The sequence below is a fragment of the Diuraphis noxia genome, unplaced genomic scaffold (genome assembly GCF_037042655.1).
Source record: "Diuraphis noxia isolate RWA-SAM2 unplaced genomic scaffold, SU_Dnox_SAM2 contig0003, whole genome shotgun sequence".
NCBI classification, from domain to species: Eukaryota; Metazoa; Arthropoda; class Insecta; order Hemiptera; family Aphididae; genus Diuraphis; species Diuraphis noxia.
Window position 1 is genome coordinate 18,917,622 of NW_028301713.1, and position 144,179 is coordinate 19,061,800.

At 32.3% G+C, this 144,179-nt stretch overlaps 15 protein-coding genes, 2 long non-coding RNA genes and 4 pseudogenes across 18 annotated transcripts; 8 read left to right on the plus strand and 13 right to left on the minus strand.

Annotated features, from left to right (window-relative positions):
• Positions 1-3,557: 3,557 nt before the first annotated feature.
• On the minus strand, positions 3,558-13,449 carry LOC149056929 (uncharacterized). The gene is made up of 4 exons (XR_016191201.1): positions 13,420-13,449; positions 7,288-7,349; positions 6,191-6,350; positions 3,558-6,088 (listed from the first exon to the last, which is right to left on the minus strand). It is a non-coding gene; the product is annotated as an uncharacterized LOC149056929 (long non-coding RNA).
• Positions 13,450-18,127: 4,678 nt separating this feature from the next.
• On the minus strand, positions 18,128-19,609 carry LOC107171130 (uncharacterized). The gene is made up of 4 exons (XR_016191202.1): positions 19,431-19,609; positions 18,990-19,001; positions 18,673-18,702; positions 18,128-18,163 (listed from the first exon to the last, which is right to left on the minus strand). It is a non-coding gene; the product is annotated as an uncharacterized LOC107171130 (long non-coding RNA).
• A 7,188-nt stretch (positions 19,610-26,797) lies between these two features.
• LOC149056930 (uncharacterized) lies at positions 26,798-33,519 on the minus strand. The gene is made up of 2 exons (XM_089223539.1): positions 33,478-33,519; positions 26,798-27,572 (listed from the first exon to the last, which is right to left on the minus strand). The coding sequence occupies exon 2, from the start codon at positions 27,570-27,572 to the stop codon at positions 26,922-26,924; it is 651 nt and encodes a 216-aa protein (XP_089079665.1). The 5' UTR covers positions 33,478-33,519; the 3' UTR covers positions 26,798-26,921.
• A 5,945-nt stretch (positions 33,520-39,464) lies between these two features.
• On the plus strand, positions 39,465-40,015 carry LOC149056931 (uncharacterized; annotated as a pseudogene).
• Positions 40,016-41,891: 1,876 nt separating this feature from the next.
• LOC149056932 (uncharacterized) lies at positions 41,892-43,170 on the minus strand. The gene is made up of 3 exons (XM_089223235.1): positions 42,649-43,170; positions 42,323-42,576; positions 41,892-42,195 (listed from the first exon to the last, which is right to left on the minus strand). Exons 1-3 carry the CDS (start codon positions 43,168-43,170, stop codon positions 41,892-41,894), a joined length of 1,080 nt encoding a protein of 359 aa, XP_089079361.1.
• A 2,598-nt stretch (positions 43,171-45,768) lies between these two features.
• LOC149056933 (uncharacterized) lies at positions 45,769-46,605 on the plus strand. The gene has a single exon (XM_089223236.1). The coding sequence runs from the start codon at positions 45,769-45,771 to the stop codon at positions 46,603-46,605; it is 837 nt and encodes a 278-aa protein (XP_089079362.1).
• A 329-nt stretch (positions 46,606-46,934) lies between these two features.
• On the plus strand, positions 46,935-47,312 carry LOC107171824 (uncharacterized). The gene has a single exon (XM_015522079.2). The coding sequence runs from the start codon at positions 46,935-46,937 to the stop codon at positions 47,310-47,312; it is 378 nt and encodes a 125-aa protein (XP_015377565.2).
• Positions 47,313-57,854: 10,542 nt separating this feature from the next.
• On the minus strand, positions 57,855-59,135 carry LOC107171826 (uncharacterized). The gene is made up of 2 exons (XM_015522081.2): positions 58,393-59,135; positions 57,855-58,303 (listed from the first exon to the last, which is right to left on the minus strand). The coding sequence occupies exons 1-2, from the start codon at positions 58,823-58,825 to the stop codon at positions 58,194-58,196; spliced, it is 543 nt and encodes a 180-aa protein (XP_015377567.2). The 5' UTR covers positions 58,826-59,135; the 3' UTR covers positions 57,855-58,193.
• Positions 57,874-61,798, plus strand: LOC107171825 (uncharacterized). 2 transcript variants are annotated; one of them, XM_089224523.1, is made up of 2 exons: positions 57,874-57,952; positions 59,134-61,798. In XM_089224523.1, the coding sequence occupies exon 2, from the start codon at positions 59,142-59,144 to the stop codon at positions 61,209-61,211; it is 2,070 nt and encodes a 689-aa protein (XP_089080649.1). In that variant the 5' UTR covers positions 57,874-57,952; positions 59,134-59,141; the 3' UTR covers positions 61,212-61,798. The 2 variants fall into 2 exon arrangements, with proteins under 2 accessions (XP_089080649.1, XP_015377566.2); XM_015522080.2 differs by having other exon boundaries at positions 57,880-57,977; positions 59,134-61,797.
• Positions 61,799-63,418: 1,620 nt separating this feature from the next.
• On the minus strand, positions 63,419-66,289 carry LOC107170765 (uncharacterized). The gene is made up of 3 exons (XM_089223237.1): positions 64,385-66,289; positions 63,777-64,324; positions 63,419-63,686 (listed from the first exon to the last, which is right to left on the minus strand). The coding sequence occupies exons 1-3, from the start codon at positions 66,287-66,289 to the stop codon at positions 63,419-63,421; spliced, it is 2,721 nt and encodes a 906-aa protein (XP_089079363.1).
• A 118-nt stretch (positions 66,290-66,407) lies between these two features.
• LOC149056934 (uncharacterized) lies at positions 66,408-68,069 on the minus strand. Its single transcript, XM_089223238.1, has one exon. The coding sequence runs from the start codon at positions 68,067-68,069 to the stop codon at positions 66,408-66,410; it is 1,662 nt and encodes a 553-aa protein (XP_089079364.1).
• Positions 68,070-70,773: 2,704 nt separating this feature from the next.
• On the minus strand, positions 70,774-71,392 carry LOC149056935 (uncharacterized). Its single transcript, XM_089224986.1, has one exon. It carries the CDS (start codon positions 71,305-71,307, stop codon positions 70,774-70,776), a length of 534 nt encoding a protein of 177 aa, XP_089081112.1. The 5' UTR covers positions 71,308-71,392.
• A 490-nt stretch (positions 71,393-71,882) lies between these two features.
• On the minus strand, positions 71,883-75,360 carry LOC149056936 (uncharacterized; annotated as a pseudogene).
• Positions 75,361-78,994: 3,634 nt separating this feature from the next.
• LOC149056937 (uncharacterized) lies at positions 78,995-79,586 on the minus strand. Its single transcript, XM_089221817.1, has 4 exons — positions 79,448-79,586; positions 79,317-79,388; positions 79,202-79,259; positions 78,995-79,137 (listed from the first exon to the last, which is right to left on the minus strand). The coding sequence occupies exons 1-4, from the start codon at positions 79,538-79,540 to the stop codon at positions 78,995-78,997; spliced, it is 366 nt and encodes a 121-aa protein (XP_089077943.1). The 5' UTR covers positions 79,541-79,586.
• A 1,991-nt stretch (positions 79,587-81,577) lies between these two features.
• On the plus strand, positions 81,578-86,110 carry LOC149056938 (uncharacterized; annotated as a pseudogene).
• A 16,022-nt stretch (positions 86,111-102,132) lies between these two features.
• LOC149056939 (uncharacterized) lies at positions 102,133-104,190 on the plus strand. The gene has a single exon (XM_089222628.1). It carries the CDS (start codon positions 102,138-102,140, stop codon positions 104,085-104,087), a length of 1,950 nt encoding a protein of 649 aa, XP_089078754.1. The 5' UTR covers positions 102,133-102,137; the 3' UTR covers positions 104,088-104,190.
• LOC149056940 (uncharacterized) lies at positions 104,078-105,237 on the plus strand. Its single transcript, XM_089222629.1, has one exon. It carries the CDS (start codon positions 104,199-104,201, stop codon positions 104,862-104,864), a length of 666 nt encoding a protein of 221 aa, XP_089078755.1. The 5' UTR covers positions 104,078-104,198; the 3' UTR covers positions 104,865-105,237.
• A 1,545-nt stretch (positions 105,238-106,782) lies between these two features.
• On the plus strand, positions 106,783-108,054 carry LOC149056941 (uncharacterized). The gene has a single exon (XM_089223239.1). The coding sequence runs from the start codon at positions 106,783-106,785 to the stop codon at positions 108,052-108,054; it is 1,272 nt and encodes a 423-aa protein (XP_089079365.1).
• A 108-nt stretch (positions 108,055-108,162) lies between these two features.
• Positions 108,163-109,033, minus strand: LOC149056942 (uncharacterized). The gene is made up of 2 exons (XM_089223115.1): positions 108,355-109,033; positions 108,163-108,292 (listed from the first exon to the last, which is right to left on the minus strand). Exons 1-2 carry the CDS (start codon positions 108,958-108,960, stop codon positions 108,209-108,211), a joined length of 690 nt encoding a protein of 229 aa, XP_089079241.1. The 5' UTR covers positions 108,961-109,033; the 3' UTR covers positions 108,163-108,208.
• A 96-nt stretch (positions 109,034-109,129) lies between these two features.
• LOC149056943 (uncharacterized) lies at positions 109,130-110,567 on the minus strand (annotated as a pseudogene).
• A 2,511-nt stretch (positions 110,568-113,078) lies between these two features.
• On the minus strand, positions 113,079-115,267 carry LOC149056944 (uncharacterized). The gene is made up of 2 exons (XM_089223240.1): positions 114,125-115,267; positions 113,079-113,951 (listed from the first exon to the last, which is right to left on the minus strand). The coding sequence occupies exons 1-2, from the start codon at positions 115,163-115,165 to the stop codon at positions 113,583-113,585; spliced, it is 1,410 nt and encodes a 469-aa protein (XP_089079366.1). The 5' UTR covers positions 115,166-115,267; the 3' UTR covers positions 113,079-113,582.
• Positions 115,268-144,179: the final 28,912 nt, after the last annotated feature.

The following is a 144,179-nucleotide window of genomic DNA, read 5'->3' on the forward strand; positions in this document are numbered from 1 at the left end:
CCGGTAAGTGTAAGAAGCCGGTATTTAAAATACCGGTAGATCGAAATACCGGTGACTCACCGGTATACCGAAAATACCGCCAACTCTAGTAATTTTAATCATTTAAAATGCAGTGATAAAGATAAAACGAATCTGAAAAAACTATCAACAGTGTATATTATCTCTTAGTTAATTTTTGATTTATCGTCTGATCATTCTAGAAGAAGAGAAATTACAAATAAGACAATAAACATACAATATACTTACAAACGGAATCTGTAGAAAATATACATAATATACAATTAATCATTGATAAATAAATTATATTAAATTTGAAATGTTAGTGATGTTCGTCATTGCAGGTTTTATCTACCTATACTGATAGTGAAACAGTATAAAATGTGAACATTCATAATATTATATAGTATTACTATTATTATATTTCTACGTTCATAATTTCGAGTATTGTTAAAAATAATGTTGACATTTATTTTAATATGTTTCACATTTTAAGGGTATAGGTGAAGCACACCTAACCCGCAACTGAAATAATTTGCCTTCCAACCGCACGAACCACACATAGGTACATACTATTTTTAATTTTTTGTCACGCCGCCTCTGCGTTCATCGATCGCGCAAATAGATAGAAAGTAATTCAACAACCATACTATTCTACGAAAAGAATTTCATGAAAGATATATTATTTTATTTTGGTATAACAACCTTAAGTTATAATCAGGTTAATAAACTTATTTGTTCAACACATTATGCAAGAATAGTAATGCATATTTTATTTAGATAATGAGGTCACGACACCATTTTCTTTTCAGTTTTTTATGGGGATTTTCCGTGATGGTTGGACGACAAGGGGAGTTAGATTATGTTACAGCTTGCTATTGAATCGTTTATAGTGAAGCTTGACTAAATCAGTAACGATTGGTAAATTAAGGTCAAAGTGAAGGGTATTATTGGAAACACAGAACGGGCCTTTAGAGATGACGTGAAAAAATATAAGATGTAACCTGCAAAAATGTATGTTTTGTTAGGACTGTGGTATAGATTTCAGTGTCTGGTTGAGCAAGCGTAATGGAAGTATCCGCATCGGCTCCCGTTCGTCCGTTTCGGCTCCCTCCTTTCATTTGAAGGTGACCGTATCGGCTCCGACCCGATGTCAGTGGTATGGACGTATCGGCTCCCAATCGACAACATTTTCCTTCACATTTACAGGCTTAGCACTGGCTACGATGAGATGAAATTCTCTGTAGGCATGATGTTAAATATGTTGTTGGGGTTTAAAATAAAAAACTGTGTTCTTTTAAAAAAGAGTTTAATAGACTTAAAAAAATTGTGTTGTCTTAAATTTTTTTTTGTATGTAGTTTTAAAAATAATGTTAACTTAGGTAAGGTGAAAATGAAAAAATGTGTGGTTTGAACTTGAAGGAAATTTTTTTTACGTATTCCGCTCTTGTAATTTTTCCTTCTTTAAATTGATCAATATATTTCTGAATAACACTACAAATCTTTTGCTGGTTGTTAGTTTTTTTCCTAATATTCGTGCTGCGGGGCTTTATATACGTGTCAGATTGCATCTGCTTCAAAATTTCCATGAAATTGAAAATGTTAGTATGAGCAGATGCGAACTCACCATTAAATTTTGCGTGGAAAGATTCGCAGTAGTTCGTGGTGCGATCACCCGTACTCGGCGTATCAGCCCACATTTCCGGGGGGAAGTGTCCGTCATCTAAGTAATTGGCACAAATTTAATCAAAAAATTCTATGAGTTGTTTGTTACCTTCTGGTTTTAGAGCAAACAAGTCTTCTACATAACAACCCACAACCTGATCAGGGGGAAGCAATGGTAAACCAAGAAACATTTTTAAAATACTTCGGATTTCTGATGTTTTATCTTTGAATTCTAGTGACAAACCAAGTGCTTGAATTTTCCTCCACCACGATTGGGCTAAGTGAAATCTGCATCCTCTGATTCTCACCCATGATCATGATGAAAAGACTGCATATAGTATAGATTGTTCAAAATCTGAAAAAAAACTGTTGTCACATTTGTCATGTATGGTGCAAGCTGATCCATAACAATGTGGTAGGCTTCTGTTATTTTGTTTGGAAGAACACTAAAAACAACAGGGACGTAGAAATTGCTTACTGTTATAAACACGGTGAACATTTGACAAAACAGTTTAGAAGTTTTCTAAAAGTACCGTCAACGAAAACAGTAGTTGCATGTTGAAGTTCATCAAGATTGGTTGGCATGTGAAGATGATAACATTACTCACCTCATCATTATAAAAAACAAAATTATCACCTGTAGTCGTTTTCAGAGAGTATGTACGCACACACTCATGAAGCTCGAGGACGGTTGTAGGTAACTTGGGAAATTTTCTCAATTTGGCGACATTTGAATTTTTCCGTAATCTATTCATATCATCAGTAGTCACAACATCCGACATTCCACTGCTTGCTATTTCACGCCTAATAATTTTTTAGAGCGTTCACAAAGAGCATCACTTGCTTTCCGTTTCAACGAGTTACTTATTTTTTGGCGTGCTAAAGTAGTATCTGCTTAATGACTATGATCAAGATTTTGTTCCACTATCACTTCATTCAAGACTTTTATAAAAGCGGTACACCCACGTTTCATACACTTCCACCGCTCAATATCTCCTGGCAAATTTTCATGGAATCCAAAATTTGTATTGGTCAATCACACCTAATTGTTTACCAGCTTTGCTAAGCATGTACTCCATGACAAAAAAGGAATAAAATAAACAGAAAAACGCACTAAACTTCGTAATTTTTATAATAATTGTAATATTGTTATAATTTTATATAACTGACAATAATATGCTTAGACGCACTACACTTCGCAATAAAACGAGAACTAACATTAAACTTTAATTAGTAATTTCATATAACTGTATATATGTGATTAACTATCTATCAAAAAATTCTTTATCGAAACCGGATATATATTTAACGGACGGCAAGGAATAACGACCCGGAGCCGATACGGACTCATTAACGTCCGGCGGGAGCCGATACAGTATCCTCCTGCGTAATACGCTTAGCACTTTTTGGGATTTTCACATTACCACTAGATACTTTTTGAAATTTCCATATTACCACCCGCCAATTTGGGGTTCTATGCACTTTACCACCCAGTGGACGGAAAAAGGTCGCTTTTCAACGCTTTAAGCGTTATGGAAAACTTAACTTTCTATGCTGGCGTTATAAAAAATATTTTACTAACAATAAATTATTGTAGGAACTCTAATGTTTCTGAACTTCGATTTTAATGCGTGCCAATCGATCAAAAAACTCTTCCTCGCAAACGACAATATTAATCGATGAACTAACATATGCGACGATACACGTTTATTAGCTCCACCGATTATTATGCAATAATGCATAGTTTTAAGCTAACCTATGGTATTTATTACAAATTTATCTATAAATTAAATTGACATTGAAGCTAATTTATGAAATTATTAATACAAATACAATATTAAAATCTTAAACAGAAAAAAATATTAATAATCAAAACAAAATATACGTACTTAAAGTTTCTAGAAAGAAATATATAATAATAATAAATTAGTTACTATAGAAAACTGTATTCAACAATTTCATATTGGACTTTAATTTCAAATTAAGTAATAATAACAATCATTTCTTTCTTATATTAATGTCGATATCGCAACATTTACCAATGCCATAATTATAAATTTAGCAAAATAATCCAACCTACAAATATCATATTCACATCCAGGACTTCCAAAGGCCGTCATTGCATTTATCTTTCAAAAAAAGAATTAGTTGATCAAATCATATAATAACCAACACATCACCGTTCACCATCAACAACCAGTTAATTAAATTAAGAAGACAACATAATCTCGACAAACGTATCATACTATCAAACATTCAAACGTATTTTCCAACATTCCAAACAGTCTTATTTTAGAATAACTATTTAAATAAAATAGAATATACCTAGAAGTCTCATTTCGTTCCTACAAGCCGGTTCAATCACCGCCAATGGTCTTGACCACGTACTAAGTTTTCGAAGAACATTGTTTATATCATATGACACATCGGAAAGCTACCAAATTCTATACTAATAAACTACGATTCTGCCTACTATATAGAATCTTTCTATCTGATGACACTGTTTCATGTTTACTTTGTTAAGACAAAGGTCTACCGAATGTCCAATTAATGCAAATAAATCTTTGAAAATTGATACAAGCTGCGTGACCCCCTTCTTATGGACCTTGATACTGGAACCAATAAACATACACTAAGTCCTACCGCTAACCAATTACCTCTTAAAACCGACCCGAATGAAAAGTTCGTGGTATCTGTCAGTTATACTGACAATTAACTTGAAAAAGACAATCAAACCATGCTGAATATAACTATCTTTCAACGCGCCTAGGGAGAAATCTTTTTGACCGATGGAATCAAAATACTAACTCCGTCGACGTTGTCATCAATCTCATGTCCTCCATCAAAAAACAGTAACCTGATAGAATAAATAAAAAATAAAAAAAATAAAAAAAATACTATAATGTCGATTAAAAAAATAAAAACTTTAATCGTCAGTCGATAATTTCATAGATACGATGGACGAACATCTCAGCCCTCGAAAATAAGTATTTAAAGAGACAAAGATACCTATGACTTAACTACAACTAATTTAAATTACTTTTAAAAAATTTCTTAAACAGTAATAATTCGTGTGAAGAATGCGTACCTTTCAATATCAGCGCTACAAATATGCTCATAATAATCGATCTAATTAGACTTAAAATAACTTGTTTAAGTGGTAAAAACAGGTAACAAAAATGCACAAGGTGTTTTTCAACGCATTTTCCGATAAGGAATTATCCAATTACAAAAATTACGACATCAAAAATCGATTCAATTAACTTAATTGCCTCATTATTTAGATAACCAAAAAACTCACACCTACTTTGATGATGTCTCATAAATACAATATTAAACAATGGAACATTAATGGTTATCTTCAAATTCTTCTTCTTCTTAAAGTTCCTATCCGTTTTGGATATTGGAAATCTTATTAAATATTGCACCTTTTTCTAACGATGAACGAAATAGTTCAATTGATGATGTTGTACTAAACCAGTCCCTGAGATTTTTTAGCCACGATATCCTTCGTCTACCAGGACTTCTCTTGCCTTCAATTTTTCCTTGAAGTATAAGTTGCAGCAATCCATATCTATTGTTATGTCTCATTATGTGAGCCAAGTATTCTAATTTCCGTGTTTTTATAGTCTTTAGTAATTTTTTCACCTTTTGCAGCATTCTTTATAGTACGCACACGTTGGATACTCGATCTGCCCATGAGATATTTAGGATACGACGGTACAGCCATGTTTCCAATGCCTCAATTTTCTTACTCACTGTCTCAGTTAATGTCCATGTTTCGGCACCATATAATAAAATAGGACAGATATAACATCTTAATATTCTAATTTTAGTGCCCAGTGAAAAATTATGACATTTAAGTATCTAAGACATTTTCACAAATGCCCCTATGGTCATCTCAATCCAACAATTTAACTTCCATCCCATGTTGCCAGTCTTCGTTTACCCATGTGCCGAGATATTTATATTTTTGAACCTTTTCTTTTTGCTGTCCCCTGATTACTAGTTTTTCTCTAAAATTTTGTTTTTTTCGAAATTACCATGTATTTGGTTTTGCTTATAATTAGAGACAACCAAATACTTTCACTTATATCCACTATTCTATTCACAATTTTTCAGAGCCTTGAATACTATTCACGAATACAACTGTATCATCAGCGTATCTTATGTTGATAATGTATTCGTCGTTTACTTTTATGCCCTCATTAACTTTATCCAAAGCTTCTCTAAGTATGAATTCCGAATACAGAGCCGGCCTTAGGGTAAAGCGAGGCCTAGGGCAATTTTTTTTAGATGAGGCCTATAGTAAAGACTTTTTTTATTATTATTTGTAAGTCGACAAACAGTAATTATAATGTTTTAGTTGGTAAATTGTTGAGACCGTCTCCGCCCAATAATAATATGGTGCTTTTGGCATCAGAATCTAAATAATAAATAATATAATACATCATTAAAAATTATAATTTCAATAAATATTTTATTATTAGATATTAGTTTATTTAAAATATTATAATATTATACACACTGAACGTTGACGCTTATAGCTAAATTAAACAAAGTTCACTTTCCTTGCTTTATTTCTCGCAAATTCATTTATTATTTCATTGTAGTCCAAATTTGAAGCTATGTCTTCTTCAATACATAATATTGCAAGTGAAGTTAGCCTTTCTTGAGTCATTGATGTCCTTAAATATGATTTTATTAGTTTTAATTTAGAAAAAGATCGTTCTGCACTGGCTACAGTTATACCTTGTTCATCATTTATATTTACATTAATATTTTTAGACATATCTTGTTCGTAATCAAGACTTAATACAGAATAATTTTCATTTTCATTCAAAGAGGAAGTACTATAGTATAGTATAAATAGTAGGAAGCAATGGGACATCAATTTTACATTGCAATTCTAGTGTATTTGGGTTATTTTCTTTTGAAGGTTTTAAAAATTTTTGAAACGCACCAGTTTGACGTTTCATAAACTTTTCTTTTTCTTTTCTTTTTTTTTAATTTTTGACTACCAGATTCGAATTTTCTGAATTTATCTCGATCACGACCCATTATGACGAAGTAAACTGTTGAAACAGAAATGTAAAATATATAATAATATAGATTTACGCCTCAAACACGCTCATTTTATTTCAAATTTTATTAAAAAAAACTAATAAATATATAAAAATAAAATTGTGTGTTACAATACATTAAATTTATGTACTCATGTATTATTAATTATAATTTAGCATACACTTTCTTATTTTTACATTACACGAGTAGTTAATTACAAATTATTAATTATTTTATCGAAATATATTATAATTATTATATTAAATTATTGTAAGATACGTATTATATTTTATACAATAATTTAAATTTTTGTTTAAACCTATTTAGTCTGCCAATATTTTGTTATAAATGGTATTATTACGAATGCACAAGTAGATAATGAAAGAATATAATCGTATTATACTTATAGAGTTTTTCGTTGTAAAGTTTCGTTATAGAGTTTTTACTGTATTTGGTAAAAAATTTAAGATTTTAGAACTATTATTTACTATAATTTAATAATTATCATATTTGTATAGTATTACACATATAATATTAATATCAATAAGAATTAGTACTTACTAAATGACGAAATGAAGATTCTGATTACTAGAACGAATGCGCCACGCAAAATGAACGATTTCCTAAATGTCAAATTAAATTTTATCCGAGCGGCATAACGATTAATATGTGAACTTTGGAACAGATATAAGCCGGGTTTCGTGATATTGTCACAATAACACGATAACATTATAACAATATAATAAATTAGTATTGTTTGAAATCGTTTTCGTTGACAAAATGATTTTATTACAATAATATACGTATTACGTATAGCATCGGAATCTCCAACACAAGTACATCAATCGATAAGTCAATCAATAATGTATAGTATATGGTATAAACTAATAATAATAAAACTCATAACGACAACTGTTTCTTTGTTTACTGTATGTAATCTGTCCATTAAATTTAAATCGTATATTTTTTTATTTATTTTTTTTTAATTTCGCCGAAAAATTATAGTATAAAATAATGAATAATTTCATTTACGTGAGGCCCAAAATGTCATACAAAAGCGCGAGGCCCGGGGCAGGGGCCCCGCTAGCCCCTGCCTAAGGCCGGCACTGTCCGAATATAAATAAATATAAGTGGTGACTGGTAGCATCTCTGTCTCAATCCTCTTTTTGTCGTGATATCGTTTGACATTTCTGCTTCTACTCGTATAGCAGAAGTTTGGATCCAAAATAAATTGCTTATTATGCTCACTACTCAGGTCTTGTTTGTCAATTCCAGCCACATCTAGTATTTTTATAAGTTTATCGTGTTCAACCCTATCAAAAGCCTTTCGGTAGTCAATGAAACAAACATATACGTCGTGATTGACATCCCTAGCCCTTTGAATTAGCACCTGTAAGCTAAAGATTGCCTCTCTTGTGTCAACTGATTTTCTAAAACCATTCTAAATTGTGTATTACTCATTTGAATTTCACATTTTAAAAAAATTCTCTGATGTATGATATTTAAAAAGATCTTTGATAAGTGGCTTATAAGACTAATAGTGCGAAAATCTGTTTAGCACTATGTTTTTTAGGAAGAGCTATAAATGTAGATTTTAACCATTGTGTGGGTAATTTTCCAGCACCATACATATTATTAAAAACCTTAGTTAACCACGTAATATTCTCCTCGTCTAATTTTTGAAGAATTATCGGTGCAAGTTATCTGGCCCTGGAGATTTACCATTCTTGATTTGGGATATTGCCTTTTTAACTTCCTCAGTCATTAATATCCTATAATAATAAGTAATAGAAAACTAGTCCAACATAAACTTCGAGCGAGACGAACATGGCATAGTACACGGAACCCAACGGATAAAACGGAATGGTACCGAGTAAGCAAAATTCTTCATGACAAAATCAAAGAAATGAAAAATAAAACATTCAAATCATACTTAAGTGGTCTCACTGCGACGGATAATACTGATTATTCATTATGGAAAGCCACAAGACTCATGAAGAAGCCCCGTGTTCAGATACCACCACTCCGCAAAGAAGACGGCACCTGGGCACGAAGCGAACAAGAAAAAGCCGAAATATACACTCGGCATCTTGAACACGTATTATGCCAAATACTATTGACTCTGAGCTTGACACCTTGCAATGCCAATCTCTTAATGCAGCACGTGAAAAAATCAAATATTTCTCACCGTTGGAAATTGCAAAAGAAATAGATAACAACTTAAACCCAAAAAAATCACCAGGCTATGATGAAATTAGTCCAAAAATACTGAAAGAACTTCCAAAGAAGGCTATCATTCATCTTACACACATATACAACGCTATTTTGCGCTTGGAATACATTCCAGAACAATGGAAACGGGCACAAGTTATTATGTTGCTCAAACCAGGAAAACCACCTGAAAATGTCACATCATACCGACCGATATTACTCCTTCCAAGTGTATCTAAACTTTTAGAGAAACTTCTGTTCAAACGCCTAAAACCGATTATAGAGGAAAAAAATCTTATACCAGAACATCAGTTTGGATTTCGCAACAAACATTCAACAATCGATCAAGTACATCGAGTTACTAATGTGATTAGTAAAGCTCTTGAATAAAAAAAGAACTGCTGTGGAGTATTCCTTGACGTAGCTCAGGCTTTTGACAAAGTCTGGCACAAAGGACTCCTCATCAAACTGCGTGATCAGCTGCCACATACCTGGTGTGCACTTCTTGAATCATACTTGACTGACATTCAATTTCGAGTCATACACGAAGAAGCGATAACCGAATGGAAAGATATATCAGCTGGAGTACCGCAAGGTAGTGTTTTAGGACCTATCTTGTATTTACTCTATACGGCTAATATACCAAACGATGATAACACAACATTAGCTATGTTTGCCGATGATACAGCAATTTTGTCAGCACGTAATAGTCAGCTTACTGTAACCAATAACTTACAGAGGCCAATCGATAATATCTTTGCCTGGACAAGACGTTGGAAAATTAAGATTAAAGGCGATAAATCGGTGCACGTTAACTATACGTTACGCAAAACCGAAACCATCCAAATAATATTGAATCAATCACCAATCCCACAAAAAAATTCAGCAAAATATCTTGGAATGCACCTTGACTCTCATCTAAACTGGAAACACCACGTCCATCAGAAAAAAATTCAGATTAAAGAACAAATGCGAAATCTTTATTGGTTAGTCGGACCTCACTCCGAGTTAACCATAGAAAACAAACGTCTACTGTATGTAGCAATTATAAAACCGATCTGGATATATGGCATTCAATTGTGGGGTTGTGCCAGTAAGTCTAACATCGATGTAATACAAGGCTGTCAAAATATTGCACTTAGGACCATCACTGCAGCCTACCGGCTCGAAAGAAACAATGCAATTCACCGTGATATGATGCTGCCTACAATAGCAGACGAAATCCAAAGGTTTGCTCGCAAACACGAGACGAGGCTAGATCACCATGTCAATCCATTGGCCATTCAATTATTAGATCACTCCAAGGATATCCGACGTCTTCAACGTCTGAAACCATACGACTTAGTTTAAGATTTTAGATTAAGGCAGGAGACACTTCATTGGAAGTGACTCCATCAACGTGTAATATACATATATATTTTATATCAAGTATGTAAAATATGTGTAATTGTCAAACATATTTATAAAGACCTTTGGGTCGTTTAAATAATAAAGCCCCAGGGCATTAAAAAAAAAAAAAAAAATTAATATCCTAACCAAATCAATTACACCAGGAGTCATTTGTTTACAAGAAACTTATTTTAAAAATGATTACCTAACCACCTTACAATCCCACAAAAAACAAAAGTTGTGAACCTGACGATATTCCATTCGTTTTTATTCAAAATTTACCACTCAATGCTAAATAAATTCTACTCTAAATATAAAATAATTTATTGGCGCAAGAAACCTTCTATAACAACTGGAAACAAGCAATAGTCGTGCGTTATACTGCAAAATGGTCAAATCCTGCACACCACCGAAGTTTACCACCCAATACCATTTTTGAACATTATGAGTAGAATAATAGAAAAGATAGTCATATGGTATCTTGAAAAACATAATTTATTGTCACCACATCAACACGGCTTTTGTAAAAATAGATCCACTAACGATATACTAGTAAGCTTACACACTGATATTATTGACGCATTAATTAACAAACAAAATATAATACTTGTTAGCCTTGATCTAAAAATAAAGCATATGACACTGATTGGAGACACAGGGTGCTAAAAATCATACAACAATTCGACATCAATGGATGTCGAATGAAACATGCTCAAATTTATAAAAAAATCACATTTACGATAGAACCTTTCAAATTAAAATTAAAAACACATTATCTCAACCATTCTCAAACCAAAATGGCGTAGTACAAGGATTATCAATTAGCGTAACATTATTCATCATCTTAATGAATGAAATATCAACTCAAATCCCTCCACCCATACTGATAAAACTTTTCGCTGACGATGCACTGATTATAACAAAGGAAAAAATATAAATTCAATAAAAAACCAAATTCAACTTACATTCGATAAGTTAAGTTAATGGAGGCTCAAAACTGTTTTAACTTCTTCTCCAAACAAAACAATATGTATACTATTCACCTGTCAAAGAAAAGTAGCCAAATCGATAATCCATATTGAAAATACAACACTCGACAACTAAGACATTGTTAAATTTCTAGGCTTAACATTTGATAAAAAAAAACTCAACTGGTACTAACTCATCAAACAATTAAAAATCCGTACGCTCAAATCAATGAAAATATTAAAAACATTAGTTCACACTGAATGGGGATCCAAATTAACCAAGTACATATTAAAAATAGCCAAACATCAAGAAAATCCAGTGTCTGATTATATAGTGATGTGTGTTATCAACAATAAAATTCTAAGCACTGTATTAAACGCACCCCCTAAGCGCTTTAATAAAAATACATATAATAGAACACTATTATACTACAAAAATACTACATATAAAAATATTTATAAAGGTCTTCATTATGAACTGCTGCAATCTTACCCAGAACACATACAGATATATACTGACACATCGAAAATCAAGCAAAAGTCAGAATTGGCCGTGATATCAAATTATATAAACATACAATTATAAACAAATAAGGTATGAGGTATTTTTAATGTAGAAGCCCTAGCGATATACTCACAGCTATTCAAATCATTTACTTTACTAACGATAAGAAATATCTAATAATGTCTAATGTCCGATTCTTTAAGCAACCTAATCAGCATATACAATTTAAATACGCCACAATCAGTTATCTACAAACAATTCATGAACTCAATGAACGCAAAAACAGTATATCGCTTGTATGGATCACGGGACACGTCGGCATAATAAGTAACGAAGAAGCCCACATAAAATCAAAAGTAACAAAGGTACCTCCGCTTAAATGTAACAAAAATAAGCTCAGAGAGATAAAAAATTCTATATTACCATGGCACAAACTATTCGAGATTTCCAGAAGGGACAAGGTCCCGCCTTCGGGAGGCGTGAGCATGCCACCGGGTGCGTCCCCAGTTTGTGAAGGATAAAGGAACACCCTGTAGACAGGCAGAAATAAGCCACACCTTCTGGATGGACGAATAAGTGGTCGCAGACAAGCTCACCACCGGAGAATGGTCGACCTATGGTTCTCAGGAAGACCAAGAAAACATACGGAAACACGAACCGACACGCAACCGACACGAGGCTGGCATTGGTGGTGGTGGCCAAGTCAAACAACAACTAGCATGATGGACGAAAATAAAGCTAAAAATGTTACTTCTACAAGGGGGTCGGATACCCAGGAGGCAGTAATTGAAGGTTTTCAAGCGAGCAGTCAGAGGTCGTTATCAAGCAGCAATCGTGATAAAACAGGTGCGGGGGTGGCCAGCCAGTCTCCTGTCTCCCTGAGTACTACTAGTGCTGAGACAGTCGTTCAAGGCGCGCAACGGGCCAAGGTGACGGATGAAAGTAACCAAGACAGGGAGAAGAAATCGTACTCAAGTTCTATGTCCAAGAAAATGACCGATGAACTAAACGTAGATGAAAGAAGCCAACCACATTCGTAAGGTTAGTTAAACACACTCTGTTTATCTGTGACGCTTTCGAATCCAGTCGCAGAGAATATTGAGGTATCAAATCGACGTAGACGACATCAACGATGACAATTTAATCGAACTGATGGTGAAGTCAAAAGAAGGATGGACCGCAATAGAAGACTTCATGGTCAACGTCATGAAAAAGAAGGAAACTGAGGAAAGGAGGAGACAATCAATGCTGATTTAACCGTAACTTGGATTACTACAAGAAAAAAAAACCTTAAAAATAAGAATTTATAATAGGCAAACTGCCAAAAATAGAGGGGCCAGAGCCCCTCAGAGTATTGTAAAAACGAATTTAAGAGCACAGCTTAGAGGGATTATCCCAAAGATTAATATTATTTATAAAAAATTGAGCCAAATCGGCCCAGCTGTTCTCAACTGATGCAATTTTGAATTTTTTGTCTCCATTTTTATATATATAGATAATTTATATTTTTGGACTTTTAATCTTAAAAATGTGTCTTGGAATTTTTGTCCTCTGACTTTTCATTCGAGATTTCACACAAGTATTTAATGCAATGTAAAAAAAAACACAAAAATTACGTACCTATGAAATTCTTTTTTTTTTCATTATCTATAAAATATTAGAAATAATATATAAATAGGTAGAAAGATAATGCAGATATCTATGCAACAACCATACTAGTCTACGAAAACAATTTCATGAAAGAAATATTATTTTATTTTGATATAACGAACTTAAGTTATTATCAGGTTAATAAACTTATTTGTTCAACACTTTATGCAAGAATAGCAGTAATGCTTTTTTTTTAGATGGTGGACTGAAAAAGGTCGCATTTCAACGCTTTAAACATAATGGAAAACTTAACTTTCGACGCTGGGGTTATAAAAAATACTTTACTAACAAAATTTGTAAATTTAAAATTAAGTTGTAATTTTGATTTTTTTAGTTTTTTTTTTTTTATGAATGACGGTTAAAAAATATAAAAAATACATAGTAAACATTTTTTTTAATAAGCATTTGAATTTCGAAATTTGACAAAATAGGTAAAACTCACTAACATTTGCAATTTATTTTCAGTTGGAAATTTATAAAAATTTATCTTTTTAAATCTTAGATTTGAAAATTAAATACAAGATTTTTCATGAGTTTGTGTACTTTTATCAAATATAAATTTCCTACCGATAAGTCAAATTAAATGTTTATCTGTTTAAGACCATTTGAATTACAATCAATTTCTCGTGTACCGATATTCTTATTTTAATTTTATTCAAAACCAAATAACTGTATTAACCTGAAATTTACACATTAAGTTTATTGTATTAATTCCTCTTATTGAATAAACTATTAAAATATTTAAAGAATTTTCAAGTTATTTATAGACACTTGGTTTATTTAGTATTTTTTTCTTTTATAAATATCAATAAATTATTATTAAATGGATCAAGAAACTTGAAAACTTATCGTGACGTTTCCCATAAGCTTATAATATAATAGCAGTTGGAAAATGCTGCTGCAAAATAAATTTAAAAGCCGTAGAATCAACATTTTTCCACTCAGAATCGTGTTTCGTATACAATGATATTATATCATTGAATTAAAATTTAATATCATCCATTACTGTAACCCACTTGTACACTACTTTATAAAAAATTGAAAATTGAAGAAAACGTGACAATTTTTTAAAAAATATTATTTATGATTTTGAATTTCTTTTATTTTACAAAATTCGTTAATACTACCAAAAACTGCAATTTTTTATTTGAATTTGAAAAAAAAATTAAGTTTTTTTCACAAAGTGGTTCCATCCAACCCGTATAATATTAATTTTGTTCAAAATCATGAAAATAACAATATTAATTTACACGTTTCTTGGTATTAGGTACTTATTCAAATCTATATTCCACCTTAATATTCATGTTATTCGATTATTTTACGAGCTGTATTAACTTTTGGTTAAAGCTAATATAAACTAATCTAATACGATTTAATTAAAAAAAAAAAAAAACAAGGAAATCAAAACTATTTCATCGCTAATAATAGTTTTCGATGATAAATAATCGAATAAATACCAACAATTTCCCTACTGATTACTACTTGAAATTAAAATCACATATTTTCCTATAAATCATTTTTTGCTTGGTAAAAAAAGTGAAAACTTATAAAACATATCGGCATTATATAATATGATATGTTAGTTTACGATGTTATACTATTTTTTTAAATTGATTATTTGAATTCATACAATTTAAAAGGAAATTTAAATTTAGTCTCAAAAGAGTAATATTATCGAGACCATGTATTCAATGTATATTGTATAGAAATACTAACATAAACATATTTATTTAAATTTAAATTATTTAGTGGATATTCAACGTTTTGATGAAAATCAATTTTTTCGAAAATAAAATTTTTCTATACCATATATTCTCCTAGGCCACGTCTACAATGTCGATTGTACATCTGTATTAAATGTAACAACGGACACAAAGCGGCATATTTAATTAGCAATACCTACTTATTATTTAAACAGTTGATATTATATTATTACTATGTTGTTTTTCAGTCGTCGAGTTTCTTCTTTAAAACATTTAAAAATATTCCAACCTATACCAAATTTTTATTATGAGATCTTCTTGAAATTATAACGATGTAATTATCCATCTATAATGCGTTGTATTTACATTGTAAACTATATTATTTAACAGTTTTCATATTTTATTTTGAACTTCGATTTTAATACGTGCCAATCGATCAAAAAACACTTGCTCGCAAACGACAATTAATCGAAAAACTAACATCTGCGATGATACACGTTCATTAGCTCTACTGATTTTTATACAATAATACACAGTTAAAACCTAACCTAACCTATGGTATTTAGTATAAATTAAATTTACATTGAAGCTAATTTATGAAATAATAAATACAAATACAATATTTAAATCTCAAACAGAATAAAATATTAATAATCAAAACAAAAATATACGTACCTAATGCGACTAGAAAAATATATAAAATAATATTAAATTAGTTACTATAGAAAGCTGTATTCAATTATTTCATATTCGACTTTCATTTTAAAATTAAATTATAATAACAATCATTTCTTTCTAATATTTATGGCGATATCGCAAACTTTACCAATTCTATAATTTTCTCCACTCACTCAGCAATAGGTAAAATACAATACAAAGGAAAAAGATCACCCGTTCCTTGGTTGAACGCAGAATGCGAAAATATAAAGACAATTAGCAAATTTAAAATAAAGATAATAACATAGGCGATCTAACAACATTCAAAAAAATCCGAGCCAAAGCTAGAAATAGAAATATTCTTATTTAAGACCAGCAAAACAAATTCATGGTGTAATTTCACTACATATAATTCATCTCAGTCCAGCTTCAATGAGTCATGGACCAATTAATCGTTAACATAACCATTAAAAGTTAGAAATAATATTTAGTTGACTGCATATTAATATTCGATAACCTTTTACGATTCACAACTACAAGTATATTTGGTTATGATTTCATTGTGATATATTTATCTTAGCTTAGATTTAACTTTCACAAGATTTTATTACCTTTTTGTAACGAAATGTAACTAAGTTTTACAATTAATATGTGGTTTGTAACTTTTAACATTACCTATAGTTACTTAAATAATATCACAATAGTATTGACTATATTACATAGTATATACCTATTATAAATATATAATAATAAAGCAATATAGGTACCTTCTTAGAAATACTACATACGATTATTTTAGATAGGTACTAATCTCTATTATATTGATATTTTATATTTTTGTAATGTTTGTTTTTATTTATATTTATGAGATTATTCTTATATAAATCATTTAATCTCTACTGCTATAAATAATTTTTTAGTAGTGACAAAAAGCTAGAAAAGAAACAGTTGAGCTCATACTTATTACTACATTTTTAGGCTTATCTGCAGTATAAAATTAAGACAATTATGATAAGGTTATTGGGATAACGTTCAACATTTTTTGTTAAAATTCAACTGTTATATGAATTCATATATTATGTAGATATGTTATGGCTGAATGTTAATGTGTGTGAAATCGGAAGTTCGTTAACCATTTTGTTGACGACCTATTGCTGTAATTAAATACTAATATTAATAGCTGTCACTAACCACACTAACGTCCAACCATTCAGAAGACTATTATAATCGTCGAAGCCGAGAAACTTGCAGTACTGCGACTGCAATGTGCAGACAACTACAAGCACCGCCGTCGACAGCGAACGTATGACAGTGATTTCGTGACCACGGCCGACATATTATTAGACAACTTTACTCACGGCAACCCGGGGTGCAATTAAGTTGTCTACCTGGCACTTTCACACAGTCCTACCACCAATCACATCGATCAGGGTTAATCGATTACTATGTTGTGTTCACATCTTAGCGAACGTGCTCGGCGTGTGATTGACGCCACCGCTGGACGGCGATCCACGTACCATCGGTACGACTTGAAGCCGGTCCTTTTCAGGACCAACTGCCCCGATGGTCAATATAGGTACAGCCACGATAAAACTAACGTGGGTGTATCGTCCGACCGAAAATCCCGTCATATATGACAGTCGGCGACGGTGCTAACAAAACCAATCATTCTCTTGACGAGATCCGGATTACGCCGAAGCCTGCGCCAAACGGCGACTTGTACCCGCAGCGGGACGCAACGTGTCCACACAGACCTCGCAGCCGCTGACGATGACGCCTGGGAACAAAACCGTCGAAACGACAGCCAACTGAAAAGAAGTCCGACGAATATTTAATTTATAAATTTGGAATACCAAGCTTATACCGACGACGATCGGCCCCGTACCCCGTTATGTGTACAAATACCACCAGTACTTGTACTACTGTAGACTGCAGTATTCCCCGACTACTCAAAATAATCTAAAACCTACACAAGTAGGTATTCACAATAAGGATGTTTGACAATTGGCATATAATTTAAGTTAGCAGTGGTTCTTGAGATTAGGGAGGATACTCATTGGAAAAAAAACAAGCAAATAAAAGCTTATGATACCAAAGAAATTGGAGTTTTTTCATTTCATCACCAACATATTTAAGTGTTCAATTAACATTTTGTAATTAACTGCTAGAGTCTTTGAACATTTAAAATAACTTTTTCATCAGAAAAATCTAATTTATTCAGATATTGATATCTAATAGATGTGCATTGACTAGATAAATATTTATTATAAAAGATATCACAGATATACTATATTAATTAGTCAGTTTCAAATACATACTTGGATTACCACATTTAAAGTAATCGCTTCTAATATCTGAAATTGTATTATTTTAGTATTATTTAATATATACTAAACACTAATATGATATCTGCTATAGTTATAGCATTATTTTTTCAATAAACTAGTAAAAGATACGTACAATAAAATTGTTTTTATTTATAAGTTGTTACAATGACGCGCTAGGAATTTCGTTTGAATAGGAATAGTGCTAATTGGTTAAACAGATTCATAACATAACGTCAGTTTTTATTAGTATATATATATCCAATATTTCGTAAATACAAGATAACTATTGTAACATAGACATGTTTTGGCCAGGAAAGAACTCGCAAAAAAATAAATACTAAATGTAGTTAGTAAAATATATATATTCTTATGAAAAATTTATTTCCAGGTCTTTAGTAAAATTGAATGACCAAAATAATTTATGTTTAAAATCTATTAAACAATAGACAATGATTACTAATATGTCTTATATATTTTTTAAAAATAATGTAATATAAATAAAATCAAAAATTAGTCTGTTAATTAAATAATCTTACTCTGAAATCCACAATAATATGTTAGAAAACCTATAAAATTTTAAAATTTTTCATATAAAAATACGCTCGAGTAACATTAACAGTTAGTTTATTTAATGAGTCATCAATCGTTATAATGAATCAATTGCATAGGGCAACTAAGTCTTGTTTGAAGAAAAAAAGACTTGTTAAATATTAAAAGTGGTTGTTTATATTATGTTTACAATCCGATATTAAACTGTAATTTAAGAATATAAATAACACATAATATATCAACCTTTTGATTGTTTTAATCATAAAGGATATCATACAAATTAATTAATAATAACAAAACTTACTACGACAATAATCTAAAAATAAAATAATACATTTGTATTCGCCATTATTATATTATTTATTTACTACAAAATAACTACTATTGAATAATTATTACATGCTAAAAAACTATTAATTTCAACTATATCAGTTCGATAATTTTATATACGTTATTCTACCTTTTAACTACTATAGTATAACAGTTCATCTGCATAATGTAACGGAATTAATTTATATGAATAATATGATGTACAGAAGATTTTTATGTTTCCTCTAAAATCAATGAAATGTCTTTTATTAAAAAAAATCCGTAAATATACAAATTTTACAATTTTATCATATTGTATTCAAATAAAATATAATTATGGCATACATTTTATTTTTCTGTAAGGTTATTATAATATAGTTATGTTTGATTTCAGATTAAACATAAAAACAATAAAAAATAATATGTATATCCATACTTTGTCTGATAACCAGGTCATGACCTGAAGTAGGTGGTATAGTAACTGAAATTGCAATAACTATAACTGTGATCGTTATTAAACTAAACATTTTAATTTAATATAAGAAAATAATGTGAACGTTTAACAATGATTAAAATAAAATAATGTTTCTCGATGTCTTTTATAAGCGAAGCCCCCTCCCCCACCCGCATAAAAGAAATAATGTTCAGAATAAATAATTCATTTTTTGTTTATCATAAAAAATAATGATATTTTTTTTTATTTGTTGGTTAATACTATATTTATTTTTCAACACCTGTGTAAATAAGTTTTATTTTTCCTAGAATACAATAGGTACATGTTACAACTTCTCACAACGACTAACAGCGGCGTGCAGTTTGAGATTTAAGACTATTGAGATACACTATTTATCGGTCGTACACAGCTGCTCTCAATTTTATAACGTAATATATATCTTGTACTTAAGATTACATAATTTTGGAAGAAAATTATTCTCTGTATTGAATGGCTGGAATGGTTGAATGAAGATTTTTGTTTTAAATACCTATTTATTTATGGCTTTGAATTTATTTTATTTTACAGATTCGTTAATACCGCCAAAATCTGCAATTTTCAAAGTTTTTTTCGCAAAGTGGTTCCATAATCCGTATCTTATTCAATGAAGTACAGTGTATTCATTTTATTCAAAATCATAAAATTAACAATATTATTTTGCACATTTCATAATATAAGAAACTTATTCAAATCTATAATAAACTTTAATATGCATGTTATTCAAACTGTATTCACTTTTGGATGAAGCTAATAAAAACTAATCTAATACGATTTACTTAAAAATGAAAATTTTTAAATTTGTGTGGTACAGTTCAGGACAAAATATTAAGATGAACTTATAATTCTCACAAATTTGGCGAAGTAATGATGTTTAGTAGGCATCTTTTTTTGTATTGGTATACAAACTACAAAACTCAACGTTAAACAAAAACGTCCTTTTACTTGTACATAAAATCTAATTTATTTTTCGATTTTAAATATTTTAGCTTACCTGGGTGCAAACTTTTTCGTTCAGAATTAAATTTATGTTTGGTAACAAATCGTTACCAACCACAATAGGTATGCCAAACAACGTAGCATCGGTTTTCCATTGAAATATTTATCTACCCTTTCCCGAAAATATGTTCTCAGATTATTCAGAATTCAAAATAATTATTCAATTAGACGTTAATCGTTTTTTAACACTCACAGCTATCCAAATAAATTAAATTAAATTTATTATTGAAAATTTTTAAATTTGTGTGGTACAGTTCGGCCAACGAATAGAGGCAAGTGACCGTCGCTTGTAGTTAAATTTATTCAACAATAAGAGGTCCCATAAAACATATAATATTATTTATTGAAGTAGCCAGTGTATTAATTTTATTCAAAATCATAAAAATTACAATATCAATTTACAAGTTTCACAGTAATATTTATTCAAATATAAAATGGAATTAAAACAGTTTCGAATAAAAATATTCTAACCTAGCTACACCATCAATTTTAGATTATGAGTGGAGTGATTTTACAATAAATTGTTTTTTTGTATATTCGTTTATTTTTTGTGTCCTCTTACACGTTAAGTTTTCGAAATAATAATGCCTTGATTATTTATTTGAATTCATACAATTTAAGAGGAAATTTAAATTTAGTCTCAAAAGAGTAATATTATCGAGACCATGTATTCAATGTATACTGTATAGAAATACTAACATAAACATATTTATTAAAATTTAAATTATTTAGTGGATATTCAACGTTTTGATTTTCGAAAACAATATTTTTCTATACCATATATTCTCCTAGGCCACGTCTACAATGTCGATTGTACATCTGTATTAAATGTAACAACGGACACAAAGCGGCATATTTAATTTGCAATACCTACTTATTATTTAAACAGTTGATATTATATTATTACTATGTTGTTTTTCAGTCGTCGAGTTTCTTCGTTAAAACATTTAAAAATATTCTAACCTATACCAAATTTTTATTATGAAATGTTCTTGAAATTATAATGATGTAATTATCCATCTATAAATGCGTTTTACTTGATCAAAAATCTTGATAACTTAATAAAAGTTCATGCAGCGCTTATAATAGAAAATCAAAATATTAGGATGAATTTATAATTCTCACAAATTTGGCGAAGTAATAATGTTTAGTAGACATCTTCAGTAGCTTTCCCGGTTAGAGAGTGAATCTAGTTGGTGCATTGGTGATTTCAATTTTTTTCATACCCTGACGTTTTCAAAAGCATCGGAAAAAACAGAAAAGAAATTAAGTTGTAATTTTGATTTCTTTTGATTTTTTTTTTTATGAATGACAGTTAAAAAATATAAAAAATACATAGTAAACATTTTTTTTAATAGGCATTTGAATTTCGAAATTTGACAAAATAGGTAAAACTCACTAACATTTGCAATTTATTTTCAGTTGGAAATTTATAAAAATTTATCTTTTTAAATCTTAGATTTGAAAATTAAATACAAGATTTTTCATGAGTTTGTGTACTTTTATCAAATAAAAAATTCCTACCGAAAAGTTAAATTAAATGTTCATCAGTTTATGACCATTTGAATTACAATCAATTTCTCGTGTACCGATATTCTTATTTTAATTTTATTCAAAAACGAATAACTGGATTATCCTGAAATTTACACCATAAGTTTATTGTATTAATTCCTCTGATTGAATAAACTATAAAAATATTTAAACAATTTTTAAGTTATTTATAGAAATTTGAAATTTTTCGTTTATTTAGTATATTTTCTTTTATAAATGTCAATAAATTATTATTCAATGGATCAAGAAACTTGAAAACTTAACGTGACGTTTCCTATAAGCTTATAATATAATAGCAGTTGGAAAATTCTGCTGCAAAAGAAAATTAAAAGCCGTAGAATAAACATTTATCCACTCAGAATCGTGTTTCGTATACAATGATAATATATCATTGAATTAAAATTTAATATCATCCATTACTGTAACCCACTTGTAAACTACTTTATAGAAAATTTGTTTATAAGAGTGTTCACGATACCTCCGCCTTTATTCTTGTTGTTTCTTCGAACGGGTGACATCGTGTAATGATTAGATTACAGAGATTACCCAAGTATTTATAATGAAGTTTGTAGATCAAGAAATAAAACTCACAGTGGAAAATGTCGACCCGCCTACGAGTCTCCAATCGAGGCATGGGAAGCTTTTACCGAATACTTGTCGTGCTTTAGTTGTCGGGCCTTCCGGATGCGGCAAGACAAATTTGATTTATGCTTTATTGACTAACATCAATGGTATACGTTTTCACAACGTTTATATATATTCGAAAACACTCGATCAACCTAAATATAAAATGCTTTGTGAAATTTTAAAAGATGTAGAGGGCGTTCAGTTATTCACTTTTCACGAAAACGACGAGGTTATCCCACCAGAAAAAGCATTACCAGATTCTGTTTTTATATTTTACGATATTTTATGTGAAAATCAAAATATCGTACGTTCTTACTACACGCGTTGTAGACACAACAATATCGACGTGTTCTATCTAGCACAATCATTCGCTCGCATACCCAAACAACTTATTCGAGATAATAGCAACATGATTATATTATTCAAGCAAGACGAGACTAATTTAAAACACGTTTATATGGAACAATGTTCGGGTGATATGAACTATTCTGAATTTAAAGAGTTTTGTACTTTGTGTTGGAGTAGGGGGAGATTTAATTTCGTCGTGATAAGTAAAGACTGTGAACGTGACAACGGACGGTATCGACACGGTTTCGACACATTTGTCGTTGTATAAAACAATGTAGTTCATTCTCAACCATGGAAGACAGAAGTGCAGTGTTGAACGAATTAGTTATTGCCAAGAAAAACATTAAACGTAAATTTGAAGCATTGAAAAGAGGTGAAGCTGATATTCAATCTTATGTAACGCAAACATTTAAACCAATAATCGAACCGTTGAACAAATTACAAAATTCCGAAGCCGGTAATAATGAAATTATAGCTGAAGGTACCCCATATATAGCATCCGATAGCCAGTCTGAAATTTTTCGTACATTAGAAGAAGAGGAAAAAGATAAAATATATGGTCAAAAAAAATATTCTAATGGAAAAAGCAAGTTAGGTCAAGAAGAAGTAAAATTCAAAAACAACGCAATAATTATCAAAGATACGTCTTATCAGCTAACGCCTGGACTTGTTGAGTTATTATGTTTCAGATATCCAATGCAATATACTGATAATGATTTAAATACATATAAAGAAATACTAATACAAACTTCAGCACATTTGACACAGGACGGTGCAAAAATTAAGAAAGGTGGTACAAAATATACACAAATTATTCGCAAGCTATTTCCATCGGGAATGGGTGTGAAATTACAAACACATGATTTAGTATATTGGAATGACCCAAATGAGCTGGTTGATAGGTTGCGACTTCTTTTAGCCTCTCAATCTGCTGGAAACACTGGGGTTTCAAACGAAATATTATCTATTTTTGAAGAACTGTACGAATCTGGTATAACAAGGAAAATACCAAATGTATAAACGCAACATAGCTATCGAACTTCACAGACCGGCTAGGAAAAATTATACGAGGCGAAGAGTAAATGTGTATGGAAAAAACGATTTGTGGCAGGCTGACTTGGTCGAGATGATTCCACTTTCAAAGAAAAACAAAGGATATAATTATATTCTCTGTGTGATTGATTGTTTTACGAAATTCGCCTGGGCCGTACCATTGAAAACAAAAACAGGGTGTGAAGTGACCAAAGCCATGTCTACAATACTTGTAGATAGGTCGCCCAAACTGTTGCAGGTAGATAATGGCAAAGAATTTTATAATTCAAAGTTTGACATGTTAATGACTAAGCATAATATAAAAAAGTATAGCACATATTCCACGACAAAAGCCTGTTTTGTGGAAAGGTTTAATCGAACTTTAAAAACAAACATGTATAGAGAATTTACTGCTCTGGGTTCACAAGAATGGATATCAATTTTACCTGACCTAATCAATAATTACAACAATGCGAAACACAGAACGATTGGGATGACACCATTGCATGCAGACGAAAATCCTTCACTAGTTACTTTGAAACAACGTACAATCACTAATAGAAAAGTAAAATTTCATGTCGGCGATAAAGTTCGAATAAGCATTCACAAAGGAGTTTTCACAAAAGGGTATTTACCCAATTGGTCAACAGAAATATTTACAATAGTAAAAATAAATAAAACAATACCACCAACTTATCAGTTACACGATTATAATGATGGTCCAATAGCCGGCTGTTTTTACACCGAAGAATTATCTAAAACCAATTATCCAAATGATTATTTAATTGAAAAAATTGTGCGAAAGAAGGGGGACCAGATATATGTCAAGTCACCCACTTGATATATAACCCACTTGACCTAACCCATTTGACAATTCCCATAATTCATGGATACATAAGGACGATGTTAAAAAATAGTTTCAGTGGTTGTTCAGAAGTGAATCCGTTCGGTACAACGAATTATTATTATTTAAAAAATTCCATTTTATGTCACACCATGTCGTCGGCTATCTTGGACGTTCAGTGCATTATTGGAGTCAACAACAAGTACTTTATCAAAGAAATGTCTATAGTAGATACTGAAACATGGTCCAACCAACGCTGGATATTTAAACATACATCTTTAAAACAAGATGCAAAAAGTCAAAGTGTAAACAGTTGGCTGGAGCGTTTATATCATGGTTTATCGTTGGAATATGGTGATGTAGAGTATCGAGAAATACAGAAAATATTTCATTCGTTCAAATTCGAAAGAATTTACGTTAAGGGCTCTCAGAAACAACAGATTATCAGCGAGTTTATGCCACACGTCACAGTCTTCAATTTGGAAAACTCTGAATGCCCGCGGCTTTGTGAATTGAACGGAGAAACACTACCATGCTGTATTTTTCATAAGGATTTCAATCCACAAAAATGTACATTGTATAAAGTATTTGCATTGAAAAAATGGTACGTTAATAATGTTTAAGATTATAATTTTTTTTTTCTACATTGTACATTAAAGAAATATTATTCTTGTAATGTTTTTTCATGACATTATAATGGAAGTCGTACATTAGAGTTTTTGAAATATCTAATATAGCCATCCCGCATGTAATAGGTTTGTCAAATGTTATTTCTATGTTCTTCATGTGTACAGCACACACATTTTCACTATACAGGGTGATTCTTTTATCAAACAACACTTATATGGTGTTTGTGTGTAAATACCACCTAACATACACCTATAACACACAAACACCACCCAAAACCACCCAACTTTGGGAGGCTATATCTTGTAAACGGATTAACGAAAAATGAAAATTTAAACGTGAAAATTCATTGAAAAAATAGCCTTTTTAGTTTATGAAATTTTAAGTATAGGTTGTAATTTGAAAATCAAAAGTTTATAATGGTTAACCTGATAAATATAAGGGTGGATATATTTAAAAAAATATATAGTTCTAGAACAAGATGGTTCTAAAATTTTGAAAAAAAAAAAATTTGAAAAAAGTCAATAGTTTTTGAAATAATGAGTGTTGTTTGATAAAAGAATCACCCTGTATATTGTGACGTCCTTAAACGTAGGTTTGTTAACAAGTTTTTGCATCCTCAAGGCGTCAGTGACGAGTACAATTTTTTTGCGATTGCGTTTAGATTCCATCGTTTTTCCAAATATCTGTATAAAAGTAAATCAATAAATAAATAAATCATTACATATTAATAATAATAGTAATAATAATAATTAGTTCTATCTTAACTTACGGCATTATTCATATGCTTAAAAAAGTTTTCCTTGAATTTGTTTTTTGCATTTTTTCTCATTTCTGTGTTCTTATCTATATACGGTGCAAGCCAAGCAGTTTGAGCAATTGTACGACTCTGTGTACCTTATCCACTACTAGGCCCGCCGAAATTGATTGTTTGAGTGCCATATAATGAACAACATAATGTTTTTCTTGACGTGGAACGTCGCAAATAATTTTGTAACATTGCTACCATCAGGTTTTGTTGTTTCCGGTAAATAAGGTAAAACATTGTGCTCATCGTGCAAAGTATCGGGATATGACACATCAACATCGTAGATCAAACTGTAGGTGTAGGAACGGTTTGGAACTTAAATAAATAAATACTACAACGTATTATTTAGACACACACGTTTATTGTCCGAATACAATATATATATATATATTACGATTGTCACTGCGTACGACGTTGACGGCGGTCCGGCTAAAGCTGTCGCCGCCGTCACCGCCGCTGGCCGGGCCGGCGGCCGTGCCGCAGGCGGCGGCCAGACCGGTTGTCGGTCGCGATCTCGCGGACGTCGATAGAGACGCCGCGGTCGTTGCGATAACGACCGCGACATACTCCCCCCCGAGTCCACGAGACGCGACCGAGCAACCTAGTCCACGTGGAGGATTACCGGGTCCCCGGGCGTCACCTCCATGGCCTGGATCCACCGCTCCACCGTGGCTAGCTGCTGCTCCTGGGTGCCTGCTGGTGGAGTTAGCTGCTGCTCTGCTGGCTGCTGCACCACGGGCTGCTGGGCTTGCGGCTGCACCACGGGCTGCTGGGCTTGCGGCTGCACCACGGGCTGCTGGGCTTGCGGCTGCACCACGGGCCGCTCGTCGGTCGGGTCGGCTTGCGGCTGCCCCGCTGGCCGCCGGAACCGGCCACGTCCATCCCGGACGTCGTGGCGCTGGTACGCCGGTGCTGTTCGACGAGGTGGCACTCGCCCGGGTGGTCCTGCCCTGGGCCTGGCGGCTTCGGGCTGTGGGGTGTTCGCTCGGGTGGACCGGCGTCCCTCGGCGAAACCCCGCTCGAACAAGGCCCATGCAGTCGGGCTTGCTCGTATCCGGCCGAACGACGCGGTGGCCGCGCGTTCGGCCGACCAACCGCCCACCGTGTCCTCCGGTCCATCCCCGGAGAGCCTCCTGGCTTCCCGCAACAACTGCGCGGCCATTGCCCGGAGCTTCTCCACGTGAGTGGCAATCATGCCACGGGATGGCCGGTTGTTGCGGTTTGGTGGCGGGTTATTGGCGCGTTCTGCCATCTGAAACAAGGTATGATTAGTTAGTGTTCTCTGACGGTCCTACAGCTCGCTTCATCGCTGAGACATGTAACTTAGTAGGGTGTTTACCCTCCGTCAAGAACACTCCAGTTCCTAGTGGTTTACCCAACTTAACCGGACCTAACCATTTCGGGGCGAACCCCGCGTGAAAACGCTTCTCCGCACTTGACTGCGGATGCGCTTTGTAGTATACCCAATCCCCTACCGACAGATTGTTTCTTCCCGGGGATTCTGGGGGTATATGGGTCCTGGGGCCCTTGGGGCCGGAAACCACCGGGTCCCCCCCCTCTACCACAGGAATATCATCTGGTTCCACCGGAGAATCTTCGATTTCTACCGGAGGTTTCCGCGCTGCTCCGGACAACTCCGGACCATTTTTGCCCGCGTCCCGGGATCCTTCGGCCAGCTCGAGCTACCAATCTCCGGGGGCCTTGATCTCCCGACCAAACATCATTTTGGCCGGTGACTGTCCGGTGTTTCGGTTTTCCCTGTTTCTTACGGAGAACAACACGTGTGGCAGGTAGACATCCCACAGATGATGAGGCTTATCAACAAGTAAGGTTCGAAACCCTTTCTTCAACTCTTGATTTTGCCTTTCTACCGGGTTGGCACGCGGGTGGTATATTGGAGTCGTCCATCCTTCCACTCCCCACCTCCTTAGTGCGTCTCCTATTGCCTTGGACACGAACTGCGGGCCATTATCTGACAATAATGCCCTCGGGTATCCGAACCGTGGGAACAACTCCCGTTCGAATGTATCCACAATCGATTTGGTCGTCGCCTTTCCTAAGGGGTACGCCTCTACCCAGCGACTGTAACAATCAGTTACTACCAAAATCGTTGTCTTACCCCTCTGCGTTCGTGGGTATGGACCCATAAGATCGATGCTCAGCACCTCCCAAGGTTGCCGTGGGACTCGGGTGCATATCCGATCTTCTGGTTTGCGATTCAGTGGTTTTACACGTGCACAAACGTCGCACGCCCGCACGTAATTTCGCACTGCTTCACGCATACCGGCCCAAAAGAAACGACTCTTTATGCTTCGGTACATTTCTTTCCACCCTGGGTGATTCGCTGTATCGTGGTCGTGAAACCTTTGTAGCAGAATCTGGTCCTTGTCCACCGGAACAACCACCCCCTCTTCTCCATGCGCGATGGATCGTGGGTGGCGGTGCAACACCTTGTCCCGGATGATGTACAACTTCCGAAGACGACCGAACCTTGCACCGTCTCCGGAGAGTTTACCAACTATCTCCCGTATGTTCGGGTCATTTTGTTGCCACTCTCGGACAACTTGCCATGTGACGTTTTCGTCATCCCTCTTCGGCTGGATCGCTCCACACTGGGTTGCACCCACACCGGATCCTCCGGACACGCCGGACAGATCACCGAAGACTCCGGAAGTTTCTTCGGACACTCCGGGCCGAATCACAGGGGGATCGTGGATATTGTTCTCCAACGATTCTTCGTCCACTGTATTCGGTCCCACCGGACAACGGGATAGCGCGTCGGCTGCTTCATTTTCTACTCCAGGCACGTGCCGGATTTCAAAATCGAAAGCCCCGAGTTGTGGCGCCCATCGCGTTAGTTTGCTGTTGGTACAGCGGGCTTGCTGTAACCATCGGAGTGCCGCGTTATCCGTGAATAACATAAACTTACCAGACTCAAGATATGGCCTAAACCTGTCAACCGCCCAAACTATGGCTAGACATTCACGTTCGACTGCCGAGTATCTTCCCTGTGCTGGATTGAGTTTTTTGCTGGCGTAGGAAATGATTTTCCTATCACCACTCTCCCCCCGCTGGAAGAGCACGGCACCAACTCCGACTTCGCTTGCGTCGGTCTGTAGATTGAATGGCTTACCCGGAAGAGGAGGGCAGAGCCGTGGTGCGGACACCAAAGACTCCTTCAACTTCCGGAACGCCTCTTGCTCAATTTCTGACCAACGCCATTTGGTCCCTTTGGCCAACAGACTCGTGAGTGGTGCTGTGATCTCGGCGTAGTGTGGCACGAATTGGCTGTACCAACCACAAACGCCTAATACCCGTAACACGTCCTTTGTCTTTTTTGGGACCGGTAGTTCTTGAATCGCCGTCAGTTTCTCCGGTTCCCGGTCTATTCCTTCACCGTCCACGACGTGTCCTAGGAATTTGATCTGTGCCACCCCGAATGTACATTTTTTCGGTTGGCACGTCAGACCGTAAGACTGGAGTCGCTCCAAGACTCTCTGCAAGTGGTTTAGATGTTGATCGGGACTCTCCGAGTATACCACAATATCATCCAAATAAACCAACACAAATTTACCAACTAACCCACGGAAGACCTCGCTTACCAAGCGACAGAATGTGGCGGGGGCGTTTTTAAGTCCAAAAGGCATTACTCTGAACTGGAATAATCCTATTTGGGTCCTAAACGCCGTGAGTGGACGTGTCTCTGGTGAGAGACCCACCTGCCAGTATCCTGATTTCAAATCCATGGTGCTGTAAATCTTCGCTCCACCCATTCCTCGGACCATGTCATGGAGATCCGGCATCGGGTGAGCGTCCGACTCCGTCTGCATGTTCAGACGGCGATAGTCAACGCAGAATCTACGTGAGCCATCCTTTTTCTTCACGAGTACCACCGGTGCAGCCCATGGAGAGATGCTAGGTTCAACAAAACCCTGTTCTTCCATGTCTCGCACCATTTCGGCAATCACCTCGTTTTCTCTCGGGAGTACCCGTAAGCGTTTAGAGCCACCGGATTTGGATCCTTGAGACGGATCTGGTGCTCTATCACCCGAGTTCTGCCTACTTCTCCGGAGAAAACCTCCGGATATTGGCATAGGACTTCTTTGACCCGCATACCGTACTCTCCTTCGGGTAATCCTGCGGTTGTTAGGTCCACTCCTACGGTGACCGGAGTTACTGGATTTCTCCAACTCACGGAAACACGTCTTTCTTTCCCCAGGTGGATTATGCAACCGCTATAGTCCCAAGCGACTTGTTGCTCCACGAGGAAATCATGACCCAGGAAGACATCTCCGATGAGATCGTCTAACACTGCTGCCCTGAAGCTTACCTCCAGATCCACTATCTGGGCCCGAAATTCGGAAAACTCCGTAATTTCTTGGGTCCGACCGTCCGCCATCCGGACAGTCTCCGGTTCTTCGGTAAAACTCCGGCCAAACTTCTTTGCCACCCACGGTTTGACGTATGTCCTCGCCGCCTGGGAGTCCAGTAGCGCTACTACTGCCCCGAGTGCAAACTCTAGTTCTATGGCCGGTAACGGAATATCCGTTACTGTAGTTTTCCCCGTTGACACCGTTGCAATGGCTGGAGACTCTAACACTCCGGTCCGCAGATCCGAAAAGAGTTCTCTCAACTCGAACTTTGAGTCCGTATCTGAGTCTCTCCTCTTGCACTTTTCCCGTGGATAAGGAATAAACTCCTCGGAAAAATCTTCGGCTGTGACCGGACAAATTAACAACTCCTGTGTTAACTCATCTTGTTCCGCATCACTTGAAATGCTGTCCGCGACATTTTTATTGGAAACATCACTCACTTCGGTGGGATTTTCACTTTTGTCCGGAACACTTTCGACTCTTAAAGATTTTCCCGACCTGTTGTCCAGGTGGTCGGAACCCGTTTCCATCACCGAATCATTTTCCCGGTCCATTGTCACGAACTGTGGTACCTTTACCGGAACGTCGTTTTCAATGGGTTTTCTCGGGTGATTTCGGCGCTTTCTCCGGTGTTTCTCCGGAGGCTCGACGGTTTTCACCGGACAACTCCTCACTCCGGAGCTTATCTTCGGGTGACCAAAGTTTTTCTCCGGAGGAATGCCGTTCTTACCGGATTTTACCGGTTCAGAACTCTTTTGGTCCGACTTCTTCGGGCCATTTCCCGAGTCTCCGGTCCGTATTGCTCCGAAGTTCCGTTTTTTCGGGTCAGTTCTTGTAATTTGTGGTTCCTGTATCGGAACGTTACTCACTGCCCGAGTTGAACTTCGTTGCTTACCACTCTTCGGACGACTCGTGACTTTTCCGCCGGTTACTTCCTGGCCGGCCGGGACCCGGCGGTCCCGCCGGTCGTTTTGGCGTTTCCCGACTCCGACTTTCTTTTTGGACATGCAGCTTGCCAGTGGTCATGACTACCACATACCCTGCATCCTGCTCCCGAAGATAGTCGTTGCATCGGATTCGGCACCTGGGATTTCTCAGCACTCTCAGCTTTTCGTTTATCCAACCATTTTAACTTTGGTGGTACGTTGGTGCTCACTCCCGCCTTATCCGATATTACGGCCTTGCTACCATCCAGAACATGGGCAAGCGCTCGTAATTCGCTGAACGATTTCAGTCGCTGTATACGTGCATGAATTCTAAATTCATCACGCATGAGTCCAATCACTGTCATTACCACCGCTTCTTCTGTCAGACCAAGGTTTAACCTCCGATACAACTGGTACTTGTGTAGGACATACTCCCCCAGTGTTTCGGTCTTGGTCTGAGCGGTGCTCAACAATTCTGATTGCAGACTCGACTGCAACTCGTCCCCGTTGAACTTTTCCAATAGTTCAGACCTGAACTCTTGCCATGGTAAGTCCAACGCTCTCATGGTTCCCCACCATGTTCCTGCCTGTGCCTTCAGCTGAGGGGCCAAAACGGTCACCCATCTAGCCTTGTGGATACCAGTTTCTTCAAGTATTGCCTCGGCCTGGAGCAAAAACCGCACTGGGTCTTCCTCCCTCTTACCGGCAAACTCTGGTATCGACGCACGGGCCATATTTAGCTCATTTTGAGGGATGAGCAGGCTGTCCGGGAAATGCACGCGTTTTACTCCGGAAAAACTACTCCGTAACGCTTCCTCATGACTTCCGCCGGACACTTCACCGGACACTCCGGACAGATTACCGAAGACTCCGGACATTTCACCGGACACTCCGGACCGGTTACCGGAAACTCCGGAAGAACTCCGATTTCTCGGGTTTTCCCCGGTCAATCTGCTCCGTATATTCGCCCATCGGCTCTCAAAACTCACACTTTGAGTTTTGACCGGACGATTTTGACTTTCGTCCGGGCAAATCTGATTGGCTCCGGATATATGGCTGGTTGATGGTTGTTGGGAATTTTCACGGCATGAGCAACTTGCTTGCTCCACCCGCTCGGTCGACCTATGCTTTTCTTCTGCTAACTCCCGCTCCAAGCGTTCCACGCTCTCGCTGAGAGTAGCGATTGTCAATTGTTGCTTGTCGACCGTTGTTTCCAACCCCTCCAGCCTGTCTAACATCTGCTCCATAAACTGATTTATCAAGTTCTTTTCAGAGTTGACCTCATCCTCCTCAGTTTGAGCCTCCGATGTTTTCCCTTCCGGTACCTGGGCTGACGTCTCGTCAGTTTCCCCAAACCGTACTGATCTTGGGTCAATGCTTTCCTTGGTCCGAATATACTCTTCTAAAGCCAAGAGTTTATCGGCCTTGGACCCCCCGGTCTCAATACCACGTTTCAATAATTCCCTGTTAATATCGACAATATTTAACTCACTAATGCATTTAGTAACCATTGTGCAGATTAAATTTAATTGCTATTATCTATCTAATTAAATTACGATGGATACGATATTACGTAACTCGGGCTATCGCTGGTAGAGATATGTACTTTCCAATCTATAAATAGCCTAAACCAAGTTTAGCACTGAAGGAATTACGCTAAATTATGCAAATTTTGCTACCATTTACCACCTTAGATTGGACAAGCCCTTAATATTTTATTAATAATAAAAAAAAAAAATCTGAATAAAAATATTAGGAACCGGTATGATCAGGACACCTATTGTAGGTTCTTTTAACCTGATATGTGCTAATTTACTTTAATTTACGTAAAATTATTTTTATTAAAATTAGCACTTACCTTACTCCTTACTCGACTGCGCCAATGTAGGTGTAGGAACGGTTTGGAACTTAAATAAATAAATACTACAACGTATTATTTAGACACACACGTTTATTGTCCGAATACAATATATATATTATATATATTACGATTGTCACTGCGTACGACGTTGACGGCGGTCCGGCTAAAGCTGTCGCCGCCGTCACCGCCGCTGGCCGGGCCGGCGGCCGTGCCGCAGGCGGCGGCCAGACCGGTTGTCGGTCGCGATCTCGCGGACGTCGATAGAGACGCCGCGGTCGTTGCGATAACGACCGCGACAAAACCCATATTTGAATTTTCATCCAGTTGTTCTAACAATGATAACGCCGAATTAACGTCGCCTTCATACCATTTAAAATTATTTAAAGGTAATTTTTTCTTCATAGACCACCCGTACAAATTGCACGCATCAATGTATATAATGTAGTTATGTTCTTTATTGGAATCGTAACTGGTTGCGTCAGGATGATTAGACTTTGAATATCGTTTGCTAGCCTGCGTCATCCCACTCCTGATTCCTTTCTCCACCGCGAGCAACATCGTATAATCAGATATTAACTCAATCTCGACTTTAGTATGTTTTAACATACATGCAAAAGAAAACCCTGGCGCAGTGTAATAATAAGCCGGGTCAAAGCCGTAAATTTTAAAACATAAATTTCTAAAATTTTGAAACACATCTGCCAGTATGAGGGTGTCAATTTTTAAATACAAGTCACTGTATTCACCCAGATTTTTACACTTAAATTTATCCCATACTTTAAGTGCATGTTCATAATCTTCGTCTGGAATGTGCTCATCCTGAAGCGAGGAATAAAATGTATGTTTGGCCGGAAGAGATGTTTCGTTTAGTTTTCCCCAATCGCTCAAATATACATAAGGAAAACAACCTTTTCGCGTTGTTAATGGCAATTCATCTTTTGTGAATACTTTCGACGTTTCATTAAATTTGTCTTGACCTGCCGCAACTAAATCATTTGCCAAGCTGGACAAACTCGAGCTCATAAACCTCAACGAATCTATAAATCTAATACTAAACCGGTTATTAATATGTTTTGTGAATGACATATTCTTCTCCTCGCTGTTGGGGATGACTGAAATTTTTTTATTGTCAAACCAAAGTTTTCGAACGATAAAATGTGCATCGTAATTTGATAAATTATGAAACACACATGCCACAAAGTCCGGACGCTTCAGTTTAAGGTTGCACGAACTGCACAATGTACACCTAAACTTCCCAGTTAAGTTACAATGATCTTCAACTTTAGTGACATCGTTTAAAACAAACGATTTATCGCACACCTGACATTTTGTTGCTTTAGAGTGTTTTAAAATCTCTTCCGCTGTCATCTTAATACTTATATTTGTACATAAAAGCATATCGATTCGATTTGCAATTTCGGTTACATCTTTCACGAATCGTAGAGCTATCGAATCGTAACTCGTATTTTCATTTCCTCTATAAACAATAGGTTTCCTAGGTATTTTAAATTTTTTCAACAGCGCTTCAGGAACGTTATTTGATACTACATGTATACAATAACTCATACAATTATGGTTTTGAATAAGCTTAGTGTTAGGACCTGCATTAGCATTATTTTTGTCTAGTATACTTTCAAAATCAGTGAATATTATGAACGGGTGGAACTGAGTATGTTCCACTTTATCAAACTTGACTTTTGTGTTAGTTGTTGGCATAATTGGCGAAATTGATTTATGATCCCCGCAGAATTGCTTTTGGTAACGCAGGCCCTCAATAGCGGTTTTTGCTGGTGTGTTGTTAAATTTAGATAAACATCTTTTGTAATACTTCGAATAATGTTTGTTTGACGTCATTTGATTATTAATAAGTCTCGAAAAATTGGTTATCAGACAGAAGTGATGTTTCGTGTTATTTTTTTTTTTTTTTTTTTATTTTAAATAAAAGATTAATTGTACAATTATAATATATACAATAATACAATAATTCTTAAATTTATACCTACCTTCTTTAAGCATAGCTTGTGATGAAGGTAGGGAGTTAATATTACTTACTAATAATAATATACAAATTGCTTATGATAACAGGATAAACAAGTTTAGTAATTATATACAAAATATACAAGTTAATTGAAATAAATGAAGTAAAGATTAGAACAAAATATAAAATATAATATAATATAATATAATATATAATGGTTAATATTAAGATATAGGTACATTTTATTCAATATTTAATATCAACCAATTTTTAATAATATTTTTTGCATATTTAGGATTTTCGATTATTTTCTTTTTTAAATCTAAATCTAGGGAGTTATAAAATTTCGGACTAAGATAATCCACAAACCTTTGACCAAATGAAGTTAACGTATAATTAATTTTAGTATCATATGCCCTAATTTCCCTAGTTTGTTTGGATTTATCTATATTAAACCAATTTTCCCTATTTTTTACTACCCACATAATTGCAATTTTCTTATACAGTGAATTAATAGGCAAAACTTTAAATTCTTTATAGTTTTGAGACGTAGATCCTTCTAAACAGTATTTATTTAGACATATTCTAATAATTTTATTTTGTTGCAGTTGTAGTGGTTTAATAGCTTTTTGAGTAAGACCTCCACATACTCTAATGCCATATTGAAAGACCGCTTGATATAATGATAAATATATATTACGTACAATGTTAATAGGAAAAATATCTTTAAGTTTACAGAATTTATGCACTGATATTCTTAAACGATTAACTATGTTATCTATATGTACATTCCACCTTAGGTTTTCATCAAAGGTAATACCCAGGTATCGTGTAAATGGTACTTTTGAAATTGATTTGCAAATATTATTATTACATTGCTCCTTATCTCTACAATAATGGACAGTGATTTTATCGGAAGGCATATTTTCTTTGTTTATAGTAAAAGTCATAAAAACTGTTTTTTTTTATATTTAATAATAGTTTCCTTTAGCTTAAATGATTGACAACTCTTGTCAATTCATTTTCCGACTTTAGATATACTGAATCCCAAGTGGGACCAGAAAAAAGCAAACATGTATCATCTGCATATGTAATTATTTTCCCATCAATTTTTAGATTGCATATAGTATTTATGTATAGTATAAAAAAGATCGGACCAAGTACACTGCCCTGAGGTACTCCACATATTATTTCCCTTTCCTCACTTAGAACACCATTTATCATAACTATTTGATTTCTTTTAAATAAATAACTTGTAAACCATTTTATACTACTTGTTTTCATACCAAAACTAGGTAGAATTCTAATTAATTCCGAATGATTTACCATGTCGAACGCTTTAGCAAGATCTAGAAAAAATTTTATTAGTTATTAGATATTAATAGCAAATTGTAGTGGTTATCTTTTTCCGTAGATGTTTTAAGGGGATATACGATAGTCATATCAGGTTTATTTGATGCATGTTTGTTCTGTATTGTTCGGGATCCGTTTTTTAATCCGTAAACATTAACTGAAACTGACGGATTGAATTTTTCAAATTTGTTTCTTTATGTCTTTATAGTTTACCGGATAAATTAAATGAGAAAAATCGTAGAGGTTTTCGAGATCGTCGTAATGTTTTCCTACTTTATGAGCAATGTGTTGATTGACATGTCTAGATAGAATTGAATATTTGAAACACATGTCATCGCTGTTTTGACAATTAAGCACACACTTTTTTGATTTTATGTCATTCGGAAGTTGTATGTATGACGACCCTCTTAACGGAATATATTTATAGACACCTACTACCAGCCCATTAATAGATTTAAGTGTAAGTCCACTGTCTTTTGACTTATACACTTCCTGTTCCTCCAGTAATTTATTATAATCTTGTTCTATTTGTTTGTGAATATCATTAGCCAGAAAAAATTCTTTTGCCGCAGTTTTGAAAGCCCTGTTTTCATCAGATTCGGGAATTTTAGGATTGTGGTATGTCGCTTCCAATTTCAGGTTGTATTTTATTTCGCCGTCAAAACTGTTAATTAACTGGATTATATGTGGTTTAGTGTTATTTAAAAATGTTTTATAATTTAATAATTGGGTGTCGAAATTTCTTATATAATATTCTCTGCATATCTCGTTTAAAGAAGAATTTATTAAATTAAAACCACCTTGTAAAACTTCTAATAATCTACGGCGTTTTGTTCTTATATTGTAGGTCGATGTTTCGGAATTATTAACTACATAAAAAAAAAAATATATATATAAGTATAATATTAAAACTAAAAAGTTATAACTATAAATACCATCGTATCTCGATTGTTCAGACACTGGACGCTTATGATTCCGCCTGGGTGTACCTAAAATAATTAATTGAATAAACGGGTCATATAACTAAAGATAATATTATACATACATACATTGGTTCGAAGAGCCAGGTGGTAGGTATATCCTCGACGTAAATATTATCAGATATTTCAATCATTCTAGACCGATCTGAAAAAACAAACAAATAAATATTGTCATAAAATTATAATATGTATCGTACTTTCAAATAAGCCACTTTTTTCGGCCCTGTCCAACGCTTCAAGACATACATCATCGTTGCCGTCATCAAACCCGTTGTTATCATCTATGTTAAAAATTTTAATTTAGTATAAGTTCAAAACATTTGATATATACCTACTTTCACTCAATCCATTTTTTTCGGTCTCATCTAACACTGCAATACAAAAATCATCATCATCTTCAAAGGTTGTATCATCTGTAAAATATAAATTATGTAAATTATTTAACTATAAATATGTATATAAATCATACTTGTAGTTGTAGCTGAAGTTGTAATTGGCTGTGCATTACTTGTAGCTGTAGTTGTAATAGTCTGTGCATTACTGTTTAAAATACCTAAAATGGAACAATACTGTTATTTCAAACGCGAATTAAATACTACTATCATGTACGTACGGTTGTATATACTAAACCCCTTTTAACGCTCAGATAGCATATTTTATTATACGAGTATTAATTTATTAAGTGAAAAATAAAAATCAGTGTTATATGGTTGGAATATAGCGCGCTCGCGCGCGCACACACACACACGCTCGCGAGCGGTTGAAAATAATATAAGCATAGTGATAAAAATAATATTTTCACCGATAGAATCCTAATATTGTATAAAATTTACTCACCGTGAATACTTTTCATGTGTCGTTGGAGAGAATCGTTTCTAGTAAAATTATTTAGACAAATAGTACACTTAAATTGTTTAGTACTATAATGGTACTTTACATGCCTGAACAAAGCGTCTTTCCGCGAGAAAACAGAAACACATTGATCACATTTAAACATTTTGAATTATTATTTCAATAAACACACCAGAGCGATATCACTGTGAAAACAGTACTAAATCAGTGATACTGTGCAATACCCGTATATAACGAAGAGAGAGAAAAAAAATATGTCAGCATTCTCGTATTACCAGAGAAAAAAATGCTTTAAAAGTATCACTTTGAAATTAAATATCTTTTAATAACACAATACCTTTTTAGTACAAATTACGACTTATACTGATTTAATAAGATAATGTCTCATTATTTTTAATTCATATTGAAATGGAAGGGATTTAAAGTGTTGGATATTAAAAAAAAAAAATGTATGTATGTGTGTGAAAACATTTTGCAATGTATTAATTTGTATGTAAGCAACCATGATGTGATAGCAGCTTCTTTGTCTACCCTGGTGCACGTGCCGAATTGCAATTTTGAGTGTGCGAAAACATCTCGGGATTTATATGCAAGCAATACTAAACATAAAATATGGTAAATGAATTCTTTGGAGGCATACTGTCACCCACACACCCCGTGTAATAAAATAATGTAGACAAACATGGTCACTACAGTCATGTTAATCGGATCCACGGTACTGAGTATATGCATCATTTGCGTTCATCGTGAATACTTTTCATGTGTCTAATAATTTTTTATACACATTAAAAAATTTCAACGTTTCCAAGATTTTTTTTTAAATGTCGTACAACAGTCAAGCATCTGATATAAACACACCTAACGTTTCAGCGGGCTTCATTGACTTTTTAGCGAATGGAGTGTTTGATGAAATGGCAAGTTTATTTATACATACGATATTATATATCTATATATCTATATAAATCTATGTATATTTTTTAGCTATCAAATACACAGAGACGTGTGTTTTATGAAAATGTATTAAGCCAGGAAGACAATATTTCTGTTGTCGAAGTTAGTATGACAAAATATTATTGTAGTACTTACCAACTTTATATTATGCTGTTTTAGGTTAGAAACGACGCTAGGCATAAATTTGACGATTGTGTTTGACCAACAACAAACAAACGGTTTTATGTACATTGTATTATTGTTTTATGCATTGAGTATACAAAATATGTACTATCATAGATAAACAAAATGATATTGACTTTTGGGGCTGTGAAGAGGCTGATGATATTTGTCTTGAAGCACTGGAAAGATTTTCTGGGGTGAAGAATACGCAAATGATGAAAAATTACTACTAAAAGCTTGTATTGAATCTAATAACTAACACCTATTATATATTAATTGTAAAATAAAAAATTCATTAAAATAAAAAAACTATACATATATTATATAACATGATTTATTAATCTATCAATTTTACATTAGAAAAATATATATTATATATTTTTGTAACCTTTTGCCTTAAACAAATATTGTACCTTTTCTTTCTCAAAAAAAAAAAAAAAAAATAAATAAATAAATAAAAAAAACAAAAAACAAAAAATATATATGTATTTATAAATCTTTGTCGGATGACGGCGGCACCTATGGCTGGGCAGGGAGCGGTGGGATGTGGTGGTGGTGGCGGTGGTGGTGGTGGCGTTGGCGGTGGTTTCAGTAGTGGCTTTTTTACCCTACTGTAGTATATTGTTTCTTGCACTTACTTTGGCTTTCGTCAGTTCGCAGTGTGTTTTGTACGTTAGACTTCGATCTAAGTAGACTCCAAGGTTCTTGGGGTGGTCACAGTGTTCAAGATCTACGGCATTCCATTTGATCGTAAGCATTCTTTTTGCATCTCGGTTTCTTAAGTGGAAAGCACAAACCTGAGTTTTGGTCGGATTTGGTTTCAGACGGTTGGTGTAATAATATCTGGTCAGCTCTTCTAGAGTTTTTTTAAGTGCATTTTCGATTATTTCAAATTTTAGTCCTTGTGCTGTTAGAGCAAGGTCGTCAGCATATATGAAATGCTTCGTTCTATCACAAATTAGTTGGTCGTTCGTATACACGTTAAATAACATTGGTGCTAGTACACTCACTTGCGGGAGGTCGTTTCTTTGAGTCTTCCTCGAGTGCGAATTTTTCTTTGTAGCTCTCATACAGGGTTTCCAAATTTTTGTGCATGTCTGCTATATAGTTTTGGTGGCACCCTCGTGGTATGTGCTTCCTAGATACTATCTTCACTTTTTTTATGAAATGGTCGTACTCACTTGGGTAGGTTCAATCGTGGTAATAATATTTTCTAGCTAGTTAGTGAAATTTTTCCATTTTGCTTTTTTAAAGTTATATCGTCTTCGGAAGGGAACTTCAATTCCGTGAATCGCTGTATCTATTTTACTTATTATTAGTCTGTGCTGTGTTCTTGGTATTGGTTGAGCTATTTGTTTTGTACACAGCTGCTCAATATTTTCACTAACAAAAATATTATCTGGGTTGAATCCTCTCTTCCATCTTTTACTGTTGAAGGAGCTTAGTAGTTTTGGGTCATGTACCAGTTGTATTTGACATTCGTCAGCCCATTTCTCTACAAGCTCTCCATCTTCATTGTTGTCAGCGTATCCCCAGCTGAGGCTATGACTATTAAAATCACCAATGACTATTTTCGTATTTTGGTTTTGAATTTTGGGGGCTTTATAAACTTAAATGGTGTATTTGGTGCTTTATATATTGAGGATATTGTTATATTGCCCAGGTTTATGGTGATTATTTCTATATTCTCCTTGTCCGTTATGTGTACTGTTTGGACATTTAACATGTCTCTGACAAGAATTGCACTGCCATACTTATTGTGTGGCATCTAAAACAAAAACTAATTTAAAACGTGGTGTTGAGAAGACAAATGAAAAAAAATCTATAAAAAAGAAGCAGATGAAAATGGTAAGTTAAATCATTTTTACAATGGTTTACAATTTTCACATAAATTATTTTTTCTTTTATAGAATACATCATACAGAAACAATGTTGGTGATCATTTAAGATCAGAAGAATATGATGAGGAATTTTTAATTGAAATATAATTAGATTCAGACATGAGTGTAAACTATTGTTCTAAGTTTAAAGTAATTATCTTTTTTGATAATTTACATTCTAATAACACAATAATCGAAATTTGTTTGTTAATTAATAATCCGACTGTAACGCTCTTCTTACTATACGGACGAATGTCAAAGGTTGATTTTGAGGGTAGAACACGATTTTTTTCCTAAGTACTTATTTCCGGTTAATTGTAAATACCTTATAATGTCCTTATTTTGTTCAAACTCTTTATATAAATTAATTGTTGAAACAATACGATTATAATCTTTGCTGGCCATGGTTTTTGTAATATTATTTTCAATGGAGTTGATTATTGCCACGGTTTGTGTTTGGGTCTCCTTTAAAACAGAAATTACTGCATGTGTAGGAGGATGTGTGCTGTAAAATTGTCCATTATAAGTTCTGTGAAAACTTTCTGCTCCATTGGTGGTTCTTAAAAATAAAATAATAAATTACTTTAAACATGCAGACTAAATAAAAGCAGATAAATATAATTACAAATAACTATAGAATACATTATTATTATTATATATATTATTATTATTATATTATTAAGTACCTTGGGTTTAATGACGGTACTTGAGCCCAAAGAATAGGAGGAAATAGCGAATCATCTTCAATGTATGTGTTTAACACGTAGTCTGAAAATAAACTCCCAACTTCTAAGTTTGGACATATTGCCATAAGTTTTGTAAACGCATCATCGACATCAGTGGGAAGTAGAAAAGGCAAACCAAAAAATAATTTAAGCCATTGACCTAATTCGTCATTGTTGTCTTTGTATGCACTTCTCAACTTTGATTCTCCGTTTATCTGTCATACAGATAATATAAATTATGAATGTTACTAATTAGAGTGAAAATCCAAAATTATCGTATTTCTTACCTTTCTCCACCAAGCTTGGGCTATATGAAAACGGCAAGTTTCGATAATGACATTGGGAAAAATTTCTTTGACTGCTTCGTGAGCACCAATTTCGAAGTCGAGATGCAGCTTTTTAACGTTTAGAGCCGGACATATTTGCAAAAGATACTTCCACATTATAATGTAAATTTGTTTTGTTTTGTTTGGTAAAAAAAAATAAACAACAGGCACGTAAAAACCAATCACGTATGTGTGTAATGTATATAGTTGTAAGAAAAATTTTGGTGCAAAATCGTATGTACCGTCTCCAAAAAAATCGGTTTGTTTCGACATAAAATTTAAATTTTGGCTAGTTGTTATACAAACGAAGTCATTTGTTTCAGGAACAAAAATAAATTGTTCACTTTTAAACATACATAAATCATTATTTTGTATATTTTTTAATTGGGATATAGCTTCATTTAAAGAAGTAGGATAAATTGGATACTGTTTTCTTTTTTTATCATAAATCGCCTTTCGCACTGATGTAATATCATTGTTCATAATATTTGGTAAGTCACTGTTTAATAACTCTGTTCTAATAATTTTTAACGGTCTTGTCGATGTATTTTCTTCAGCTTTTCGCTTACAATTTTCCCTCAAAATCTGTCTTTCAATTTTTTCGTTGTTATTACTTGCATGATTTACATGTTTACCATTTGACGAATGGAAAGTTTTGTCTATTTTTGTTAATAAACTGGCACTACAACTGTTATTGGAACATTTCCATTTCATTAATCCATCTTTGCGTGTCCTTACATATGAATATTTATCATTATTTAATAATACAAGCTCTTTTCCGCGTTCAGACGTAATAATTTTAAAGTTTTCCATTATAAACCACTATTACACTATTATACACTATTACACGTTGTTACCGCACTGTCCACCACGAACAACTGAATTTGGCAATATTAATAATTATTTACAGTTGAATATCTGCAGATACGTACAGTGTACATATCGTTATCGTATTTAGTATTGTTACTTGTTTAGTTCTGGACGTACTAATTGGTTACTAATTCAGTAATACTTATCGAGGCCTAGCTGTTGTTATCGACGATAACTTGTACCTATGTATATATGTATGGTATATAGGTATATATAACGGCAATAGTTTGAGCGGAAAAGCCTAGCCATGATAAAATTGTTAATGGCTCTAAAATGGCTCTTGTTAATCGCAAGAATTGTCGTACATTTTATACTTACAAAACAACGTTTCATAACACCAAAAAAAGATGCATTTGCATCAAAATCCAATAAATGGCAACGTCGCTAGAAAAATCGTTCTCAATCGTTTGATTTTAAGGTACAAAATATTGTTTCTTTGATCTGCCGACATCGTTCTCAATCGTGTTGCTAAAAAGGTAAAACGTTCTCAATCGTACAACACCGGATTTTGATACGATTATAGGTAGAACCATGATGAATGATATTTATAACAATGTTTCAGACTATTAATATAAAAAAATCTAGTATAATGTAACTGATGGAACATATACTTTGAACTGAGGTTTAACTTCATCTGTAAACATATCATATACTAAATCTGTTGTAAAAATGGTAAAAAAAAATGTGAACATACAGTTCAGTAGATTAGTGTGTAGTGAAGGGAGTAGAGGGAATTATTTATACTTACTTACCTGAAACATGAAATTAACTTAACGCACTAATCCACTGAGCTATACGTCCACGAGATATTAGATAAAAAACTAACACATATAAGTTGTTTATAATATTTTTTTTTTATTTATTACAACATATAATGAAAGAACATGATTTAGCACACGGTGGTATGACCTTGTTTCACAATTACAAATATATTCATTGTTACAATATTTACTTAACACTTTTTGAACAAACTGATTTCCCTTCATTAATAATGCATAAATACACTTTGGATTAAATCTGCAATGTTCAATCCAAACGTCATCTTCTTGTTTCCAATTATGAAGAATAAGTCCAAAGCAAAAGCATTCGACGATATCTTCTACTCCTGTATATTTTAATCCACATTCAGCTAGAGCATATTTATTTTGAAAAAAATTAGAAGGAAAATGTTTGAAAGATTTTAATCTTGAATAAATTGAAGTATATCCTGGATGGGTTGGAACTGAATTATTTCGTATACGATGAACATTAGTTCATTAGATTGAAAATCGGTTAAAAGTTTTGGTAAATTCATTTTTTTATTAATTGAAATAATAACTTGAAAAACACAACTTGATTGCACGACGGATCAGCAGTAACTAAATGTAAAATGATTAACTTGTAAGTTACAAATTGTAACTTAATAGTTGAAATTAAACATATAAATTATTTTAAACATTTTTAAAAACTAGAACATTATTCATATCGTTACTAGAACGATATTTGATTGAATAAATTTAAAAAACCGAAAATCACAGCCAGCTTTTATGTGGGAAAAAAATTGTTTAAGGGGAAATGTTCGCCTCCGAGATCACCGATTTACCACGTAACACAATACGGTGGTTACACGAAATTGTCCGTCTATAATATTTGCGCCTTACACAAAAATATTTACCGTATCAACTATTTTTTTATTAGATTTTCGATTTTTTTTTTTTAATCTTTCAATCAAATATCACTAATTTTTATAAATATAATATTTCAAGTAAAGAACACAAATTATTTAATAAACTTTTTTTATAAAAATTTAAAAAAAAACTGAAAATCTAATAAAAAATAGTTGATGCGGTAAATATTTTTATGCAAGCGGCTAATAGATGGACAATTTTGTGTAATCAACGTATTGCGTTACGTGATAAATCGGTGTTCTCGGAGCGGAACATTTCCACTTGAACTATTTTTTTTACCACGTAAAAGCTGGCTGTGAACATACAAATACATACTACTTACGGGCGTCTGTCGAAAGCTAACCAAAGAAGTTTAGAAGAGCTGACTGCAGAACAATTCAGACAGACAAGTCGGGATATGGACGGTCGATTTATCGTGCACTTACCCAAAAAATCAATAGTGAAGAACCTTGGAACGTCATTGACTATGGCGACTTCCCGGTTTCTAAGTGTAGAACGAAGATTGTAAGGTGATGACAAATTGAAAACAGAATACACTGCATTCATGAACGACTATATTAAGCTGGGTCACGCAAGAGAAGTAACTAGAGAAATGATCATACCTGAACCGTCGTTCTATCCTCCACATCATGCAGTAATTATTAAGGCTTCCAGTTTGACCTCAAGGATTCGTGTCGTATTTGATGCTTCAGCAAAAAGTTCTTCCGGTTTATCTCTGAATGATGTATTTAAATGTGGCCCTACAGTCCAAGAAGATGTTTTTGGAATCTTAGCCAGGTTCAGGGAGTTTCAATATGTGATAACGTCTGACGTGGAAAAAATGTTTCGGCAGATACAGGTAGCGAAGGAAGATTGGAATTTACAGCGAATAGTTTGGAGATCAGATCCAAATGAGCAATTACGTACATACCAATTAACTACAGTTACTTACGGGACAACACCAGCGTCGTTTCTAGCCACGCAGTGCTTAATATCTTTAGCGGAAGAAGAGAGACTCAATTTTCCCCAAGCAGCTCGTGCCATCCTCCATGATTTTTATATGGACGACTTGATGACCGGTGTAGACACTATAGAAGAGTGTGCCAAACTTCAAAAAGAAATCAACTCCATCATAGACTCTGGGAAATTACCATTAAGGAAGTGGTGTTCAAATTCTCTATCCATTATGAATCTAATAGGAAAACGTGAGCACGAACCCTTATTCTCATTCGAAATTGGAGATCAAGACACAGTGAAATCATTAGGACTAGAATGGAAACCATTAGCAGACCAATTCTTCTTCACTATATCGACCGTTACAAGAAAGAAGAGGCTAACCAAGGGAATGATACTTTCAGATTTAAATAGGATTTTTGTCCACTTTGTACACCAGTGCTTGTAAAAGGTAAAACATTTCTCCAGCAGATGTGGGCAACAAAGATGGGCTGGGATACCCAACTATCAGACGAGATGCAAAATAAATGGATTGGCTTTTACTAAACCCTTGAATAACTGAAGTGTTGTATCATACCAAGAAAGGTAATCCCAGCGACTAGGGATGAAGTTGAGATGCATGGTTTCTGCAATATGTCAGAACAAGCATATGGCGCTTGCGTATATGTCCGGTCAAGAGATGCCAATGGATAATGGCACTCAAGGCTACTGTGTGCTAAAACTCGGGTTGCACCGTTGAAGGGAGCTACAATTCCAAGACTGGAATTGAACGGTGCAATGTTGCTAGCCGAGCTAGTGAATAAGGTAGCTGAATCTTGGATGGTCAGTGTACACACTTTTCGCTTATGGACCGATTCTATGATAGTGCTGAGTTGGCTAAACAGTCAAGGAGTGCGCTTAAAAACCTTCGTGTTAAATCGTGTGAGTCAAATCCTGGAATTAACAGATATATCACAATGGCATCATTTACGCACAGATAGAAATCCAGCAGACATAATATCACGAGGAATAACCTCATCAGAGTTGATAGTAGCCGAAGAATGGTGGCAAGGACCTAAATGGATGTCAACTGAAGAAGAAAAATGGTCTCACCCCACTGCCCAATTAATTGAAGACGATCAAATACCAGAGCAACGACAGTTAAAATTGCATTAGTTGCTTGTGACACTATCAACAAGCTGTTTAACGCCCATTCCAATTGGAACACCTTAGTAAGGTCCATTGTCTGGATCTTACGTTTCATTAAGTACAAGAAATCTAAGGTCATAGACAGCTCCAAATAATTTCTTTCTGTCCTAGAATTAAAGAACGCATCCTTATCAATAATAAAACGAGTTCAAGAAGAAGAAGTATTTCCTGAAGAGATCGTTAGGATCAATACTGATAAAGAATTACGTCGTGAAAGCAAAATCCGCAACCTATCCCCATTTATGAAGGATGGATTGATCAGAGTTGGTGGTCGCTTGGAAAATTCCAATTTAACTGAGAATCAAAAACACCCAATAGTGATCACAAACAACAACAGGGTGACACGTTTAATATTCGAAGATCGACATCGAAAATGCTCTTGCATTGTGGCCCAAAATCATTACTAGCGGAAGTAAGACGAATTCACAAATTTAGATTTCACCCCAGACTTTACCAGTTAATCTTTACTCTACTTTTGCCGATGAGATCAACGCATGCTTAAAAAAATATTTTTTATGAACAAGTGTTGAGACACTTCGACTGACTATGAAAATGCGAGTACAATTGCAAATTGATCCATCGGCACAAGTATTTTCTAAACAATTGCTGGATATTGGAAATGGTGAAATTGAGTTGCATTAAAATACACAATACATAAAATTACCAGATATTTTCTGTACTGTTGTTGAAACGAGAAATAAACTAATTGACAGTGTCTTTCCGGATATATTGAATTATTATTTAGATAACAATTGGCTCTGTAATCGTGCTATTTTGGCAGCAAGAAACGTTGATGTGAACGAAATTAACATTATAAAACAGATTTTGCCCGGTGATTTGATGTCTTTTAAATCGATCGACACAGTCATTGATGAAAACGAAGCCGTAAACTTTCCAACTGAATTTTTGAATTCTCTAGATTTGCCAGGAATACTACTACACAATCTTCAATTGAAAATGGTTCACCAATTATTCTTCTACGTAATTTAAACCCACCTCAATTATGTAAGTGTACACGTTTAGTCATAAAAAAAAATTACCGAAAATATTCTCAAAGCAACAATTTTGACGGGAAAATGTAAGGGAGATATCGTCCTGTTGCATTGTATTCCACCGATAGTGTCAGAATACCGTTTAAAAGGCTCCAATTTCCAATTTGTTTAGCTTTTGTGATGACCATAAAAATAAATCTCAAGGCCAAACAATGTCTATTTGCAGTTTAGATTTGGAAAACACATGTTTCTCACGTGGACAGCTATATGTTGCCTGCTCACGTGTAGGAAAACCTTTTATTCTAAATCCTAAATACCTAAATCTATTTGTGTTAGCGAAAGACAGGTTAACCAGGAATGTTGTACACAAAGTAGTACTTAGATAATTTTTAGTTTTAATAATTTAAAATTTAAAAAATTATAGTTCGACGTCAATGTTATCTACCTCATTTAAAACATTTTATTTTTATGTTTTTAATGTATATAATATATTTTGTAAGTAAGTCACTGATTACAAACAATAATTTAATATAAGATGAATAAAATGTAAATTCAGAAAGTATATATGTTTGTTTGTGCTTAATTTTAACATACCGATACTTTACCTATTACTTTTAAATTTTGGTTAAACGTTTTATTTTCAATCTCATATGAATGAATCTATTTTAAATTTTTTTAGAAAATATTAATTTGATTATACCAAAGATTTAGTAAAAAATTGAATCAATGTATTATAATTACTGAGCCACAGCAACGCATGGCTGGGTCAACTATATATATTATATATATATATTATATTTCCGAATACATAGTTATTTTTCCTGAAGCAAAATTAATTCAATTAATAGTTTGATCCATAGGAAATTTGGTCCATATAGAAGTGTTTGATGTTGACGGTTCTAATGTAATAATTTGATTTTCTACAACTGCGGGTTTAAATGACTGTTCAAAGCATTGGTTGTTATTATCTTCATGAATATCTGATAAGTTATGTTGAATAGTATCTGGTTGCTTAATTGTTGAAACTGAAGTATGATTACTTTCTTCATTGGCTTTACATTTTAAGTATTCTTCAAGATCAACTGGATCTAATTCGTTCACAGGAAACTTATATTTGTCAAAAGGAAACAACCTAGTTGTAGAAAATCCAGATATAATGTTGCTAGGGTTCATTGCATTAGTCCACAGTTTGCATAACATCTCTGAAAACATACCTTTAGTTAGACGTCCTGATCCTTTACCTATCATATCTTTTCCAAACTGTATTAAAAGCTTGTTCCAGGCAGTCTTTAGAGGTCCAAGCACACATTTATCTAGTGGTTGTAAACGATCAGTTAAATGACTTGGAAATCTGACTAATATTATATTATTTTGAATTGCAAGATGAACTATGCGCAGTTTTGAATGTGAAAAATGCCCATCGAACAACAGTACAAACTTCTGTTGTTCCATATTTCTTTCAGTGCGTAGACGATTGATATACTCTACAAACATAGTATTTAACCAGTGATAAAAAAGTGTCTCTTCCGTCCACCCATTATTTGAAACTGAATATAAAGTTCCGGTATAGGATTTTTCAGATGTCCATCTGGCTTGTACTCCATTTCCTTTCAATACAATAAAAGGTGGTAAATATTTTTCATTTGCAGCACAGCAGGCCAACACAGAAATTGATTCTCAGCCAGACCCACCTGAAATACGACTTAATGCAATACCTGTTTGTCCAATAGCTTTCAGCTTTGATGGATCTGTTTGAAAACCACTTTCATCACAATTGAAGACAAATATACTGTCAGAAATATTATTATCTATATAAACTTGTTGTAGTTTATCATAAAAGTAATATATTATATAAGTTTCCTTGCATCTTTCCTTAGTTTTTGTAATTGTTCTGGTTTTTTAAAACTTAGGCTTGGGTGACGTTTCATAAATGAGTAGTATTATAAAAAAAAAATATAACTAATAATAAAATCATAATAGAATAGGTATGAAAACAAACCTACCTTAAATATCGATTCTTTCGGGCTTCGATGAAGTCCGTGCGTGATATACACTCCGACGCTGACGTAGAAACGCATCAGATACTACTGAATTTAAGTCTGAAAATAATGTGATTTATGAAAAAAAATTTATACGGAAAACCGGTTGTTTTTCATTCATGACAATTATCCAATTGAAATGTTAGAATCAATAATCGACTGCGTCTTCCGCAAGGACTTTGGAAATCGCCATAATTTATATTATATTAAGTCAGATAAATCCACCGATATATAATCTATATTATAATAATATAATATAATTTTTATATCAAAGAGGTGCGTGTATACAATTTGTTCATTGAAATAATAAAATGTGATAAAACAATTATAGCTGAATAATTTAAAACTTTAAATTAAAATTATATATAAGATGGTGTTTAAATATTAGAAGCACTTGTATGTATTTTTTTATGAACTATTAATAAAAATTTTTGTTTAAATAAATGTGATTATTGCTTTTTAAAGTTAGTATGAAGTTATACAGTATGTAATTATGTATACATCAAATTTCCGCAGTCGTCAACCACGCCAGACACCAGCTTTCTATTTCTACAAAACATTATACAGACTTCAGCTTTCAATTATTACTAAAGAATTATGTACCAAGCTCATTTATTAACACTTTAACCTTTATACACCTCAACAATATCTGTTATGAATAAAAACACTAATAGTAGGTACATTATTATTTGATAATAATGTGGCAATAAATACTATTAATTGTTCTTTTGATAAACTAAACAACTTTATATATTTACAAAACTCATTAAATATTTTCACTATGAATATCTGTAGCATTAAAAAACATTTTGATGAACTATGTATCAATTTAGATAACATGAACACCAATAAATATATGGTAATATATATAATAATAAATATAAATAATAAAAATCAAAATGATGATATTGTAGTATTCTTAAAAGATACCTTATCCGATGTCTCGATAATAGAATTTAGCACATCAGCACTTAGAAATTTCTTTCAAATTATCAAAAACGGCCTTTGTAATCTATCCTACTTATAGATCTCCTAATGGTATTATTGATATAGCCCTAGAAGAATTAAACGATATAATACTGAGTAGTTCCAATCTAAAAATAGCTAAATATAAAATTATATTAGTTGATTTTAACATCGACATACTTAAACCTTCAAAAACAAAAGAAGATTATCTCATGTTAATGGCCCAGTTGGGTTTTACACCTGTAATTAAAAACATAACTAGACCTGCGTCCAATACTTGTATTGATCATATTTTTGTTAAATCAAAGTCTTTAGATCACATAAAGTTGATGGTTATTAAATCCAACATAACAGATCATTACCCAAACATAGTTAGTATAGGGAACATACTAGACAACCGACATAATAAACCAAATCCTTTAAAAATACTTATAGTAGATGAATAAGTTAACTGACCTAATTCAAAATTTCGAGTGGTCTGAAATGTATGATAGTATCGATACTAACAGAGCAGCACATTATTTTACTGAAAAAATAACTAGTCTTAAAAAACAGGGTTCTTCCGAAATTTACTTTAATTCTAAAACTAAAAAAATTAAACCATGGGCCACCACCGCATTAATTAATTCCATAAGGCATAGAGACCACCTTCACCTTCAAGTTAGGAAATATCCTTTAAATCTAAAACTAAAAGACTTTTAACTTAAATTCAGAAACAAATTAACATATTTAATAAAATAAACTAAAACTAAATATTAAAAAGAACAAATACATAAATCTGGGAACAACACCAAACATAAATGGCAATTAATCAATGATATCATATCCAGAAACAATAAAAAAAATAATCTTAATGAATTACTAAATAATATAAAAGCTAATACTGAACCTAATAACAGGAAACCAGCTTCAATCTTAGCCGATAATTTTAATGATTATTTTATAAATGTGGAAACTGATCTAGTAACACATGCTATGTACTGACGTCCCGCTGAGACATCTAAACACGCATATACACGTAGATATATATAAGTGACTCTGGGGCGTATGAGTTCGCCAACCAATTCTATTGTGTAGGACCTCAATAGCTATATCGAAGGCCAAACTCCTAGCCTTTCCAAAATATTACCATAGTTGCAATTAGATATACGAAATATTAAATATGAAATCGTAGTCTTGGCAGGCGTATCTAGAGATATGATTAATGTCGTCGGGTTATGGAGATTACGTATCTCGAATAACCAGGATGTGGCCGACCGGTCGCATGGGCGTGGGAAGCTGCGATATTAGAACAATACACGCGTACGCTTTTGCACGACTCGGCCATGGACACATACGTATCTTATCGATAGGAGAGGAAACGCAGGGAGTAGGACTATCTGGACTATATAGGAGAGCCCCGATTAGACCCAATTCAGACGTGGGCCACCAGAGTCAGAGCAAGCACCTTCACGCCAGACACCAGTCCAATTTAATTATTCGGACTTAGAATATTTTACAAGTAAATCAGTTGTGCAGTAAAAAGTGTTTTATTTACATAGTAATCCAATAAATATCTAATAAATTAATCACAAATTAAGTTGTTATACTTATTACACTCAATCCATCTACCTCAACACCAGTCGTTTGTCCTCCTGTATGCTGGGACGCTACACACAACTAAAAAACGATGCGAATGTAAATAATTTGTCCAACAATACAATTATGCCAAATAATTCCCCCTTAAATAAATTTGAGTTGATAACACATAAAGATATACTAGAAGCAACTTCTAAATTAAAAAATGGCGCATCGCCCGGTATCGACAACATATCCTCTAATCTTCTAAAAAAGTATATTACTTTTCTTGTTAAACCTCTCACACACCTTTTTAATCTATGTATAACCCAAAATAAAATTCCAGATGTTTTTAAAGTAGCAATTATAACACCCATTTACAAGAAAGGTCTAACTTCTATCATTAGTAATTTTCGGCCAATATCTGTAATATCAAATGTAGCAAAAATATTTGAAAAAATTATAAAAGCTAGATTAGTACACTACTTAGAATCGAATAATTTACTCTTTGAACACCAATATGGTTTTAGACCCGATAAAAGCACTTATCAAGCCATAGCTAATGTAACCAAAATGATCTATAGTACACTGGAAGAAGGAAAAAAATGCGCAACTATTTATCTTGACCTGGCGAAAGCATTCGATACTGTGGACCATGTAAAACTACTAAAAAAAATGCACGACATAGGTATTCCTAAATAGGCTGCAATACGATTGCGCGCGGTCCTTATCAACGGTACCTTTTTAGGTGTACGATTGCGCGTGCTAAATTATTTTTGCTTCTAAGCAACGTTGCCAAATATACAGATTATAGGTGCACGGTAAATATCCGATTAAGTTCCGATTGTGGCGATCCGTACGTTATTTATTACTTATTATTACTTTATTGTTGCCGATACTAGACAAACTTTCCATCACTAAGAAGTAGGTAATTTTATTTTAGATCATACTTTTATCTTTTTTGTAAATTCCCACACATGAACGAATATAACTAAACTATGATCTTGCATTGTATGTCTATACGTATTTACTGAGATGTCAGTTGTATTCGTGTTCGTGTTCGTGTTCGAGTTTTAGCTGTCAACGTATATTTTATAATTAATTTTTTAAAATGGAAAATGAAATTTTCGTAATAAGTTCAGAAAGAGGGAGTGATTTGTTAGTGGTGAAGAAACACAAATTTCGACACGTCAGACAGCGGGCAGATGGAAATAACAGATGGAGGTGCTGTAAAAAACAGTGTACTTGTACAGTCTTAATGACAAGTGACAATAAAATAATAATAGACATTGCCGGTGAGCATAACCACCTTGTAGATTCTACTCAAAAAATCGAAAGGCAAGTTCTAAGGGAAAATTGTAAACGTAAAGCTACAAGTTCCATAGCTACCCGGCCAATAAAAATAATTAGAAGTCAACTTATGAATAGCGTAAGTACCGAATTAGAATATAATGATATAAAATCAGTTAGAAAGGCTATGTATATTCAACGAAGAAAAAACTTTCCTCCTTACCCTTCATCTTTAGAAGATGCCATTATGCAATTGAACAAATTACAAAATGAAGATTGTTTAATGTTTAGAGGGAAAAAAATTGTACATTTACCCGATGATTGTACTTTTATTTGCTTAACAACTGAAGAGAATCTTCAATGTTTGACAAGTTGCACAGATATATTTACGGAAGGAACATTCGACTATGCTCCAAAATTTTTTTTGCAATTATACACAATTCATGGCTATAAAAACGGTGTTTACGTACCTTTGGTATACTTTTTTTTAAAGGATAAATTTAAAAACACATACATAAATGTATGGAAATATTTAATTAGTATATGTGAAAAGCAATCACTACTTTTTAAAATTGAAAAATTACACATTGATTTTGAAATTGGTGCTATTGAAGCAACAAAAGAAGTTTTTCCGGATGTCAAAATTAAAACATGCCGTTTTCACTTGGGACAAGCTTGGTGGCGCAAAGTAAGTTGAATCAATATGAATATTTTTAAAAATAATTAATCAAAATCAATTTTCAGATTAATGGCAATACAAAGCTAAGAATGGCATACAACGATCAAAAGAACGATTTACAATTATGGCTTAAATCATTTTTTGGACTATCTTTCATCGCTCCAGATGACGTGGAGGATGCTTTTGTAGAACTTATAAGTACGTGTCCAAATATTGCAGATGGACAACTATTTTCTGACTATGTTTTGGAGATGTATGTTGAACCTGGTTGTTTATTTCCACCTATTTTATGGGCTGAAACGCCATCACTAAATCCTAGGTAAATATTTACTAATAAGTCTAAAAAAAATATTGTTTACTATATTCATACATTTTCAGAACTACAAACGGGGCTGAAAGTTTCCATAGAACATATAATATACGATTTTTTTTAATGAATATTTTTTCGATATCTATTTGAATATATTATATTATTTTATTATAACGATTTTATTTTGAAGAATATTTTTTTGAATTATTTTCGATATCTATTCGAATATTTTATATTATTTTATACGATTTTTTTTTTACTTATAAGGTAGACTGAGTGTTTAACTGTTATTTTTTGTAATTATTTGTACTATTTGTAACTTTTCGTACTATTTTTGACTGATTAGTTGTCGTATAACGCACGTTTATAATGTTATTTGAAATAAATACAATAACACCATGTACGACAAATAACAATCTTTTTTATAATAATAATTATTTTAAATTTTAATAATAAGTTAATAATAAGTTGGCAACGTCGCTTCCAATTTCACGCGCAATCGTACGCTTTTGAATAGTCAAAAGCATGTTCTTTGTTATTCCGGCACCGCGCGCAATCGTATGCCCAAAAAGGTAAAACGCGCGCAATCGTACTCCACCGCCTAAATACATAGGTATTGACATAGGTGTTCCTCAGGGTACAACACTTTCTCCTGTACTATTCAATATTCAGTTAAATGATATAAAACTTCTGAACTTAAATAATAATATTATTTGTTACGCTGACGATACTGTATTGATTTGTAGTGGTTTAACCTGGTAAGAAGTTTTCGCTAATATTGAGGCTGATTTACTGTCAATTAAAATCTGGATAAAGAAAAACAATCTATTTCTTAATTTAGATAAATCAGCCATACTACTTCACTCCCTATCTGCATGTACCCTACCTACCTTAAATGAACTAAAAATTCACGAATGTAATACTTTATTATTAAATCACTGCCAGTGTAAATCGGTTTCAATTGTCAACAATTATAAATACTTAGGTATCGATATGTGTCATGATATGAAATGAAAAAACCAAATTAATAATACTACCCATAAGTTGAGAAAGATGATTTTCATCATGAAATCTCTACGTGAAATACTAGATTGTAAAGACATAAAACTTATATATTTAACTCTCTTTGAACCTTTAATCACATATGGTATAATTGGTTGGGGTAGCGCCTATGATAATATGCTATTACGTCTTCAAAAATGCCAAAATACTATTATTAGAGTTGCTTGTAACAAAAAATGGAGATATCCTACAAAAAAATTATATGAAGAATTTAATGTACTTAATATAAATAAACTATACATAAAAACCTGTACCATTTTCCTAAAAAACATAACCTGTTATCCTCTGTAAATCACAAAGTTAACACTAGATATGCTACTAATAACTATTCGCTAAAATTTCCCAAAAAAGCTGGATGTCGTAAAATGTATGATTTTGTTGGGACACATATACATAATATAATGCCCAAAGAAGTGACTAATATGTCTCTTTCTATTTTCAAAAAATACATTACCCATTGGCTTCACCATGAATACAATGCTACTATAATGAAGTATCAGGATTAATTTTGTTTTTACATTAACATTGTTTATTTATATTTGCTGTTATAACTTATATCATTGTATTTCTGTTATTGATTTTTTATTGTATATTTGAGTAGGTATTTAAGGAGAAAATGATAAATGATAAATGTGTTGTATATAAGATAACTCCTAGGCCTCCAAACGAGTTTAAACTCAGTGAGGCCTAGTAATCTTTACCGATATTAAATAAAAAATAAATAAATAAATAAATATATTATATTTATTATTGGCATTTTTATAATCTTGTTTAAATTCCCCCCCCCCCCCCGATTAAAATCCTAGCTACGGCCGTGGCAGCGTTACTATTGTCTCATGTCATTTTTTCATTTTTTGGAGTACCCACTACAATATCAAAAACCTGTGATTTGGACAATTCTACTTCTGTAAGACTATCGTCTAACAATACTGTACGGGCCGGGAACGACACAATAATAGGCCGTGACGCCCGGTCACCAAATACTTCGCGCGCTACTCTCACACACCGACCGACCTGTGTATGTGTGTATATGTGTGTATAGCGACTCGATAGAAGTGGACGGGATCGCCGATCAAAACTAAAGAGTGCTAGTGTGTGGTGGGGTGTGTAGGTGTGTACGTTTGTGGTGTGTATACTTAAAATTAAAATAAAAGGTAACACGGTTTTTGGTAACTAAGTTGCTGTAATATACAAAATAATTTAAAATCCACAATATAATATAAAAATCACAGCAACAGAAAGGTATATAAAAAGTATAATAATATGGCCCTCTTGGCCCAACAGAATAAAATGAAATCTACGGCCTGGCCCAACAGGTAAAAATATAATATAATGCTGCTATGTGAGCTGATATAATTATTAAATATAGGACCATGAAAGGAATAAAAATCATATTTTTTAATTTTAATGAAATCAAATAATGCATGAAAAATAAGAATGTTCGGTGGTCTCAAAATTTTTATCTGACCATAGCTCCCCCGTAAATTGATCAGTTTTGTTTTACGTGTGACGTCACTGGTGCGCCGCCGTCGCTGCCGTCACCGATCATCACAGTCCACACTCCGCCGCCACTCTGCGACGCAAATAATAGTATTATTTTTACTATTAGTGCATGATAATAATTACTAGTGTACACAGTACACACGAATAATATCAGTATTTGCATTATATAATATTACACACGGACACGGACGACGTACTACTTCATACTGGTTAGTGGTTTTATACTTCTAATAGGTAAGTACTAGTAAAGAATAAATATTTAAATATTTAAATATTACCATAAAGACTTTAGTTTTATATAATAGCAATATTTTATAGTTAATGTTGTGATATTTTGTGTTTTTTATTTGTAATTGAGTTTACATTATGTCTATATAATTATAGCTTATAATATAATATATTATAGAAAACATTAAAGGTATAATACTACTATTTTTATTTTATATGATGTTACTCTGGGAGTTTGTTGTTTTCTTTGAAGCCAACGTAATTTCCATTATTTTCTGGATATTTTTTTCTAATCGCTTTCACTACACATGCTGGAATACATATTCGATTACCTGTAGAAATTATTACAATTTACTGGTCCGCAATTAATTCATTAAAACAACCTATATAAACAAAATATTTTTTAATTATTATAATATACCTTTGCCTATTGCAGACCATGAGTTTATCCAGTGAATAAATTGTTTATAACATATAAATCTCCAAGTTTTATTCTGGGGACATGGACTTGAAAGCATTTTTTTCTTGTTACTGTTACGAGCTTTAATAATCATTTGATGCCTGGTGATGTTGAGAATTTCCTCGTCCATAATAACTTTTCGAAAAGATGGAATGTTAGTTATACAATTTTTTTTACCATGCAATTTAATCAAATTGTCAAATTCGAAACAACAAACACATTCTTTATCAGTTGTCATAGTTATACATTTCTTGCATAAACACCAATCTTTGATTTCCTTTTTTGTTCTTTCGTCGCAACTAATCGCCACTAACGGATTAACCGATATTGTTTCTAACGTTGTTTCATCAATATCTTGTAGAGTAGGTTCAAAACAATAAGGCTGTAAACTCATTTTTCCAATTCACTTTTATATAATATACAATATAACAATTTATACACGATGGTCACAAATATGCACTGTAGGGAGCGTTATTGATGACACGCCGACGACTGGCAACGACGCTTATTGACTGTGTGTAATATAATATTATTATCTGTGTTTATTTTCGTAACGCCAGTTTTACAAAATATATTTTTAGATCGTTGTTTACTTTAATTGATAAAATTATTCATAGTTAATTTCAATTTGTTTGATCATAATTCATAATATATTACTCTATTGGTAAAAATAATCTTGAAGTAATTTTTATCATAATTTAGGTTTAAAAATGCCTCTCTGTTCGGCTTATGGATGCTCTGAAAGTGATGAAAGTTCGAAACGTTTACATTTCTACAGATTTCCAAATCGTGAAAAATCACCAAACAGACACAAAAAATGGATAGATTTTTGTAAACGAAAAAACTTTAGGCCATCCAAAAATTCTAGGTTGTGTTCAAAACATTTTAAACTTGAAGACTTTAATCGATCTGATGTTCTTAGAGAAAAATTGATGCCTAATACTAAAGTCAGAATAAATTTAAATTCTGGAGTAATACCCACTTTACGATCCGAAACAATTGATTTATTACCAAGTAAACGTGATTTAAGAGTAAAACGTAGGTATTACACAGAGACTGCAAGTTTGATTCAATCAAGTACACCAGAAAAATCGATGCTAGTAGAAAACTACGATGGGATTAATTTTAGTGACACTAGTTTAGATACAGATATTTTAGATGAACAAATTAATCCAAATGATAAGAGTGTACAGTGTGAAATTGGAAAAGATATTTATACAAATTTAGAAGTAAATGATGATTTATCATTCGATTTTTCATCAGAATCCAGTGATGAATCTTGTTCTTCAGACAGTGAAGCTGATATTAACTGTAGTTCAAGTAGTAAAAATAATAGATTATCATTAACTGAAAAAAATAATTTTGAAAATGATTCTTGTTTCATTGTGTTCTGGAACTGTCTATTAGAACTTTTTACACACTGTCGCCAATGTAGTGGCAAAGTTACATCAAAACAACATTTTATTCAAGGTGCGCTACTTTCAGTTTCTACACTGTGTGAAAATGGTCATAGATTACAATGGTATTCTCAGCCGAAAGTTAACAAAAGACCGGAAGGAAATATTTTGATAGGTGGTGCTCTTACATTATCTGGAATTTTGTTTAATCAGTTCAAAGCATTTTGTACAGCTATAAAACTTTCAATGTTTACCCGTCCGGTGTTTGATAAAATTATCAATAAATACGTGTACCCTGTTGTATGTCATCAATGGCAAGAACACAAAAATGCAAATATTAATAGTATTATGTCTTCTGAGTTACCTATTTGGCTGGCAGGGGACGGTCAATTCGACTCGCCTGGATTTTGTGCAAAATACTGTACATACTCTGTAATGGATATTCACTCTGGCAAAATTATTGATTTTAAATTGGTTCAAAAGGGCCAAATAAAAGGTGACCTAGAAAGACAAGCGTGTGAACAACTACTAACAGAGTTAAAAAATGTATATAATTGTGAAATTGAGTTGTTACTTACAGATAGACACAAAGGAATTCGTAAATATATACGAACACAACATCCAAAAATTATGCACGAATTTGATATATGGCATTTGAGTAAAAGCTTGATGAAAAGATTTAAACCATTGGAAAAAAAGTATCCTGATGCATTTTTATGGAAGTCTTCAATAAACAACCATCTTTGGTGGTCTGCCCAAACATGTGAAGGAAATGGAAAATTGTTAGTCGATAAATTTATTTCTGTATTATATCACATTTCTAATAAGCATGAATGGGTTGAAGATGGTAATAAAAAACAATGTCAACACGAAAAATTAACAGAAAATGAAATTATATCAAAATTATGGTTAAATCAAGATAGTGAGTCATACTATGCTTTGAAGAAAATCATTATGTCAAAAGATTTACTAAAGGACTTGGAACATGCAAAGAACTTCGTGCACACTGGTCGATTAGAGTCATACCATAACTTACGTTTAAAATATATGCCAAAAAGAATTCATTTAAAGTATAAAGGTATGCACATGAGAAGTATGATTGCCATTATAGACCATAATCATAATATAAATAAAAAAGAATTGGGTGACAAAATGGTATATTCAAAACCTGCTGGACGATATGTTTTAAAAACCAAATATGAACATAGTAATGACGAGTGGCGTCATATACTTATGTCAGAAATAAAAAAAAAAATGAAAGAAATTACACTAACAATAACAGAATTTGAGACTGTAGCAATACCTCAAACAATAGCACCTCAACCAAAACCAAACTATGAAGATTTAATGAAAACGAAATATTCAAGATTTTCTCGTAAATAATTTAGTTTTTTAAAAATAATTTAATTTTCTATTTTTGATATACCTACTATATCATATTATAAAGGTATGTAAAAAATAAGTTTTAAGCTTAGAAATAATATTAGAAAATAAAATGATATGTCAGTAAAATGTATTTTTTATTGTTAACTAAGCATCGGAAACTTGGGCCATTTTTTATCATTACGTATATATTATTTGATAAATGAAGATTAAAATATATAAAACAGGAAAACAGCATTAAAATCTCGATATAATATAATATAATAATGTATCTTAATTTTAAATACGTGTATCAATAAACCTATTATTATTTCATATTTGTTTAAGTGTTTCTTAGATAAATATTATTTCAAATTGATTACTAACTGTGTGTCTGTATAGTGCCGCGTGCCCGTAAGTAATATACGTATTATAACAGTGTGGTGGTTGACGGGCGGCGCACCAGTGACGTCACACGTAAAACAAAACTGATGAATTTACGTTGAACCCGTGGTCAGATAAAAATTTTGAAACTACCGAAACTTTTTATTTTCCACGCACTATTTGATTTTGTTATAATAAAAAAATTATTTTTTTGTTTCATAGTCCTTTAAATATAAATAATAGTAATATAAGTAAAGAACTCACAATTTTGTCGGTGCTCGGCTGGCCAGCTGCTACCTAACCTAGCCTATATAAATGATTGCACACACACACAGAAACTGGAAAATAAATATAATAATAATAATAATAATAATAATTAATAAATGTGGCGATTCGCGCCCACACAAAATAATAATACAAGTGGCGATTCGCGCCCACACAATTATAATAATACAAGTGGCGATTCGCGCTCACACAATTATAATAATACAAGTGGCGATTCGCGCCCACACAATTATAATAAAGTGGCGATTAGCGCCTTACACAATATAAAAATATATTATAAAAAAGTGGCGATTAGCGCCTTGCACAAAATATAAAAATATATAAAAAATAAATGTGGCGATTCGCGCCGACACGAAAAATATAATAATTTTACGGCGATTTGCGCGCGTAGCATAAGAAGAAAATGTTGTGTTTATCGTTTACACACTGGAACTGGACTAGCTTGGTTGGGCGGCCGTGCTAATTAAGTCGGCACAGGCGAACCGGCGGCGACCGATAACGCGTTTACTTAATTTATATGTTATATAATAATTCACAATCACATAATTAATACAAAATATACACTACGAAAATAAACTATAAAAAAAAAAAAAACTCTATTCCAAATAAGAACAGGCTTCGGCGGTGACCAGTTTTCGTCGTGCGGCGGTCAGGCTCCGCCTATTTTATTCCCCACTAAATCAACCACCTGTTAGTCTACCGGTGGTAACGGTGACAGCGGCAGATGTTCGGCGGAGGCGACCAATGTTTGATGCCGGTATGTGTGTGTAACGTGTACGTGTCTGCATCATAACGCGAGTATACAATGCATTTTAAGTTATTAGTTCAGGTCACTGGTCTATAATAGACTAATTACGTCACTCCCGTCGTCGCGCGACAGCGGCAGTGTTAGAAGTCCGTACTTGTATTGAAGCCACGCCCATGCGTAAAAGTCGGCCGCCGAAGCCTGTTCTTATTTGGAATAGAGTATATAATTATATGGTGACTGTTTGCGTGTGTGTGTGTGTGTGTGTGTTGGTCAATCGGCGACGGCTCGTAACCGGAGCGCGCGTATGTACGATATATTTACGTATACTAAATTATGCCGACACTATTTGGCATCAACATCCTCCCCCCGTTGAAAATCTGTTTTCAACTGCTTCTTTCCTTTCTTCTACTGGAAGGCGGCATAGCTTTACTACTGGACGCTTCAACTCCGCACCGGATCCGAGGCGCATGGTTACTACTCTTATGACACCATCCTTACCAGGATGAACACTAGTTACTCTTCCCAATTTCCACCTTGTAGGTGGTATATTTTCATCTCTTATAATAGCAATATCACCAATTTTCAACGGAGCCTTACTACTTGACCATTTTCCTCTAATCTGCAACTGAGGCAAATATTCACTGGACCATCTTCTCCAGAAGAGTTGCATAAAGGCACATCTGTACATATTTCCATCTTTTAAGGCTACTCCACGATTCCTGCCTCGGGTCGACCTCAGAGGGTAATTCGATAGGACCACCTATCAGGAAATGAGCTGGAGTTAGTGCTTCCAAGTCAGATGGATCACTGCTCATGGGCGTGAGTGTCGCGAGTTGAGGCAAGCTTCTATCTGACACAATAGTGTGGATAATTCACCAATTGATAGCTTGGCATCGCCCATCATGCGAGTTAAGTGATGCTTTGCCGCTTCCACCGCGCTCTCCCATAGGCCACCGAAATGTGGTGCTGCTGGTGGGTTAAATTTCCATTCAATGCCCCTCTGGGCTATTTGTGGCTGTGCATCCCTTACATGCGCGTACAACTCTCTTCTCGCTCCAACAAAGTTTGTACCGTTATCGCTAAATATTGTGGAACATAAGCCTCTACGTGCAGTGAATCGACGCAATGATGCCAGGAAAGCTTGGCTTGACAAATCTTCCACCGCCTACAGATGAACTGCTCTAGTGGTGAAGCATACATACACAGCTATCCAGGCCTTCACCGCTACCACTCGCCTTATACCGCTTCTTATGATAATTGGTCCAGCAAAGTCAACACCAGTAACCGCGAACGGTCGCATGACTTGAACCCTTCTCAATGGCCAATACTTCCGTCGCACCTCAGCAAGCAATGCTTGAGGGCCACAATGTAATTGCTCAAGGCGTTTTTGCTCAAATATTAATCTGGTCACCTTATGGGTTGCAGGCAAAATGATCGGGTGTCTTTGTAATATTGACAGATTAGAGTTATCCAAACGGCCACCAACTAAAATTAATCCATCCTTCAAAAATGGATGCAGGGACTTCAATTTGCTATTAAAATGTAACTCTTTCCCAGACTCCAAGGATTGTAATTCATCAAAGAAACACTCGGATTGGAGTTGTTTCAATATACACACCTCTGCAAATTGTAGCTCTCTTACCGATAAATGACCTTTACTTGGTATCGTCTTTGTCCTAACATATTCTGCAAATCTGAATAACCAAGCTGTTGCTCTCTGCAGTCGTGACCGTGACGAGTAATGTTGAACCAACTCTTGATTAGATTGGGCTCAAACCAATGCGAATCGTATTGTGCGTTGCTCAGGTATTTCTTCTTCCGCTAATATATTTCTCGGGTCTTGTTCCCAGGACTCGTCTGATGTACTTAACCAGTCAGGTCCGGACCACCAAAGTTTTGAATTTCTTATCTCTGTCACATTGGTGCCACGGGATATTATATCAGCAGGATTTTTATTTGTTCTTACGTAATTCCATTGTGATGAATTTGTGAGCTCTAAAATCTGGTTAACGCGATTGCTGACATACACCTTTAATCGATTAGATTGTGCGTTCAACCAACTAAGAACCACAGTAGAGTCTGTCCACAAGTGACATTTATACAGATCAATTTCCCAAGACTCTGTTAATTTTTGTAGTAATTGTGACAACACCAAGGCTCCATTCAGTTCAAGCCGAGGAATTGTTGAACCTTTTATCGGTGCTACACGACTCCTAGCGCACAGCAATCGAACCTGCCACGTATTTTCGGAACAGCGCGATCGTACGTATATGCAGGCACCATACGCTTCTTGTGATGCGTCACAGAAGCCATGTATCTGGAATTCATTTGAGTTGGGGAGTACCTTCCTTGGAATGGATACGTGTTGCAATTGCTCTAAATCTTTATGGAATGACTTCCAACGCTCTTGAATATCTAAAGATAGGGGACTATCCCAATCAATTTTTAAGGCCCATACCTGCTGTAAAAATATTTTACCCTTGACGAGGATTGGAGCTATAAAGCCTATAGGGTCAAACACCTTGTTCAAATCGGATAGTAGTGTCCTTTTGGTCAATTTTGATCGTGCTGAAGTTGGTATGACATTAAACCTAAACTCATCAAGAACTGGCCTCCAACAGAGTCCTAGAGACTTGAGCATTTCATCATCTCCTAACTCTAAGGTGAATAGAGGGTCCCTAACGTCCTTTCCAATGTGCTCCAGTATGCGAGAAGAGTTCGAACACCACTTTCTTAATGGTAATTTGGCTGAGGCTAGAATTGACGTTATCTCTTTGTACAATTGGATACATTTTGTTTCAGTTTCACCCCCTGACATGAGGTCATCCATATAAAAATCCCTTTTTATCGCCTTCGCAGCTCTGGGAAACCTTTCATGCATTTGTTCTGCTAACGTAACCAAGCACTGCGTTGTCATGAATGAGGCTGGCTTAGTACCATAGGTTACGGTGACTAGTCGATAAGTACGGAGAGCTTCACTCGGGTCATCGCGCCAAAGTATCCGTTGCAGATCCCAATCCTGTTCTGCTACAGCTACTTGGCGAAACATCTTCTCGATGTCTGATGAAATTACATATTGATATTTTCGGAAACGCGTAAGAATTGAGAATATATCCTCTTGTGTTCTTGGGCCTCGCATCAATACATCGTTGAGTGACAACCCTGAGGAAGTTTTCGCTGAAGCATCAAACACGATGCGAATTTTTGTTGTTAGACTTGAGCCCTTGAATACAGCATGGTGTGGTAAGTAGCATGATCGCTTAGGAATATTGGATTCGTGCAGCACTTCTTGCATGTGGCCCATCTCCAGATACTCTTTCATGAACCTTGTATACTCAATTCGTAAGTCCGCATCTTGCTGTAGTTTTCTCTCTACACTAAGAAATCTGGATGTAGCTAAACCGACACTCTGACCTAAATTAGTTAGATCCGCTTTGACGGGTAACTGCAGCACGAACCGACCCTCTTCATTTTGTTTGGCCGTGGACTGGAAATGTTCAAGCGCATGGTTCTCCTCAATAGAACATTGATTTGCCTTCGATTGTTTATTGTACAATACATCCTCGTGGCCGAGAATCACCTCCGATTCTTCTTCAACCGATCTGTTAACACTCAACAAACATGTCTGGGTCATCTCACCTGTGACTATCCAACCCAATTTGCTGTCTTGCAGATATAGCATTTCCACATCAAGCTGTATGCGACTTGGCTGTAGAATGTCAAAGAATGCACCAGCTCCAATTAATAGGTCGATTTGTTTAGAATCATAGAATTGGGGATCTGCTAACTGCGGCACTAATTCACTTGGAATTGTCCAGCCCCTCCACCGGAGTATGAATAGGTTGTAGTCGTGACATGATGACAGGCAATGTAAGACAAGATAACTTAAAATTCGATGCACCAAATCTGGATTCGACACATACATCGACACTTGTGCTAGACTGAAGAGAATTCGCGCCTATGCCACTAACTGGTAGTGTCACTCTGGCTGCTGGTAATTGTAGTTGTCTTGCTAATCCTTTAGTTATAAAGTTAACTTGCGAACCACTATCTAATATGGCATGGCATTTTCTACGTAACCCCTGATTATCTCTCACTAAAACTACAGCCGTTGATAAAAATACATGTCCATGCCCTTGATGAACTAGTAATACACTTTTTGAGCCACTTGAGGTTGAAGTTGAAACTGTATTTTCTATAGATTCATCCTCAGCAATAACATTTGAAGGATTTGCTTGTCTCTCATAATGAAGTAAGGTATTGTGCTTTCCCTTGCAAATAAAACAATTAAACCTTGATCTGCATTTATCAACGGTGTGAGATGAATGAAGACAATTAAAACATAGCTTAGCTTCACGCACAAAATTCATTCGGTCTCCAACTGCCAATTTTTTGAAGTTAGTACATGTATACAGCTTGTGCATGCTTGTGCAGTATACGCATTTCTCTCTTGCCTCGGACGATGCCAACAGTGCACCCTTTGAGTGATTTGGTTTTGGATACCTAGTTCCAGAATTGAATTTTGGAGTGGGCTTGGAGAGTTTTTTATTTAAACCTACGGCCTCTGAACTTTCTAACGCCACACACCGACTAGCCAGAAAGGATTCAAGGTCCACGTACTTAGGCAACTCAGTATTTCTCTGATGTAATTGCCATCCATGACCAGTGTTTTTGTCTAAACGCCCTGTAACTATGGTAATCAACCACGCGTCCCATAATTCAACTGGTTGGTCAAGCGCCTTCAGAGCAGCGACATGCGTGCATACATGTGAATAAAGCTCTTGCAGTGCTGACGCTGATGGTTCTTCTATCCTTGGACACTCTAGTAACGATCGTATGTGAGACTGTATTACGAGACTACGGTTGTCATATCGCTGCTTTAGCCTCTCTACAGCCACCGAATAATTACCATCACTGATCGGAATAGAACGTACCAAGTCCAATGACGGCCCTGATAAACACGAACGCAAATAGTAAAACTTCTGGGCAGTTGAATAGGAATCGTCTTCGTGAACCATAGCCCGAAAAATATCGAAGAACGAAGACCACTCTTGTATATCTCCATCGAATTTTGGTAATGGTATCGGGGCAAGCTGAGTACGATTTCCTGCAAGGCCTCCAGGTTGTGTCACATTGTGTACGGTAGTGTTTAATGCCTTGTCTGCATTGATAATTTCTTGCATCTGTGATCTTATCGTGAAATAAAGATCTTCAAATTTATTCCTTTCACCTTCGGCTTCTTCAATATCGTCCACAGCAATTAATTCAATTTGAGTCTGAATATCATCAAATTTCCTACTTAATTGAGGTATTTCTCCCTGCCTGAACTCGAGTAACGAAGCTGGTTGTTCACCGATAACGAAATTTGACACAAAGGTTTGGGCACGAGTGAGAGCCGCTTTGACAACGCCTCGCTTCCTTTTTAGTTCGGATAACATTTTTATTTCCTCTTCACTGTACATCGTGTAGTCTAATATAAGATGTAGTCACCGAATTACCAAATGGACAACCAACTATGAATATAATGAATACAACAGAGAAAGTGATTTGGGCTTCTAGAAAAGACAGTATAATTTTTAAAATTTCAATTATGGAGTAAATGATAACCGAAATTTTAGTATGTAAATGATACAGAAGACAGCTGATTGTAAACAATTAATAATCAGTGTGATTACAGATACTCGTTCAAAAATATAGATAGCCGATTTTAATGTTGTCGCAACACAAAATATAAATAATATATAATATATATTACGTACGACGGAAAATAATAGAAATCAGTTAATACCAAAGTGGATTAATATAGAAATATATACGTAATCTAATAAATTAAGTATTGCACATCACGTCGAGGTCACCAAAATGTACGGGCCGGGAACGACACAATAATAGGCCGTGACGCCCGGTCACCAAATACTTCGCGCGCTACTCTCACACACCGACCGACCTGTGTATGTGTGTATATGTGTGTATAGCGACTCGATAGAAGTGGACGGGATCGCCGATCAAAACTAAAGAGTGCTAGTGTGTGGTGGGGTGTGTAGGTGTGTACGTTTGTGGTGTGTATACTTAAAATTAAAATAAAAGGTAACACGGTTTTTGGTAACTAAGTTGCTGTAATATACAAATAATTTAAAATCCACAATATAATATAAAAATCACAGCAACAGAAAGGTATATAAAAAGTATAATAATATGGCCCTCTTGGCCCAACAGAATAAAATGAAATCTACGGCCCTACTGGCCCAACAGGTAAAAATATAATATAATGCTGCTATGTGAGCTGATATAATTATTAAATATAAATAATAGTAATATAAGTAAAGAACTCACAATTTTGTCGGTGCTCGGCTGGCCAGCTGCTACCTAACCTAGCCTATATAAATGATTGCACACACACACAGAAACTGGAAAATAAATATAATAATAATAATAATAATAATTAATAAATGTGGCGATTCGCGCCCACACAAAATAATAATACAAGTGGCGATTCGCGCCCACACAATTATAATAATACAAGTGGCGATTCGCGCTCACACAATTATAATAATACAAGTGGCGATTCGCGCCCACACAATTATAATAAAGTGGCGATTAGCGCCTTACACAATATAAAAATATATTATAAAAAGGTGGCGATTAGCGCCTTGCACAAAATATAAAATATATAAAAAATAAATGTGGCGATTCGCGCCGACACGAAAAATATAATAATTTTACGGCGATTTGCGCGCGTAGCATAAGAAGAAAATGTTGTGTTTATCGTTTACACACTGGAACTGGACTAGCTTGGTTGGGCGGCCGTGCTAATTAAGTCGGCACAGGCGAACCGGCGGCGACCGATAACGCGTTTACTTAATCTACATATTATATAATAATTCACAATCACATAATTAATACAAAATATACACTACGAAAATAAACTATAATTATATGGTGACTGTTTGCGTGTGTGTGTGTGTGTGTGTTGGTCAATCGGCGACGGCTCGTAACCGGAGCGCGCGTATGTACGATATATTTACGTATACTAAATTATGCCGACACTATTTGGCGTCAACAAATACGTTTAGACTACTACGTTTCTTCAGACTATCTGACATAAGAGTTACGCTTACCAACTATTGTACATTACTGAATTTTTCAGTGAGTCGATACTTCTAAAAACTCGTTGGTCCGTGGCAGATGTTGAATCCTTTCTGGAGAAGTTGATCAAGCTTACTTTGATTGAATTCGGTGGGAATCCTAGTCGTTTGATACGATGTATTTAAAGGATCCCGGATCCCTGCATGGTTTGGAGTAGTATGTGGGCACGTTGAGGACACTTTTATTTTTTTATCAACATTAAAAATCATAAAAAAACATAAACATTAAAAAAAACCGACCTTATATTTTTATGTTAAAAATTACAAAAAATCTAGACTTATTTGTTAAAATTACAAAAAATATAAACAATTTTTAAATGAATCTAAATTTATATTTTACCTATTAAACAATACAAAAACATTATACATACAGTTATAATAATGATAACAGTAATTCTTCTTCATAAAATGTACCTTCTATATCATAAATTTTATAATAAGCAACATTTGATATAAACACTTTTTCAATTGTAAATATTTCCTTAGACCAATTCGTTTTTAATTTATTTCTATATACATCAATTATTGATGTTAATCTAACTCTATTGTACGATATTTAATAAAGACTATGTGGATTAGTGGACTGTATTCTCAAACTTTATTAATTGTAACGAAAAATCGACTTAATATACATATAAAAAAAATATTAATTAATAAATCATCTATGTAGACGGACGGTATGCACCGACCGTGTTATCGCATAGCGCTCGTAATCGACACTGGCGACGCAACGATAGTGGGGCGGGTCGCAGCTCTTTGATACTAATCGCGCGTTTACAAAATGATATAAAGAATATTGGCAATAGTGCCGTACAATACATATAATAAAAGATAGGCCGTCAACATACCGCCCGCCTTGAAATATTCATTTTCAACACGATATACAGAAATTAATAATAAACAATAGAAATAAATTTTTTACGTATCAAACAACACACACAAAAAAAAAAAAATATATATAAACGAACAAATACATTTTTTTTTTTTTTTTTTTAATTTTTAAATACATAATATTATCATGTCAATCTGTGTTGCCTTCGAAAGGCAGCAGACATAATTGTCTTACAGCACGTTTATATACACCGTCGGCTGTTTTGACCTGCACTACCCGTATTATTTTGTCATCACCTTGCTGTGCGTTAACGACGATACCTAATCTCCATTGCAATGCGGGGATATTGTCTTCTTTAATCAAAACCACGGAACCTAATTTGATTTCCGGTCCTTTGCTGCTTGACCACTTGGCGCGTTCCTGCAACTGTCCCAAATATTCGGTGCTCCAACGTCGCCATAGTAACTGTGAACATTGAGTAACTCGGCGCCATCTCGTTAGACGATTTATGGGTACATCTAACAAATTAGGTTCAGGTATAGCGACAAGAGAGTCCCCTACTAGGAAGTGTGCGGGAGTAATACATGTAGGATCAGACGGGTCGGACGATAAGGGAGTTAACGGGCGAGAATTTAAGCAAGCTTCAGCGCGTGTTAGGAGGGTAGACAGTTCTTCAAACGTCATATTTACGTTGCTCAATAATTTGCCTAACAGCGATTTCATTGACTTCACCGCCGCCTCCCATAGACCACCGAAGTGCGGTGAGCGTGGGGGAATAAAGTGCCATGATACACCAACGTCGGTTAAAGCTTTTTTCGTACTATTTAAATGCACTTCTGACTGAAACAATTGACGTAGTTCTTTCAACTTATTGTTCGCGCCGACAAAGTTAGTCGCGTTGTCTGAATATATTGCGGAGCTTCTTCCGCGTCTGTCGAAAAATCTATTTAACGCATTTATGAACGACTGCGTCGTGAGATCGCTAACTAAATCAATATGAACTGCCTTAGTGGCGAAACAAACAAATACACAAGCATATGACTTAATTAACGGGGCTTGACGCAACAGACTGGACTTTATAACAAATGGCCCGGCGAAATCTACACCACATTTAAGAAACGGGCGCGCGGGCTCCACGCGATCACTAGGAAGGTTTCCCATAATAGGCTGTACGGTGATAGGTTTACTGCGGAAACAAATAACACATTTATGTATTATATTGCGTATCAAATTACGCCCGTTTATCGGCCAATACTTCACGCGTATTGCGGCTAATACTGCTTGCGGCCCGCCGTGCATCAAACGCTCATGTTGATCGCGCATAATAAAATTGTAAATGTACTATCAGCTGGCAGCACAATCGGGTGACGGTGTTGTATGTCAATTAATGAGGCATTTTTCAACCGACCCCCGACGCGTATTAACTCGTTCTCATCCAAGAAAGGACGTAGCCGTAATAGCTTACCTTTTGATAATAGGCCGTTACCATTTTTTAATTCACGCAACTCGCTAGCAAAATGAGTGGCTTGTACCATTTTTATTAGCGCCGTCTTCGCGTTATCCAACTCACCGACACTAAGCGAACCACTACATTTTGTACCTTGTAATAACGCATTATTTTTGAAACGCAAACACCATGCAGTTATCCGTATACATTTTGATAACGACGAATAACGATGTAAAATCGTTTCATCTGCTGCCGCAGCTACCATGACGAACGTCTTGTCCTTTTTTGTTTCTATCTCACTAATATTTGCATCGTACTCGTTAAGTGATATGTTCAACGATGATTCTGGCCACTCACAGTCGTTCTGCTGCAACCAGGTAGGACCGAACCACCATAATTCATTTTCAGCCAGTTTTAACGGACAGCAACCTCTTGAAATTAGGTCGGCGGGGTTTTCGCTCGTTTTGACGTGATTCCATTCAGACTGTAATGTACTGTCCTGTATTTCGCCTACCCTATTGGCTACAAAAGATTTATACCTTATAGACTGTGATGCAATCCAAGAGAGAACGATAGTTGTGTAGTGATCACGTCGGCTACAGGTATCAGTAGTCAAGGATGATGTTTGGAAGGTGACTCTTGAGTTAATTACACAACGTAGAATTCTTCTTAATTAGATTAATTGTTTATTTATTGTGATAAAACATATATTTATTTATAACATGAAAGCTGAATGTAAGTTAAGTATTCTGAATGATAGAATAAATTCGGTTTGATTCGAATATTTTCTAAGTTCAAAATATTGTTTATAAGAAATTTTCTAAGTCCAATGAATTAAATTAAACAACAGACTGGCGTGAAGGTGCTCTGGCTAGTCTGGTCAAGTCGCGTCTGAATACAGGCCGTTTCGGGGTCTCTTATATAGTGCTACCCTCTACTCCCCATAGTCTACTTGCTCTTGTCGCTGTTCTCACGGATGTGGTAAAGTTATCTAGATTGACGGAAATGCCACTCGCCCACGTACGAGCTAAATGCGTATCCCATGCGGCTACAGACTTCGATAATTTATATTATTATTAACATTATTATTATGTAAAAATATACATTATAATATTACATTATGACATTGTTTCTTGTAACTTTTGTAATGATGCATAACCCCACATCCTGTGCACACCTATCAACGATCTTTCATAGTCGTCTAACCACATGATTTCGTGTTGCCCTAACGTTAATGATTTCCACGAAATGCTTTCTCTCTTATAATTTACAAAGTTGGTCGCACCCTACCCTATCTTGGTTCGGCTGGTACCTAGTTAACCGTGAACTAGACAATGCGGGACGCTAGTCCATAGCACCTCCCCTATAAAAAATTGATTTATGTTTTTAAAGACAGAAATCAATCAATCTGTGTACAATATAGTTATGTTACATTAATATTTTCACAAGTTCAAACAACTTGTTTACAATACAATTTTCATTAATTTCATATTTTATGTTTTACATTCAATATTACATATGCATGAAGCATTTACAATTATATATTATTACATTTCATGTTTGTCATTTTTGATTACAATAGTATTTTTATTAGTACATTAAAATATATAGTTAGTATTACAATATATATATATTTCCTTTAATATGTTAGTATATTTGGTTAGTGTTAGTTTTTATATTAAGTGTTACTCACCCTTTTATATAATATTAATTCCCATAATCCCATATAATTACATTAAAATATATCATTCCCATATGTTTCCTTATTTCTATGTGAATATAAAGTGATTAAATAATACATTTTTTTTTTTTTTTTTTTAATTAATTGATTAATATAATATGAATAACTTATGTCTAATATTATCCCTTACCACTTTATTATTTCTATGTTATTTACTTAAAGAATATTTTATTTTTATTTATTTAATTATTATTTTTTTTTTAAATTTTATTCTCAAATTCCTTATATATAATATATATATATTATTGTCATTTATTTTATTTGTCATTTTGTTTTACTATTGTTTATTTTAGTGGATTATCATCCATTCAATCTTTGATGCGCGACTCAAAAAACTATTATATAAAAAAAAAGTTTTTCAAGACGAACATGGTGTTCGAATCGATTGTTATTATTTTGATTTTTAATTACCGTTGTGATTTTATCTTTCTCGTGTAGCTCAGATTATAATGATTTTATGTATTTTTTATATAGTATTTTTAACATGTGAACCACTAGAAGTCACAACTATTATTATTCAAATATTTAAAATTCATAATCAGACTTCTAATTGTTCAACTGTCTCTGTTACTCTTTCGTGTAGATACATGCCCAAGTTAAATTACAAGAATCAAACACAGATCCATTCTGATTATAAGATCTCTGTTAGAATTCTCATAATTCGTAATGACTGTACTAATATTCTCTTTTATAGCAGAAATTTAAATATTATATTTAATGATTTTACTAAATTACTTATACTTATTAAAAAAAAATTTAAATTTTATATATATTTAAATTCATTTTTTAAAATTAACCTAAATTAAACTTTATAATAATATTTATTAACTGTTGTAGTAGTATTTTTTTTTCTTTTGTGTATTTACTTTACATTGAATCCTTACGTATTTTTGTTTTTTTTTTTTTAAAATGTCTTATTAGATTATCGTATTTCACTTTCCTTACCATAAAATCAAAAATACATTTTGTCAATTTTACATCAGTTCTTGGATCGTGAGCATACGTTAATCTATGTTTTTTATTACAAACCATCCCGTGTGTTTCCTCTAAATTCAATAGTCTTCCTGTTTTTTTGAATGTACCTATTTCGTACTCGAAGATTGTCCTTTTTGTATTTAAGTTTTCTAATAATATGGTAAAAGTGCCATTGAATTTAGTGTCATAACACGTTATGTTTAATACTGGGAATCTGTTTATGTCTAATCTTTTTAAGACGTTTAAATCCGAATTTCCGTTCCAAAATACTACTACACTAGTTTTGTCTCCTTTTGTGATATAATTTTCAATAAATGACGGACTTAGGTTGTTTAGAGTTGATCTTAAACTTTTGTCTAGTTGTTCTAGGCAAAGCTTTTTGCAGTACTTCTTTGCATTTAAATATTCTTTTTATCTCCTTCTTGGCCAACAGTAGTTCATGATTTTTCATTGGTCGTATTTCGTCATGAAGTGGCAAGAGGAGTGGTCTCCCTTCAAGTTTGCGTACCTTACACTAGTTACACTTGTCCAAACTGTTTGATATTGCTCCTGATATCAACACCATACTCGTCCTATTCACCATTGAAAATTCAATGTCCATTATCACGAACTTGTGTGACCTTTTTCTGTTACAATAAAGTTTCTCTATATAAGTTATTTTAACTTTTAATTTAATAATTATGTTTCATAATACGAGTATAATGGCTTATATTCTAGTTATTATTTACTTAATCTATATTTTGGTTTTATAATTCTAAATTTATAATTTTCTTTTTTTTTTACTCAGGTATTATTTCTTATACCATTATTTAACATTTTATCATCGTTTGGCCAAATCCATGCCCTATCTCTAGTCTCATTGAAACTTTTAAGTGCTGAATTTGCCATTCTTTCGTAAATAACTAATTGTTCTATCGTCTCATCTCCTTTTAGTGTCGGTGGTTGCTCGTTCCAATAGAATATAGTCGCAACACCCACCGGCTTCTTTTTCTTTTCTCCGTTGACACAGATATGCAATCAGTTAATCACGTCTATAACATTCATTCATTTTTTCACTTTTTATTATTCTATTATTTACCTCTAATTTAATGACTATTACACGTTTAGATTATTATACTTTATAATTATTTTTACTATTTTAATTTCCTATATATATTTTAGTGAATTATATTCCTATTGCGTTTAATACTATCATTTCTATTTCTAATTCTAAAGAAACTTCCTATGTGGAAATTTATTCCACTCACTTATTCTAATATTATTATTATTATTTCATATTAAATTTCCGTTACTTCAATTTCTGGTATTTCCATCAATTGTTGCATCGCGTACCTATATCTGTTTCTATCTACGCATTTATATCTATTATGTAGTATTATTATTATTAACATTATTGTTATCAGGAACGTACCTGAAATAACATACATTATGTAACTAAATATTTTATTATTTCCCATTCTGGTATTATCTGTATTTTTTACATCCTTTTTTAAATTTTTTAATTGTATTATATATTTCTGTTCTGTGATATTTTCGTTATTATTATTGGTGGATTCTGTATAACCTAGTTCATATAATTCCGTATTTGTTGTTAAATCATTCTTAAACGTAGTTTGTTCCGTTACTTGTGGTATCGTTAAACTTGAATTATACATCATAGTTGTTATTTTAGCTATGTTATTTGTAGTTAATATTTTATCAATGTTGGTACTATTGCTACTTAATGTTGTTATATTTATTTCCTCTTTATTTGTAGTTATGGTTACATTTTGATTTTTTAGTATATAATTTTCTGGTTTTAACGTTGTATATGTTTGTTTTTGTTTAGATATTATATAATTTGTATAATTGTTTATTAATTTAAATTTTAGGAAATTGTATGTTACTGGTATTTTTATAGGTTCGTATTCCATTCCATCTACACTTTTTATGTACATTGTACATTATTTTTGTAAATAATATGTTAATGGTACTTCTACTAATTCAATGTCAAATAGTGGTGGATCTCTTATCATTATACATTTGATTCGTACTAAAGCTATGTTACATGGTTTTGCTAAAGGTAATTCGAATTCGTCGTCAAATTCACCCGATACATTTTTAATTTTTACATTGTCCTCATAACTATACGAAATTGTTGTTCCCACCACATAGTCTCCAATCGCTGTTTGTTGTCCTTTGACTGCCCATATGATCATTAATCTATAATATTATCAATTTAACTTATTATACTTATTTATATCTTATAATTATTCTTATTTCTAATTTAGTGTTTTTTTTTCTCTCTTTTTTTTTTTTTTTTACAAGTTAACTTTAACTTATTAAATCCCTGCAACGATATCTGTTTATATGTCCGTGATTTTGTGTCACGTCATACATAAATCTCGTTATGTTTCGTATAATTATTTCTAATTCTTCTTCCGAGAAAACTTCGTTTAGCATAAAATTTGCCCTTTTTATGTGTTCAAATAAACATTTAGGTATTTGATTCTTTCCCACAGTACTGGTATCGTGTTCCCCAAGTATAATTCGTTTTTCCAATTCTATCACGAATCTTTTGTTCCTATTCCTACAATTAAAATAATAATTTTTTTTTTTTATGTCAATTTTACTTAATTCTATTTATCTTAAATTTATATATTTATATTTGCTCATTATTATCGTAATATTTCTTTACATCATTTTTGTGTACCGTCACTTGTTTTCTGTTTCGTAAAATAATTATATTTTCCGTGTCTAACACGTCTAAAACTTCATATGGTCCCTTCCATAAAGGACTTAATTTATTTTTTTGTGTATTATCTTTAAGCAATATTAAATCTTTTACGTTATAATTTTCGTTATGCTTTTTTTTATCGTATTGTTTTTTTGATTTTATTTTTCTATTAATTAATCTTTCCCTAGCAACTTGATGTGACAATTGCATTTTGTATTTTAAATCGTAAATATAGTCATCATAATTATATCTAGGTTCCGGATTACACTTTAATTTAACTGGTATATCGATTTCTCTCCCGTATACTAACGCATATGGCTGATAATTTGTCGCCGTGTGTTCCGTTGTGTTGTATACAAACAATGCGTATGGTAATAATTTATCCCAGTTTTTTAAATCTTTATCCACGTAATGTCTTAGATATTCGGCTAGTGTTCTATGTGATCGTTCTAAACTACCGTTTGTTTGTGGATGGTAAGGACTCGAATTTATTTTATTTATTTTTAATAATTTGCATACTTCCGCGAAAATTTTACTAAGAAAATCTGTACCCTGATCTGTCAAAATTGTCTCTGGAAGACCGTGGACACAAACAAATCCTTCTACGAAAGCTCTCGCTACATTATTTGCTGTATGATTTTCAAGAGGTATTGCTAACGAATATTTCGATAAATCGTCCATCATTGTTAAAATATACGTATTTCCTGTTTCAGTGGTTAATAAAAGTCCTACAATATCTAAAAATATTTTTTCAAATGGTTTAGTACTTGTCGTAGTAATGACCATCGGACTTCTATGGTGTTTATTTGTATTTTTGTTCGTTTGACACGAAGGACAATTTTTTATATATTCTTTTACTTCTTCCTTTAAATTTGGCCAATTAAATTGTCTTTAGTAGGGTAAAAAAGCCACTACTGGAACCACCGCCACCGCCACCACCACCACAGCCACCGCCACCACCACCACCACAGCCACCGCCACCACCACCGCCACCGCCACCGCCACCGCCACCGCCACCGCCACCGCCACCGCCACCGACACCGCCACCGCCACCGCCACCGCATCCCACCGCCACCGCCACCGCCACCACATCCCACCGCCACCACATCCCACCACCACCACATCCCACCGCCACCACATACCACCGCCACCACATCCCACCGCCACCACATCCCTCCGCTCCTTGCCCAGCCTTAGGTGCCGCCGTCGGTACACCGCTCCCCGCCCCGCCACCACATCACACCGCCACCACATCCCACCGCCACCACATCCCACCGCTCCCTGCCCCGCCATAGGTGCCGCCGTCATCCGACGAAGATTTATAAATACGTATATATTTTTTATTTTTTATTTATTTATTTTTTTTTTGAGAAAGAAAAGGTACAATATTTGTTTAAGGCAAAAGGTTACAAAAATATATAATATATATTTTTCTAATGTAAAATTGATAGATTAATAAATCATGTTATATATATGTATAGTTTTTTTATTATAATGAATTTTTTATTTAACAATTAATATATAATAGGTGTTAGGTATTAGATTCAATACAAGCTTTTAGTAGTAATTTTTCATCATTTGCGTATTCTTCACCCCAGACAAATCTTTCCAGTGCTTCAAGACAAATATCATCAGCCTCTTCACAGCCCCAAAAGTCGATATCATTTTGTTTATCTATGATAATAGTACATATTTTGTATACTCAATGCATAAAACAATAATAAAATGAACATAATACCGTTTGTTTGTTGTTGGCCAACACAATCGTCAGATTTATGCCTAGCGTCGTTTCTAACCTAAAACAGCATAATATAAAGTTGGTAAGTACTACAATAATATTTTGTCATACTAACTTCGGCAACAGAAATATTGTCTTCCTGGCTTAATAAATGTTCATAAAACACACGTCTCGGTGTATTTGATAGCTAAAAAATATACATAGATTTATATAGATATATAATATCGTATGTATAAATAAACTTGCCATTTCATCAAACTCTCCATTCGCTAAAAAGTCAATGAAGCCCACTGAAACGTTAGGTGTGTTTATATCAGATGCTTGACTGTTGTACGACATTTTAAAAAAAATCTTGGAAACGTTGAAATTTTTTAATGTGTATAAAAAATTATTAGGCACATGAAAAGTATTCACGATGAACGCAAATGATGCATATACTCAGTACCGTGGATTCGATTAACATGACTGTAGTGACCATGTTTGTCTACATTATTTTATTACACGGGGTGTGTGTGTGTGTGTGTGTGTGTGGGTGTGGGTGACACAAAGTCCATGCCGGCATTGTGTGCAGGCATTTGTGACTTTGTGTGGGTGACAGTATGCCACCGAGATGTTTTCGCACACTCAAAATTGCAATTCGACACGTGCACCAGGTAGACAAAGAAGCTGCTATCATTTTTTTTTTTTTTTAATATCCAACACTTAAAATCCCTCCCATTTCAATATGAATGAAAAATAATGAAACATTATCTTATTAAATCAGTATAAGTCGTAATTTGTACTAAAAAGATTTGTGTTATTAAAAGATGTTTAATTTCAAAGTGATATTTTTAAATTTTTTTATAAATACACTAGGATTCGATCGTCGCAATCGTCCTCAAAATGAATTCAATATTCCTTTCTTATTTCAGCCGTAAGTTTAATATTATCATTGTTATTATTATTACTATTATTTCATTAACCATATTTGATGTTTAGTATTGAACCAATCATACCGTCACCACCAATCGATTTAGACCATGTTTTCTGGATGATAGAGCAGATTATAGCCGACGCTAATGCCCAAACAGAAAATACACAACAACAACATTTTTTTATTTCGTGAGTTTTATATTATTATAATATTTTTTTTTTCTAACATCTAAATTATTTATAGTAGTGACGACGAAGAAATGTCAGAAGTGTTTTCTCCAAACATATCATCGGATGAAGATTTGTAATAATAAATGATATTTTAATGAATTTTTTTTATTTTTTCAAATATTATATAATACAAGTTAAAAAAAAAAAACTTAATCTACGGCTTGATTTATATTTCTCTTTTGATATGATTGCCTTTGGTCTGTAGACATCAGGATAAAACTACTCCGGTAAGGCTGATGCTCTTAACCATCCCCTTGCCAGCTGTTCAGTTGCATTAAGTGTCAGTTGGGCTACAAAACACGGCTTTCTTGTTGGTATAGCGTCACTGATTGTCGCCGGATCGATGTGCAGCAAATAGTCTGCCAATACATCTAATTTGGTATTCTTGGGTATTGGCATTAAAGTTCCGAGAGCTCCACAAATTTCACATGCCTGTAGTAATACTTTACCCCGTATTTCATTTATTTTTGTATTAATTACTTCTTGTATGTTGTCCTTTATGTGCAATAAACGAGATACATTTTTTTCACTCAGCTGAATACACTGGTCATCGAGTATGCATTTAATTGAAAAATAGTTGGATACACGGCATTTGACTACCGACACGACCTTGTTTTCGTCTGAATGAAGATACTTTGACTCCATGAACGTTTTCTTCTCGAGAACAGGTACAAGCGATTCAAAAAATTCGGTACTCATTTTCACGCGTTGAGAATTTACGTTAATATGAACAACACAATTCATTAAAGAGGCTGGATCGATCCCTATATTTAAAAACACGTTGTCATCCAAGAAAAAGGTTGAACAGTCAATAAGTTGATTAGACATTATGAAACACTGGAGGTTATAAGCACCAATTCTGAGAGACAAGGCTACACTGAGATTTATAATAAGTACCTATTACGTTTCATGAAAAATTAAAACACTATTAAGCATTTTTTTTTTTTTTTTTTCCTGGTAATACGAGAATGCTGACATATTTTTTTTTTCTCTCTCTTCGTTATATACGGGTATTGTACAGTATCACTGATTTAGTACTGTTTTCACAGTGATATCGCTCTGGTGTGTTTATTGAAATAATAATTCAAAATGTTTAAATGTGATCAATGTGTTTCTGTTTTCTCGCGGAATGATGCTTTGTTCAGGCATATAAAGTACCATAGTAGTACTAAACAATTTAAGTGTACTATTTGTCTAAATAATTTTACTAGAAACGATTCTCTCCAACGACACATGAAAAGTATTCACGGTGAGTAAATTTTATACAATATTAGGATTCTATCGGTGAAAATATTATTTTTATCACTATGCTTATATTATTTTCAACCGCTCGCGAGCGTGTGTGTGTGTGCGCGCGCTCGCGCGCTATATTCCAACCATATAACACTGATTTTTATTTTTCACTTAATAAATTAATACTCGTATAATAAAATATGCTATCCGAGCGTTAAAAGGGGTTTAGTATATACAACCCTACGTACATGATAGTAGTATTTAATTCGCGTTTGAAATAACAGTATTGTTCCATTTTAGGTATTTTAAACAGTAATGCACAGACTATTACAACTACAGCTACAAGTAATGCACAGCCAATTACAACTTCAGCTACAACTACAAGTATGATTTATATACATATTTATAGTTAAATAATTTACATAATTTATATTTTACAGATGATACAACCTTTGAAGATGATGATGATTTTTGTATTGCAGTGTTAGATGAGACCGAAAAAAGTGGCTTATTTGAAAGTACGATACATATTATAATTTTATGACAATATTTATTTGTTTGTTTTTTCAGATCGGTCTAGAATGATTGAAATATCTGATAATATTTACGTCGAGGATATACCACCTGGCTCTTCGAACCAATGTATGTATGTATAATATTATCTTTAGTTATATGACCCGTTTATTCAATTAATTATTTTAGGTACACCCAGGCGAAATCATAAGCGTCCAGTGCCTGAACAATCGAGATACGATGGTATTTATAGTTATAACTTTTTAGTTTTAATATTATACTTATATATATTTTTTTTTTTTTTATGTAGTTAATAATTCCGAAACATCGACCTACAATATAAGAACAAAACGTCGTAGATTATTAGAAGTTTTACAAGGCGGTTTTAATTTAATCAATTCTTCTTTAAACGAGATATGCAGAGAATATTATACAAGAAATTTCGACACCCAATTATTAAATTATAAAACATTTTTAAATAACACTAAACCACATTTAATCCAGTTAATTAACAGTTTTGACGGCGAAATAAAATACAACCTGAAATTGGAAGCGACATACCACAATCCTAAAATTCCCGAATCTGATGAAAACAGGGCTTTCAAAACTGCGGCAAAAGAATTTTTTCTGGCTAATGATATTCACAAACAAATAGAACAAGATTATAATAAATTACTGGAGGAACAGGAAGTGTATAAGTCAAAAGGCAGTGGACTTACACTTAAATCTATTGATGGGCTGCTAGTAGGTGTCTATAAATATATTCCGTTAAGAGGGTCGTCATACATACAACTTCCGAATGACATAAAATTAAAAAAGTGTGTGATTAATTGTCAAAACAGCGATGACATGTGTTTCAAATATTCAATTCTATCTAGACATGTCAATCAACACATTGCTCATAGAGTAGGAAAACATTACGACGATCTCGAAAACCTCTACGATTTTTCTCATTTAATTTATCCGGTAAACTATAAAGACATAAAGAAACAATTTGAAAAATTCAATCCGACAGTTTCAGTTAATGTTTACGGATTAAAAAACGGATCCCGAACAATACAGAACAAACATGCATCAAATAAACCTGATATGACTATCGTATATCCCCTTAAAACATCTACGGAAAAAGATAACCACTACGATTTGCTATTAATATCTAATAACACGAAACATCACTTCTGTTTGATAACCAATTTTTCGAGACTTATTAATAATCAAATGACGTCAAACAAACATTATTCGGAGTATTGCAAAAGATGTTTATCTAAATTTAACAACACACCAGCAAAAACCGCTATTGAGGGCCTGCGTTACCACAAGCAATTCTGCGGGGATCATGAATCAATTTCGCCGATTATGCCAACACCTAACACAAAAGTCAAGTTTGATAAAGTGGAACATACTCAGTTCCACCCGTTCATAATATTCGCTGATTTTGAAAGTATACTAGAAAAAAATAATGCTAATGCAGGTCCTAACACTAAGCTTATTCAAAACCATAATTGTATGAGTTATTGTATACATGTAGTATCAAATAACGTTCCTGAAGCGCTGTTGAAAAAATTTAAAATACCTAGGAAACCTATTGTTTATAGAGGAAATGAAAATACGAGTTACGATTCGATAGCTCTGCGATTCGTGAAAGATGTAACCGAAATTGCAAATCGAATTGATATGCTTTTATGTACAAATATAAGTATTAAGATGACAGCGGATGACATTTTAAAACACTCTAAAGCAACAAAATGTCAGGTGTGCGATAAATCGTTTGTTTTAAACGATGTCACTAAAGTTGAAGATCATTGTCACTTAACTGGGAAGTTTAAGTGTACATTGTGCAGTTCGTGCAACCTTAAACTGAAGCGTCCGGACTTTGTGGCATGTGTGTTTCATAATTTATCAAATTACGATGCACATTTTATCGTTCGAAAACTTTGGTTTGACAATAAAAAAATTTCAGTCATCCCCAACAGCGAGGAGAAGAATATGTCATTCACAAAACATATTAATAACCGGTTTAGTATTAGATTTATAGATTCGTTGAGGTTTATGAGCTCGAGTTTGTCCAGCTTGGCAAATGATTTAGTTGCGGCAGGTCAAGACAAATTTAATGAAACGTCGAAAGTATTCACAAAAGATGAATTACCATTAACAACGCGAAAAGGTTGTTTTCCTTATGAATATTTGAGCGATTGGGGCAAACTAAACGAAACATCTCTTCCGGCCAAACATACATTTTATTCCTCGCTTCAGGATGAGCACATTCCAGACGAAGATTATGAACATGCACTTAAAGTATGGGATAAATTTAAGTGTAAAAATCTGGGTGAATACAGTGACTTGTATTTAAAAATTGACACCCTCATACTGGCAGATGTGTTTCAAAATTTTAGAAATTTATGTTTTAAAATTTACGGCCTCGACCCGGCTTATTATTACACTGCCCCAGGGTTTTCTTTTGCATGTATGTTAAAACATACTAAAGCCGAGATTGAGTTAATATCTGATTATACGATGTTGCTCGCGGTGGAGAAAGGAATCAGGGGTGGAATGACGCAGGCTAGCAAACGATATTCAAAGGCTAATCATCCTGACGCAACCAGTTACGATTCCAATAAAGAACATAATTACATTATATACATTGATGCATGCAATTTGTACGGGTGGTCTATGAAGAAAAAATTACCTTTAAATAATTTTAAATGGTATGAAGGCGACGTTAATTCGGCGTTATCATTGTTAGAACAACTGGATGAAAATTCAAATATGGGTTTGATCTACGATGTTGATGTGTCATATCCCGATACTTTGCACGATGAGCACAATGATTTACCTTATTTACCGGAAAGAATAAAACCTGATGGCAGCAATGTTACAAAATTATTTGCGACGTTCCACGTCAAGAAACATTATGTTGTTCATTATATGGCACTCAAACAGTCAATTTCGGCGGGACTAGTAGTGGATAAGGTACACAGAGTCGTACAATTTAATCAAACTGCTTGGCTTGCACCGTATATAGATAAGAACACAGAAATGAGAAAAAATGCAAAAAATAAATTCGAGGAAAATTTTTTTAAGCATATGAATAATGCCGTAAGTTAAGATAGAACTAATTATTATTATTATTATTAATATGTAATGATTTATTTATTTATTTTTACAGATATTTGGAAAAACGATGGAATCTAAACGCAATCGCAAAAAAATTGAACTCGTCACTGACGCCTTGAGGATGCAAAAACTTGTTAACAAACCTACGTTTAAGGACGTCACAATATATAGTGAAAATTTGTGTGCTGTACACCTGAAGAACATAGAAATATCATTTGACAAACCTATTGCATGCGGGATGGCTATATTAGATATTTCAAAAATTCTAATGTACGACTTCCATTATAATGTCATGAAAAAACATTACAAGAATAATATTTCTTTAATGTACATGGACACAGGTATTTTTATTCTTTGTATATAAATACTAAATATTCAATTACATTATTAATTTTTTCAGACTCATTCGTATATGATGTTGTAACAAACGATTATTACAATGACCTCGCATCCAATCCCGATATATTACATCGCATGGACACGTCGAATTTACCAAAACATCACCCATGCTATCGAGAAGAAAGAAAAAAGGTTCCCGGGATGTTCACCGATGAAGTTGAAGGGGAATTCATTGATGAGTTTGTAGCTCTTAGAGCTAAATCGTATGCCTTTTCAGTGTCTGGTTTAGAGACAATCAAAGCCAAGGGTGTCAAAAAACATGTAATTAAAAATAACTTGACGTTAGAAGACCATAAGAAATGCCTGTTTAATGAAATCGGTCAAGATCCATTCAGAGAAATGTATTCTATACGATCATATAAACATAGAATCCATACTATCTTATCTAAAAAGCTCGCACTGAATTCTTATGACGACAAACGGTATGTGCTCGAAGATGGAATTAACACATTAGCTCATGGTCATTACAGAATCGAGTGACTTGAGCTATATAATATATATCATTAAATAATAATTTAATTATATGTTTTACTCAATATGATGGAGAGCCTACAACAAATAAAAACACGGAGTCTTCATTATATATTTTTTTTCTTTATTTATAAACTTGCAATTTTAATCAATTGAAAATATGTATATAATATATATATATATATATATATAGTGTAATTTTACAATGTCGAAAAAAAAAATTATAATCTTAAAAATTATTAACATACCATTTTTTTAATGCAAATACTTTATACAATGTACATTGTTTTGGATTGAAATCCTTATGAAAAATACAGCATGGTAGTGTTTCTCCGTTCAATTGACAAATCCGTGGACATTCAAAACTTTCAAAGTTGAATACTGTGGCATGTGGCATAAACTCGTTGATAATCTGTTGTTTTTGAGAGCCCTTAACGTAAATTCTATCGAATTTTAACGATTGAAATATTTTCTGTATTTCTCCATACTCTACATCACCATATTCCAACGTTAAACCGTGATATAAACGCTTCAGCCAACTGTTTACGCTTCGACTTTTTGCATCTTGTTTTAAAGATGTATGTTTAAATATCCAGTGTTGGTTGGACCATGTTTCAGTATCTACTATAGACATTTCTTTGATAAAGTACTTGTTGTTGACTCCGAGAATGCACTGAACGTCCAAGATAGCCGACGACATGGTGTGACATAAAATGGAATTTTTTAAATAATAATAATTCGTTGTACCGAACGGATTGACTTCTGAACAACCACTGAAACTATTTTTTAACATCATCCTTATGTATCCATGAATTATGGGAATTGTCAAATCCCACCCACTTGACATATATCTGGTCCCCCTTCTTTCGTACAATTTTTTCAATTAAATAATCATTTGGATAATTGGTTTTAGATAATTCTTCGGTGTAAAAACAGCCGGCTATTGGACCATCATTATAATCGTGTAACTGATAAGTTGGTGGTATTGTTTTATTTATTTTTACTATTGTAAATATTTCTGTTGACCAATTGGGTAAATACCCTTTTGTGAAAACTCCTTTGTGAATGCTTATTCGAACTTTATCGCCGACATGAAATTTTACTTTTCTATTAGTGATTGTACGTTGTTTCAAAGTAACTAGTGAAGGATTTTCGTCTGCATGCAATGGTGTCATCCCAATCGTTCTGTGTTTCGCATTGTTGTAATTATTGATTAGGTCAGGTAAAATTGATATCCATTCTTGTGAACCCAGAGCAGTAAATTCTCTATACATGTTTGTTTTTAAAGTTCGATTAAACCTTTCCACAAAACAGGCTTTTGTCGTGGAATATGTGCTATACTTTTTATATTATGCTTAGTCATTAACATGTCAAACTTTGAATTATAAAATTCTTTGCCATTATCTACCTGCAACAGTTTGGGCGATCTATCTACAAGTATTGTAGACATGGCTTTGGTCACTTCACACCCTGTTTTTGTTTTCAATGGTATGGCCCAGGCGAATTTCGTAAAACAATCAATCACACAGAGAATATAATTATATCCTTTGTTTTTCTTTGAAAGTGGAATCATCTCGACCAAGTCAGCCTGCCACAAATCGTTTTTTCCATACACATTTACTCTTCGCCTCGTATAATTTTTCCTAGCCGGTCTGTGAAGTTCGATAGCTATGTTGCGTTTATACATTTGGTATTTTCCTTGTTATACCAGATTCGTACAGTTCTTCAAAAATAGATAATATTTCGTTTGAAACCCCAGTGTTTCCAGCAGATTGAGAGGCTAAAAGAAGTCGCATCCTATCAACCAGCTCATTTGGGTCATTCCAATATAATAAATTATGTGTTTGTAATTTCACACCCATTCCCGATGGAAATAACTTGCGAATAATTTGTGTATATTTTGTACCACCTTTCTTAATTTTTGCACCGTCCTGTGTCAAATGTGCTGAAGTTTGTATTAGTATTTCTTTATATGTATTAAACATAATAACTCAACAAGTCCAGGCGTTAGCTGATAAGACGTATCTTTGATAATTAATGCGTTGTTTTTGAACTTTACTTCTTCTTGACCTAACTTGCTTTTTCCATTAGAATATTTTTTTAGACCATATATTTTATCTTTTTCCCCTTCTTCTAATGTACGAAAAATTTCAGTCTGGCTATCGGATGCTATATATGGGGTACCTTCAGCTATAATTTTATTATTACCGGCTTCGGAATTTTGTAATTTGTTCAACGGTTCGATTATTAAATTAAATGTTTGCGATACATAAGATTGAATATCAGCTTCACCTCTTTTCAATGCTTCAAATTTACGTTTAATGTTTTTCTTGGCAATAACTAATTCGTTCAACACTGCACTTCTGTCTTCCATGGTTGAGAATGAACTACATTGTTTTATACAACGACAAATGTGTCGAAACCGTGTCGATACTGTCCGTTGTCACGTTCACAGTCTTTACTTATCACGACGAAATTAAATCTCCCCCTACTCCAACACATAGTACAAAACTCTTTAAATTCAGAATAGTTCATATCAGCCGAACAGTGTTCCATATAAACGTGTTTTAAATTAGTATCGTCTTGCTTGAATAATATAATCGTGTTGCTATTATCTCGAATAAGTTGTTTGGGTATGCGAGCGAATGATTGTGCTAGATAGAACACGTCGATATTGTTGTGTCTACAACGCGTGTAGTAAGAACGTACGATATTTTGATTTTCACATAAAATATCGTCAAATATAAAAACAAAATCTGGTAATGCTTTTTCTGGTGGGATAACCTCGTCGTTTTCGTGAAAAGTGAATAACTGAACGCCCTCTACATCTTTTGAAATTTCACAAAGCATTTTATATTTAGGTTGATCGAGTGTTTTTGAGTATATATAAACGTTGTGAAAACGTATACCATTGATGTTAAACTGATCGTCAAAAAGCAGATTATATATTAGAAAACCAGGCTTGGAATAGATTCAAGTCAAAAGACTCTAATTTAAAAGAAAAGGCAGCAGCGCAGTTGGTCACTACTGGCATAAGGCAAAACGAAAAATGGGTGCTGGATGTGGATTCAACGCAGCAGTCAAGGCAGCTAAAAATGTATTTGAAAAAAATATGAAAGAAAAAAACATGATGAAATTAACAAAAAAATGTTATGTGGCAGCTAAAAAAAAATTTCTTAAAAACAGCAAGTAAGCTCGGGTACCTCGTGTTATACCTTTACCGAAAACTGGAGGAATGTTACCACTGGTACCAATTTTTGCCGGTTTATGCGCACTCGGAGCGCTGACGGGGGGTATTGCTAACGTCGTATAGCGAATTCAATAGAAATGAACCTACACATTTGGGCAGAGGTTTATACCTCGCCCCTAATAAAGGTGGCTCGTATAAGATCGAGAAAGGTAAAGGACTATATCTCTCTTCACAAGGAGGTAGTTCGTATAAAAGAAAGGGAGTCCATAAATCTGTGAAGAAAACCGTAAAAAGGAAAAAAAACTAATTACTACGTTACCCAAAAGAGCTTTGTACGATTATGAAATTATAAAACACGCGCACATAATGAAAATACCTCATTTCATCGGAGTGTTTTCCAGAGATAGGTTACCTAAACGTCCTAAGCATAAAGAATCGGCTGTAATCAATTTGGACGTTGAAAAAAGTACCGGAACTCATTGGGTAGCGTATAAGAAAATCGGAAAACAAGTAGAATATTACGACAGTTTTGGAAATCTACCACCACCACTGGAACTACAATCGTACCTCAGCGGATGTAAAATACAATATAATTACACTAGGCATCAACGTTATAACACATATAATTGTGGTCATTTGTGTTTGAAATTTTTATCATGTACACGATAACATTAAACGGTAATTCCAGCGAAATGTCTTGTGATATTTTTCCGCCGTTAGAAGTACAAAATACCTCTCAGCTGTGTCTTTTAAGCCTGCAAACACATAATTCTATACCAAACGTAGAACCGGATTGCAATACAATAGGTTTTCACGATTCACTCGGAAAATGTGTGACTGTGACTATACCTACGGGATCGTACGAAATAATTAACTTGGAGTCGATGATTCAAAAACTATTACCGAATCATGTTACTTTGTTTCAAATCAAGGCCGATGGAAGCACATTGAAATGCTCGATGACGTGTAGTCATGATGTTGATTTCACTATTGAACTGTAACGAGCTGTGACTTTATCTATATTTACTTATGAGTCCCTGGTAGTAATATCATAATAATAATGCTGGAGAGCAGCGGCGTAGTGCTAATAATAGTCATAATACATCTGACACTATATATCTCACTACTCATATAAATATTCTATAATATATTATATATAAATAGGCCACGCAGGAATTGTGTGTTTTACGGAGATCGTGTTACAATGTTTTATATAAGGAACATCCGGTTAACTGTCCGTGTAACCACAAGCCACAGTCACACGCACCATATATGGCCATGAGAGTTACGTAACATAGATATGACCACTGGAGTAGGGACTAGGGATTTCTCTACGAGAGGAGCTCGTAGACCGTACGATAGTCAGACGAACTTACCAACGACTAGCGACTGGAAGCTGAACACACTAGAAGTCACATCTCGTTATTACCATTAAATTAATTAATTGAACTTAGTCATTTTTTTCAATATTATTAATTATTGGACTTGTAATAAATAAAAATATTATTCAAAAAACATCAAGTGTTGATTATTCCATTCAACTTCTTGACAATCCTAGAAGGGCTCGTTACAATTTGGCGCTGTGGACAGGGTTGTTTCAAGAGGAAAAAAGAAGAATACTTAGAATATTTTTGAAATTATTTTCGAAAATTTTTCTTCTTTCTACTTCTAACGGAGGTAATTCCTATCCGATCACTGTGAGAAGACAGGCCATCTTCCCACGACTCCGTGAAAACGAAAACCCAGCAGTAGCAGTCAAGGAAAATCAAGAAATAAGAATGGCATCATCATCATCATCCGTCAATTCAATCGCTTTGGTGTGAGTATTAGAATAAAGTTGTGAAAATTAGTTTGTTCGTCTCCTATGGTATTATTGACCATAGTATAGTTTTAATTAAGGAATAAGATTGGGGAATAAATAATAATATTAGTTAAAAAATATAATAACAGGAAAACAATTATAATAATAATTTATTAAATTAAAAATTTTTTTTTTAAACGTTTTATTGAAAATAAATAAAATTCTAAATTACGCAAATTTAATTTAAACTTCTACGCTAAATTTTTAAAATACTTTTAAGTATACTTTTAATACTTTAAATAATTTAAATATTTTAATAATTAAATTTAATTTAACATAATATAAAGAATTAAATAAATAATAAAATAAAAAAGAAAAGTCAAAAGTCAAATTAAAATAAATATAGTAATTAAATTAAATTAATTATTTAAAACAAGTTTAAATATAACGAAATAATTAATGAAATAATTTTAAAACTAATAAAATATAGTTCAACAAATTGTAAAATTTATAAATATAAGAATTTATAAAGAATATAAAGAATAATATAAATAATATAAAGAATTTTAATTCGTTTGCGTATTTATTTTTATTTTAAAAAATATAATAATAAAATTTTTTATAGTGTACACTGTACACTAAAACATAAAATAAAAATAAAAATAATTTTTATTTATTTCCCTAGTTAACAATTGTTGTAACATCGAATTGAGAATTTATAATTGAGAGAATTTAATAATAAAGAATATTGTGAAATTGAGAATTATTGTGAAGAATTTATATTTTTTTTTAAAGGCCGTGAAGTAAGTCCTTATATTTTGTGAATTTATTTGAAGACAGTTGAAGTCTGTATTTTTGATTTTTATAGGCCGAGTAGTAAGTCCTAATATTTTGTGAATTTATATATTGAAGTTATATAGGCCGTGAAGTAAGTCCTGATATTTGAGAATTTTTTTTTAGACAATTGAAGTCTGTGTTTGAATTTATTATTGTAGGCCGTGAAGTAAGTCCTGTTATTTTGTGATTTTTTTTTTGAAGATAAATGAAGTATATTGTGAATTGTTTAATTGGAATTAATTTTATAAGGCCGGAATAAGTCCTTTTTGTAGAAATTTTGTGTATTATTGAGATTTAAATGAATTAAAGAGAATAATAATAATAAAGCCGTAATAAGTCCTTAAGTAAAAAATTTATAATTGTGAGAGATAATAAAAGAAAATAATATATATAAAATAAATAATAACGAATATTGTTATGTGTAGGAATTTATGAGTTTAATAATTTTGAGTTGAATAAAAAATTATATATAATTAAATATTATTTAATATAATTAGTAAAAATAAATAAATAGGAAATAGAATTAATAATTAACTAAAAATACATCCAATCGTTTCAGGAACGCTCCCAAACACATAACGCAATCGTGCAATTTAAACGATAACAATAATATCAAAACCCTAGCCTATACTGTTGATCACATAATTCCCCAAAATCAAGATCCAATTCATATAACTCCAAACTCAAGCAACGCTCCAACCTATGCCGAAAAACTTAAAAAAAAAAACATTCATCATCAAAAAGAAGAAATTAACAACTCTAATATCACCAATGAGCTTATAAAGTCATTAATGCCATTAATTAGCTCACTCATCTCACAGATTATTAAAAAAGTTATCGAAAATCTACCTGCTCTACTAAACAATATTAATGTCGTCTAATATTATAAATAATTCTAAGCTAGTCATCATAAATTGGAATGCCAATGGAATTAAACATAATCGTAACACATTCGCAGCGTTCTTATCAGCACATAATGTCGATATCGCGTGTGTAAGCGAAACACACCTAATTACTAGTGATAAAATTAAATTTAATGGGTACACCACTTATCGCAAAGATAGGCTAGCAGTACGTCCTTCAGGCGGTGTCGCTATAATAATTAAAACTAAAATTAAACATCAACAATCATATCTACCCTCATTACAAACTCTTGAAGCAGTAGCAATATCTATTTCAATTAATCACTCAATCACAACAATAATTAGCGCATACCAATCGCCTAGCTTTCAAATGTACACTAATGACTTTGAAAAAATTTTAAATAGCTATCAAAGAATTTTGTTAATAGGCGACCTAAACTGCAAACACACAACGTGGAACTGCAAAGCTACAAATGCAAACGGACGTAAATTATTCAAATATCTCTCAAATAGCTCCACGATCATGTGTGCTCCAGATACACCTACCTACTTCCCATATGATCAAAACAGAAGTTCTGATATTTTAGACGTAATTTTACAAAAATCGATCCGTTTTTCTATTAACCAAAAACCACTATTTGAACTCGATTCAGACCATTTACCTGTAAAAATTACAATAGATGCGTCTGTATCATTTTCAATACCAACCCGCAAACTCATCACTGGGAAACCAAATTGGGAAAAATTCAAACAACATATTACTCAAAACCTAATTATTCCTAAAAACATTTTAAACATTTCCAACGCAGATAATGCAGTAAAACATCTTCGCGAAATCATCTGTCAAGCGGCCAATACATGCTCAGCAAAACCAAACACGGAAACCAATTATAGCCCTAATCAACTTCCCCATTCAATATTAAAATTAATAAAATCAAAACATCAAACGAGTAGACTCTGGCAACTACATAGACTACCACAAGATCGAGTAAAATTAAATTACCTAACAAAAAAGGTCAAAAACTCACTCGAAGAACACAGAATTAACTGTTATCAACAATATTTATCTACTATACACCCAGCAGACTCCAACTTATGGATTGCAACCAAAAGATTAATAAAACCGAATTCCAATGAAATCCCCCCCTTGAAAGCGGGAGATGCTTATCTAAATACAGAAGCCGATAAATGCGAATTGTTTGCTCATACTCTTGAAAATTCTTTTACATTAAACAGCTCACTAGATAACTCTACAAACTATCTAGTTCAACAAAAACTAAGCGAGCACGATATTCATCCCCAAAATATGCTGCCATACTCAAGCCCCAATGAAATCTTAGATATAATCAAAAAATTACCAAAAAGAAAAACACCCGGACACGATTTAATCACTAATACTATTCTAAAAAATCTACCCAGAAAAGCAATAACATACTTATCCATCTTATTCAATTCCCTAATAAAAATCGGGTACTTTCCTGCTGAATGGAAATTGGCTACAATAATATTGTTCAAAAAACCAGGTAAAGATAACTCAAACCCCATAAATTACAGACCTATAAGCCTTCTGTCCTCAGTATCAAAAATATTTGAAAAAATTATTCACTCAAGGCTTACCAGTTATTTAAATGCAATAAATGCTATTCCGCATTTCCAATTTGGATTTAAATCTCACCACTCCACTACTCAACAACTTTTACGACTAACGGAGCATATAAATGATGGATTTGAAAAAAAACTACACACAGGTGCTGCCTTCTTAGACGTAGCCCAAGCCTTTGATCGCGTATGGCATGACGGACTCTTATATAAATTAAAAACATTAAACACTCCCACTGCAATATATTATCTAATTAAATCCTACCTCTCTGATCGCTACTTCAAAGTTCGAATCAATGATACTACTTCGGAAACAAAACAAATCAACGCAGGTGTACCACAAGGTTCAAAAATTTCACCATTACTTTTTAATCTATACGTTTCGGACTTCCCTACAACGAATAATACTGAAGTAGCACTATACGCTGATGATAGTGCTATATACTCAAGCGCTAAGGACGTTGAAACATTAACACAAAATATTCAAGCCCACTTGGATGAAATCCAAAAATGGGGAGAAAAATGGAAAATTGCATTAAACCCTCAAAAGAGTACAGCGGTACTCTTCTCCAACCGGCGCCCCAAAACTCCTGAAAATTTGAAATTGAACGGTAATAGTATTCCTTGGTCACCAAATATCAAATACCTCGGTGTAATCTTGGACAGGAAATTAACCTGGAATCCTCATATCACCTCCAAATTACAACAAGGCTACCAAAGACTAAAAGTTCTATACCCGTTGATTAACCGTCAAACTGCATTAAGCTGGAGATGCTCTCTTATGCTATATAAGCAAATACTACGACCATTACTTCTTTACGCATCCCCTGTGTGGGGAAATTGTGCAAAAACCCACATACATAAAATACAAATCTTTCAATCAAAAGTTCTGAGAACCATTTCTAATGCCCCATGGTTTGTACGCAACGATGCACTTCATCAAGACTTCCAGCTACCCACAATAGTTGAGTTCATAAAAAAATCAGCAATCAACTTCTTCGGCCACATCAACTCTGCTCACAGTGCGAAATATTACAAACTAAGTGTCCCTCCTTCTGTACGCCGACTCAAGCGTGGACGTCCCCACGACTTGTTGCTATAACGCCTATAACTAATTTATTTAATTTAATTTAATTTAATAAGAAATTATAATATTATTATAATATTACATATATGTAGTCATTTGTATCTTATATCACTAATGTATTTTTTTTTTTTTTAATTGTTATTTATTTTCTAAATGTTAAAAAAAAAAATGTTATTAACAGTAAGTTAAGATGACATTCGTCAGTAAAACTTTATGAATAAAAAAAAAAAAAAAAAAAAAAAAAAACAAGTAGCGTTAAATTTGGTAAGAATGAGAAATAATGAGGACGTTAGTTCTTATGCACATAGGGTAGAACAATTATATTTTAATTTATGTGTAGTTAGTACAAAAGACAAAACGCCTGAGCAATCTACCGTAATAACTGACCAATTAAAGGAACAAACATTAGTAGTATTTTTAAAAGGTCTAATTCCAAGTTTAAGAACGATAGTAAAATCACGTAATCCTCCTACACTTGAATCTGCTATGCAGTTAGCTAAAGAGGAGGAATCCGAACTTACATCCGATTATGACGCGTATCAGTATTATGGGAACAATAACGCGCGAAATGGAAATGATAATGGTGGAAATAATAGGCGAAATAACAATAATTTTGAAACATTTAATAATAGGTACGGACATAATAATAACAGAAATTTAAATAATAGTAATAGACATTTTAACACTAATAATTATCCGCGACAATCTTATAATCAAAGACCGAACAACAATTTTATTAGACCACAATTTAATCAAAACCAAAATTTTAATAGACTAAACAATAATCAGAATCGAAATAATTTTAATAATAATAATAGATTCCCACCACGTAATAATAACTATAATCGCAATAATAATAATTATCCAAATAATAACGTATTGAGTAATATAAGCTGTTACCAATGCGGAGGAAACCATTACGCACGGGATTGTATGCGAGCGCGAGGTATAAATAATACGCGTAATCCGAATGCACATAATAATTTTACGCGACCAGCAATAAATCATAATACTGGAGTTGTAAAATGTACATATTGTAATATAGTAGGTCATGATATATCGAGATGTTATAAGAAACTAAATTCGGAACAAACTAATAATTTTTCGGGAAACTTAAATCGATCGAACGAGGCAAGTGGCGCTCGCCCGATAAATTTAATAGCCGCTGTCGAGGAACAAGATGCTTATACTTTGTAACTGTTATAAATGATAATCATGTGTCATGCCAAAGTGTTAATATAAAGAAAGAATTTATAGAGTTACTTTTAGATACTGGAAGTGATGTTAATTTAATAAAATTTAGTACTTTGATACCAGATACACTAGTACATGAAAATAAAAAAATTTATTTAAAAGGAATTAATGACAAAATTGTACCAACAGTAGGTTTAGTAAAAATAATTTTAAGATTTGATGATATTAATATAGAAACTGAGTTTCAAGTAGTTTATGATTCGTTTCCAATACCTAAGGATGGTATTTTAGGACAAAAAATTTTAATAGAGAATAAAGCAATTATAGATATAGCTAAAAATTCGTTAGTTATAGATAATGATAGTAATGATAGTTTAATTAATGAAATAAATAAAAATGAAATGAAATTTGTATTAAAACCACGAACGGAAACCGTTGTGGCAGTGCCTATTGCAGACCCAGCTATGGAAAATAAAAATATTATAATACACAAACAGGAACTGATAAAAGATGTATATTGTGCGAATATAATAGGGACCGTGGAAACAGGAAGGGTCATGGTTAGTTTATTAAATGTGTCCGAACTTTCACAAGAAATAGATACGAATATTATGAATAAAATATTGTATGAAACCGCAAACAATTATAACATACACGCGATAAAAACCGAAATTAATAATGATAATCGTGTAAATAAAATTTTAAATCTAATACGAAGCGATCATATGAGTGATGAGGAAAGGCAAACGATATTTAAAATATGTGAACGATACGCAGAAATATTCTATTTAGAAGGAGATCGATTATCTTTTACAGATGCAGCCGAGCATGTTATTAATTTAAATATTAACCAACAACCGATTTATCAAAGACCTTATAGGTTACCTTACTCACAACAGACAGAAATAAGAAATCAATTAGATAAAATGGAGCAAGATGATATTATAGAACCTTCTAGTTCACCGTGGAACGCACCACTCTTGTTAGTAAAGAAAAAGGCAGACGCCAGTGGAAAAGAAAAGTTTCGTATTGTAATAGACTTTAGAGCTCTGAATCAGGTCACTTTAAATGAATTTCATCCTTTACCGAACATTACGGAAATATTAGATCATTTAGGACAATGTCAATTATTCAGTGTCATTGACCTTGCTTCTGGATTCTATCAAATTCCTTTATCTAAAGCTTCACGTGAATTAACAGCCTTTTCAGCTAATAACGCGCATTATCAGTTTAAACGAATGGCAATGGGAATGAAAACTAGCCCTGCTACGTTTCAAAGGTTAATGGATAACGTATTGTCTGGAATAATTGGAATAAAATGTTTAGTATATCTTGACGACATAATAATATATGGGAAAAATTTAATAGATCATAATAAAAAATTAATCGATGTGTTCGAACGATTACGATTGCACAATTTGAAAATACAACCTGATAAGTGTGAATTTGTAAAGCGAGTGTGTTTATATTTAGGTCATGTTATATCGGAAACAGGAATAAGACCGGACCCTAAGAAAATTCAAGCTGTTTTAGACTTTCCTGAACCTAAGAATGTTAAACAAATTAAATCTTTCCTAGGATTATCAGGATATTATAGGAAATTTATTGAGAATTATAGTAAAATTGCTAAACCAATAACGAATTTATTAAAGAAAGATGTAAAGTTTGAATGGAATGAGGAGTGTGATAAAGCTTTCGGTAAATTAAAACATGCATTATGCACTGAGCCTGTATTACAATATCCCGATTTTACTAAAGAATTTATTTTAACGACCGATGCCAGTGGAAAAGCATTAGGTGCAATATTATCACAAGGAGAAATAGGAAAGGATTTACCTATAGCATATGCTTCTAGAACCTTAAATAAAAGTGAACTTAATTATTCTACAACAGAACTTGAATGTTTAGCTATAGTATTCGGAATAAAACAATTTAGACCATATCATTATGGGCGAAAATTTACAATTTTGAGTGATCATAGACCGTTAGCTTGGTTATTTAATTTGAAAGATCCGTTATCAAAGTTAGCTAGATGGCGAATACAGTTAGAACAATATAATTATGTAATAAAATATAAACCGGGAGTACAAAATGGAAATGTAGATGCTTTATCGAGAATGTACACCATAAATGAGATAAAAGAAGAGAGCTATAATAATTTCTTAGAAAAATTCGAAACAACGTTGATAACAAATAGTAATGTTAAGGAAGTAAATGGAGAACTATTAGAGTCACCAAACGAATATCATATAGTAACTGAAATCGAAAAATATTATAATTTTAGAACAGGAATTAATTACGAAATAAAACAGAAGTATGGAGATCATATAATTTTAAAATCTAATAAAGACGTAGGTGAAGTAACAAAGGTGAAATATAACGATAGATTTATAATATTTTTAATAACCAAAAGTAAAACTAAACAATTAACTACATATGAAAATCTATATACTACACTATTAAATTTAAAATATTTCAGTGAAAAACATTCTTTAAATAAACTTATAATGAACCAGTTAGGAAGAAAAGATGGATTAGAATGGACGAAGGTTAGAGCTATGATCCGATATATATTTAGAAACACAAAAATAGAAGTATTAATATGTTCAAAATTAGAATATACTGAGGAAGAAAAATTAACTATATTTAAGCAATTTCATGACTCTATTTTGGGAGGACATGCAGGAATAGGCAAAACCATTAAAAAAATACGACGGCAATTTAATTGGCCAGGACTCAAAGTTGATGTTAAAAATTATATTAAAAAATGTGAATCTTGCCAGAAAAATAAAGTAACAAATAGAAAAATTAAGCAGCCTATGGTGATAACTTCCACAAGTTCAAAACCTTTTGAAAAAATATTTTTAGACATAGTAGGACCTTTAGTCACAACAGCATCAGGGAATAATTATATTTTAACTATGCAGGATGATTTAACAAAATATTCTTTAGGTGTACCATTACCTAATCATACAGCAAATACAGTTGCTGAAGCTTTCGTAATAAATTTCGTTTGTATTCATGGAATACCAGAAACTATACTAACAGATCAAGGAACTGATTTTCTTAGCAAAACATTTACAGAAGTATGTAAATTATTAAAAATTAATAAAATAAAAACTAGCCCGTATCACCCACAGACCAATGGAAGTTTAGAAAGATCGCACAGAACTTTAGCAGAATATTTAAGACATTATGTAGATAAAGATTTAAATACATGGGATCAGTTAATACCTTATGCTTTATTCGTATATAATTCAACAGAACATACATCTACAGGTTATCAACCCTATACATTACTATATGGAAAAGAATTGAATATTCCAGTAAATTTGAAAAATAACCCAGAACCCAGATATAATTACGATGATTATCTATATGATCTGAAACAAAAGATGCAAGAATCGCATAAAATTGCTAAGGAAAGATTAATTAAAAATAAATTAAAATCTAAAACAAAATATGATACTAACGCACATAGTGAAGAATTACATGTTAAGGATTCTATATTATTAAGAGATAATACGCAGAGAAATAAATTGAATTCTTTATGGAAGGGACCATATGAAATTTTAGAGATATTAGATACAGAGAATATAATAATACAAAGGGGAAGAAATAAGGTTACTGTGCATAGAAATGATGTGAAAAAATATTATGAAATTATAAAGTAAAATTAACTGAGTTGGTAAAGAAATAATATTAAGAGTATAGAATATAATTATAAGAATATATTATAAGTAACATAATGAAGTAAGATAAAGATAGGTATTACAGGGGAAGAATAGAGTAAAAAAAAAAAATTGATATTTAAAAATTAATGGGAAATAAATTATTATTTTAGGGAAAAACAAAGAAAATTCTTATTGGAATTGGAATTGGCTATTGGAGGAGAACCTCACTGTATTAATATTTTAGGTCCGGATGAGTTACCAAAATGTTTATTGAGGCATATAAGTACAGCAAATCATAATTTACTCGAACCATTTTCTAGAACCAAGATGAGAGACTTGAGAGAGTATACTAGAAATATTGCACGATTTTTACATGATATGACAGAAAACAGGGGTTGGTTAGATTATTCATGTTGTGAAACTTTAATGGATTTTATGGAATTCGTACAAGAACCTAATTATATACTAGAGTATGAGAGAAATGATTAATTTAAAAATTGATATAACATTATAGATTATTGGTTGTAATGGCAGTCAGAGGACAGAAAATAATCAATGAAGTTATGTTGGGAACAACTGTATATTATAAGTATGATGGGTATGTCACGATTAAGAATGTATCGGGTGAATCAGACGATGAAATTGTATTATCTAATGTAAGCAATTGTAACATAGACTCATTACGTATAAAATGTACTCTGATAAGAGATCCGCCGGTGTTTTTAGCAACACTAGTAGATATACCATTAACATATTATATGCAAAAATCTTGCGTAATATACATAAAGAGTAAAAATGATACCAAATATGAACCTATTAAAATGCCAATAACATATAACTTTCTAAAATTTAGAGAAGCAGATAATGCATTAAATGAAACAATAACTAAACTTGATAATCAAACTACCAATAATGATACAAATAACAATAACAATGTTCAAACAGAATCCAATTTCGCTACTACCAATTTAATTAAAATTAATAAAACCAAGGTTTATACATCAAGTACAATATCTGTAGTTACGCATGAAATAATGGAGTCGCAAGAAATTGAAGGTATTACCAGCGAAAGAGCAAAGAATAATGAATTAATAAGTGTTGAATGTAGCACGGAAATAGCAAAAAATAATATTGTATATGATACTACTATAAACATAAATGATAATGAAATGAATACAATGGATTTAACTGTAGAGAATAAAACTGAAAATAAAACTAAAAACAATTATGAGGTAAATTATGTAGTATACGTTGTGTTTGGGATGTTTATGATGACAGTTATAGTTGTGACAGTAGTTACAATATGTGAATATAAGCGTATAACCAGAAATAGGCAATTGACGCATCAATCATATGTGTTATCAGATATGGAGGATATAGAGTTGTAAAATTACTGTAACTAGTCATTTAAAATATAATAAAATATAGTAAATATAATTAATATGAGTATAAGAGTAGTATAATAAGAGATCAAATATTAATGTGAAATAAGTTTTAATGTAATTTAATATGATTAAGTGATTGAGAACATAGATACCATTAAAGGTGTATGGATAAAATGAGTTGGAGAATTAGTATATTTAAATATTGGGGACATGTATAGATGACCTATAGTAAACATTATACATGTTACCATAAAGATTTATATTTAATTGTGAATGTCATGTTAAGGGATTGTATTTAATAATAATTATTACAATTATTTGTTGACATTATTTATGTAGGTTATTCTGTTTGACAATCATTCAAGGACAACCACCATATAATAATGAAGAATTTAAAAACGAAACCAGTATATTCTACGAAAATCAAGGCGAAATGAGAATTATAGGGGCACATTGGGAATTAGTCACCTATGTACCTTTAGTTAATTATGATGATAGATATAATCAGTTAAGGAATGAAATTTTGAATATGACAAATCATTGCACAGATAGGTTAAGAGAATTTGAAATATGTTCAAGATTTGATAATATCTTAAAGACCACGTTTTTGGAAATAGCATCACAAAGGGAACAAATGTATGAATCAATTGGGAGAATTGTTAATGATAATACGGATAAGGATTCGGTAGCTACTATTAGGAGACGTCGAGGATTAATAAATATAGTAGGTACTGCAATGAAAACATTATTTGGTGTATGTGATGATGACTGTACCAAAGAGACCAATGAGATAGTAGAAAAAATTGAGACTAGTAATGTGAATATGTTGCATATATTAAAGAATCAAACCACAGTAGTAAAGTCAGCTGTGCAGGGAATAGGAAGTGCATCAAATGAAATTAACAAATTATATATAGAATTGGGTGAGAAACAAAGAACTTTATATGATAAACTAAATGAATTAGCAAATCATACCCATACGATAGAAACACTTGTATTGAGCAATCGCATACATAGTATTTTTACTGCATTGCTTACACAATTTTCATATGAAACAACAACAATAAGTGCAATCATTACAGCCGCAAGAACGGGTGTTCTGCATCCAAGTTTAGTTACCCCTAGGGAATTAGTAAAACAATTAACGCAAATTAAATTAAAATTACCACTAAACTTGAATTTACCAATGGGAACTCAATCAAATGAAATTCATGAATTAAGTAAAATAACTAAGATGGCAGTGTATTATAGTGGGAAGCAGATTGTATTTCTTATTAGGATACCATTAATAACCGAAATCGAATTAACTTTATATAAAATTTTACCAATACCTCATAAATATAATCTGAATCATAGCATAGTGCTAAAACCTGAATACCAATATGTAGGGATAACTCAAAATAGAAGGCAATTTACAACATTTACTGAAACTCAACTATTAAATTGTATTGAAACTGAACTATTCAGTATTTGTCCAGAATTTCAGCCAATTCAACATGAATCAATGCGACAACCATGCGAGGTGTCATTATTTAAAAATCCAGATATATTACCAAATTCTTGTGAGGCAGGTGTAATAGTTATAACAAAAAATATTTATCATAAATTAAAATACGCTAATGCATGGATATATTCAACTACTAATGATACATTAACTATAACATGTCAAGGGGGAAAAGAGCCGCACATATTAAAAATTAAAAACCAAGGATTAATAAAATTAAGACAAGATTGTAGAGCCTATGCTACTGATATAGTATTAAATCCTTCAAGGGAGATAAAATCTAAATATTATATAAATTTTATACCGACATTGGGAATAGGAAGTTTAAAATTAAAAATACCAAAACTTAATTCAATAGAAATACCAAAATATAAACATAAGACAGATTTATTAAGGTTAGATAGTGTTCATGAATTAGCTCATTCTCTTGATGACATAGAACTTATGGTAGATAACGAACTAGAACGCCAAAGAGGTAATCTAAATGAAGATCATCATTATTTAATATATATAATAATAGGGTTATTATTGTTTTCATTAATTCTTATATTGATGTTGTATGTATTGTATCGGTGTAATATGAGTGTAAATAAGGCTTATACTAGAGGAATAAGGAAATCGGTAAAACCACATGAAAAATTTAGTTATGAGGTACAAGAGTTAAAGGGTAATAGTACATTTTATGATAACAATGTCAGGAAGCCAACTACTAGACAACTTAATTTACATGCCCACGATTTACAAGGACCTATAGTGCAAAGTAAATCGTGTGGAGAAGGTGAAGTAAAAATTGAAAAAGAAACATCAGTAGAACAAATAACTGATACTCCTGATAGGTTATCTATTACTAATAGTTTTCCACCAATATTAACTAAATAAAAAAAAAAATGAATTACAACAATTTGTTAATACTAGAATTAAGATTAGAATTGATTGTTTAATGATATATATGTATAAATTTGTAGAAAGAATACACATACGTTCGTAATAATGGATTTCGAGTTTTCCATGATACATCGAACAAGTATGGTTTTAATATCAGGTGCAATTTCAAACAGTTTAGACCGATATAAGATAAGGAAGCTTGAAGGTAGACCATTGTATTTACCAGTGAATGAAGAAGTTAGACCAATGAAAAATTCGGAAATACAAGTGGCACAAAAGGAGATCCGTAGGATTTTTAAGTGTAAAACTGAACTATGGGATGCTTGCTTGGACCAATTGAATAAGAGTCTGAGAGCAGATGTAAACAGTCTAAATGCAGATTATATTAAGAATTATATTTTAAAGGACAATAAAATAAATATATTAGTTGTGTGGAACGGTAGTTCAGATAAGGTTATTTTAAAGAAATTAGGTATCATCGAATTTCCTATGATAAATTTAACGTGTTATGATAAATATTTTAATCAACAATTTGTAATACAGATAGTGAAATCAGATACTAAGCAGATATTATTCGAGGTGGATGTAGGAACTTTCGATAAGAAGGGAAGATTACTAAATCTAGAAGAAACTCATGGATTAATATGTACAAAGAACCATAAATTAACTTATGCTCATGACCCTCGTACAGACGTAATCTTAACTAAATGTATATTTGATTTCATGGTTAGAAAATATAAATATGAAAACCTCATAAGTCATTTTTTGTAAAAAAATAATAGTATAAAAATAATAATAGTATAAATAAATAAGAATAAACAGATAACATTTAAATAAAATAGTAAGAATCAGTAAATTAATCATAATGGATAGGAACAATCAATTATTGCAAGAAATAAATATAAATTTAGCTATACAAACACACATTAATCCAAACCAAGGAGAATGGTATAATTTTACAACTTGTTTTGATTATCATATAATAACTGCAAATGAATCTATATTAGTACCGTATGAAGATAAAGAAATTTTGAAAATAATAAATTCTATAAAACGATTTTTAGTAGATATGATGATAAATAGAAATTTAAATAATCCTATATGTATGGAATTAGCCAGATTTATAGAAAGGGTGCCAACCGCCACTGATATGTTATTCTATGAAAGATAAAATAATTAATCATTTTAGACAAATAATTATGAATGGTCAATAATATTAAGAAAAAATTTTATAATTTACTAATCAAATTATTATTGTAATTAAAGGAAAATATTATATGTATTAACTAACAAAACTATTAATCAACTATTATTGTATAACAAAACTTATATATCATTGTAAAAATATATATGACATTATATAATTATTATACTAACAAAATATTTATTGTAATTAATCAACAAAAATATATATATAAAAATATGTAATATGTAATATGTAATATGTATAAACATATGTAATCTGTAATTTTATAATATTATCAACAATAATTGTAAACTTTGTAAACTGGATAGTTTGATATCTAGTCATATTATTGAAATTGTAACAATGAATTTTAAGCTTTTTGTAGTTCTATGATGTTATAGCCCTACAAAAACCTTTTTTTTAGCGGTGAGGTGTAACGAGCTGTGACTTTATCTATATTTACTTATGAGTCCCTGGTAGTAATATCATAATAATAATGCTGGAGAGCAGCGGCGTAGTGCTAATAATAGTCATAATACATCTGACACTATATATCTCACTACTCATATAAATATTCTATAATATATTATATATAAATAGGCCACGCAGGAATTGTGTGTTTTACGGAGATCGTGTTACAATGTTTTATATAAGGAACATCCGGTTAACTGTCCGTGTAACCACAAGCCACAGTCACACGCACCATATATGGCCATGAGAGTTACGTAACATAGATATGACCACTGGAGTAGGGACTAGGGATTTCTCTACGAGAGGAGCTCGTAGACCGTACGATAGTCAGACGAACTTACCAACGACTAGCGACTGGAAGCTGAACACACTAGAAGTCACATCTCGTTATTACCATTAAATAAATTAATTGAACTTAGTCATTTTTTTCAATATTATTAATTATTGGACTTGTAATAAATAAAAATATTATTCAAAAAACATCAAGTGTTGATTATTCCATTCAACTTCTTGACAATCCTAGAAGGGCTCGTTACTATATCGAAAATATTAGGGTTTGAGAATAAAGTTTATTCTGCCAAGACACTACACGAATCTGAACGGATAGTCAACATAATGAAAGTTAACTGTATAAAAATAGATTGCAATCTAATTTCTGGTTCATTCAGTAATGGTATACCGAGCCAGACTATACACGAGTTTTTCCCTTCTTCGCCGCCTGGACATAAAATCATAGAAGTCCCAAAACATTTAGTTTTCTACCGGCTTAATTCTTCGTCTATAAGTAAAGTGAATATAGTACTAAGAGATCAAGATAATAATTTGATCAATTTAAGAGGGGAGCCAATCACAGTTCGTATACAAATTAAACATTAAAATGGCTATTAAGTTCAACAGCTATATAAAAAGAAATGCTATCAAGAGCCGCTACAGTTCTACTAACAAGATTAATACGTCAAGACGTACGCCGATTGTAAAGAAACTAACAAAGAACAATCTATCATTTCTACGGTCTTTAAAAGTTCTATAATCATGGATGACATGTATTTGGACGTGGCCGGCGGATATGAAGATGAATGCAAAATAACTCAAATGCAGTACCACTCTTTCCTCCCCTATTCTTCAACAGCTTTATCCAATAACGACGAAATTAGAATATCCATTCAAAATATGGACGCTTACACTCTCCCCTGCGAGAGCTATCTCTATATTGAAGGTAAATTAAATATACCGGCAGATATTGCATCACATGCGAATGAAATTAATGCGAACGAAATTAATTTTACAAATAATGGTTTGGCGTTTTTGTTTTCTGAAATCCGGTATGAAATTAACGGTGTTGAAATACAAAAATTAAAATCTCCTGGAATATCATCGAGTCTTAAAGGGTTTTGCTCACACACACCGAATGAATTGAACAATCTAAAAAATGCTGCTTGGGACGTAGAAATGAATGTCAGTGAAAATAAAAATTTCACGTTAAATAACAAATTTGCTGGTTGTATCCCGCTCAAACACTTGTTAGGATTTTGTGAAGATTATAAAAAAATACTACTCAACTGCAACCAACAAATCATTTTAAACAGATCGTCTACGGACTCTGATGCGTTGTACGTTTCCGAGACCACTGCGAATGACAATAAAGAAAAACTCAAAAAAGTAGTGATTGAGCTGAGTAAAATTATTTGGAAGATGCCGGTTATCAGGGTGAGTGACAAAGAAAAAATAAAACTATTAAAAGTATTAGACTCTCGTAAACAACTCTCGTGTGCGTTCAGAAATTGGGACTTGTGCGAATATCCGGTTCTCCCTCAGAACACTTCTCATTCGTGGACGGTTAAATCGAGCAGTTTGCTCGAGAAACCCAGATTTGCATTAATTGGCTTTCAAACAGATCGAAAAAATAATTTATTTAATCCGTCTGGACGATTCGATCACTGTTACCTGAAAAACCTTAAAATACATCTAAATTCTGAAGTGTATCCATACGAAGATTTCCGTTCAGATTTCACAAACAACGTTACGGCCATTTTATATAAAGCATATACAGATTTCCAAAAATCATACTACGATAGAGAATATAGTGAGCCTCTACTGTCAAAAACCATTTTTGAACAATACGTACCAATCATAGTCGTAGATTTATCACGACAAAACGACAACGTAAAATCGTCGACTGTTGATTTACGCATCGAGTTCGAAACAGGCAAAGCCATTCCAGCGAAGACTGCAGCTTATTGTCTCATTTTACACTATCAAATTATAACTTATAACCCTTTTAATGGTGATGTAAGGAAATTGTAAATAGTTTGTAAATAAAAATACTTTTTTTAAACATCACGTTGTTTTTTTTATTATCATAGACCAAAGCCACAATAAAAATGTAAGTTTAAAATATTAGATACATTTTTTTTTTTTATTTATGTACCAAAGTCACAATAAAATATTACATAATTAATTATTTTCCAAAACTCAATCTACGGCTTGCTATTTCCCTTTCACGTGCTACGAATGCTCTTGTCTTAGGTCTGCTGACTTCAGGCTAAAAAAAAAAAAATGTTTTTGTTTAGTATAAAATAATATGCAAAAATATGTTTGTATTACCTCAATTTTTGCCGAATAAGATAACCAGCCTCTTGCTAATTGTTTGAGTGCTTTGATTTTCAAATCTGCTATTAAGCAAGTGCCTGCGACTGGAATACATTCTTTCAGTTTCCTAACTTCGATGCGGTTCAAATAATCTTCAACATCGGTTATGGCTGTATCTTTAGATAACGGCATTTCCTTTCCGAGAAACATTGAAATCTTACATGCCTGATCCAATGCAGTGGGCCGTGTGTACATTGTTTTCATCTGAATAACTTCTTCAATGGCACCACTTAACTGTAAGATCCTTGCAACATTCCCTTTTGTCAACTGCACATTCTGGTCTTGAAGCAAACATTTGATTGACAGTATGTTGTTGCCGTTGCATTCTTCGATTGACATCAATTTAAACTCCTCTAACAGTAAATGTGATGGTAGTGAAAAATTGATGTTTTTAAGTAATACATTAAGCGATTCATATAAGTCCACACTCATTTTTACACATTGCATGTTACTTGTAATACATACAACACAATTTAACAAAAAATCCTGATCTAGACCTATATTTATAAAAATATTATCGTCCACGAAAAAAGTCGAACAGTCGATAAGTTGACTAGCCATTATGATGGATCAAACGCACAAATTGTCACTTCTTGAAGAGCGGGTTACGACTGACTTGACCTATGCTCGTGTCACACGTTTTATGCAGTGCTGCCGTGTGGAGCGGGGATTAATCCCTACTCTATCCTTTATGGTGGGGATATGTATAACGAAATGAATAACACACATGTTATGATATAAAGAATATTTATTATCATCATTAATAAGATATTATTAAATAAAAAATTAATTTCGTATTCCTCTGAGTTGATTGAGACTTGCCGTCTGTTTAGTCAAACAAAGATGGTGGGGATGGTGAAAATCTGTTAAAGTAAGTCGCCCCATCGTTCTCGTCAACAGCCTGTAATAAAAATTTATCAATATCCGTTTATCAAGTAAATAATGTGTGTATTACCATAGGTTTGATTTTCCGAATTGGTGCCCTCGTTGGTAAACTCGAACGTGTTGAAAAGTATTCTCGAAACCCCCTTTCCTCGTCAGCACCCTAAAAATAAAATAACGGTTAACTCGAGAAAAATATTTTTTTTAATTTTTAAATTACCCGTGACTGTGATAAATCGTTTTCGTCATGTATAATCGACGGTGACAAAATTGAGTATCTTGGTGGCGATATGTCAACGTTAAAAGCTTCCGTTTTATTCTGTAATAAAAATAAGTAATCATGATACGAAAATTTTAACTATCGAAATATTTAAATAAATTTTCATACATTTATAGAGTTATTCAGCTTTTCCATCCATTTGATTGCCAGCTGTTCAGTTGCGAGTAATTTTATCTGATGTATGAAACTCTGTTTGTTTTTCGGTATATGGCTTGTGATTAATTCGGCATGAATTCCTTTTGTTATTGAAACTACTTCTTCAAGTTTCGCTGATTTATCAACATTAAAATCGGTTTTAAGGAAGTCGGTTATTTGATCGATTTGATTTAAAATAATAGGTCGTGTGATGGCGATTTTCATTGTTATGGTTTCAAGAATTGTGCTCTCTAAATCTTGAATATTGTCATAAGATCTCTTCGATTTAATATAGTTCTACATCCGTCTATTTGTTTAGACTCCATGACCAAGACATTATCTCCCTTATATACCATACTCGTGAGCAAAACAAATTCATCTTCCAAAAAAATAATTTTTTTATAACGTACAGTAGTATCCAGAATGTAAGATAAAACATGGCCCATCACTGAGTAAATACGCCTCAAGAAGTCTGGAGAAATATTTAGATAGCGCGACGGTGTAATTATTTGCACGATGATATTGAACTCATCTTTTGAATCGAAACCAACGTTTAAAAATTTACGGTTTTCAAAATCTATTGTAAAATTAGTGCAATCGATAAGTTCAGTCGGAGATGTAGGCGCAACATATTTGTACAACCGATTCATTTCACTGATTGATCCACCCATAATAACACTGTTATAAAACTCGCGACTTGACACTGTTAAAACAAAACTAAGACTGAATGTTCATACACTGAATTATTAACTAATTGTTTCGAGTATGGTGAGGATAATAACTTATAGTGGGGAAACGGTTCTGTAGTGGGAGACTATATCAAGTATACCTAATATGAGTGTTTTATATATGTATACCGTGGGTTAGGTCACGTCCGACGGCGGCACCTATGGCGGGGCAGGGAGCGGTGGGATTTGGTGGCACTGTGTTGTGGTGGCGGTGGGATGTGGTGGCGGTGTGATGTGGTGGCGGGACGGGGAGCGGTGTACCGACGGCGGCACCTATGGCTGGGCAAGGAGCGGTGGGATGTGGTGGCGGTGGCGGTGGCGGTGGCGGTGGTGGTGGGATGTGGTGGCGGTGGGATGTGGTGGTGGTGGCGAAGGCGGTGGTGGTGGTGGTGGCGGTGGCGGTGGCTGTGGTGGTGTTGGCGGTGGCGGTGGTTCCAGTAGTGGCTTTTTTACCCTACTGTCTTTTTATCTTTTTTAATGTTCTGTGTATTCCACCGTGCCCCCCTAATTTAGAATCATGAAATTGTTTAAAAATTATTAATTTTTCTTCTTTAATATATTGTAATTTAGAACAAATTATTATTTCTATATTTGTATTACGAAATACATATCGAATCATCGATCTCATTTTAGCCCATTCTAATCCATCTTTTCGTCCTAGTTGACTCATAGCTAGTTTACATAAATTATGTTTCTGACAAAAATATTTTAAATTTAACAATGCTAAATGCATATTTTCATATGTTGTCAATTGTTTTTCTTTAGTTTTTGTTATTAAAAATATTATATACCTATCTTCATGTTTAAACTTTACGACATCGCCTAAGTCTTTATTTGCTTTTAATATTTTATCCTTCCCAAATTTTTTCTTTAGTTCGTAATTAATTCCTGATATAAAATTATAATATTTTTCTATCTCTGATACTATATGATACTCGCTTGGCGATTCTAATAATTCACCGTGTACTTCTTTTACGTTTTTATTTGTTATCATTATTGTTTCGAATTTTTCTAAAAATGTTGCGTAACTTTCTTCTTTAATTTCGTTAATATTATACATTCTGCTTAATGCGTCTACGTTCGAATTTTGTACTCCCGGTTTATATCTAATTTCATAATTATATTGTTCAAGTTCAATACGCCATCTCGCTAATTTGGACAATGGATCTTTTAAATTAAATAACCATGATAATGGTCTATGATCAGTAAATATTATAAATTTTCTGCCATATAGATAAGGTCTAAATTGTTTTACTCCGAATATTATTGCTAAACATTCTAGCTCTGTCGTTGAATAATTTAATTCCGATTTGTTTAATGATCGTGATGCATAAGAAATTGGTAAGTCACTCCCTATTTTGCCTTGTGATAAAATTGACCCTAGTGCTTTACCACTAGCATCGGTTGTAAGTATGAATTCTTTTGTAAAATCTGGGTATTGCAAAATTGGTTCTGAACAAAGTATTGTTTTTAATTTATCAAAAGCTTGTTGGCATTTGTCATCCCAATTAAATTTTACATCCTTCTTTAAAAGATTTGTCATCGGATTAGCTATAGAACTATAATTATTTATAAATTTTCGGTAGTAACCGCTAAGTCCTAAAAAACTTTTAATTTGTTTAATATTTTTCGGTGTCGGAAAATTCATAACTGAAGTAATTTTATTTGGATCTGGTTTAATTCCATGTTCTGAAATTATATGACCTAAAAATAAACATTCCTTTTTAAGAAATTCGCATTTATCTGGTTCTATTTTTAAATTATGAATACGTAATCGTTCGAATACATCGATTAATTTTTTATTGTGATCATTCAAATTTTTTCCATATATAATTATATCATCTAAATATACGAGACATTTTATACATTTATACCTATTAAACCTGCCATCACATTAGCCATAGCCTTAGCAAATGTACTTGGTGCGGACGCAAGTCCCATACTCATACGTTTATAATGATAGTGTCCTTGACTTGTCGAAAAAGCTGTAAGTTCCCTAGAATCTTTAGATAACGAAATTTGGTGGTACCCACTCTTTAAATCTACTATGGAAAAGAGTTGGCACTGTCCTAATTGATCTAATATTTCCGTAATATTTGGTAAAGGGTGAAATTCATTTATAGTTACATCATTGAATGCTCTAAAATCTATAACTATTCTAAATTTTTCTTTTCCCGACGCATCAGATTTTTTCTTTACTAATAATAGTGGTGCATTAAAAGGACTCATAGATTTTTCTATAATATCATCCCGTTCCATTTGTTCTATTTGTTCTTGAATTATTTTTTGTTGTGAAAAAGGGATACGATACGGTCGTTTGTGAATAGGTGGAGTGTCTTTAGGTATTTTAATTACGTGTTCCGCTGCTGTTGTTATTGTTAAATAATCATTTTCTAAATGAAATATGTCGGCATATTGTTCACAAATTTTTATTATCGATTCGCGTTCTTCCGAATTTAAATGATCGCTCCTAATTAAATTCCTTATTTTATTTACGCGTTCATTATTATTTTGTATATTATTTATTTCATTAATGTCAGTGTCAATGTCGTATTCGTATGATATTCTATTAACTTGACCTACTTTTATATCCTGTCTTGCCTCCGATATATTTAACACACTTATTATAATTTTCCCGTCCCTGACTATATTAGCACAATATACATCTGCTGATAACTGTTGCTTATTTATTAAAATATTTTTATTATTCATGTTTTTATCTGCAATGTTAATCGATACTATTGTTTCCGTTCTAGGTTCTAAACTAAAACATATTTTATCATCATTTATTTCATTATTATTTTTTATTGTTAAAATATTATTTGCAATATCTATAACTGCATTATTATCTACTAAAAATGTATGTCCTAAAATGCCATCGCCTTCAACCGGAAATTGCTTATTCACTACTTGAAATTCTGTTATAAATTCTTTTTTATCAATTATTAATTTAATTTTAGTTTTTCCTATAGTCGGTACTATTTTTTCATTTATCCCTTTTAAATATATTTTCTGATTTTCGTCTATTACCGTTTTGCCTATTAATTTATTTATTTTAACAATATTTAAATCGCTACCTGTGTCTAATAATAACTTAATTGTTTTTGTACTAAAATTAGGTGATTCTACTGTTACGTGATTATTATATATTACGGTTGTTACATGTAAACATTGTTTAATGGCGATTCTGCATCTATTATTTCCTGCACCAACCTGACGCCCTGAGTTGGCACCATCGAGTTTTTTGAAACATTAGAATTATTCCTTTCATTACGTAATTTAGTATAACAGTTTACAATTTCATGTCCCACTTTATTGCAATAGCTACAATGTAGTTGTCCATTATTATTATTAATTGTACGCGTATTATTATTTGCATTTTGTTGCCTATTATTGGTACCGAACTGTCTATCGTTGTTTTGCCTTGGTAATCTACAATCTCTTGCTAAATGACCATTCTTTCCACAATTATAACATGCATTATTATTAATATTATTATTATTATTATTATTATTATTAGTTGTCATATTCTGATTATTATAACGCTGATTATTATTATTAGCAAAATTTTGTCGTCCATACCCGTTATATCCGCCACGATTAAAACTTCGATTATAATTATTATAACCGTTACTACGTCTGAAATTATTATTATTATTATTGTTATATTCGTTATTCTGACCACCATAGTTATTGTTACCGCGATTAAAATTTTGACTATTATTATTTTGTTTGAAATTATTTCCCGATGTAAACTATTTCCGTTTAAATTTTGTATTTCTAAATCTTTTTGTAATTTTTCCATTTGTAAGTTAGCATTATGTTCCATTTCCTCATCTTTTGCGAATTGCATAGCAGTTTCTAACGTTTTTGGATCCCTAGCTTTAAGTGCTAAATTTAAATGTTTCGGTAAACCGTTTACAAAAATTATTAATGCTTGATTTTTAAGTTGTTTTTTATATACTTTGCTTTCCTCTTCTGTCATATCTTTCGAACCTTCCTTACATAATTTATAAAATAATTCCTCAACTCGTCCTGCGAAACTGGTTACGTCCTCATTTTCTTTCATACGTGCGAAATTTAATCCTATTGTTAACGTTCTCTCAGATGCTCTATGTTCAAATGCTCCCTTTAAAATTGACTTTATATCCTCCCATTTTTCTGTGTCTCTATATTTTGTTGCCTCTAATGCATTACCTGCTAATTTCGAGTTTATTATTTTTATTAATAATGGTAAATTACTTTTATCTACCGATTTTACCGCGATATCACATGTATTAATAAATTCTGATACATTCTTTACTCCTGTACACACCGGAATCAAAGCTGTGGCTTTATCTATATCCATTTCAGCCATTGTTTTTATTTTTTTCGTTCGAGTTATGTTTGGTAATTGTACGTGTACTACCCCTTTGTCAGTTCGTAAACCTGTTCGTTTCTTTATTGTACTATCACTATCACTTGCTGGACTTAAAGACTTAAAAGTTAAATTTAAAAATTCTTTATCTTTAACTGCTCTTAAATATTTTTCCCTATCACAATCTTGTGAATATTTATACTCTTCTGGTATATCTAAATTAATTAATGTTTGTTCTGTTTTAACGATATTTGTCTTTGTTTGGACTACTACAGCCCCCTCGTTGTTGTCTACTTGAACACCTACGTCTCTAGTTTCGTCGTCAGATGTTACTAATATGCTTCCTGTCAAAATATCTTGTATTTCCCCTGAATTTTTATTCATCAATATATTTTTTATTCATTTAAACTTTGAAAAATAATTTTATTTATTTCATAAAAATAACATTTATTCTTCCCTCAATAACTTTCTAATATTTATTCTTATTTATTTATTCAACTATTTATTTAATATATTTTATTTTCTAAATACCTTTATTCTCAACTTCGATTTCTATACTCAATATTACTTTTATTATTTATTCGATTCCATAACACGTCATCTTAATATATATAAATCTCGTGTCACAATGTTTGTCCTCAATGGACTCCTAAACCACTTAACCGATTTTGATGAAATTTTTTACACCGCGTGTAATTTGGTCCAACTTAAAAGATAGGATAGTTTTTATTTCAAATTTTTTAATACATTAAATATTTTAATTAACTTTTTAATAAATTTGTATGATTGCATGGTGTATTTCGAGTTTTTCCGTGGCCGACCGCGATAATATCTTTCTGTAACCTGACCTAGCGTAAACTTTATATTCTATAATATTAACAGTAAATGTCGTTACTGACTTATATCAATATTCATACCTTATAATAAATTGTATACACCCACTTTGAATGACTGATTGAGGTGGGTTGTTAGGTTCATAATGAATCTGATTTCATTAATTTGGAATTTATTTTAGTTATAAGTATCTTTATTTTTTTTTCTTCGAAATAACAACAATTTTATCAACATGGTATAACATATATTATTATCCTAGACTGACAATCCGTCTCCACTCAGAATCGTGTTTCGTATACAATGATATTATATCATTGAATTAAAATTTAATATCATCCATTACAGTAACCCACCTGTAAAGTACTTTATAAAAAATCGAGAAAACGTGACGATTTTTTTTTTTAATTTTTTTTATGATTTTGAATTTGTTTTATTTTACAAAATGCGTTAATACCACCAAAATCTGCAATTTTTTATTTGAATTTGAAAAAAAATTTTAACATTATTTCGAAAAGTGGTTCCACAATCCGTATATTATTCATTGAAGTACAGTGTATTCATTTTGTTCAAAATCATATTAAAAAACAATATTAATTTACAAGTTTCTTAGTATTAGGTACTTATTCAAATCTATATTCCACCTTAATATTCATGTTATTCGTTTATTTTTCGTCTTTTCGAGCTGTATTAACTTTTGGTAGAAGCTAATAAAAACTAATCTAATACGATTTACTTAAAAAACAAAGAAATTAAAACTATTTCATCGCTAATAATAGTTTTCGATGATAAATAATCGAATAAATACCAACAATTCCCCGATGATTACTACTTGAAATTAAAATTACAGAATTTTCAGTGAATAATTTTTTGCTTGGTAAAAAAAATGAAAACTTATAAAACATATCGGCATTATATATGATATTATGTTAATTTACGATGTTTTACTATTTTTTTAAATTGATTATTTGAATTCATACAATTTAAGAGAAAATTTAAATTTAGTCTCAAAAGAGTAATATTATCGAGACCATGTATTCAATGTATATTGTATAGAAATACTAACATAAACATATTTATGAAAATTTATATTATTTAGATGCTATTCAACGTTTCGATAAAAATTAATTTTTTCGAAAACAATATTTTTCTATACCATATATTCTCCTAGGCCACGTCTACAATGTCGATTGTACATCTGTATTAAATGTAACAACGGACACAAAGCGGCATATTTAATTTGCAATACCTACTTATTATTTAAACAGTTGATATTATATTATTACTATGTTGTTTTTCAGTCGTCGAGTTTCTTCGTTAAAATATTTAAAAATATTCTAACCTATACCATATTTTTATTATGAGATGTTCTTGAAATTATAATGATGTAATTATCCATCTATAAATGCATTTTACTTGATCAAAAATCTTGATAACTAATATGAAACTTGATATGATTTCACCACCGTTCACATTGTTTCAAACCTCGATCGCCAGTGCGAGTAGAATATCAAATTAAGAGAAACTCATTGTACGTAATTATCGTTTTGGCAGGATATCATTTAGATACCTAATAAGGGCATCGAGTTTATTGAGATTACGCGTGTGTCACGAATAGCAGTATGTGAACCGAACGGCCTTACGAGCGTGGGATGCTACGGTATCCTAGTTATACGCACTTATGCATTTGCACAATTAGACCATGGACATATACTTATCTTATCGATAGGAGCGGAAACACAGAGTGTAGGACTATATAGGAGATCCTCGATTAGACCAAAATCAGACGTGAGCAACCAGAGTCAGAGTAAGCACCTTCACACCAGACACCATTCCAAATTAATCATTTTGGCTTAGAATATTTCTGTTTAAATCATTCTTGTTCATTAATAGTTTTTTATTCACATCACAATCAAAGAAATATATAATAATTAATCACAAGTAAAGTTGTTATACTTTTTTCACTCAACCCATCTACCTCAACACCAGTCGTTCTTCCGCCTGTATGGTGGGACGCTACAAATTTTGCACAGTCAGCAGTAATTTTCTTTCAACGGGAAGCTGAATATGTTTTGCTTTTCAACTTCACGGAGGCAACTCACCCAAGAGTTACGTTTGGAGGTCTGATCACCTTCCAGCAACTCTGGGGAAAAAGAGAATCTACGTAGCATGCAACTAGAGCAGTCAGGACAGCTAGCAGAACAACGATGGACGCAACTCGAGCAGTGACAGTATTGTGAGTTGTTACACAATTTTTGGGGTATTTATGTAAGAATTTTACTATAAGGCCCTGTCACGTCTCCTTTGGATCTATTGTGACCATCGTATAAAGCTTATTGTGAAGTTGTATATATATATATATATATATTATCTACTTAAAGAAATAATATAGTAGTTAATGTATAAAAGTGTATGAAAATGTTGAGTATATAAATGGTAGTAGGTATATAAAAAGGTTTATTCTCCATTAACCCTTGGCCAACTTACTTTACCACAAGACGTCATGAAGTAGTAATCTATAGACTAAGAATTGGACATACCTGGCTTACACATCGTCACCTCATGAGACGAGAAGACCCTGACCTATGTACAACTTGTGGGTAGCTTTAACTGTCAAACATTTCCTCCTATACTGTGGAAACTACGCAGACACCAGAACAGCCTTAAGCATACCTGAGCATCTATATGAAGCACTTGGACCCGATCATGAAAATACTGTCAAAATCATAATGTATCTTAAAATAACCAAATTGTATAACCTTATCTGACATTTGTATTTGTATTTGTATCTGTATCTATTTTAACTTTGTATTATTTTTTTTGTTTTTTATTATTATTTTTTCTCTTCATCTTTCCCTCACTGCCAATGCTGTACCTCTATATTTTAACGTTATAAACCTTTATAAATAATCCACATTGTACTTAATACTCATAATGTTGTCTAGCACCTAATTTAATGTTTACATTGTACAATATAAACCTAACCTCAATATTTGTGGGAACAGTTCAGAAATGATTTTGTGAAGATATTCTTCATACAGAGCGCACTCGATTAAATGACTTGCATTTCACTTTTTCTGATGAAATATTTAATAGAGGTTTGAATGAAATAGAAGATAAAGTTGTTTGTCTGTTTTAAAAATATTTAACTTAATTTGGAATGAACTCACCTGTTCGAAATGAAAATGCATCTGATTCTTTGTAATTCTCAATTTTGCGTTCTTTCGATGATAACTGATTACAAGAATTTGTAGAAATCAATTTACTAAAATTAGTAGATGATTTTTTATACTTTTAATGCTATTACAGAAAGTGAATGAATCATCAAGGAAGAGTATTATTTTCAGATGCTCTGGGTGGTACAGGGGTTAATTCCTAATTAATTGTTGTTGGCTCAAATTAGATCCTCAGGTAAAGTTGCATTAGCAGTAGCTTCATCTGGTATAGCAGCAACTCTCCTTAGTGGCGGCAGAACTTATCACTCGAATTTCAAGTTACTGTTAAATGTATTATTTGATACAGAATACGTTTGTCCGATTCGTAAAAATGGCCCTCTTGGAAAAATTCTACAAGAACCCTCATTTGTTTTGTGGGATGAGTGTACAATGAGTCACAGATTACATATCGAAGCAATTGATCGAACATTAAAAAATCTTAAGTGTAATAATAACATTATGGGTGGCATAACATTTGTTTTCACTGGTGATTTCCGTCAAACCTTACCAGTGATCCCTAAAGGCACTTGAGCTGATGTCGTTAATGCTTTCTTAAAATCTTCCCCTATATGGAACAATGTTGAAAAACTTTATTTGTGAACAAACATGAGAGTTTATTTATGCAGAGGGGACGATATTTTTCCAGCACAGTTGTTGAAAATTGGAAATGAAACTTTAGAAAATGAAAATGGTTACATTTCTGTCAATCACACGATTGGACGGGTGATCAATACCGGGGAAGTGTAAATTTCTACAGTTTATCCTGAAATTTTTAATCTGTTCAATAAATATTATCAGTGGTTATGTGAAAGAGCTTTTATCTCGCAGAGAAATGTAACAGCAGGAGAAATCAATGATATCATCCTTTTAAAATTCGATGGATACTAGCGTGAATATCTATCTATTGATACAATTACATCAACAGATGATGCTATTCGTTATCCACAAGAATTTCTCAATTCTCTTTCTCCTTTGGGATTTCCTCCTTATAAGCTAAAATTAAAAATCGGTGCTCTAATTACATTATTACGTAATCTTCAACCACCGAACTTATGTAATGGTACAAGATTACAAATAAAATCATTGCGAAATAATATTATAGGAGCCGTAATTTTTACAGGAACCAACAAAAGGAGAAATTGCATTTATTCCAAGAATTCCCATTATTCCCTCTGACTTGCCGTTTTCTTTCAAACGGCTTCAATTCCCGGTTAAAGTTTCTTTTGCGATTACGATAAACAAAGCTCAAGGTCAAACATTCAAGTACGTTGGCGTAGATCTTCGAGTGCTTTTCACATGGACAATTATACGTGGGATTTTCTCAAACTGGGGACCCGAATCATCTTATGATTTTAATTTTAACAGGAGATAAAACAAAAATAGTCATATACTCAGAAGTCTTATAAAATTCTTTATCAACCATAAATTACTCAGCATTTCTTTTTTATCTGTATTTATTTTTAATAAAAATATATTAACCATTTATACCACTAGAAAAATTTCAATCCGTTTTCATTAACCATTTTTTATATTTACCGCCCGATCACATTAAACAATAATATTTGAATAAAAATTCTACATACAGTTTTTTGTTAAAAAAAAAAAAAAATTAGCTTACAATTCTTCGTGCAGAAACGGCTGTAACTCAATCGTTATAAAAAATAAATAAATTATAAAATATATTATTAATTATAAATAAATTATATTATAATAAACGAATTAGGTATTTTATATTACATATTATTGTAAAAGTATGCAGTAAATGCTTCTCGAATCTTAATAGCATTTGTTGTTGGTCGATGAGGTACTACTTCTAAAGACCTAATTGCGCAAGAATCCTGTACGTCCTGTCGCCATGATCCCTCTTGAATCAAAGTACCGTTGTCATCATACGTATCGAATGTCCCTGGTGGTGCATAAATATGAATAGAATTACTTTTTCTGATAAATTTGTGTAGTAATATGCATATCATAGTCAAAAGTGACACTTTTTCTGGGGTTAAGCCAATAGGTTTTCTAAATACTCGAAATGTTGATGCCAATATCCCAAAAGTGTTTTCAACTAACACACGTGAACTAGATAATTTTTCATTAAATAATCGTTTATCAGATCCAAATTCATGATTTCCCGGATAAGGCTTCATGATGTGCGTACTTAGCGCAATAGCACCGTCACATAAAAAAACATAAGGCAAGGGCTCGCCTGACCCAAGCAAAGGACACGGTGTTGGTATATTCAAAGTATTTTCCGAAATTCTTTGCCATAATACACTATTCCATAATACGCCTCTATCACTAATACTTCCTTGGCTCCCGATGTCAGTGAAAATAAACTGATAATTACTGTCTACTATACCTAAAAGTACAATGCTGAATGATCTTTTATGATTGAAATAATCCGATCCTGAATGAACAGGGCATTGAATTACGATGTGCTTTCCGTCCATGGCTCCAATGTCATGTGGAAAGTTTCCACGGAATCCTTTTTCCACGTTTAGCCGTTCTTCTTTTGTAGACGGCATCTGTAAAAAATAATATAAACAGGGGACAATTGGATACCACAAGGCTGTACAGTCATTGGAAAATGAAAAATCAAAGCATTTGTATTTCCCTAAACCGTGTAGATAGACACACAAAATAAACACTTCATTATAAAATCAATAAATTTATCGCTACATTCAGAATATAATATAATTGTTTTTGATTTGTTTAGTCTTATGTACCTGACGAACAAAGTCAAAGCGTGCAAATCGGCTCTGAAAACGATGAAGAAAATCAAAGTGTGGTAACTGAGGATAGAGCGAATATAATAGAAAATATAATAACAGAGAATACGATTAATACAAGTACACTAGTTCCTGAACAACCAAACCCAACGACTTCACGGCCAAACCCTACAATTCGACGTCGTGGTGCTCCACCTGAGCTTCAAGAGGCAGCAAACTGAATGAAGGATGCATTTGATATGTTAAAAAATGCAATTACCAAAAGAGCTAGTAAGAAGATGATGATGAATATGATCTGTTTGGTAAAATGTTAGCGAAAAAAATAAGGAAATTGCCAGAAAATGAACGAGAGGTATTTATGTATGAAATCGAAGGTATGTACATCGAAAAATTACGTAATATGAACTCCTTCTCTTCTCATTCAAATACCTCATTAAATGCACAAAGATTTTATACACCATCAACAGATTTTTTGAACCATACATATCAAAGCAGGCCTTCTTCTAGTTTCAACAAAATTTGAGTAAAAATATAATTGTTGGTAAGCAAAATACACCTATAACATCTGAAAAAACTTAAAAATGACAGAAAAACGGGAATTTTTACGCAAAACCAGTTTTCGACCAAATCGATATTTTTATATGGTAATAATTCAAAAACTCATCACTGTAAATACTTGAAATATTTTCACCAAATGTTTATGTTAATATTATCTATATACAGTTTAATTTTCAAAATTTTTTGACTTTTTTTGAGTTATTTATAGACCACTGAAATTTTCAATTTTTCAGAAATTTTTTTTTGAAGTGTCGGTAACATTTTTTTAGCCCTATTAAAATAGGTATTTGAAAATTTAATACAGAGTTTGTCATAAGTTAGTCTTATAGTGATTAAAAAATTATAAGAATACATAGGCACAATTTTTTTTTATAATCGTTTATAGTTCAAATTTTTACGAAATCTGTCGAAAATGCGAAAATTTGCAAGTAATTTTGAAGCTGAAAAATCATAAAAATTGTTGTGTTTATAACTAAGGATTAAGAATACAACACTAAGTTTTCCATAAGTTTTCCTTCAAGTAGCTATAGAGAAATCTCAAAGCGTCATTATAGGAATAATTTGAGGTGCGTTTGAATTTTAAATTTTTACGAAATAGCGTTACGATAACGATTTATCCTGAAACGATTTTAAATATTTGTTATTATTCAAAAAGTATAAGTCGTAGATACGTGAAAATTTTATCAGTTATTAAGATTGTCATTTTCTTTACATGATTTAATTTTAAAAATATTTTGACTTTTTTGAGATATTAATAGACAACTGAAATTTTCAATTTTTCTGAAAAATTTTTTTGAACGGTTGATAAAATTTTTTGGCCCTATCAAAATACTTGAAAATTGAATACAAAGTTCCTCATAAGTTATTCTTATAGTAATTAAAAAATTATAAAAATACGTAGGCACAATTTATTTTTATTAGCATTTGAAGTTTAAATATTGACTAAATACGTAAAAATTACGAAAATTCGCAAATTATTTTAAGCTAGAAATTTATACAAAATTTTCTTTTTAAATCAAAGATTTGAAAATTTTTAATTATCTATAATATATATCCTAGACCGACAAATCATCTCCGTTCAGAATCGTTTTTCGTATACAATGATACCTATCATTGCATTCAAATCTAACCTACCCTAGTCAGAGGTCAACCCCACCCCCTAATGTACAGCAAAGCGGTACCCACTTACCCGCTTTTTAAAAAATAAATGTTCAAAATGATGTCCATTTTGTGATAAACAAAATGTCATACGTTTTAAAACATTTTCAGTTGTACATTTTTTTTAAATGTTGGTTGGTATATTTGAACAGACTTCTGTAATTTGTTTATTTCGAATGTGAATTTCGAATGATCCTTTAGAACTGTATTTAAGGCCGTACAGACTTCAGGAACAATTTTAGATATAACTTCGCTGGACACTTTGAATAAAAAGTGGAGACTTTTAAAACTATCACATGTGGCCAAATATCTCAAGGTAATTGCAAGGCGCAATTTAGCAGGTATTGCCAATATCCAATGTGTATCTTTTTTTGAAATGATCGGTGAAACTTAACTTAATAAGAATTCAAAATCTACGTGAGTCAAGCTGGTTAGATTTTTGGAAGGGCCGTGTTTGCGCCTAAATACCGTATATGCGCCTATATGCAAAAACCTCGAATGCGCTTAATAAAATTAAAATACGTTAAAAAACTTATTTGCGCCTATAGTTAGGTTATAAATAAATAAATTTGGATTTACATTGCAGTAAACCTTAAATTTCTCGTCCCACTTTTTTCAGACTTCGAACTGACTGAATAAATTGTATTGAATTATTCTGGTGTGGTTAAAAATGTGTCTTTACTGTTCTGTTTATATAGTACTAGCTGATCCCGTGTACTTCGTTGCCCGTTAAATGTACTAAATTTATATGACTCAATTTTTGTTCAATTCGTTATTTAATAATCGGTGTATGGATTTCAAAACTTATCTTAACTTTTCCATTACCTGAAATAAAAATTCTGATTTGCAGAAGTATAATATTATCAGGTAGGCAATCTACCTGCGGTAGATCGCGGACTTGGTGCTGTTTGTACGTAAGTTTATGATTTAACTCTAAGGTATTAAAGTTATACCAAGTTTCCATTTTTACTTAATTCCACTAACGGTGAATAAATATAATCAATCAATACAAAATCCTTGATTATGCTAGCAGTATATTTTTATACATATAAATAGATAGCTGAATTACTCGGCGTTGTCCAGGGAAAAAATAACCCAGGAGGTATTCAACTATTTTATATAAAAAAATGAGGATGAAAAAACTAATATTTTCTTATATTTTGTACCTTTTTTATTTATTAATTTATATATTATCTCTGTACATATTTCTATTAAGATTATAATACTTCTTTGTAAACAATATTTATATTTTTTTTTTGCTCATTTTTTGCTGGACAGATGGCGAACCTAACCTAACCGAGTTGCGTGCGAGATACAGTGTTGATGCCGCACAGTGTGCCAGATTTATTTACACTAAATAATTAAAGAATACATTTATTCTTCGAATACAAATTATTAAAACAATATTAATTCAAGTGATAATACAATAAAATTATTAGGTATCTCGTAAAAACGATTATATTGAAATATTTTATATGAGTAGCAAAAAATTTCAATAAATTCCAAACGAGTTAACATTTTATTTTGAAATTGATGCATATAGAATATAGATCGTTTAATATTATTTATCAGCTTATATCTTATTGCCGAAAAATCCCATTCCCTGCATAGTACATAATACCATATGATAATACCCATATATAGCTATCATATCAGATACAGATATTACGATACCGGTTGTCTTTAAATAAAATATACGCACGTAATTCAGCTCTGTCATGAAGAAACCACGCACGCAATTCGGCTGTGTCTCGAAAAAACCGCGCACGCAATTCGGTTGTTGTCAAACATAGTTCTTTTTTTCCGCACGCAATTCGGATGCAGCCATATATATATTATATATATATATATATATATATATAGCTGTAGCTTTATTTATTTGCTTGCAATGTAAATAAAACACTATTACTGAACAAGAATGATTGAAAATATTTTAAGTCCAAATGATTAATTTGGAATGGTATCAGCATGAAGGTGCTTGCACTGACTCTGGTGGCTCACGTCTGCGTTTAGTCTATTCGGAGCTCTCATACATAGTCTTAAACTCAGCGTTTCCTCTCCAATCGATAATATAAGTATGTGTCCATAGCCTATTTGTGTAAATGCGTAAAGGCGTATCACTAGGATACCGTAGCATCCCACTCTCGTGCGGCCGTTCGGTTCACGATTTTCTCTTATTTTGATATTCTACTCGCACCGGCGATCGAGGTTTGACACAATGTGATCGGTGGTGAAATCATATGCCCCCGGGACACTTACGTATATCTACGTGTAAAAACGTATTTAGTAGTCTTAGCGGGACGTCACTACATAACAATTATCAGGAAAAAATAAAAGAGTTTTTCTCCATCGTCATAAATGTATATATTTTGTTGTAACATATTGCGGAACAAAAAAAATCCATTGTATTGTAATCATTAAAATTCAAAATATTAACGCTATAAACGTGTACGTAAATTTTAGCCATAACTTAAAATACATCCATTGGGAGTTGACAAAAACTTAACAATATAACAAGAATCAATTTTAAATATTTCTAAATCAATTTAATTTATATTTATACTAATATATTAAGTTAAACTTAAAATAATTTTTTACCATATATTACATTTATAAAAAAAGTTACGAAATCCTCTTGGATAATCATATTGTTACAGAAGTCATTAACTGGAGTTTGATGAAAGGTTACTGAAAAATAAATTCATATTACATTTTGTGATTGAGTGTATTAGGTGCAGCACACACCGATTGTTATTATTTTATAAATGACATTTTCAACAATCATAAACCAACAAATAATATTTAAAAATTTATTTGGTACTTTTAGATTATAGAATAAAATACAATTTATAAATATGAATATTACTAAATTTCCCAATTTTGATACATTTTATCAAAACATATGATGCTCAATACAATATCATGATACCCCGGACCCTACCAGCGGGGTATTTGTGGGAGGGTGATAACCCCCCAAGATATGTTTGAATATCTTATTTTTTTAGGGCTATTAACTTATTAGGGTTAAATTCTTAAATTATAAGTGGAACCGAAGTGGAGTAGTAGTTACCCACTCACGCAGTTGATTGTGACTCCCACAGTTATCGATTCGATTCATAGTAAAGTGTAAAAAAAAATGCGTGGTTTTACAAGATCACAAATTTCCCATGCTTTCGTCCGATTGCGTCATCCAGTTTCCAATAGGTCCAACTCCACTAGAAGTAAATACCGCATATGTCACCTCTTGGAGTTAGGGGATAGTATCATGTATATAGTTATATATACATAGATAAATAGATTACATAGTCTCCTTACTATCCACTTAAGATACGCACTGACAAAGACCTTAAGGTCGTTTTCAATGAAAAAATATATAAAAAAAATTAAGTGTTATATAAATAAATAATTTTTTTTTTCATGAGAAATTATATTTAGAATTTATTCTTGTCAATTACATAATGATCGCTTTATCAGCTCTTAAGCGATAGCTGATAATATAAACAAGATGACTGATTAAAGTCGACAACACGAGAAGCGTCCACTGGCCGCCACGAATCTAGCGACCAGTTCGCCACGTGGCGCGGGGGTTCGTAATGTTATACATTATGAGCAGGTTAGTTAACCATAGTTAGCTAACCTAACCTGGGACAGCCATGCGCTATGTGGTTTACAACCCAGGCTATCGGGTAGGGTAGCAGTAGCGGGTCGTAATAAAGAGGGATTACTTTTCGTTTCACCAACAGCCGGCAGAGGGAGCATTGCCCTCCCTAAACCCAATCGTTGCCCACTCTAAAAATATTAAAATATTAGATAAAATAATATAATTTAGATTAATATCATATTATTTTATATAATATCCTCGTGTAACGTTACCCCAGCCACACCTGGGGGAAAATTGAATTTCCGGGAACTTTATCAGACCAGGAATTATAAAAAGCTGGTCAGGAATTCACAGGAATTGGATACTAATTATTGGCCCGAAAAATTGCAAAATTCAGATTGGGGGTGGGGGATAATGTATGTATTACTTTTAACTTTTTATGAGAATATTTTGACAATTTTGATGTTTTCAAATCATTTTATATAGGAATGAATAAAATTCGATAAAAAATGTAGTTAACATTCATTATAAATGTGGTATTGCCATACCACATGGCGGATTATAATTCTAAGCACATACAAAGATGATTTTTGGTCGCAAATTAAACTAAAATGTTATTCTACACAAGTCCCAAAGCGATACTAATTATTATAAGAATGAAAATTTTGACATTTTCTATACGAAAACAGTGTATACAAAATAAAACTCATTACGTACCAATATTCCCTGGAGTATAATAAAAATTGATATTAATTTTTAAATGTTTTAAGGTTTTAATAAATATTACTGGTACAATTCATCATGACGGAAAAACATAATCAACAAAAATTTTAGAAGCAAACCAAAAACGAAAAAATATATACATATTAATTTTTATGTATGTTTGTATGAACATAACATAACATTTTCTATACGAAAACACTGTATACAAAATAAAACTCATTACGTACCCACTTCATCTGGAGTATAAATGAAAAAATATATATAATGCACAACACATGATACTCCCGACTTGTTAATATAATATAACCTAACCTATAGGTATTGCATATAAATATAAATGAGACATTTTGTCCCAAACTAGGCGAAATATTATTTAACACAATGTGGTTGTGTCACATATTGCAAAGTTTAATTTAGAATAAAAAAAAACAATAGAAATGTGTGTGATTGCTGACCATGATGCTGATCTTGGTGGTTTTTATTCGTACCCACTGTAAAGAAGTATAATTTAATCCTTGTGTACCTACTCATGCCACTTGCAATTTGTATGTATGAACATAATCTACTAATGTTCAATTGATATTACAGTGGACCCTACCACAGCATTAACTGTGTCGTAGAATTAGGATATAAAATATTTGGATTCGGATTATATTATACAACCACAACCTTATATAAACATTGAAACACATTATGAATAATACTTTAAAAAACGATTAAATATTAACTACACATTTCTGGAACCAAGAATATTCACTCGGACACATTGAAGTTAAATAGGTTAGCCTTCCTTAAAAATTAATGTATTACCACCTATTATTTTCATACCTAACGGAAAACTTTGTGTAAATATACGTATGTTTTAAAAATTAAACTGATTACGTACCTAATGCACCTAGAATAAAAAGAAAATTAAAATATTGACATTAATTAAAAATTTTTTTTAAGTTTCCTGTTTCTAATATTTTTTATTAAGACATAAGAATTTTCTCCGATAACATTTGAAAAAAAATACTAAAATGTAAAATGTCCAACATGAGAAACTCACAGTTCACAAATCAATATATATTATTATGTCACCTCACTCGATGATGTCCAAACCTAAACGACCAACCTAAATGATCCTGCCTCTAGGTATATTGCAAATAAATCTCTAGCCCCAAGCAAACCCACTTAAAATCTCGTTAATTGGCCCAAACCCCGCGAAATATTTTCAATCAACACTCATCTCAACATCAAATTAGAAATTAAAAAAAGGCGTTGATATAACAATCAATACTTTAAGCGACAAAATTCTTATTGCCTAAAATAATTCAATAAAACATACGTCGTTAAATTGGTGTATCTTCGTTTTGGTACACCGCGATTCAGATTCTATAACTCTCAGCGTAGCGTTATTTCGATATCTGGTTCAAACTCCTCTAATTTCCAGATAGGTCTAAGGACAATCATTGACTTTTTCGTTCAAATCAGTAAAGTGGTTTTCGAATTAGAAGTCAACAAATAATTATATTATATTAATTATTTCAAGATAGAATTTGTTTATTTGAGGCAATGAGAATGACAACTTGATTCATGAGTTTACCTCATATGACGTAGAAAATTAATAATAACGAATAATTTATATTATTACTATTATAATTTTCAACCTAGGATAACTTTCACAAACTATAAAACAATTTCAATTCCTTCCGTGAATATCAAGATCCATTTTTCACTTCCTCTTTAAAATGTCAATATTTAAAATTCCCGTTATATTGCAGATCCAGATCAATAGGGAAACCATTTCCAAAAATCAATTATGTAACTTTTGTAGCTTAAGATTTGTAAGCAAAAAGCGTGTGATTGCGTAAGTGGTACTTGATTACTATTGTAAATAGTTACATTTTTATTTATGTCTTCCTTTTCTAATATACCTAATATTTAAGGGATTGTTATTTCGATTTTTATTATATACATGTTTTAAGAACAAATGGACAAATTTTTCAAAATCCAACCATTGCTCACCCAAATTACACTTTATAATACATCTTAAATTTAATTTGTATAACATCTTACAAACTAAACACATTTTTGGTATTATCCAAAAGTTTTTCTATTATCATGTAATGATTTGGGATCGTAGCCCCCCTAACAGATATTAAAATTGATGTCCCTCCTTGAAATGTCAATGTGTTTCCAAATAAACTTCTCTGGAGAATCGATAAACTCCAATATAAGACAATTCTAATATTTATCATAAAACTGATTACGTACCTTGATTTTCTAGAAAAAAATAAAATTGTTATAAATTATGAAATATACTAAATAAAAATGTATTTTTAATTTTGCAGTTTTAAATAAAACAAAACGCTTTATCGAGACAGAAAATATTATAAAACTTTTAATAAATCTCAAATATTTTTTTTCAAGATATGGCACCTGAATTGCTAATTTATATATTTTATCTCCTAGAATAATCTATTATTTTGATACCATTCACTTGGACTGAATATACTATGAACATTTCTCATAAATCATAATCTCCTGTCAATAACTTATGCCTAGGTCAATACTTCTTATTCAAATTTTTTTTGTATTGAATTCTAAAAAATTAAAAAGGGAATGCAAAATTGTAAAAAGTTTGTGCGTACCTGTATGTTGAAATATCTTATTGATTTGGATATAATTAAAAGTGGTATGCATAAATATTTTCTACAAATAAAATGGACTCCGACCTTCCACGTTCTCACTCAATTCAAGCACTGGGTACATAGTTACTGTTTATGTCTTCATAATTAATTTTAATGTTAATACACAGAAATTGAATTTTACATACCCGTAGTACAAAAATAATCGTTCTTTTGATAATCAGTTACTGTAACAACATTTTAATAGTTTTCAATTGTTTTTAATGTATTTACATTCTATAATATTTTGCTTATATAAGCTAGTAACACAGTATGAGATAACAATTCTGTAGATTCTACAAATTATTCACTATGAGGAAAACATAGTACCTAATTGAATCTTCACATTTATTAGAAAATTACAAAGTGTATCTTTCTTATTTCCCTCTATAATAGTAATCACGTAAGAAAAATGTAAAAAAAGTATAAAATGATCCTGCACGGGAAAGTCCTCGACAAATTTGATGCCCAATGATTTACCATAATTATTTAACTACAATAAATTTATTCAAACAAATTTTCACACATTAATGTTATAAGCAACCCTACACAATCTATAAACTCATTAAAGAATTTGTTTTCGAGAGAAATATTCAAAATTTAAAAATCTGTCTTCGAGGCTCACAGGAAAAGGTATCCTTATTTATTATCTGAGAACCATTATGCGATAAGTTTGATTGCTAAGTGATAATTACTATTATACACATAAAAATTGCTGTTCATTATTATTTTATTAAAATGAATGATTCTACAACGAGTAATTTAAATGGCCCAATCTATAAATGAGATATTCATAAAACAATAAAATATAAAAAGACGGGCACACCAGTAATACGATTAAATCTGAATTGAAAGATACGTATAACATCATTGTAAGGTAATCAACTTTGAGAAAAGACGTATTAATCTGTTATTTCCAATAAATTCCTAACATTTGGAATATTCTTCGGAAATTGCTTATAATCTGTTTTCATTTAGAATACACTTTTAATAGTAATTATACATGTTTGGATTAACTTCAATGATCCTATCTTTAATATCTATTAAACTACACCAATATTAGAATAATTTCCTTTTGTCTTTGGCATATCATCATAATACTACCAGTAACACTTTAGGATAAATATTTTGTAAATTCTACAAATACCAGGTGGGACATTTTAAACAAATTTCTAAATTAATTCGAAAACTATTTAGCTTATTTTACTTATGTCACTCTACAAACTTAATCAATAATCACTTACAAATCAAATTTTAATTTAAATAAAAATAAAATCTGAATTTTATCGATAAATTAGGAAAACATGTTTTGGTTTTTAATAAATTAAATATCATTAATTTTTTTTTCAACTATCCAATGTTTTGCAACCCACCATTAGGTAGTTTGAACAACATTATTCAATGCATTATATCTGCTTTAGTATTTTAACTGCTGCACTGGTCACGACGCAAGATAAATAAGAAAAAGAAAAAGCAATGGATTTACATATTTTAATGACTATATGTTTAATGTTCAAATATTGAAAAAATTCACATTAATCACATAAAAGAACAATGATTGTATTTTGGATGATTTTTATAGATTTGTTAAATATGAATTCAAAGATAAAAGGTCATTGTATACGCTAGTCGATTCTGATCAAAAATGCTCTAATTGGATATTCATGATAATAAATTCCTGGACTTGGGTATCCTAAGAAATTTTCTTACATATTTCATTAGAATTCCTTAAAAACATTCAGCATTAATTTGTGTAGGAACGAAGCCCTCTGTCGATACGACAACACTATAATTAAAAAATGATTACTCGCTATATCCCGCAGTCGACTTACGCATCACGCAAACACAAGTACACAACATATCTGTTTATTTTTGTATTAATTCTTCTTTATAATATTGTGTTATATGTGAAATAATTATGTATATGATAAAGCAGGCTATTACACGGTGCCACGCCGGCCGCGCAAATAACATTCAGTTCCCGACTGTTACGAACGTTTGGCCAGCCCCTCCCCCCCAAGGAAAATCTATAAACAAATTATGCATATATTTAAAATGCTACAGTCTAAAACAAACACATTATACAAAATAGAACTGATTACGTACAATTTGAATCTGGAATAAATTAAAATTAGTAGATATTAATAACAAAGTCGTATTTTAACATTGATCAATTTTTATGTTTTTCGACAAATTGTGATAAATAATGATACAGTTTAAACCAAACACCCTTTACGAATTAAAACTGATTACGTACAGTTTCCTCCTATTGGAATAATAACAATAAAAAAAAAAAATCTGCTATTAATTATTAAATATTTTGAAGTAGGTATAACGATTTTCACAAATTAATACAATATTTTTTTTTACCATGCAAAAAAGTTATAATTGTAATGTCTAACACACAGCATTCTGGCCTCGGAAATTAATTTATTATGGCCCCTGGGATAACCTGTCCTTGTTACACCATAAACCTGAGCTGGAAAAATGTTGTTTTAACTACCACTTAATTATATACAATCCAAGAAATTTTTCCGGGAATAGAAATATTTCTAAAATATAACTCTAATTGTTGGAGAAATCCCTTCATGAAAAATAAATAATCATTCATAGTACGAATAGAACAACATTTATACTAGACAGCTTAAATAATTATTACATTTGAGAAATTATTTAAAACCAAATTATTACACGGCCAACTGATATTTACTTGTATATTTTGAATATCATTAATTAATATAATTTAATAAAAATATTGGAATTATCTAACAGCCTTAATATTACCCTGTAATATTTTTAGTGATATAAATCATTTATGACTACAAGTTTAATTAAACATCTAAACATCTAAACAAAAAATTTAAATATCTACATTGAAATTTTTGGACTTGAGATTATTTTCAGGAATTTTCTGAGTAAATATGTACCTATTCCATAAGCCTCTCCAAAAACTGAACGATTTTTAGTTGCATAGGATCGTAGCCCCCTTCCAACCCAAAACACATTAATGCTAAAATTGTTAGCCCTTCTTCGAATTTTAATGGATTTACACTTAAGCTTTCCCTGATGTAAAACCTAATAAGAAAAACATATTCCATTATAAGACAAATATATTATACAAAATGAAAGTGATAACCTACCGAGGAGATCTGGAAATAAATAAAAATGTTACATAGTTATTACTTGCTTATTTAATATTTTAAAATTTACTGAATTTGATCAAGGAGGTTGGAAACTTGGTATTTATTTAACATTTTAGACACAAAACCCTGATAAGATTACACATACTTAAAATTATCGGATTTCAATTTTGAAAAATTTTTTTAGTTGATCGACATTTTTCTAGGTTGTTTTGGAAATCGATTTTTAATATTTCTTTAAAAATTGATGTTAAATTTTAGTTGAGTTTCTTAATTTATTTGTAATTTTTAGATTCACCTTAATGTCTTTAAAAAAAAAATTAAACAGTTATTTTAAAATTTATCTCCACAATAACTTAATAACAACAATAAGTACTAATATTTTTACAGAATTGAAATCCGATCATTCTGAGTTAACGTATTTTTGTCGGGCTTTTATTTCTAGATTGATTAAAATCAGTTGAGGCTTGACACAACTTTACCCAATACATTTACAAAAAAAATGTAAGTTTAATAAATGCTCAAACATATTTAAATTTTGAAGAAAGTACGTATAATGTATCCAATAAGTTCATGAACTTGGGAATTTCATAACAAATTTTCTAAAGTATTCCATTGACCCCCTTAGAAATATTTAGGTTTTCTAGATGGGCGAATGTAAGTTCCTACACGAGACCTAGCAGGTAAACAAGATGCATATGTTAGTTCCTACACGATAAAATAAGGTACATATGTAAGTTCCTACACAGTAATAACCAGGTACAAGTGTAAGTTCCTACACAGTAAAAAATAGGTACATGTGTAAGTTCCTACACTAAGTATATTATAAGTTATCAATATACTCGTATATATACAATATATTAGTTATAATGATATATCATATTATAATACTGTCATACATTTTAATCCTTTATTCTATATAATATATAATTCTTTATAATATTTAATAATTTACCTTATAAATATTATCAATTTAATAATTTTAAAAATAATAATTGTAATAATATAATAATAATTCGTCATTTATTGAAGAAAATAAAAATAAAAATGATCCATTCTATATAATATTTAATAATTTTAAAAATAATAATCGTAATTGTAAAGAGTTAATACGTATGACAGTATTATAACATGATATAAGTGTTATTAAATTGATAACTTATAATATTCTTAGTGTAGGAACTTACACATGTACCTGTTTTTCGTCGTGTAGGAACTAACATAGGTACCTGTCTTCCGCCGTGTAGGAACTAACATACGTACCTTTTTACGGAACTTACACATCACATTTGTAGGAATTAACGTATGTAATTGTCTACCTGTTACTCTCGTGTAGGAACTTACGATTCCCCTTCTAGATTGTGTATCATCAGACCCCTTCCCCACCAGAAAAAAATTAAGTTAAAAATATTAGCTCTACCTGGAATATTTATGGATTCACTTAAAGGTATTCGATACTGACCGTTTTTATGACTTAAACGTAACAATCTTTAGTCCATCAGTCTGATGTACCTAATAATGTGATAAGAATATAAGATATTTAAAACTGATTTGAATTCGTTATTATATTTTCTTGAGATCAGTAGAGCCACTTTTTCAAATTTTGGCCCCTAATCTTTTAAATATGGATTAAAAACTTATGAAATTAAAAAAAAAATTAAGTTTTGACTACACTAAATTAAAATTGTAAATTCTAAATAGTGGCTCGGTTGATCTATAGAAGACATAATAACGAATTTAAATCAGTTTTTAGAAGTCTTATAATTAGGTCAATCGGACTGATGCACAAAAGATTGGATGTTTTGGTCGATTTAATTTTGCTCATGTGCCCTACGTGGTACAAGGTGTGATATGTGCATAAGCGTGCGCGAGTGTTCACATTTTAGTTGGTGGTCTGAGAGTCACTCATACTAATAAACAGTTACTACACACGCATAACGGCATAACCATGTCTTGCACGCACGTAATATAGAAATTACCTATATTTAAATCATTTTTATTAAAACCAGTCGGTATCGAATCCCCTTAGGTTTCTCATATAAATGGATGCCTCGTATGAATATACGCCACTATAATAAGACAATTAGACAAACATATTTTACAAAACAAACTGATTACTAACGATTTTATATTTTTTTAAATTGTCTAAGTTTAATAAGTCTTTCAAATGCTTTTACCAAAACAGAAAAATCTCATCAAGAATAATTAAAAAAATACTAAAATGTATGATACCCAATATATGGCACTCTGGACTTTACAATAAATACACGAGATACCCAATCAAAATAAAATAAAATTATAAAATTATTATAAAATAATAATTTATAATTATAATACATACTACACAAAAAAAATGATAACCGTTGTCCCCAATCTGTAAAAATAAACCTTATAAAAATTTCTAATTGTTTCTCGTATATCTACATTAAACATTTTATAAGTTAAGAACACTTATTAGGATAGATATAGTATATTTATTCTAAAACCTATTTATCGGAACAAAAACATTTTAATTAAACCTCCACAATTATTCATAAACTACAAAGCACATCTTCCTTATATCACCTTACGTAAATTAATTCCGTGATAATTTGTATACATTTTTTAAGCGGTAAGTTGAGATCAGATATGAATCTATATATCCTATATATTTAATTAGTATTTCCAATAATAGACAGCTTTCAAGATGCTTGGGACGTTTTTATTTATGTCCAATGGGTGGTGAGTACACTAGGACGACAGTCAGGCTGGAAAGTAAACTGTATAGTGTTCGGCGTAATTCCACAACGGGCAAAAGGCACTGTCCTATTTACAAAGTAAGTTAAAATATAGTTCAAGGGATTAAGAGTTTAGGGAACTGGGTCAATCATTAGTAGAGTCTAACTGTCAATAGCGACTGCCGTGAGTCGGAACCGGGAACGGTCGGCTTTTAAAAGCGACAGAGGTGGGTTACGTTGGTCGAGAATCCGGTACGGTGACTTACGTCTCTCAAAATTCGGGGACCTGGCAGGTTCTGCCCGTTCGCTGATATTGGTTCAGGTGGGTCGGCGAGCCCCTGATTGATTGTCGTATAAACGGAATCGGCCACGGAGCTTCCTAGTCGGTTTGTAATCATTCTAACGTACTGTTTACGTGTTGGCACAGATAGTAGTAGCTCGTTACCGGGAGATGCTCGCGTAGTGTTGATCGCTCATCAAATGGTGAAATCGGTCTTCCTGATCGGTCGTCGCAGTTGGGTTGGTTTCCTTCACCACTAATCTGGCTATGAGAACAACTCGTACAAACGATATTTGTGGTGATTCCCAAGTGGGTTTCTCACGGGTTTGTACGAAGAGTCTTACCGTGCTGTTGCTCGTCGTTTATGTCGGCGTCGATATCGTCGAATGTGTTTCGCTGCTTGTTAGCGTTTTTAATATACGGCTCGGCGTTTGGTAGCCTTCTTTTTGTCTTCGAACGTTGTTTAATTGAAACTAGATTGAAGATGTATTGTAAAGAATGTTGAAATTGAAGTATCCAATCTCAACGGATATACTGATATAAATATACGTTTAGTGATCGAAACCAGTGCTGATTGCTCGAAAACTTCTTGGTATGGCGAGGGATCATAGCACCATTGCTTGGTTGTTGTAACCATAGATAATAAAGAAATGGATTGGCCATCCCTATACCTTATACACGGAGCGTTCTGTGATCGAAGAGAACTTATGTTACCACAGTGGTTAGATAGTGGTTGCCGGGTAGCAACATTTTAAAGCATTACGTCTCGGTGCGTGAAATTTTAAAATATGCCAGCCCATTAATTACCATTTGGCTATCAACAATCAGATAGGGAATAGAACCATAGATAATTAATAATTTTTAATGATGACAATAATATTGATATAATAAAATAATAATTGTTCGGTATAAATACAAATTAAAATAAAATGGGTGATCTGCTATAGGGCACTATGTCAAAAACTTATAATAATATAATCTATAATAATATCACAGAATAGAATCTATTCAATAGATAAATAAATATGATATAACTAATATTAACTAATGATAAATAATGATATTTTCAATTTTGTTATTGTCAATCGACAATTATAGACTTAGGTTAAGTCTAGCATGAGGTCTATGTTGTCATTTTGTCAATAGATAATAATAAAATACATGATAAATAAGAATTTATTTAATTTATTTGTCATGATAAAGTATAAACATAGGTTAAATAATAGGTTAATGAATAAGTTTAGTTACATGAAAATTAAAATTAAAAATCACACAAAAACATATTAAAGTTACTGGTTTTGAAATAAAACAAGTTTTGTGTATTTAGACCTAATTGTTATGGTATCATTTTTATTTTTTAATTCGTGATACATTCGTACCTATATCTAAATATTTTAAGATAATTAAATTCGTCAATTGGTCCCAGTGAGTATCTAAAATGGATATATTTTCGCTGCAATCGTTTTTATTAAAATATATGTTTAATTGATGCAAATTAGTACATCATTTTTAGTTGTAATTCACAATATTATAACTTAAGAGTTAAAACTTTAATTATTTGATTTCCCTATTCAAGACAAGATACGAATATAGTAATATATTGATTTATTATTATTTAATATTTATGGTGATAAACTGATAAAGCCTATGATACCAATAATCAGTAACCTGTGATACATTTTGTAACCATATTGGTAACTTAAGTTCTCTTCCGTCACAGATGAGAACAATAGCATCGCCCATCCATTTCTTTATTATCTATGGTTGTAACCTGCTTGTTGACGCCAACAAGTGACCATCTACATATTACATATAAATATTGATATCACGTTGCACCGGCCACCACGCACATAATTATTTATTTTGTTTCGTTGTATTTTTGTAATAATTATTATTTAATGTTACACGTGAGTTATTATATAATGCATAGATTATACGCGCTAACGCTAACAGCCGCCGCGACAGCTATGCAAATATTATTAATTAACACGGCTTCCGTGATATTTTTGTCTTGTGTCGAACGTTGTAACAGCAGTATCGGCACGCGCGTTTCTATATCTGTCATCAATATTAACATAAAATTGATTTTACTCTAATAGTAAAGTGTTGTATTTTTTTTCATATTAACTGCAGGCTCGAACAGCCAGTACCTTTAAATATATTATAATCTTATTGTTAATGTGCACCATAAGGGCCATTTTTATTGTATTTGTGTGTAATGTGTAAACATCATTTTTTGTATATTATGTAAAAATTATAGCACAGAACCAGCTGGCCAGTCTGCGCTCCACAAACTGTGAGTTTTTTTAATTATTATACCATCACGCCAGAAGGGCTGTATGTCATTTTTATATTTCATATTATATAATTGTATATGATCTAACAGCTCAAATAGATGTCACCTATTATTATTATATTCTGTTGTGCCAAAAGGGTGTGGATTTTATATATTTGTAAAATCATTATCGATACAGCGTATTATACAGCAACTAATAATTACCTAAACGTGTTATCATTTTTTATTATACACCATTAGTTTCAACCATACATCCACACAATTACACACAGTTTACCGACAGGTCGGTCGGTGTGTGAGTATATTATACATAGCAACATAACAAGCGCAGTATTTTGGTGACAGGACTTCGCGGACTATTATTGTTTCGTTCCCGGCTCCTACATTTTGGTGACCTCGACGTGATATCAAATTTATATGTAATATGTAGATGGTCACTTGTTGGCGTCAACACTACTTGATGCGCTTTTCACTCGTCATACAATCGAAATTTAGCCGTCGAAAACTTGATCTTTTGGTTCAATGCCGTCTCAAGGATGAAATTGTATGAGATGTGATAATACACTGATAGGTTTAATTATATGAGTCAAAATATTTATTGAAGATAAAAATTACTACACACTATCTTTACGGACGCAAACATACATTGACTGACTCGCCCGTACGGGACAGCCTTACATTGTACGCCCGTCGAATGTTGAGTCAGCGTTCGTTCCCCACATCACAAAATTGATCATATAAGTAATAATATTATAGGTAATACTAAATTATATACTACTACTACTACTACTACTACTACTCTACTACTACTACTACTACTAATAATAATAATAATCGTGGTTCATAACAGATGGTTTTGATAATGAATTTTTTATATCGTCACATGGTGTAACCGTTACGACTTCTCATAATAAACAACTTAGTAAAAATAAACACATATTTTATAAATATAAAGTGATTATATACAACCCCCGAAATAAAATAGAAATTTCACATATAAATTATTAAATATTATTAAATTTCCTGATTTTGATAAATCTTACAAATACTTTTTAACGAATCAGAAAAACATAATTAAAAAAAAGTACAAAAATGTATAAAGTCCAACATATGAAACTCCAGACTTGCTAAAAAATATGTTATGTCACCTGGAATAACCTGTTCCTTTGATGTAAATTACTTGAGCTGAAAAAACTATGAAATTGTCTCGTAGTTTCAACGCATCGTCTGTTATTTAAAAATATTACCCATCGATTATTAATTCCTAAAACACCAGTTACTAGATCGCTCGTCGTACAAGTATATTTTAAAATTGTAAATTGTTTGTATATTTGAAAACACTCATAACTCACTTTAAAATTAAAATATAATAAAAAGCCGATGAGATGCCCTAGATAATAATTTTTTATAATAGGTCAATTTCAAAAAAATCACTCAAAATTTTAAACTAACGGAGATAAAAGTGATCTGCTCAGCGTAAAATTTGCTATTCTACGCACTTGTACGACGAGACAATATAACAAGGGTTAATTTACAAGGGTTAATTTTAATACACACTTATAATAGTTATCATTATATATTATATATATATTACCAGTTGATTCATTGGTATTAGCATTGAATTGATTAATCGAGTCTGTAAAAAATTAACTACATTGTGGAAATTTTCATTTTCATTTTTTTTTGTGTTTTCACATTCTAAATCATACAATAGTCAGTCAAACTATAGGTCAAATATTCTAAAGATTCTACAAGATATTCATAGGATGAAAAATTTTAGATAAATCTCATATTTATCCAAAAACTATAATGCGTATCTCTCATAACGTTTAATTTTATGTATACTTGGTTAGCTATTACTTATAAATACAATTTTAATTTTAAAAAAGGTACAGATAATCTTGCACAGCATTGACCCCTAAAAAGTTAATTAACAAAAATGCATGTACATTTTTCAAGAAAATTGAATACCTCAAGCTTCAAGCCTATTCATAAAAGTATTTGATGTAATGTAGTTTGAATAGCTAGTATAGATTTGATGAATTTTAGTTAAACGATAAAAATGTTTTTATGAAAAGCTACACTGAGCAAAGCAACAGTAATTTCCGATAAATTCCTAGACTTTGGAATATTCCCGGGAATTCCCTAAGAAACTTCCTATATATTTCATTAGCATTTTTTATAAAATAGACAGATTTTATTAATGCGGAATTGAAGCCCTTCGCTTACATTGCTCTTATACAATTAAATAAATAGATGATCGTTTATAATTCAGAAATTGAAATATATTTTAAAATAAATACAACTATAAAACAACATATTTTAGAAAAAAAACTGATTTCTCACTTTGATCCCCTAAAATTAAATAAAAATGTACACATTAATTATAGAATATTTCTAAATTTCCTGATTTTAATAAATCTTACAAATACTTTTTATTAAGATCAAATATTGATAAAATTATGTTAAAAAAAAGTACAAAAAATAATAATAATGTCAATGTAAAGATAATAATATTATAGTATGTTTCCTGGGATAACCTGTTCTTGACGAAATTTAACAGAGTTGGATAAACTATGACGTTGTTCCAACCTCATTATATAGGCTACCTACTGCCTAATAGAAATATTATCCATAGAATGTTTCCAAAAACAAAGAATATTACCGAAATATTTATGTGTTACTCAAGAGAAAAATACTTCTTAAGACCTTCTTGGATCATTAAAGTATGAATAACACGCCAATCAGAATATACGGTTTAAATTTATACAAGTATTATCATTTTAATTATTTAAAAGCCCATAATTACGCTGAAAATGTACTTTTCACTGTGTAATTTGAATAAGACACTCTTACAGTGATATTAGGGATACTATATTTTTGATTCAAATCATTTACAACCACAAGTTTAATTAAATGTTTCAAAATATTAATTTTTTTAAATTTTTTGATATTTCCGATAAGTTCCTAGACTTGGAAATACTCCTAAAAATTTATAGAAAGCATCACTGAGTAAATTTTCCATCCCCAATAACAAACCGCTCTTTAGTTAGGTTAAGTCAGTATCACAAACACACATTTATTTTTAAAATACTAGCCCTCCCTGAAATTGTTTTGATTTTTCTGCCTATATTTCTACAATGGAAATTTTGTAAGAACATATACCATAAGATAAACATATTTAAATATTTTACTAAATAAAACTGATAACATACTGCTGGATTGTACTGGAAAAAAATTAAATTGTTATTTATTGTAAAAAAAAATTTAAATTTCAAAGTTTTGGTCAATAATACCTACTTTTTACAGAGACAGAATCAAAATATTATAGAAAATAATTATTTTTAAAAACCTCAAAATAATACTAAAATATACAATGTTTAAACATGACACCACAGACTAAACTGTGTTTGTCATGTGCCGCTATATATGAATATTCTCAAAATAATTACCGGTAACAATCAAAATCCAGAAATACCTATCTCTAAACCTTTCAAGGAACTAACATTACACAACCTGGAAAACCTCTATAGAGCAGCCGTTCAGATTGACGTCGTTTTGTTTCATCAGGTGTTGCCCGCTTACGTTGCATCGCTGGCGTATGGTTAATTCCCAGCCTCCCAGACGATGTACGTGCACTAGTTGTGTGATGATAGTTGTAGTAGGACGATAGTGTTGTGCGCGTTTGACTGCACACGTAACCGGGCAACGCGTGTATAAATGTGTGTGTGTTGTTATGAACGCCACCGCGTACGCCTGTGATGTCCCGTTATATTTTATATTGTGTCTCCGGTTGTATCCGAAGACGACAATTTGTTGAAACCGTTCTCTGTGTAGTGGGTGATAATCAAATGTTATTAAATAATTTATTAATAAAAGAACACACGTTTTAGATTTAAATGATGATTGATATTATATACTTTATTAGTTTTTAAATTGACATGTAATTTATACTATAAGCAAGCACACTACTTAGCTCGAATGAGTCGAGTTTCAGACTAAACTGCCGACAGGACTGATACTATCGTCTTGTCGCGCAAAAGCAAAATAACTAAGATAAGACGCCTACTACATACAGGCGTTATTATATTCTGTAAAACAAACGTCTCTATAGTCTATAGTGTGGGCATATAACACCCCCCGGGTTAGACGGAAGATCATTATCCTACTTTTAAACAATTATTTTGGGTAATGATTTTCCTTTTCTTATTTTAAGTTCTACTTCATTTTGTTCCGTCGAACTCGGTTGGTTTACATTGGCATTTTTAATTTTCTTAAAATTAAATATTTTTCTTATTATTATAATTGACAGAATAATTGTTAGTAAACAACATAGTATAATTAAACCAATAACATAATAATTTATATAAATTGAAGATGGCTTATAATATAAATTATCTTTTGGGATAGTGACTTCATTATCATCTTTATACTTTGAAAATACCACTTCTGGGGCTACAAATTCTTTTATTGTGTTAACATTATGTATATATTGAGTCAAATTCATAGTTGGTATGAAGTCTGATTTTAATTCTGAATAAATAGTTCTAAACGGAATCATGCGATAACCTCCTGAAATTGCGGAACATTGTTCGCTTAGGGATAATATACCTGATCCAGTTAATACTTCTGTAATTGAATCTTTATTGGAACACGTTAAAACTAAATTTTGGTGTTTTACCGTGAAAATCCACGAATTTGATGACATGAGCTTATGAAAAATCCCATGTTTAAATGAAGTGTATTTTATTTTACAAAAATCTGTTAATTCTGTTATATCTGAATAAGAAATTAAATTTATTTCACATTCGTTTGATGTCACTACCCTTTTGGCTAAAAAGTTTTTACAAATTTTAAAACGGTTTGTATCAGTACACAAACTAACATCGTTTTCGCTTAAGTTAATAAAATATTCCTGATCAATAATTATGGCTATAAACTTAAATCTAGGTTGTATAAACATAAATCTATTATTTTCTAAATATACTGGGTTTGGTAGAACATTATATAGTTTATACATGTTACTTAATACTAAGGGAATCGTATTGATGAATATAATTAAATCATTACTTCTAACGATTGTAGTTTGCATTATTCTATACAGTTCAGACATACCAGATACATCTAATTTTACAGGAATGTTTAAGTCAGGTGAAAGATTTAATTTCATCTAGCAATTGATTTGATGATAGTACTAAAGGGTGTAACTTCCCATACATAGCCGAATGTAAGATTTGAATAATTTTTTCTATTTCTAAAGCATATTGGTTATATATTAATTTTAGATTTAAAATTTGATTTTCCAATATAATTTTGATATTTTCATCACTAATCTGATGATTTTTTACTTTATTTAATATATTTCCACATATTATTTCATTATTTATATTTTGAGCGTAAACTAGTATGCTCTGATGTTCTTGAATTTGTAGATCTGACACATCTACTGGAATAATTGTTTCACATCTAGCTGGAATAGTTGTG

What these genes read in the sequence shown, in the direction of transcription:
- LOC149056935 (XM_089224986.1), bottom strand. Translation starts at nt 71,307, where the DNA reads ATGAAATCGCTGTTAGGCAAATTATTGAGCAACGTAAATATGACGTTT.
- LOC149056942 (XM_089223115.1), bottom strand. Translation starts at nt 108,960, where the DNA reads ATGGCTAGTCAACTTATCGACTGTTCGACTTTTTTCGTGGACGATAAT. An exon ending in CTTATTCGGCAAAAATTGAG is followed by an intron (nt 108,293 to 108,354) that starts GTAATACAAACA and finishes TTTTTTTTTTAG; the next exon opens with CCTGAAGTCAGCAGACCTAA.
- LOC149056932 (XM_089223235.1), bottom strand. Translation starts at nt 43,170, where the DNA reads ATGAACAATGATATTACATCAGTGCGAAAGGCGATTTATGATAAAAAA. An exon ending in CCCAAGCTTGGTGGAGAAAG is followed by an intron (nt 42,577 to 42,648) that starts GTAAGAAATACG and finishes TCTGTATGACAG; the next exon opens with ATAAACGGAGAATCAAAGTT. An exon ending in GTACCGTCATTAAACCCAAG is followed by an intron (nt 42,196 to 42,322) that starts GTACTTAATAAT and finishes TTTATTTTTAAG; the next exon opens with AACCACCAATGGAGCAGAAA.
- LOC107171826 (XM_015522081.2), bottom strand. Translation starts at nt 58,825, where the DNA reads ATGAGTTTACAGCCTTATTGTTTTGAACCTACTCTACAAGATATTGAT. An exon ending in ATGGTCTGCAATAGGCAAAG is followed by an intron (nt 58,304 to 58,392) that starts GTATATTATAAT and finishes TAATTTCTACAG; the next exon opens with GTAATCGAATATGTATTCCA.
- LOC149056930 (XM_089223539.1), bottom strand. Translation starts at nt 27,572, where the DNA reads ATGGCAGAACGCGCCAATAACCCGCCACCAAACCGCAACAACCGGCCA.
- LOC149056944 (XM_089223240.1), bottom strand. Translation starts at nt 115,165, where the DNA reads ATGAATAAAAATTCAGGGGAAATACAAGATATTTTGACAGGAAGCATA. An exon ending in TAGTCAAAATTTTAATCGCG is followed by an intron (nt 113,952 to 114,124) that starts GTAACAATAACT and finishes AATAATCAGAAT; the next exon opens with ATGACAACTAATAATAATAA.
- LOC149056940 (XM_089222629.1), top strand. Translation starts at nt 104,199, where the DNA reads ATGGATTTCGAGTTTTCCATGATACATCGAACAAGTATGGTTTTAATA.
- LOC149056939 (XM_089222628.1), top strand. Translation starts at nt 102,138, where the DNA reads ATGAGAATTATAGGGGCACATTGGGAATTAGTCACCTATGTACCTTTA.
- LOC149056941 (XM_089223239.1), top strand. Translation starts at nt 106,783, where the DNA reads ATGGATGACATGTATTTGGACGTGGCCGGCGGATATGAAGATGAATGC.
- LOC149056937 (XM_089221817.1), bottom strand. Translation starts at nt 79,540, where the DNA reads ATGTCGTACAACAGTCAAGCATCTGATATAAACACACCTAACGTTTCA. An exon ending in ATGGAGAGTTTGATGAAATG is followed by an intron (nt 79,389 to 79,447) that starts GCAAGTTTATTT and finishes TATATTTTTTAG; the next exon opens with CTATCAAATACACCGAGACG. An exon ending in TGGCCAACAACAAACAAACG is followed by an intron (nt 79,138 to 79,201) that starts GTATTATGTTCA and finishes CTATTATCATAG; the next exon opens with ATAAACAAAATGATATCGAC.
- LOC107171824 (XM_015522079.2), top strand. Translation starts at nt 46,935, where the DNA reads ATGTTGCTAGCCGAGCTAGTGAATAAGGTAGCTGAATCTTGGATGGTC.
- LOC107171825 (XM_089224523.1), top strand. Translation starts at nt 59,142, where the DNA reads ATGCCTCTCTGTTCGGCTTATGGATGCTCTGAAAGTGATGAAAGTTCG.
- LOC107170765 (XM_089223237.1), bottom strand. Translation starts at nt 66,289, where the DNA reads ATGCTATATCTGCAAGACAGCAAATTGGGTTGGATAGTCACAGGTGAG. An exon ending in GCACAATACGATTCGCATTG is followed by an intron (nt 64,325 to 64,384) that starts GTTTGAGCCCAA and finishes TCACGACTGCAG; the next exon opens with AGAGCAACAGCTTGGTTATT. An exon ending in ACCACTAGAGCAGTTCATCT is followed by an intron (nt 63,687 to 63,776) that starts GTAGGCGGTGGA and finishes CACAATATTTAG; the next exon opens with CGATAACGGTACAAACTTTG.
- LOC149056934 (XM_089223238.1), bottom strand. Translation starts at nt 68,069, where the DNA reads ATGTACAGTGAAGAGGAAATAAAAATGTTATCCGAACTAAAAAGGAAG.
- LOC149056933 (XM_089223236.1), top strand. Translation starts at nt 45,769, where the DNA reads ATGAACGACTATATTAAGCTGGGTCACGCAAGAGAAGTAACTAGAGAA.